General features: G+C 34.0%; 5 protein-coding genes across 5 annotated transcripts; 3 read left to right on the forward strand and 2 right to left on the reverse strand.

Annotated features, from left to right (window-relative positions):
* The first annotated feature begins 287 nt into the window (after nucleotides 1–287).
* On the forward strand, nucleotides 288–6,743 carry LOC123691494 (zinc finger protein 433). Its single transcript, XM_045635913.1, has 5 exons — nucleotides 288–2,609; nucleotides 2,887–3,342; nucleotides 5,706–5,801; nucleotides 6,248–6,401; nucleotides 6,545–6,743. Exons 1-5 carry the CDS (start codon nucleotides 721–723, stop codon nucleotides 6,737–6,739), a joined length of 2,790 nt encoding a protein of 929 aa, XP_045491869.1. The 5' UTR covers nucleotides 288–720; the 3' UTR covers nucleotides 6,740–6,743.
* Nucleotides 6,744–7,239: 496 nt separating this feature from the next.
* Nucleotides 7,240–43,776, forward strand: LOC123691360 (ankyrin repeat domain-containing protein 29). The gene is made up of 8 exons (XM_045635701.1): nucleotides 7,240–7,534; nucleotides 34,565–34,675; nucleotides 38,084–38,182; nucleotides 40,298–40,396; nucleotides 40,769–40,867; nucleotides 41,581–41,778; nucleotides 42,968–43,063; nucleotides 43,546–43,776. The coding sequence occupies exons 1-8, from the start codon at nucleotides 7,523–7,525 to the stop codon at nucleotides 43,717–43,719; spliced, it is 888 nt and encodes a 295-aa protein (XP_045491657.1). The 5' UTR covers nucleotides 7,240–7,522; the 3' UTR covers nucleotides 43,720–43,776.
* A 2,512-nt stretch (nucleotides 43,777–46,288) lies between these two features.
* On the reverse strand, nucleotides 46,289–48,162 carry LOC123691453 (lymphokine-activated killer T-cell-originated protein kinase homolog). The gene is made up of 5 exons (XM_045635855.1): nucleotides 47,998–48,162; nucleotides 47,548–47,843; nucleotides 47,218–47,413; nucleotides 46,804–46,995; nucleotides 46,289–46,578 (listed from the first exon to the last, which is right to left on the reverse strand). Exons 1-5 carry the CDS (start codon nucleotides 48,107–48,109, stop codon nucleotides 46,430–46,432), a joined length of 945 nt encoding a protein of 314 aa, XP_045491811.1. The 5' UTR covers nucleotides 48,110–48,162; the 3' UTR covers nucleotides 46,289–46,429.
* A 1,341-nt stretch (nucleotides 48,163–49,503) lies between these two features.
* LOC123691452 (probable cyclin-dependent serine/threonine-protein kinase DDB_G0292550) lies at nucleotides 49,504–58,326 on the forward strand. The gene is made up of 3 exons (XM_045635854.1): nucleotides 49,504–49,647; nucleotides 52,622–55,832; nucleotides 56,001–58,326. The coding sequence occupies exons 1-3, from the start codon at nucleotides 49,625–49,627 to the stop codon at nucleotides 57,804–57,806; spliced, it is 5,040 nt and encodes a 1,679-aa protein (XP_045491810.1). The 5' UTR covers nucleotides 49,504–49,624; the 3' UTR covers nucleotides 57,807–58,326.
* A 5,903-nt stretch (nucleotides 58,327–64,229) lies between these two features.
* Nucleotides 64,230–111,031, reverse strand: LOC123691030 (nuclear receptor-binding protein homolog). Its single transcript, XM_045635206.1, has 10 exons — nucleotides 110,574–111,031; nucleotides 68,912–69,136; nucleotides 68,340–68,470; nucleotides 67,996–68,174; nucleotides 67,480–67,654; nucleotides 67,242–67,360; nucleotides 66,818–66,965; nucleotides 66,260–66,467; nucleotides 64,806–64,925; nucleotides 64,230–64,388 (listed from the first exon to the last, which is right to left on the reverse strand). Exons 1-10 carry the CDS (start codon nucleotides 110,697–110,699, stop codon nucleotides 64,230–64,232), a joined length of 1,590 nt encoding a protein of 529 aa, XP_045491162.1. The 5' UTR covers nucleotides 110,700–111,031.
* Nucleotides 111,032–144,179: the final 33,148 nt, after the last annotated feature.

Here is a 144,179-nt window from a genome sequence, read left to right on the forward strand (position 1 = left end):
TAATGAGGCAGTATCCATATTAATTATACCTCAATTTTTTTGTAGAATAAGTGAATTTCAAATCAATTTGAACTCACTTCTATAAATCAATATATAACATAAAACATTGGAAAGATTATTATGTAAATGTGCCTACATCAAATAATGTTAAAAATAAATCTTTTACAACTCTAACTTTAATAAAATCGGTAAATAATTCAAGTCCTATTTCATAAGTTTATATTAGCTGCGTTTGTATAATTTATGGGCAGGCTACGCCGATAGACGCTCATTTAACATAATAATTCTACTTTGAATCCGACTTTATTTCTAGAAACAACATCGTGATTTATAGCTCAAACTACTGTCATATTGCAGCAATTCCCTTCGTTTTCCGACCCAGTTGTCAGCAAACAATAATCAAATTCTTTCATAACTCACAGTGACTTCAAGTTAATAGAGTGATAGATCGTCTTATGCAAATATAGGGTTATAACGAAACAAAGTTGCGCAGTAATGAGAGCCCCGCTTGCATACACTATTGTACATCACGAAATAGCTACGGTTGAATAATTCGCATTCAAGGCATATTTTATGTTCTAGTTCACCAGCCTTCGAGATGTCACCGTAATATCTAGACGCCACGCGATTAATAAGTTATTTCCGCTCCGTCACGACATCGCATCCCTTAATCGCTTTCGTTCGTCGCGTAACTGTATTCATATTCCTCTCTATTTCCAGATGCTGTCGCCACACGACGACGATGACGACAATCACCTTTGCATCAAATGCAACGAGACTATTATAGGACTGGACAATTACGTCAAGCATCGAAAGGAGAGATGTGGAAAGTTGAAGAGTGTTGATAAATCTGTGCTTCCTACAATAGATCCTCTGGAGCCGACGTACAGTCTCGGCGCTGATGTATTTTTTCAATCCTTAGAACTGCAGAGTAGTGTCAAAAAATCTTCATCACTATCGAGACTCACGCCACCGACATCTATTTACAAATCTAGTGCAGATAGAAAAAACACACTAACAATTGCTTCAACATCAACATCTAGAGATATTCCTAGAATGAGCCCATTAGAAAATAATCTAAGAGGAGAGGATTGGATTGGTGGACACAGCCTGAAAATAGAAACAAGTGAAGATAATCAAATGAAACTGATCAATGCTGTTGCAAGTATCAGCGGGGCGGCCAAGAAAGATCTTCCTACATCTTCATATAGCATTAATACGTATAATGATTTCAAAGGAGACGATGACTTGGATGAGTCTGATGATTCAGAAGATGAAGATGATGAAGAGCCGCCTCATGAGGCAAAGTGGAAACCTCCACCAAACTACACAGGTGGGAAGTGGCGACCAGCATCACCAGAACATGATGAATGGGAGCGACTCAGTATAGATGGAAATGACCGTGAAGATGATTACGATGCCCCACCACCTGACCATACAAAAGGCAAATGGGTTCCAGGCCAAGATAAAACACAAATTATGCAAACAACGATCCAATCGAAAGGCTCCGTACAGTACTGGTGTGGACCTTGTAATCGCCGGCTGGGCTCTAGAGCTATTTACGATAAACATTTAATGTCCAACTTGCATATGAGAAAGGTACTTCCAGAGCATGAACTAGAGTTCGCTGGACATCTAGAACCGATAAGAACAGTAGCAGAGAAACGCTCTACACGGTCCACATTATTTACCAATGACACTATTTATACACAATTTCATAGAAAGAGACAGAAATCAGAAAGCGTTAAGGCAATAACGAAAAAGAAGAGAAAAAGGAAACCGATTTTTGTACAATGTTCGGGTTGTAAATCGCGCGTGAGATTGCACTTGATGGGAAAGCACTTGATATCTCACTATCACTTCAGGAAAGCAACTGACATGAAAAGCGTCGACTATAAACAGCTTATTTTAAACAACATGGATGCTGTGGTGCACCAATCACCATTTCAATGCAGTCCTTGCAAGTTTTACACTAACTGGCTTTCGAATTTCATGCAACATTGGTATTCTGAAGAACATGACCAAAAGGTGGCATCAATGAGTGGCAGATTTTGGTGTTCGTTTTGCAAATTTGAATGCGATACATCCCAAGAAATGCTCGACCACTTGTCTAGCTCAGAACACACGGAGGTTGTCGCAGTAATCAATAGATCGATGCCAATAATTATCCGCAAGAAGTCAGTAATCAAATGCGATACCTGCGATATGGAATTTCGGTATAACATAGAAGTAAAACAACATAGCAAGAAAACAGGACATGACATAGCGTACACAGCAACCGATATGTATCAGGAATTACACAAGTGCCAGCATTGCAAGAAGAAGTTCAAATCCTCAGTTTCCTTGTGTTCCCATTTAAAGTCTGAGCATAAAGCAAAAGTTTTCTTTTGTCTCGTATGCTCTAGGGTATTCAATTCTTCATCAGAGGCGAAACAACACAGACAGACATCTGAACACAGAGTACGTACCAAGGAGAAGATGATCGCTCGTGGTTTATGCACTAAAGATTTGAGAAAGAAATGCCCGTACTGTCCGGGAAAAGTACTTCTGAAGAACGTCATTGAACTTAGAGATCATGTTCGAAGAATTCATCCAAATATAAAGAAAAAGTATGTTTCTTCCTGATATTTGGTTTGCTAATCATCACCATTATCTAAATTTGTAAATTGTGTTACAGTCTTTCCTTATATATACGTCTACTTTTCCGAATTTCGATAAAATATCCGTCAACCGTTTCATCGATAGGTCAGAAAAACAGACAAAAGCACAATTCAATAATTTAAATACATTATAGGTTGTTATAGGTTATTGTGCTGCAAATATAAAGACTGAATTAAGTATGTGACTTTATAAAAAAACTTAATTAATTTTATCAATATTATACAGATGTTCCAAATGCGGCAAAGCGTTCACGCTACCCCAAGAAGTGACGCAGCACATCAAACGCAACGCCTGTCAGTTCCTCGAGCCGCACGCCATCAGCTCTGGTCTCTGGAACTGCAGCCAATGCCTCTTCACCACCGACTCGCAGGCTGAATGCTTCTTCCACGAAGTACTCCATACATCCCCCTTACAAGAATCCACTGATTCCAAAACTATTAAATACGCCTGCCCTCTATGCAATAAGGTGTTTAAAAAGAAATCTCTCAGGGAACATTTGAGGCAACACACGTTTGAAAGGCCCTTCGCTTGTCCGGTTTGTGGAGCAAATTTTACAAGACAGAGCAGTCTCAGTAACCATATGAAGGCAAAACATGAAGATCAGAGTTCGGGCCATAGTTCTGAAGTTGTAAAAAAAGTTGAACCTAAATGCGCTAGATGTAAGAAGAAGTTTCTGGATGAGTGAGTATTTTGTTTTTTTTTTGTGATGAATTTGAGAAGAAAATCACCCATTTGAAAATTCGTTTAATGCTAATAAAGTAAGAAGCATAGGTAGTGTTAAATTTATTAAAATTAAATTTATCATTGTCAAAGCTAGTTATTCGATGTCCCTGTACATCACAAATAATTTAATCCAGTCCGAGCGTTACCAGGCATTCCGGTATTTATATAACGTGCTAAAATACTGAATATCATAGAACAAGCTATGAGCAAGCGCTACTAAAATAAAGGCCGTCAACATTCGCGGCGGCGGATGCAACAGTGTCAGCCGTCACACAACTCCTTCACAAATATCAGGCGCATTCATAACGACACCGATACTTTGATACCGTCCCAGTGTTGACGTTTTTAACTGAACACACATAAATCCCGCTCCGGATGCTCTCCGTAACTGAAAATACCACTTACATTTTATTGAAGGCACGTGTTGTTTCGACGATATGTACGATATGCCAAATGGTTTATTCGCTTTGACAATCTCTTGAATTGTCGCTTCTAAATATACCGTTTTGATCTGTCCACTCGCGTGACATAATTCCCGCCTTGGCCCGTTCCTCGTCTCGTTTATAAGCGCTTGTAGTGTCGTGTTTACTGAATAAATCTCAATCATAGTTCATTCTCCGATGCTCATATCGTGGTGTGACTTCACATCTCATAAATCGTTGATATCACTGTCATCTTTATTGAAAAAACAACGATTTTCTGTGAGACGCTCGCTGTACGTTACAATATTCTGTAAAGTGTAAACATATTTTCTTGTTTATATACATTAATAACAAACGTTGATCAAAAATGTTAGTTACTTTATGAAAATAAGTAATCAGATGTATTAAGTACAATACTGAATACATATTTAATTTGTAATTCATCATAAATAAAAACTACTTAAATCACCACAAAACGGTGATAACAGCGAGTTTAGCCCCATTCAGGCCACTAACGGCCATGATGGTGCAACTTGGTACATCTGATGTGCATAATGCACTTAGTGCTAACGTATAGACTGTAGTGTTTGCGTAATGACACTTTGAGAGTCCAATTTTGGAAAAGTTTGCTTAAGTGCCGGTGAAGTTTGGTGTTTGGGTAACTTAACGCCGTTTGCCATACATTCAGTTGAACGGTATCAATTTAAATGAGTCTATATCATGTAAATATATGCCAGCAATGTATGTGCCTCCTAGTTTAGTAGCCATTGCCAGTTACGCTACGAAAAAACATCTAAAAATTTAAATTTATCAAAAATAGGTACCTACGTTTAACTTACGCACGCAAATTAGTCTGCTTTCAAAAGTAATATTTTTCTTTAATTTTTAATCGCTTCGTTTATCTTAAGAATATAAACAAACAAACTCTCCATTATATTATTATAATGAATTCCTAAAACGCTATGACAAAATTTGAACAAAATTAAATCGATTAATCGACACGACTATCAGCTGGTATCAGACTAACCTTTAAAGTAATCAAATTATTTAATTTTAATTTCAATATCTTTCTAAATTCTAACGTAACCTCATACTCCACGCTCATTAACTTTATTAAACAGACAGGCTGGGATCTGTCGCAGTTTTCTGAAATAAAATGCAACAATTCTAAAAGTTCAACGGTCGCATACCTCGTTAGCTGCAAGCGAATTCCTTGGCGCCTCTCTCGCCCCGAAATTATGTAATGGCGATTCGTCCACTCCTATTTATTACTGTTTTACGCTTAACAGGTAATAAATATGCGCAATATGGAGGTTGTATATGAGTCGTTATTTACATCTAATCTTCGTTATATGTTTCAGAAAGCGTGGGTGTAGGATCGATGTCGATTCAATTCGCAATACACGCAGCATAATATCATAATCTTATGTGATATTTATATTTGAATATGTTTGTTGCCTTGCCTGGCTTCTATTTCATCAACTTATTGTTTTGACCATTACTTTTTATAAGGTCATAATTTCATAAAATTTAGCATTGAGGAATTTCGTTGATTGAGATGTTAGAAGCTCAAAAGTTTAATGTTTCTAATTCGGTTAAAACTTTTGCAATCTTTGCATCGTTTTATGCGATCTAGCTAAGTGGTTATAGCACATATAGATTCAGTCTGTGGTTCAGTGCCTTTTGATGATTTGTGAAATATGACGTCATATCCATTCATATCAATTCAAATGAATTAATTATGTAGGACCTAATAAAAGCAATAATGTTTCTATTTACATTAGATGTGAGAGACTTAGCTTGTTTTTGAAATGCGAAATGGAATCAAAACACATCATAGACGTTCCTATCCTTAGTTGGATCGCATAATTAATTAATTGTTGAACATGATGATTACAGAAAAGAATTGAACGATCACGCTTGTCCAGTGTTTGAATTGAAATGCCCTGAAGAGCAGTGCACGTTTGTAGCGAGTACTCCGTCACAATTGTTCAGGTAAATAAAAAATAAAAAATTTGTTACAATAATTTATACATTAGTTTGAACTTAATTAAACTGAATAGCAATTTTAAATACTTTAATTTGGGATGATTTACTTATAACATTCTTATCATTTTAGTTATTAGATTTATAATAAAAAAAGCTTGTAAACGTTTGAAAGATTTTAATGAATGGTAAAAATTAGGCGGGAATCGAACCTACTTATTATAATTTTTAAACTTTTCGTTAAAAATTTATACAATATATTGTGTCAGCGCCATCTAGTGGCATAATCAAATATTATTATGAACGTCATGCATCGTATGTCAAAATGAAAATTAAGCACAAATTAAGTGTAGTGATACATCTAAGAATATCTAGATGGCGCTGATATAAAAAAACATAAAAAATCATTATTTTGGCTACCATTAAATAGATAATTATTGTTATTTAAATTATAGGCATCGCAAAAGTCACGGGATAGCGAAGGTTCATGAATGTTCTGAGTGTGATTTCAAAACAGATCAAATTAGTCATTTAAAACGACACATGGTTTGCCACAAAGGAGAGAAGCCATACGCGTGTCCGCATTGTAACTTCACTTGTGGGAGCTTGGTAAGTTAATTCTTTGTTTTTTTTTGCTATATTTTATTTATTATGCTTAAACTGTACGTGTAAAAATTTTAAATACCATGTAATACGTTTGATAACAGTGCCATCTATTAAGCGAATATGTAACACTCAATTTTGTTTTTCAGGAAAATCTTCGTAAACATGTTCTTAAAGGCAAAAAACATCCAGGGATGTATCTTTATCAATGCAAGTGTTGCGAGTACCAAACTAATTTAGCCACGGAATTGCGGATGCATTATATAACAAAACATCCTGATAAATACAATCAAAAGGCTGCTGTTGAAGAAGTTAAGAATCAATTGAAAGTGAAATTGTTGTAAAATAGTCTACATATTCAATGTTATTTTTATTATGATTATGAATAAATACTTTTTGAATAAAATAATGCTGGATCATTTTGGTAGCAAAAGGAAAGTATTTTTCAAAACCCTAGTAATTTTTCACACAATACCGAATTTCTGGATATCACTTCTTCACTTCCTCGCCGTCCGCGTCGCCTAGCTAACGCACTTGGTCTGGACACGACTTACCTATTCGTTTGGTTCTAGCGCCATCTCTTAAAACTTTATCAACACAGAATTATTTTTAAATTTAGTTAATCTAGATGGCGTGCCTGTCCTTTAATTTTTTTTATAAATGCAGTAAATAAAAAAAAATGGTTTAAAAACTGCATTAATATATTAATTATTATTTTACTTGAAAATTTTATTAAAATAGGTAAAAAATTACGTAAATTATATTAATTTCAAAGTCATAATGGCAACACTGCAACTCGTTTCCGTATGTCATTTTTCCAATACTCATGTCTCATGGGTGGACTGGAGGGAAAATAAATAATACAACATGGTGAATGGTGTAGCGTAGCCGCGCATGTTGAATATTTCTATAAATTCGCCGGTTAGGTCTTTTGTTAATGCAAAAATAACAAACGTATTATTACAAACAATATAAATAAATATAAAACTTTATCGTTACATTGGTGTGGTTATTTTATGTGATAATTGAGTTAAAACAGTAAACACACGCGTAATAAATATATGAAACAGTTTTGCGATGGATTTTTATTTTTCTGTGTAGTGAATATTATTTGAAATACATATAAAATGTCTTTAAAGGTAAGTGCTTTAACTGCTTTTCTCATAATATTAAGTTAATTAATTTTTATTTCGGGTAGATTAAAGGTACAAACCGTTATAGCTAATTTACGTAATTATACATATTTTATATAATTTTATAAAATCCAAACACATACGCTACCTACACTGAAATATTATTTTTAAGGAGTATTTGTTCAGAAATAATAAATATAAAAAAAACTTGTGATCTGCTATGAAAATTGAAATGCATTAGGTATTCGAGAATGTGCAACCTTGACTTGGCGATACGTAAATGTAATGTTTATTTTTATATTTGCGTATATTTGCCGATTTATTAAACGCTGCAGATAAAACAGTGATAGTGTTTTATGTATTCCATTTGTTATGTTTTATTAAAAATTTATTTAAGCATATCTTAATATTATAACATATTAACGAGGGGATTGGTGAGGTTTATAATTTTAAATTTTGTATTACAGATAGTGTTCTGCTGCGCTCCGCGGTTTCACCCGTGTGGCTCTGCTCCTGTTGGTCTTAGCGTGATGATATATAGCATATAGCCTTCCTCGATGAATGAGCTATCTAACACCGAAAGAATTTTTCAAATCGGACAAGTAGTTCCTGGGATTAGCGCATTCAAACAAATAAACCATCTCTTCAGTTTTATAGTATTAGTATAAATATGATCAGAAAAGAGTAAAAGACAATACAGAAATAATAAAAGAAATATTTTTAAGACATCCTATGCAATAAAAATAATAATAATCCCAGAATGTTTTAAGAAATCCTTTGTCAGAAATAATATCAATTCATACGGTATATCAATTTTAGAGTATTGGCTCTATGAAAATGAGCTTTGTTAATTAATTCAGATAGATAATATTTAAGAATTTAAATGCTCACCTTGGGGCTTGTGTTTGAATACCTAGTAAGAATTTTGTCCCTATATCCAATATTAATGAATTAAAATAAAACAAAGTTATATTTTAATTGTCAGAACTAAAGCATGATACATACAAAGGATTTCAACTGCTTACAATTTTTGGGAATCTATGATTAAAAAAGCTCCAAAAGAGATCAAAATTAATTGATTTGCATTAATTTTCAATTTAGCCTTTAGGGGTATATTTTTTTGTATGTGTAATCAATAATCATCATAAATATTTAGGAATCTGTGGTGTGATAGAGGAAATATATTTATTAGCACATACAAGAGAAGCCATGAGTGGAATAAATCTGCTAGCTCTTATACTGCCCCGTAGGGTACTATACACATCTCTACTTAATATTATAAAGCTTAGGATTTTTTTTTGTTTGTTTGAATGCGCTAGTCTCAGGATTTACTGGTCCGATTTAAAAAATTCTTTCGGTGTTAGATAGCTCATTTATCGAGGAAGGCTATAGGCTACATATTACCACGCTACCTACAGGAGCGGAGCAATGCAGGTAAAACCGCGGGCACAGCTAGTGTACTTATTTATCGTACTACATCAAGCTCGTCGCGCTGTCACTCATTGGCGCCACCACGACCTGTTTTGAACCTGTTCACTCGCTGAAAACAATTTTTTGTTTGTCTTATTCTAGAAAATGTCGCAATCTGTACTCATATCTTCTTCTCTAATATATAAAAATCAATGCCACTTTTCGTTGTAATTCCATAACTCGAGAACGGCTGAACCGATTTCGATAATTCTTTTTTTATTATATTCCTTGAAGTACGAGGATGGTTCTTATGTAGAGAAAACGTTAATATGTACCACGGGCGAAGCCGGGGCGGACCGCTAGTATAATATAAAAATGAATCGCAAAATGTGTTGGTAAGCGCATAACTCGAGAACGGCTGGACCGATTTCGATAATTCTTTTTTTATTATATTCCTTGAAGTACGAGGATGGTTCTTATGTAGAGAAAACGTAAATATGTACCACGGGCGAAGCCGGGACGGACCGCTAGTTATAAATGAAAGTAAATAGTAATCTGTCTGTTGTGATTTCACAGATAATCTGATGCAGAGATTTATATGAATTTTTATGAGTAGGTAGTTCGAACCTTGGATATAGTGGTTTACAATATGAATAAGGAAATTGTATCAATGATTGTTTGTTCGAAAATAATGAAGCGTAAGTGAACAAAACCGCTTACGGAGCTAGTATGTAGGTACTCAAAAGCAGGCAAACTGGCAGAACTGGATTGTTTTGTTTTGACTTTGTTTTGTATGGAGGCAGGGTAGAGACATCGTCTTCTGTACTAGGTACCTACTAGTTGTATTGTCTACAAGAATAAGTCAGAATGAATGAATGAATGATTATTTGGCTCCCTGAAGTAATTAACAATTATTAAAGTAAAAGTACGTAAATTATATCGATATGAGACCAAAATATGTCCTTCCAAATAATATTCCGGTCTATAAACGAAGATTTTTTGAGGTAGAACAGCCCCAAAAAGATCAGATTAAAACCTGAAGGGTATCTTTGAATGCAAACATACAGAACCGTTCTTTACTAGAGTTATAAATAAAAATTCCCAAACATCACGGAGCCCATTACATTCAGTTTACACTTAAAATTAAGTATGTTCCAAGTTCCAACGTTCCGATGTTTATTTGTTCAGAGAGTTGAATCGATCGTGCGAGTTGTTTGTAGGTCGCGTAAATATATCCTGCCATTCAGAGGAAAGCACCCAGCACCCAGCCCACGGCCGTCTGGATGTGTCTGGAATCTGGATTTAGCTTTACCGATCACCTAACTATAGGTACATTGTTTATAGTATGAGACTGTATCGTTGAGATAATGAATTTGTTATGGTGTATGTATTTGCATTTAATGCTTTATAATAAAAGTTTAATTGTAAGTGATTTTGTTAGTTTGTAAGTAAAAATATTGACTTCATAATACCAGTTTTTTGCACATCCTCGCATTTATAACATTAGTACGGGTAAATAATTTAAATACAAATTGCGTCCGGTTTCCTTACCGTTATTTGAATTATTTATGTAGGTATTTAATTAAAAATAAAAAGTGTAGGATGTGATTGATACTTTCATAAAATTTACTTATAACCGAATTATAACTTTATGTAAAATAAGAACGTAGGTGTCATTCTTATGATAATAGTAGATATTAATTATTCTTACAATTTCCATTCCTGCACAGGTTTAGAAAAAGTATGAATAAACCATAGAGATCTAGTTATTTGATCTGTGGAATAAACGTACTTTTTCCAATTAAGATTTGGAGGTTTCAAAACAAGAATTGGGTAATAACACTTATTACATAGAGTAATAACACTTATTATAACATGGCATATTTTTTATCGAAACAATTTCCGTCCTCATTATACCTAGGTATCGTCTATGTTATGCCCAAGTCTCATATTTAACATATCCACCACACGAGTAGAATCCACTTAATTTCTAAACACCAAATTAGTAGCTAATTAAATGTAAAATAGCTGCTGTCTCTAAATAAGAACATTGGAATCTTGATTGCTAGAAAGGTGTGAAACCGTGTATGTCCTCTGTGAGGAAACCTTTATTTGGGTTAACTTCACTGTTTTATCAGAAAAAACATCTAGAAAGTCAACACTTTGAATCTGTCGTGCACTAAAAAGGCTCTACGCAGAGGAGAGCCTAATAGAACAATTTATACATTTTCTTATATATCAAAGATTCTGCTAACCCTTATGGCTTATATCTTAGCTCACTAGTTTTATTACCTTATAGCTAATTATTATTATAAAACAGAGATGTTTGTTGCACTTCACTTGAGCAAAAAACTACGCCAAGAGTAGGTTTTCAAGAGATAAATTTCCAATGCTATCATAGACTTTAGCAGTAAAATATCATGATATAGATAAATAAAACATAGTTTATTACATACTTATTACATCCATTTTATTATCAAGTTTTTAGATTTTATAGATATAATTTATTTATTTTTCCTATACGTGACTAATAAGAATTTACGTAATAAAATGCATATGGTTATAATCATATTATTTTTATAACAGGATATATAAATGCACGAGTATATCCTACATCCTTTATATAATAATGACTTGTGAGTATACTGGCATTACAATTTTTCGCATTGATAAAAATATTACGGTCTGCCGTTAAACCTTATATCGTAACATAGAGGTATATTTATCGTATTTTCTCATCCAAATACTAGCCTTTTACAAATTATTACAATCGTAATAATAATATGATGTGTGTCTGACAGACCTATTTACAGGCAGGTGTTTGGTCGTGAATATAATTAGCTGACCAGTGCGATGCCCTTAATTCGCGACTCTTGAGACACGGCCGTGTGGCTCATTTGCACTAGGTTTAACTATTGTCACGTAGTGTAATAAATGCTAATTGATAGTATTGATTATTTGCTTTTTAGTGATATCTAATTACTTAACTGGCCATTACTGACACCAGACTGTGCAACATCTATTTTTATGTTGACTGTGAATCCCAAACTGCTCTACGAAGCTTGATAAATATTTCTTTCTTCTCACTATGTTATAGTCTGAGGAATATCATAAGTAAACTTTGCTTTAGATCCTTACAATTGTCAAATAACTAATCTTCATAAGACCATGAAATATATCGGTTAAGCTCTTATAGACATCACTGATATAAAAACAAATGTATTACCATAACAGAAAACAATTGATGTTTCGTTCAACAAGTTAATCAGCTCGGATGTTATACCGAGTTAACCTTTACGCTATCCCAGGTATTTAGCGCATGTTATCTCCCGGTCTAGCGTACGTTGTGTAAGCTTAGCTAGTAATAGACTTGATTATCTGATAACGCACGCAGCTCAATTGCTTAAAACGGTTTTACATACCCACTTGGAAATGATTGACGCAAACGGTTTTGCAAAGCCAATCCTGTATTACGTATTTGGAAGTTGTTAACTCAATTTATGTTGGAATATTTTAATAAGATTTGTTGGGTTAATGGCTGAACAGTTAAGTAGACTGGTCTAGTATTTTTATTGAGAGGTATATCGCTCCAGCTTAATCATCTGTCCTCTTCAAAAATTAAAATATATTCACATATCTTCATAAGAGGTCGTATAAGTATTTGTTAAACGTTCACACGTAATTCCTCTTAAAGGTTCATTGGCCGTTCAAAGTCCTCTGTCTAATTTACATCGCAAATATAATTAAGAAATCATACTCAAACTCAAAAGCGAGCAAATGTGAATATACAACACGTAGGAGTTATGTTTAGATAAAGTGATGTCACTGCCGGTCATTTTGTTATTCAGTAAAGGTCAAATTGCTTCCTCATTATTCAAAGAAAATAACGGTTTAAATCCGTCAACATTTCCCTTATAACTAAAAATCACCTGAAAAACTAAAAATTCCAATCTCAATCATCTTAAAATCCGATTCACAGATTAGGATTTCCTTTTCCCTAGGAAAGACACTTTTTTTACATGAAACAAGTTTAGAGTGAAACCACGTTTATAAAGCTAGTTTTCCATATCATCTCATTCCGTAGCAAGTTTTTGTTATAATTAGCGATGGATGCGTTTCCCTATTCCCGGATGCTTTCATATACCTACATAACATACCACTTTTTAACCGACTTCAAAAAAAGGAGGAGGTTATCAATTCGGCCGGTATGTTTTTTTTATGTATGTACACCGATTACTCCGAGGTTTCTGAACCGATTTACGTGATTCTTTTTTTGTTCGATGCGGGATGGTCTCGAGTTGGTCCCATAAAAATTTTATTCGGATAGGCCCAGTAGTTTTTATTTTATGAGCATTTTTGTCTGTACTTGTAAATGTTGCAAGTGCAAGTTTGAAGTCGGTTGTTCTTAACGCAGTTATCACTTGTACAAAAAAGTGCATACATATGCATCAGACTAGGCTGCTCGATGAACATAATATTTGAAAAGAAATATATAAATACAAGCTTATCAGCAACTATTTACAAAGGTTGAATTATGTACTATTTCAAATACCTCGGTTTTTCGTAACATGACTGACTTAAAATCTAGCAATTATTATCACTACAGTCAATCTCCCGTATATTCGAGTGAATGTGAATATTACATACATATTACCATTCAAGGCTTCTTCAGCCATTAACCGCCTTTTCCTCAAGTAAATACGAAATGTTTTCTTAAAGATAAGAGGATAATTTACATAATTACGCTAAGCAGGTAGCGTGAAATAACCTTGTTTAGGTTAAAATCCAAGGACGAATGTTAAACCTTTATAATGTTGTTAGACCTTAACGAACATTGTTTCAGCTCTGTGTTTGTCCCTGTTAGTATACATTTCGTCTGCATACTGCTGCATACTTATACGTTTAAATAAAATAGGAGAATCCTCAACAACCTTCAACATGTATACCATTACTGCTTAGAGCATTCAATCCCTCCAGTCTCAACACAGTAAATACTGTGGTAAATATTAGCAAGCTACAAATCTAAAAGTCATTCATAGCAATTAACCAAGAACGCCACGTCATTCCATTGATAACAAAACATTCAATGTAACTAGTTGCATTATTTTTCTTTTCATACCAGCTCTGGCTTCCGTTACTTTCAAGGCAACTTGCTGATCGCAAATAGGCCACTTATTCGAACTATCTAACGTTGTGTTGAGGTGGTTCATGTTCTGGTTATGAAACAACACTTTATTTGTAATGTTTAAAATTTATAACTAAAACAAAATGCTCAAGTGGAAATACACAGTTGATCGATGTGACAATTTCTTACACATACGCACTTAAATGCCTCATTTTATAAAACTTGAGGGGACATTAGAATCTCCATAAGTTCATGGACAGGATTTAATTCTGGCTACAAGCATAAGACGACAAATATACAAAAACCTTCTGCAATTTTAAAATTTCTACTCCATACAATAATCCTGGGTTTCCTTTTCATAATAAAATGCATGCGGCGACGGTGTGTGCCTTCCGTCTGATATCGATTCGGGCTTTACCCAGCACCTCTTTATTTATTCAGGATTTTTCCTTTCATATCTCATGAATAATATGATAAAGTTTTGCTTTATGAATGAAAAATTTTATTATAATTTTTGACTGACTTTGAAACAAATGATATCTATGTAAAATAAATGGCTCATGATACACGGTGACCTATTAAAAATTATAATCAGAAGCTACAAGTATTTTACAGAAAACGAGCGAGATTATTGTAAAGAGGAAATTTACAAAGGCAGTTCTAAGCCCTAAATAATTCTACTTTGGAATAAATGTATCCATTTAAAGCGCGGAAATAACAAAGAAAGCACATTTATAAATGTAATTTTAGCTTCAAAACAGTAGTGATTTTAGATATGCTACGAATTTCATAACTCATGACATGGCTTCGTTCCCATGACATCCTTTGATGTTAATAAGGGAAGTTCGGCAATTTGCTCATAAACTTTTTTGTATTTATGCCGTCCGGCCTCAGGAATGTCAAGAGGAAATCTATTAACTTTGTAATTTCGTTATGAAACTTGTTCGGGTTGTTAGAGAAGAAATCTGAATAGTTTGGGGACATGCCTCTTTTAGTTTATTTTTAAGGTAAGGATGTTATAGGTTCTGAGGTCTCTTTTAACTATTAATAATTATGCTCTTCTTGATCCAGTTTTCTATAATAATTTGTTCGTAGTAGGTAACAAATAATCTTGAGCTGAAAATAGTAATCGCATTACATTTTGTTTGCGAGCATTTTCTTGAGCCATCTTTTTAATTCAATTCATATGTATCACCGAAAACTTCACACCAATATCCTTTTATATCCCTTGCAAGTTAAAATAATAGGCTTTCAATAATTTACTAAATCCTCAACCTGTCGAAATTCTGACCAAGTTTTTCTTTAACCTTGAAGGTCTGTTGAAAAGGTTTTCTTACGACCCAATATCACCTTAGTAATAATAAATTGTTATTACCTATAACATATGCTTGTTCCCACATTATTTATGAAATAGTCTGACTCTGTAACCTAGTTTTAATATACTTTTAGGTATGCTTTATTGACTACTTTATAGGTAATTGTCAGTTTTTGTCGTCAACAAACTGGTTGGAACAAAAACTGTAGGCATCAGGTTTCTTCCTTGTTTGCAGTAAAACTTGTTTTTGTCTAATTAGAGATAAAATTTATATTGTTAATGAGGTATTTGGAAATATTAGTTTATGGATATCTTAAATTAACTATGGGGTAGGAATTTTGTTTTATAAATATTTTTCGATTGATAATTATCCCCTGATGTCCAGTTACTATCTTTTTTCCTCTTTAAAATATGTTCAACGAAGATAAATGTTGAAAAGGTATTTTAAGTTTTATCACGAAGATTATTTAAGTGCAACTGGTGTAAAATTAGATTTGTTGAAAAGAAACGTTTTGTAAATGCAAATAGTAGAAAGTTAAGCAGCGATCGAAGTAGTTTTTCCATTAGTTTTGTTCTGACCTTAACCGTAACGTTTGTCGGCAAATAACAGTTGCCAAATATGTTATTTACTACTATGGGTTAATGTCAAGGCTGTGAATGCCGTAGTTTAGAAAAGTCGATACTTTTGCTTCCGTAGTTATTTTAATTGGTTTGGACTTTGGAGCTCTAAATAATTGTGTACAAGGGTTACCATGAGTTGTAACTGATGCTTAATGTTAATTGATTCGTTACATGATTAGTCATTGTGGTCTATGCTTAAGAAAAATTGATTCCTTAGCCGATTAGTCATTGTTCTCGTTGTAATAAGATATTTTTTTACTGGTACTCATATCCTTGCAATCCATACTAATGTCAAAAATTCAAAGCCTCTGCAAAGAAACCATGGCTCAAATGATGAATCGATTTTGATTAAATTTGGCATGAAAAATTGAAGGTCAAGATTCGACATTCAATTGGTACTTTGAATCATTCAGACATTTTTGTGGAAAAAGATAGACAAACAAATAAGCATTAGCTACTCTATGTCCAGCGTATATGAATAAATAAAAGTCCCATTTTAACCTTTCGAAAGGAAACATTCGAAAAATCTTTGAGCTTGAGTTTAATTTTTAGTTTTCCCAATATTATTAGAGATCTAATCGTGATTTACGTTTTATTGTATTAAAATGCAGCTAAGACAAAAATGCAAGTTGTTCTAAAGCTGGCTTGCGCAATGCAGCCCAGCGCAGGCGAGCACAAAAAGTAAGGGCACGACCGAAGGTACATCGAACTTTAAGATTATGAAACTGACCTCTGTGTAGGCTCTTTCTTTTTGCAATATTTAGCTTTTCAATTCTAAATATGCTTATTCTTAATGTTAATTACACTAATTTGTTCAAGGATATCGAAGTTTCTTTATGATTTTTGGAAAACGAATAATAAGCGTTGATGGGGAGATCTAAACATAGAGTTTGATAAAGATAAGAGAGATTAATAAAAATTAAATTTGAAAAAAAAAAAAGATTTTTGTTGGTGATTGAATGTCATTTACAATACTTGTTTTTTTATATGTTCATATTTATATTTTTTATATTTTCATATTCAAACTTCGCTTTAAAATAAAATGAAAATGCTTGAATGATTTCTTTGTAAGAGCCGATGATGAAACGTACTTTTGTCTTTTCATTGTTTGCACAAGGAACAATAAACTCAATTAAATTCTCATTCCACATACTTTTGTAAAGCCTTGAAGTACATATTACGTTTTAGAATTGCCATTTTCTTTATATTCACAATTGGTTTGCAAATTGTCTGTACAATAGATTTTCCTTTAGCTCCTTAAGGGGCCATGGATTGAAATTCATGTTTCTAAATCATGTTATTTTCAGAGAAATCATCATATTTAAAATCCTAAAAAAATATATAGTACAGATAAACGTTTGATCTAGTGGAATTTTTGGATAGAAACACAATATTAAACATTTCACTCGATAAAAAAAAATTCAGAAGTAACATCGATTTTGAAAGCATAATCAGTTTTATGAGAATTAGGGGAACGCTATGTTTATGAAAATTTTACATTTCATTTACTAATCAGGTTTTACAGGGAAATTTTTGGATAGATTTATAATTTAGCCCTTATTTTTTTCTATATAAAATTTAATACGTAAATTGCAACTCGCGAGCACCACCCCAGTGCCGACAGAGTCCAGCCGGACGTCATCGAAGGAGGACCTGTGCTATTTTTGCTCGCAACCACGTTGTAGTCGCCGTTTGCGTATATAATATTTAAGTTTATTCAAAATAAGTGTAATATATAGAAATTACTTAAAAAAATACTCGTATCGAAGTACACAATAATAACCTATTTTTTTTAAACAGTGTTTGTAAATAAATACTTTTTGTAAGTTGTGATTTAATTAAAATGGCGAATAAAAAATGCAAAATTAGGAAAAGAAGCCTACCTAAAGTGAAGAAGATCAGAAAGTGTATTGCGTAAGTATTTAATAAGTTCCCATTTACAATAAAAAAATAAATATTCGAATAATTAGATATTATCTATTTTAACAGACTAGCTAAATCAGTATGATAATTTTTATTTTCATTTTACAATTTACCTTAGAGCAACAACCAGAGGCGGTTCGTGACAAAATTGTATGGGTGTTCACTTGAAATAAAACAACGAAAATACAATAGCGTTAGCGGGATAATATATTACAAACAAAAAAAAATTAGCACCACATTTTATAAATATCTATTTATACACTAAAAATTACAAAGTACAGGCTATTTCAAAACGAATTCAATGATTATCAATTAATAAAATTTAGTAAATCACCGAATTTGCATTACTATTTTCTTCTACTAACGCCTGCATATAATATAAAAAAATAAAAACGAAAATCAGTAAAAATAACAATACTTTCGCCTCTATGGATAATATCGAAAATTTCAAAAAGGGATAATTTGCGCCTGTAATCACACTAGACATATATTAGCAACATAATAAATTATCTATTATTATACGAATTTATTTAGATCAGTCGGCCGCGAAAATTCCAATATTTTAAATATTTTTTAATAAAACTCTGGGTGTTCTACTCGTGCATTCAAAAAGAGAAGCTCCTTAGATATTTAAATAAAACAAGAATGTCACTTTTTCGGGCCTAAAAACACATACTATATAGCCGTAGCGCCGTTCATAGCGGTTATATAAAACAAGTTGACGCGATCCTACCGCCATTTTGCTAATGTCAGTGAACGTGTAAAAACAGGAGCGAAATATCCCAAATTGTAAACAATAAATATGCGTAACAAAAACAACATGAAGTAACTTTCTATAGTAATTTTCTGGTTTTCAAAAATTGATAGCTCAAAAAGTAAAAGGTTCCGTCAACTGAAATTTCATATTTATGTTCCATAGGACAATAGCTAACCACAAAAAAATTTACGCATTTCAACTCGACGTCCGATAAAGTACAGTTTTACCTCGTATTAACCCTTAATTGGTCGCGTGGGGTGTCATACACCCCAGAGCGGGTTTCCAGGCTCACAACTTCTTAAAATTTGAATTTAGCGCGCTGTTCTTCCAGGTAGCTTCGTAAACACGTAAAACGTACACGATTCAGTTGCGAGCGGCGCTCGGTTGTGGATGGTTGGGCTCGGAGAGCGTGTTTGGGGTGCACGACACCCCAGGTGACTGTTTGTGTGGTCTAAATTCCGAGTAAGTGGCCAATTGGTAATTTTATTATTTCTGTTTTAAAACATAGTATTTTGCAAGTAATAAATGTTAACAGTGTTCAATTATAATAATTTGAAATTTTTGAGGTTATGTTGTGATATTTTTGTTTTAGGTTACCAGTAAAATTCCACGTGGACTAAAAGATCCCGAAAATTATGCAGTTGATAGAAGAAGAAGAAGAGGCTATTGATAGTGCATCTGAAAATGAGCAAGATCATGACGTAATAGTAAGTAGTGACCATGTCACCGAATCGGAGCAAAGCGAAAACGAATCGAATGATCAGTGGAGTAGTGAGGATGAGGTCCCTTTACAAAATTTAGCAAGCTCCTCTCAAAGTCATGATCAATCATTTTGTTTTTGAGTTGATACGAACGACCAAATGTGCGCCACTTATAATGTAGGAAGACGTACCAAAAGATGGCCGATGGTGATATTTTTTCATCATTTTCAATATCACAGGTATCAATTCCTATGTAATATAAAAATCTAAAATTTACCCCAATATATCCCAAAGACTATTTTTAAAGTTACTGGCTGTTGATTTAGTTAAACCTCACCAAATATCAAGAGCCAGCATACCCACAGTACCACGACCGCTGCAAAAACGACTAAAAAGACAGCATGAAATTTCGGACCAAGAATCTACTTCTGAAGCAGGCCGATCGCAATCATACAAAAGGTGTCATGTATGTCCAAGAAGTAAGGATAGGAAAACAAAGACTGAATGTTTTAAATGCCATAAACATGTGTGCAATGACCATATGATTGTAGTCTGTAAAAATTGCAACGGTTAAAACTAGGATTTGTAAAAAATATTTTTCATATTAAAAAAATAAGTTAATTATATTAAAAATGTTTAAAAGTTGGTTAATATGTAAGTTCAAAATATGTTCTAATTAATAAAAGTCTGATTTTGCATGTATTTCGTATTTTATTTTATTTCCTAATTCTGGGGTGCTACACACCCCACGCGACCGCTTATGCAACTTTGTAGGCGCGCCCAATTAAGGGTTAAATAAGTATAATGCAATTTATGTTGTTAATCTCTCACACTTTTTTAACCGCTATGTTTTGAAGTCAGGCACGACTTTTTCATTCGTGATAAATCTAAGTGATAAATATTTAGATGTCAAGACAAACACTTACACACTTTGTCACAAATATTTATTTAGTTGTCTATGTGTGTGTTTGTACCAAGGTTTGTACTTATGTGTGTTTAGTCTATGCTGGTGTTTCATTATTTTGTTGTGTGCGTGTGTAGCGACGTAATCCAAAAATGCGTAAGTGTTAACACGATTTGTATGTGTTGACTCGTCCCCCCCCCCCCGCAGATAATGGCAGACTTTTTGACTATGAAAGAATTGCGCGTGTCGTCTCCGGTTGGTTTGATGCTCTAAGGTTTCTTTCGCTACACAGACTAGATCCTATAGTAATATTCTAACTTATAGTAATTCGTTTTTTTTCATTTATTTATTCCATTTCAGATCTCTGTGAAAAACTGTGAACGTTGTATATAAAAACATAGCGGCCCGCTCCGGCTTCGCACTGGTATAAAATATTATATAGCCGGGCGGCCGGCCGCGGCCGGTACCGCCGCAAACGCTACGTCCCGCAATTTTTAAATCTGTAATATCTTCGAAAATATTCACTTAAATCATACGGTGTAAAGGGCCATATAGATCTTTATTAAATGAACAATGTATTCAAGGTATTTAATTGGTTAAGGATTAATGTTGTATTGGTTAAAATCGCTTCGAAAATTAGCCATTATTTGTCGTAAAAAGTAAATGACAAAAAAAGTTATTGTGGGTTATCCATAAAAGATAGACATATACCATCGCGGACTTTTCTGTAGACCTTTTCAATGTGTATAATACTTAGTACATTATTTTGATAAAACTCGTAGGGTTCAGCCTGCGTTTGCAATGTAAGCGGAAAAAATGTAATTTTTTACGACATCACATTAGAAACCTCAAAAATAACAGTACTTCTCCACTATTTAATGGATGTTATTATACATTTAAACCTTCCTCTTGAATCACTCTATCTATTAAAAAAAACCGCATCAAAATCCGTTGCGTAGTTTCAAAGATTTAAGCGTACAAAGGGACAGAGAAAGCGACTTTGTTTTACACTTACTATGTAGTGATAAGAATACCGGTGAAATTACGAAACGTATTGCGCGGGTAAATCTTTGTGCGTGAAATACGGCTAAAACGATTTCCATGAGACCTAGCTAGATCGATTTTTCGTCCCTGTAAACCCTTAAATTGAAACTTTTATAAAATCGTTAGAGCCGTTTTCGAGAACTCATTAATATACAAACAAAATAGATATATATAAATATGCAAATATTGCTCGTTTAATGGTATAGGATAAGTAGTAAATTTATTTATCAACAACATTCCTACGATAGCAAATAAAATCGAACTACTGATTTATTTATACTGTGGCGTAATCGCCCGCCTTCATAGGTCACCGGAGTTCATGCCGCGCCGGCTCCTGCGCAACGCGGTCGCGAGCCGTCTCAGCGCCTAAAATGCCTAAAGTTTCAGTACAAAGGGCTCTTAACTATTTCGAATTATAAAAAAATAACAGCCATTATTATATTATACTAGCTTTCCACCCGCGGCTTCGCCCGCGCAGTCAGAGAAAAACCCGCATAGTTCCCGTTCCCGTGGGATTTCCGGGATAAAACTTATCCTATTTCCCGGGGTAAAAAGTTAGCCTATGTCCTTTCTCGGGTATCAAAATATCTCTATACCAAATTTCATGCAAATTGGTTCAGTAGTTAAGGCGTGATTGAGTAACAGAGAGACAGACAGAGTTACTTTTATCTATACATATAATAAATCTGTAGAAGGGTAAATTCTGTACATTGAAAATATTGAAAAAATAAATACCCCTGCTATTTATTTTTATATTATTATTATAGGCCTAGCCGTATTTGGGAATTGGGTCCAATAGATATTTATAAGATGTTATTGACAGAGGTACTCAAAATGGAGAAATAACCATCCACGCGAAGACCGACATCCGCGCGGACGGAGTCGCGGGCGGAAGCTAGTTTATAATATTAGTATGGATTATGAAGTCTTTCAATTCAAATGATTAAAACAAAACTATTTTATATTCAACTATTGTTATTGTCCGGTTATTACTTTTTATGTTAAAAGAACGCTGTTCCACAATTTTAAGTAGGTATCTATTAAAAATACTAGTGGTCCGCCCCGGCTTCGCCCGTGGTACCTACATGTTTAAACTATCCTATCTCTCAAGTTGGATCGAACTGCACATGGTGTGCGAATTTTATTATAATCTGTTTAGTGGTTTAGGAGTCCATTGAGGACAAACATTGTGACACGAGATTTATATATATTAAGAAGATTTAACCGCGAGACGCGACGCAACGTACAAGTCTTAATGATGTCCCTAGGCTGTACTATGTTTATGTACAGATTTGAATACTATGTAAATACTGACATATTAGTGTAGGTACTTATTGAAATAGCAGATATAAATGTGTTAAATGTAACATCGTGTACATAATTAGCTTATGTATATAGAGCATGACTAACTTGGCTCTACATAAATATACTCGCGGCTTTGTTTGCTAAATTTCTTCATATTTATTGTTCTGTTTTACTTGCAAATTGCAATTACATTATTAATTAGCCGTAAAGCAATTTAAATGCATAAGTATCACGAATGTTTAAATTATTGTGAAATTAAACGTTTATGTATGGGTATTGGGTTCGTTGTTTGAAGAAGCTTTTTGATATGAAATTACGGCCAAACCAAGATTTGATTTATACTAATCAAAGAGAAAACTAAATAACTTTTCTATAAAAACATTATTCGTATAAATACTTATCTACTATTTAATTAGGGTTCAGAACCGGGAAATCCCGGAACCGAAAATCCCGGGAATTCCCGGTTCTTTTGTTAGTAAAATGGAACCGGGAAATAAATTTTGATTCCCGGTTCTTTCGGTTCTTTCGGGAATATTATTTAATACTACTAGTTTATCTATTACTCTTTCAAACTTCTATTCCTACTATCTAATTCATTATTTTTCTTCACTGTAAAACTCTTATTCACTGTTATTTTACTTTTCCACACTTTCTACTGATCAAAAGTTCAAAACTTTAATGTAAATAGCTCCGAGCTTATAGAAAAAACGCGTGAAATACATGGTCGCTCTGTCCCTGCTTCATGGAAGACTGCCTCTGTACACCCGATCCCTAAAAAATGCGATCGTTCTGATCCATCCAACTACAGACCTATCGCGATTACCTCTTTACTCTCAAAAGTGATGGAAAGCATCATTAACGGCCAACTCTTGGGTTATTTGGAGGAAAACCAGTTGATCAGTGACCGACAGTATGGCTTTCGCCATGGACGGTCAGCTGGTGATCTCCTAGTTCTCTTAACCCATCGTTGGGCTACGGCAATCGAGAGTAAAGGGGAGGCCTTAGCGGTTAGTCTGGACGTTGCAAAAGCCTTCGATCGGGTGTGGCATCGGGCTCTTCTCTCAAAACTTCCAGCCTATGGACTCCCAGAGAAATTATGTAAGTGGATTGCCAGCTTTCTTACATCTCGTAGTATCCGGGTGTTGGTTGACGGTAGACGCAAGTATGTACATTCACAGCCAAGAAAACCCCATTTCTCACAGCTCCCTTATTTGAGAACACTCCCCTAAGCATAAAGCCTAGTATCGGAATTCTTGGTGCCGATATATCTGATGACGTTCAGTTCCGCTATCATTTGGAAGGCAAAGCTACTTTAGCTTCTAAAAAAATGGGCGTCCTTAATAGAGCGAAGCAGTATTTCAGGCCAGGTCATCTCTTGTTACTTTATAAAGCGCAAATACGGCCTCATATGGAATACTGCTCTCATCTCTGGGCCGGCGCCCCACAATATCAACTCCTTCCACTCGATCGCGTGCAACGAAGAGCCGTCAGAGTTATCGGCAACCGAGCACTTACCGATCGGCTGGATTCACTAGCTTTACGACGAGACGTGGCATCTTTATGTGTATTCTATCGTCTTTACAATGGGGAGTGTTCTGATGAGTTGTTTGATCTGTTACCTGCCGCAGAATTCCACCATCGTTCTGCCTGACACAAGGCAAAGTTTCATGCTCACCACTTGTTGGATGACATTTATTTTTGCTAGTTATTAATTTATTAGTCTAATAACTTTTATTTGAGGATTGAAAAGTGTGCCCTAAGGATTTTAAGATAAGTAGCTGCCTATTTTTTGCCATTTCATTGATAGTAGGTACCTAAATACTTATTTACTTACATATAAAATATAAATGACAAGTAGAAAGGCTGATTGATGGTGATTTTTATTTAATTACTTTAGAAGACTGATGATTAAAGTCTGATTAATTCTAATGTTATTTTTTTAGATTTCTTTGAATTTACAATAAAAATACTTGAATATTTGATTGTAGTTTACTTTTGACTTGTTGTTAACACACATAACACTTGTTTAAAATTTTATCATACAAAAAACTCCCAAGTCCCGAAAATACCGAAAGAACCGGGAAATCCCGGTTCCTTTAAGGAAAAGTACCGAAATTCCCGGTTCTCAAAAAAGAGACCGGTTCCGGAAACCCTATATTTAATACAATCTAGGTACCTACCTAGCAGCCTGAGAGGCGATATTCCGGGTCAATAACCAATGCGCCAACTGAATCGTAATAAAGCGAACTCTTTTATTATTAATTATATATCAAGACTTCTCGTTCAAGTGCTTTTAAAAAACCAATCATTAATTAACATTTCATATCAAATCTAGATTCAATAAGAAAAACCTTATCAATGTCGCAATTACATTTAACATCAATGATTGTAAATAAACATTATACAACTATAAATGTCGCAATACAAATAATCTTAACATTTGAACTACTGCCAAAATGTAAGACAGTAAAAAATGAACGCCAGCAAGCGGCTGCGGCACGCTGAGAAATAGGACGAGTTACATAAGTCGGCAAAAAACAATAACAGTGCTTTTGTGCGCCTGCGACGGTAACTGTCAAGTGTCAACACAACGGTGTTCACTTGTACAGTATAGTGACCATTAAATTTAACCATTTAAATTTATTTTTGGACTTCGAATATCAATCAGTATGTGTATTTCTGTACGTTGAGATAAAATAGGTTTAGCACAGAGATTCAGTAAAGATAAATAATAAATGATTTAATAGGTAATGAAAAAATTCTAAGATAAGTTTGTTGATGCCATTGCTACAGATTATATAGAGCTTATGTTAGATCAGTTTAGTAAGGATAATTTTTAAAGGTTTTTTTGTTTAATCTCCTCAGAGTTAATTAATATGGACCTTAAATAAAGGTCACATAGAAAGCATATCATCAAGAGTTCATAAAACGGTCAAAATACTTCGTAAAGAAATATGTATCCCAGATAGCAAAACGAAAAGTGTGGCAACCCTACAGACCACAAAAAGTCTAGGACGTGCCGGCGGATGTAAACAACTCTCCATTTCTAAAGCATGCTCTAAATTCGGCAGCGGCTTCAGTGATCTATGTGTACTTTTAGAACATTAAACTAACTACACTACTAACTATAAACTATACTACTATAGGTAGTACAGTAGTATAGGTTATTGGATAGGACGTACATCTGAGCTAGCGTTGATATTGGAGTATGTAATCTGGCTTTTGTTTGTAGTTTTTACTGTCTATCTTGAATTTTCTGGGCAAATACTACATTAGGGTCACAAGTCACAACCCCAAGCTATGAGGTGCGTTTCGAATGGTTAAATATATTCGCCAGTATTTGGAAATTTATCGCTTATATTTGCTGAATAATTATGAGCTCTTGGCTGTAAACGGGGAATTATTTATGACACAGTCAATTCCCTGGGTCCTTTGTTCATACAGAACAAAGGAATTATTATCTCTCTTTTTACCTACATCGCAAATGCAAAAATCTTTACCTTACTACATACATGCAGGGATCAAATGAGGTGTAAAATAAAAGTATAATATCACTTACAGAAATATCCGTTGCATTTCATTTAAACAAACTATTTATAATTGGATTTAAGTAGCGTTGCATATTAACATGAACGAATGCTATAAATACAGGTGCATTGGCATTTAAGACCTAGATTCAGTAAATTATTACAGGCTATATGCAATGTACCTATAACGCATAATATTATACATTAAATCATTCTCAATGCTTGTAATAAATTGTTTGAATGATTTGACAAGTTTTATCTTTTTCTTACTACTTATTGTCTGTTAACAAATAGTGTTGCAATGACTTCGATTTAACAACGCAACATTTTTTAATTCAAATTTTTAATTGGACCTCAAAACAATTACGTTTTAGAGCGCCCATGGCGCTAACTACTTATAACAAAGCACTATGGTATCGTACCATCAGTTTATATAATATTAAAAGGGTTTACAAGTTTAGGTAGGTATTCAATCTAAATATGTATATCATATACAGGCTAAATTTATAACTCCTTATAACCGTAGTCTTGTAACCGCTCCATCATCAAGATTGCTCACTGTTATGACAGTCAATTATCAATTACACGGTTGATCTTTGCTGCAATCCGTCTCTAATCTTAGTAGACTAATCTATTGCGTTGTTCCTACTTCGATTATCGAGATATAGATGAATATTGAGCAAATAACAATTGAATTAGATGTAATTACTGTTATTGTTCTTACAAGTGCTAGTATTTGTACTGCTGTAGCCTCAATCGTTGTTCATATATTTACAATGGAATGAAAATTTCAAATGTGATTTGAATTTTCTCAGACGATTCCTCTAAAGATGGATATTTTAAAAAATATGATAACAGATAAGCTGGTCTGAAAAGCTCTATTTATAAAATCAGGAAAAAAGATGTTCATTTTTTTCTGTCTCTTATCCAAAAACAACACATGACACTCATTCTTATAGAACTATCAAACGAAAGTATTAGCCTTGGCCTACTTAATAAACCTATTACCATGGAAGTAACAGAAATGACATAGACAATATGACACTGTATTCAATTGATCTATTTCATTTTGTTCTATAAACCAGTTTGGTCGTAATCATTCCAGTTAATAGAGTAGGCCAAGGCTATACGAAATACTTTCATATGATCAAATATAAAACAGGAAAAAGATAATAGACTTACAAACATACAATCACCTTACTAAAATGATATTTTAATAAAAAAATACTAATTTAAAACCAAGTTAATAATAAATTACCTATTACAACGTTACTTCGGGTAAGAACTACTTTTGACTAAGTCAATGAACATGCAATTTTGGAAGAAGAAGATAAAATGCTTCTTATAGAAACGGTAGAGGTTATAAAATTAAAAAGGATAAGTATCTTCAATCCATATGCTCGTAAAGGAGTGCAATCGGTGTCAAAAGACAACTTTCTCCAACGACACGGTCGCGTGCAAATATTTGCTTACAATATCACTGCCCAACTAATATGGAAGATTATATAGAAAGTTTCGTATCAAATTATTTATACGGCACCGGGAAATCTTAATAATTGTCACGTCACACCGATCTATCGACGTTTCCTTATCCATGTTTGAGAGGTAGCACGCTACAGAACAGACTGGACACGCTAGCTCCAGGAAAAAAGTAAGGAACCACGCTATTCGCTAATTTGCGCAAATTTGACAGCATACAAACAATTAGTCGAAGCATTTGCTGCTAATTTGTTGATATATCTATTTTTTCTTCCTATAAAGTGCCTTTTGGAAAAAAAAATCCAAGTACCCTTTAAATTAGTACATTTTTTCCTGGAAAATTTTAAGCAGTTCTTCTTAAACTTAATTAACCGGTGTAATTACCGACTCACCTATCTCAACATCTATGAAGTTGATCAGTGGATAATCGCGATCTACCTTTGCGGTTGCGTAACGAGTGTAATCGTAATCTTAATTCGCTATTACGAGATGTGGGTCAGGCGTTCATTGTCTTGTGTAGGTGTGAACTGACCATTGGCTTTAATTACGTAGATTGTTATGAACTATTATGGTTATTTTGACGTTCCCTTTCTACTGATTGCGTGGTGTTGTATAATATTTCTATAGAAATAATTAACTGATAGTAATCAAATCTAATGATACTTACGATTTTTTAAGCGTTATAGTTTCCTTTCAGTTTGGTATGTGTGTTAACTGATGCTATTTCCGAAAACGTTACGTTTACTTAAAAGTTTTAGGATAAGGACACTAGGAGAAGTAGGACACAAAAGACATTGCACCCACCACAAATTAAATACAGGAAGAAAGCGCTCTTGTGCTTTCCAAAAAAAAACGATTACTTAAACTCTGCTGCCACTAATAAGAAAAATTTAAAGCATTGTTACTTATTCTTTTATAAGCAAGCTGGTAAATAGACGTTGATTTGACAGACCATACATCATGGTTACGTAAATGGAGAATGGAACCACAAATTAAGACGTCTAAAAGCGGTGAAAGCATGTTATGGTTACCATCAATCATTGCTTCTGACACTGTTGTCGACTTTAACTTCTATGATGACTTCATCTACTCGTACAGTTTAAACATCTATTTTAATTCTTACATTATTTAATGCATCAGGTTTTGCATAAGTATCCTTTTGTCCCTTTGCTATACCATACTACGTACGATATTAATTTTTATTTTATAGCAAAAATACCTTGTTCGTTCATTCATGCTATCAATCATTTTTATACCGTGAAAATGCAATTAGACGCGTATCAACGAGCCTATTTTTTGTAGTATTTTATGAAGTTTTAATAATAAAATTTTGTAGCCGTTGGATCGTAGATTTTAAACTGACTGGATATTTTTAGATTTTGACCACATTAAATACAAGTTATTTTTTCGATAAAAGAGTGATCTAGATATAAAGAGATTCATTATTTTATTAACTAGTCTATATTACACTTGCTTATTTTTTAACTTCTATATACATACATAATATGTAGTAGATTATTTTTAGGATACCATGCATGTAAGGCGTATTTTTGGTGGTAGAAATAATCAAAAGTTTGTCAATTTCGTTACGCATAGCGTGTTCTGTATATCTTTAAAATGGCTCGTACCTGTATTCTCATAGATTTAAACATAACTTTCATACTCCTCCAGGCTGTTTATTGCATAATAAAGTACAATAACCCTAGTTAGCATCACAGCAACCGGTTCGCCGCTCCTGTGCGATATTCCTGGCAGGATCGCGGGGTCAAGTGACTCAGGCGAAAGTTACATTTGCTAATGCATTTGCATCAGAATTACCTGTGGGTATTGCGAAAGGTAAGCGAGGGACTTACTCATTATTTGTGGTAATGACTTCCGGATGTGTTCTGAAATTGATTTTCAGGGTCTAACATAGTTATAGTATATGTTTATGGGTGTCTTTTTTCTTCCAACAATTTTATAATGGATGTTACATACAGCCTGATTACGTTAAGTTATCGTAAGAATAGGTACGGTCATAAATTATAAATTTATAGGCCAGATTTTTTTTCAATCGAGATTACGTCTATGGAACTTGGAAGTTACATAACATCTAAATCGACAATGATATAGAGTATGTACATATATGAACCAATTGCAATTAAGTTTTTGAATTCACGTCCTTGGGCCTTGCTATGTAACAGCAGCGTAACAAATTTATAAATAAATTCTCAGCGACGTAAACTATGATTTTTTTTTCAACTTTATAGTTAGCTTTATAGTTATGTTTCACCATTTGGACGAGTACATAATTTAATTTTTAACGAACTCGGTTGTTAAGCAAAATTTATGTTGACCTTTTACTGTTTCACTACATTTTTAGTATGAAAATGTGAATTCTCTATTTGGCCACTTAATAGCTATTCACCTGTCTTTTTCTTTATCTGGTATTTTTTTTAAACATATTTTTGAAAAGGCTACTATATAGTGCATGTTAAAATACAAGTAATATTCGTAAATAAGAACAAACTTTTGGAGAAGAAATAGTTATTGTAAAACTGTTATTTAATATTTTCTTTATTTTAGTATTATGCTTCCACTTTCATCTAAAAGATAATAGTAACTGTCTTCAAACATTGTTTTATTGCTATTTGCTGCTCGTTGCCAAGAGCTATTCATTTCCTTTTCATGACTATAAAATATTGAGCAAGTGTCAATTATTTATCTGTATGAGTATTCGCCTATTATAATGATTTGATTCTTTTAGAGTTAGTTTTGGCGGAGCTGTCCTACTTATATTTTGTACTAAATATCTAATTGCAAGTTAAGAAAGTACCTATAAGACAGATCCCGAAAATATATGAATATACCAGAAATCAAAACCAAATGTTTTAATATTAATAAACCTATTGAATAATTTATAAAAATACAAGATAATGATGCCAAAAATGCTGAAACTGACAAAAACGAAAACAGCAATACAGTCATCTATATTTATGAGCCTTCTACAGAAATCAGTGTCAAGAGGATGCAACAAGCGAAAACTTTTGCGATGTCTTATTTTTGGAATTATGCTTTCCGTAATGAATATTGATTATGAATACTGAATTTTAATAAATACTGACTTTTCCAACTGCCTTGTTCCACTACTTTTGATAGTTTTTAAATAATAATCATTTTTCAATAATTTGCAAATTAAGTTTATAATTTTACCATAGACACTGAACAATATCTCATAAATTGTAACGTTAAAATGCTACCCGCTACCGAAAACAAGTATCGGATTATAGCAGAACGGCTCTCGAAAAGCTGTTGTTAAATTACAATTTATTGCAGTGTTCCTAAGCCTTTCAGAGGCGTAAATCTTGGTTTTATTATTACACTATTATAGGGTCTTCTAAATCTTATGTTTATGTGTTATGTAACTATATTATATCCAAAATTAGAGATTCGTTATTATGGAACAGAAATCGTTATTATTGAGGAACTATCTCTGCTACTAAGAATAACTTTGCCTGAAAGAGATCACTCATTAGTGATAAGGCCGCCCTCTGTGCTAGTCTAGCTATAAGAAATAAAAGAAATATGTATACTAGCCTAGTAAAGTGTAATACATAAAAAATAAAATAAACCTTTTCATTTATTTCTATTTTTCTACAAAGTTATCTGTTCTCTCGTATTGTCACAGGATTCTTCAGCTTCAATTAAACCAGCAAATACTTCAAATAACACTTTTATTAGTATTCTTCACATAAGTTATATAATATTCACAATTTGTCAACGTGTGACGCGCGTCGCTGCTCCACGCATATTGGCCACATATTGGCGCTCTCTCACCTCCTCTAAGCTTGCAAAGCCCTTCGTCTAGGTACATTATATAGATAAATAATAATAGAACCTAACACTCGTTAGTGTGAAATTCGAGATAAATGGATTCAGAGTATTAATTCCAAACACGATATAAACCAAACTTTTAGGGAATTTCGCTAATCAACTGAGCTTGGCTAAAGTTATAAAACTTTTCCAAGAGAGATTTAGCCGGATTTTATTATTTAAATTGCATATTATTTTCGATCTGTTTTTCAAACTAAGCTTTTTACATAATAAACTGAGAAACTGAGAAATCGTATTTAAGTGCCTTTTGAAATATCCTACAAGTACCAAATATAAAAAAATGCTCTATCTTGCTATTTTTAACACTGATTGTATAGAGATATACCTATCTAAAAACATATATTTTATTCTAGACTAGCTGCTCCCGCAGTTCCACTCCTGTTAGTCTTAGCGTGATGATAGTCTATAGCCTTCCTCGATAAATAGGCTACCTAACACCGAAAGAATTTTTCAAATTGGACTAAAAGTTCCTAAGATTAGCGCGTTCAAACAAACAAACAAACTCTTCAGCTTTATAATATTAGCAATCAATACATCAATGCAGACTTTGCCCGTATCATAAGACTTGTATCCATTCATGTACCACTCAATCAATGATATCAGTTCAACCCGTTCTCATACATTCAATTCTAGTATCTATGGCACAGCAGACAAACAAGACGGTTTTAATTTGTATGTCCGTCTAAATGATTGGTCATTACGTTAAACGATCCAGCCAGACGCTATAATTCTGCTGTCTCCATTGAAAGCACAAATTATAGTTCTGTAAGCAACGACTTCACTATTATGATCGCTTTTATGTGTCTGTAAATGTGTTTACTGTTGCTTCACGTACGAAGAAATCATTTGCGGGTTTATTGGTATCATTAATCTGTATTTAATTATTACTATTTTGATTTTTTTGTTCTTTTCTTTCTTTTTAATTCCTACAAAAATGTCCTCTAATTTTATTTCAAATACGGACCTCTGAATCAAAATGGTATTACCTAAGATAAGATATAAATCCTTCACCGGACTGTTTTTCATTGCAATTTCAATAATTCTTACGCTATTAACTGTAGAAGTTAATTAATCATTTTATGACTAGCGGTCCGCCCCGGCTTCGCCCGTGGTACATTTTTACGTTTTCTCTCCATAAGAACTATCCTCCTACTTCAAGAAATGTAATAAAAAAGAATTAACGAAATCGGTTCAGTTGTTCTCGAGTTATGCGCTTACCAACACATTTTGCGATTCATTTTTATATTATAGATTGCTGTCTTTAGTATCTTCAATCTAATTTATCTTGAGCTGATGATTTGTGGAAGTAATTATACGAACGGGAATTCAAGCTCAATTTAAATTTAGCTAATGGATTAAAGTGGAAGTATCAGATAATTTGTAATGGTAAAATTTAAAACCTCCTTCCGAAAATTCTAACGGACCTTATTCTTGCGTATGATATAGCTATAGGTATGTCGTCCCGGGTCATCTTGATAGGAGAGGAAACGTGTTTAGAAACGAATTCCATCATTTAATTCACTTAAAAACACATAAAAAATTTATCAATTCTCAGATGTTATAATGATTATTTCCTTGAAACAAACAAGATAAATCACAGTCTCACGGTTATAAATGCCATCAACATAACGACTTCGCAGCAGGATGAATTAAATTAGCACACACGTTGCAGGTACGATGTTTATTACCTGCTATTTATTTCACGATTATCGTCATTAATTTCTCAAGGTTACTACTCATTTCTCACGTGTTTTGACCTCTTGGATCTTTATTTAGTAATTTATAGATAAATTGACGAATATTTGGTACCTTAATAATGATTAGATATATATATGCATTATGCATTGCTGTAGAGTAGAGACAGCTAACTCTAAACAATTTCTATTTATTTTTACCTACCTATATGTACAGCCAGTTTTACATTGAATAACTTCTTCACTTCTATCATATATTTATACAATGTATACTTTTAATATCGTATATATGTATTTTAATTACTTTTCGTAATTCAAATCTCGTACACAGTTTGCAACATTAATTCACGCATCCGTTATCTAACTTTGCGTTAATAAACTATATATTTATAATCATTATCACATGTATATTGAATACAGTTTTACATAACATCAGTACGATCACAACAACAGTTACATATACCGTTGATAACAATTACACTGACGCGAACACTGTGTCAGTGTATGACTCGGAATATGGTATTATAGAGCTGACGTAAATGACCTGTGGTTATGATTTATTGAAAATATTCTCTATACAAGTTATTTGTGTGATTATAGCATTATGAGTATCAAGGGATTAGAGTTTTGCATGTAAAACTATTTTTACCTGTATGCTAGAATATAACGTTGTTTTGATTGTCCTTGTACATTGACATTGTATAGGCTCTTAAAATTAACATAAGGATACAGTTGTCATAAAAGTTTGTAATAACTTGCTCTTATTATGTAAGTATGAACGTACTTTCCGAATAAATAATGTGTAAGAATGGGCCTTAAATTGTAACCGAAATAAAAGAAAATATAGAGCCAGGCTAGTGAAGAAAATTAGGTTAACTCTGTATAATTAGTGCTAGGTCTGCATCTCGTCAATGACATAATAGATTCTTGTTATATAAAACTACTATAGATTTTTCTAAAAATAACCAATGTCTATCGTAAGCGCTGAACACGTGTATATTGCCAATCAAGGCCTATTTCTTCAATTAAATACTGCAACTACTGCTTATAATTAGAATTTACTAGAAATCTCACAGATTTATAGTAATACTACTATTTATAAGAGAAGTTCCGTGTCCCCTAGTGGGGTATGGGGCAGATCCAAATCTATTTCACTGATCGATTCTCTTTACGAACAAGTAGATGAATAGCCTTCTGTTTCTACCAGACCAAGATATTTCTTTCCCTAACGGGAATCGAAGCCAGATCCACTCGGTTCTACGTTCAGGCGTTAACCACTTCACCAAGGAGGCGGTCACTACATATTATAATTACTAGAAGTTACATACTTGAACTAATAAAACTATTATTTTTTTCAGAAAGAATCTCGGACAGACGTGCAGTTTCATCTCGCGGCGCTGCGCGGAGACTGCGACAGGCTCAGACAGCTCTTGGATACCGGCAAAGTGCATATTGACTCCAGAGATCGGGTGAGTTCATGTATTATCATCAAAAATCTTATTTAATAAATAAAAACTCCAACTATTTTACAAGTGTTTGTGAAGTAATTTTTTTGAAATTTCCACCGATTCGGAAAATCGTTTCTATAGATAAATTGATAGTGAGATAGAAAAGAAGAGAAAAAATGCAGCATAATTCTTATTTCTTACCATTAAAATAACGTGTAACTAAGTGCTACTCTGTGATAAATGAACGGAAATCGTTAAAAATGGTCTAACCACGTATGACACATAGACGAGTATATTATGAAAGTAGGTACAGGTTTATTCGATAACGCCTTTTATATCAACTTCACTCAAAAAATAACTAGTCCTGCAACATTGCTAAAATCAAATTCGTCGAAAAACAATATAAATCGGAGCGGATAAGTCGAAAGTCACAGGCCCGGTATGTAAATTGAACACGTGTGGCATTCATTAGAGTTTAGACGCTTGCGAAATTTGTATTGAGAATCGCAAGTATATGTAAAGTTTCTGTTTGAAGTGTCGATTTATCCAAATAATTTTTTTTAATATTATTATATGCTTGAAGAATCTGGAAAATTGGAAATGCAAGGTAAAAGCGATAACGTATTATATCTCACGTTGATATAATATACCTACAGCCGACAGGCATCGTATACCTACACTAACAAGACAGTATAGAAAGTAAGGAAGATTTTGTATTTGTCTAGATTATGTCTGTTATGTGAACGTTAAAAAATAAAAAGCTTAATATTTACGAGAGAAAAGAACAATCGACGCACACTCATAAAATATGGCAAGATTCCTCTCAATTTTAAAACCAATTAGCATTCAGGAAGGAACTCTCTGAACTATTTTCAACCACACACAAATATTTTTAGAATCCCGTTGTTTTAAAATGTTCTAGTAACTTCCATTGCAGTGCAACTAAAATAAATATGAAATTTGTTTAATGTTTAGTGCTTTTTACAGCTCTGTAGGTTAACGAGGTAGCGAGTGCTTTATAACGTACTGTGAAGTACTATTAAGCTTTAAAAATAGTCGTTGCGGTTTTGGCAGTGATGTTGAAGTTTTTCTGGAACTTATGACGCAAGAAAGTAATTAAATCAAGAGAAAACGGTTTCTTATTGTAGGTGAAAAGTTTCGTAATGTACCGATAACGTCTTTAATTTGCGAAATGGAGAATGAATAAATTAATGATAACATCGCGCAAATAGAAAATAACAATTAGGTACGCATATTTGAAAAGCATCGTTTACACAAGTTGACAAGTCTCTGCAAATACAAAAGAATTAGAAGTGCTGGTAAAAATAATTTTATTTAACGTGAACGTAATCTCGCATTGTTACAAGACTCTACTAGGTACTTAGGTACATCTTTTAAACATTTATTGTAAAGCAGTAGATTTCGTGCTCCATTTCCTCCTCTAGAGATCGCACGAAGCAAGAATTATAATTATGTGGTACGTAATCTTTAATAATAAAAAAAAACAAAGAAAAAACAATTTTTCTTCATTTCTATTCTTACCGTACTTGACAGTGAAAAATTAAAAAAAATATATCAGCGATTCTCAAGATATCCGCTTCCAATCGCGAATTTATTACGCATTTCAAATTATTGCTAATAGATAAACACCTTTACGTTCATAGAAGTTCATTGACATCATCGTATATGCATCGTATGAATCGCAACACTGTTTAATTAAGTACTCATATTTCACGGTCATAGAAAAATATAATGAAATTTAACGCCACATTTACATTAATCCGTCCGTTTCGTTCATAAATTAATTATAATTTAATGCAAATTTTAATAATAAGCATAAAATAGTAATTAAAGAAATGCAAACTACTATAATTCGTCGTATATGACGATTCCATTTCTGACAAAGCATGGAATCTGCTTTTGTCCAGATGTGACCCAAATAGCACAGGAAGATACATTAAACTCTTTCGGAAAATGAACGCTCGCTCTACATACAGTTCTAACTCATAACACATTGTTTTTGGTTAACAATCACATTAAAAAATCAAACAGCTCCCCACTTTTATTCCCACCATCAATATGGCTAATAAAGTCCAAGACCACCAAATTCTTTATACATAAGCTCGTAAACCAAGACCAATTCAGCATTTTATGCATAACCTTTATAAATTTCATGAGAACCAAAATCTTCAATGTTCCACGACAAACAAAGATTAAGGCATAATAGCCGAATCATCAAAGATTGTTGTGGCCGCTCATGGTTACGTAAGGAGAAAGGTCTACATTATGATGGATCGACTTTTTGTCCCTCCATAATATTTCACCATAACCTTGATAGCAACGTGCGTGACTGATTTCTGTTTTTCTTGCTAATGTTTTGCATATCTCTTCGTATTACTCAGCATGAATTTTGGGCTAATTATCTCGTTATATACCATAATTATGGTTATTTTTGTAGCTATTTATTCGAGATTTATCATCGTAGTTTATCAAAATTTATGGTATTTGCATGTATTAGCGTGGTTGGTTGCCGAAATTTTTCCTTTCCATATTGATCCTATAAAGAAATGTGGCCATGTTTAAACATTAGATTTCCATACCAAAAATTAACTTTATCAGGCTACTTTTAATTTTACTCTATGTCTATCTACCTATTTAAAATTAACGTCTAGTCACTGAATAGAGAAAACAATACATTGAAGACAAGAGATGAAAAATAAGGTAAAAAAAATTCTCTCACACAAGCTCTATGCACTCTAATGATCTGACAAAAAAACAATAGCATAGCAACCACCACATCCTGCACTAGCGATGTTCAGAGAATCCAGAAAAAGCAGTCACGCTGCGTCGCGTCCAGAGATCCCATTTCCATACAAACACGTAACAAGCCGCTCGCTGGAGCGGCGCGAATGTTCATTTCACATTAACTGATTGTGCCGTTGTTTCATCACGCCATCGCTTATTGGATGTGTTCGAGTTAACTTTATGAGTTTCCCGTGATTTATTTATCGATCAACCTGCTTTGGGATATCAAATTCAGTATAACTCGAAAGTATCTAGGTAGATTTCAGTATATTTGTTTGCTTCACAATATGACCTGGTGACAGGAAGTTTTCTAGAATCTAGGGCATCATCTTGTAGCCATTTTCTTTGACGTCAAAGTAATTGCTCAATAAACTTCCCAAACAACTTTTTAAGCGTTTTAATAAGTTTTAACATCACTAAAGAATACAATAAGATACTATGTGATTTTATAGAGCAACTACAGAGTTTCTTGGTTGCTCTTTCCTGTACGTGAAGTAAGGTGGTTTACCTTCCGAAGCGGTGGTAAATAATCAATTATTGTATCCTGAGATTTCAATGAGCTTCTAAAGTCTAGTTAAAAGAAGTTGATTTTGAACATTATGTAATATGTATGTATGTTTGCAGGACGGCACCACGCCGCTGATTCTGTCAGCCGCGATGGGGCACACGGAGTGCGTGCAAGAGCTGCTGACGCAAGGAGCCGACCCCGCGTGTTGCAGGACGGTATGTTACTGCTCATAGCTTTTCTAATTTGTTGTATTCTAGAGAAGTAAAGGTATGAATAGATTGTAGGAGTATCGTGGGATAGTGATGTTGATTATTGATAAGCTTTAGTAATAAGTGCTTAGTTATATTTGGTACCATAGTAGATTTTTTTTTTTTTTTTATTTATTTATTTATTTATTTATTTATTTTTTAATTTACATTGATGCAATCATAAACTCGTTCGAGTTTTTCTGTGCACCATAAGCCCACAAACCGCTACATAAATGTTTTAATACTTATTATTAGTTCTTAATCCTAATGAGGGTACTTAGAAATTTTTTAGTGACGAGCGACATCGGTAATCTTGCTGGCTGTGTAAACATACAGTATGCTCCTTTCGTGAATCTATAATTTTGTATTATTTGTTATTTATATTTAGATAAAATTAGTTATAAGTTCTTAATATTTTAGAGTTATTAGAAGGTTTTTTTTTATAATAGTTTATTTATATTTACTAAAAAGTATTGCTTTAGTTTGAATTTTAGATTTTTGTGAGTTATTGAATTTGGAATCTTTTACTTTCATATTGTCAGCTTTAATAACATAAGTACATATTATAAATCATGATATTTCTGTAAATTTATTAATGCATGGATATAAGAATTGCCAATAGTTACCACATTGACGTCAAGCAACTAAAATAAACAAAATTTGGAATGTACCTACAGCCAATAACTGGCGCAATATTATTAAATAATACATAACTAGATATTCAAAATTGCTTATTGCTAATTTTGTTGTTGTTTTTTAAATGTACCACGCAAGCACGCAAAAAAGTTAAAATTAATGTCCGACTCGATGTTGTGCGTTTCTGCATTTAAAACTACATTAATGAAACTTGCAAAATCATGCAATAGTTTGCTAATGAAATGGCAATGAATGCATATTTGTGTATTCAGTGATAGTATGGAGAGTTGGTTATCATAACATTCTTATAGTGGAAGTTCCAGCTTCCTGAATCTGTGTTCCCCGACGAGTACATTATGGGGGTCTTCAAGCGTAGAGTGAACAGGTACCTTCTAGGGAAGCGCGTTCCATCTTAGACCACATCTCAGCTTAACATCAGGCGAGATTGTGGTCAAGCGCTTCCCTATTCCCAATAAAAAAAAAGTTGAACTAGCTTATTATAAAGTTAACTTTTTAGACTTTAGTCTACTTCTAATGATCCTAGAAATAGCTAGAAATGTTTTGGTCTCATTCAAAATGAAATAAAACCGAAGTCACAAAAGCAAAGATGATGACACGAATCAGACTGCTTCACATTTCACATAAGCGACCTATTTAGCCTTTCACTTTTTATCGCCATGAATAGCACTCACTCCCCTGTTCCAGGTGAATGAGGCTATTCAAGTTCGTTCACACACGCAAAATGTCACTACGATAACAAAAGGCCCTTTGTTTTTGCTATTTTTGCAATGTCGACTACAATAGCTTCCCGATATAGGAGGTTTTAACCCTTCGTTTAAAAATTTATTGTACGAACCACCCTGTTCATCGATTATTTTAATAAAGGCAATTTTTGTGTAGGTATTAAAAAAGACAGTTTTGTAACATTTATGAATTCTGCATTGTTCTATTTGATTTATTAATCTCCGGAGATAAGTGCATGATTGTAAACGCAAACACGGATGCAAGAGTTAGCGGTCTCAACTCAGAAAGGCATGTGACCGAAACATTAGGCGTAACGGATATTCTTTAATGGAAAATCTGTAATAACATTTCTGATGTTGGATTTTATATTTACAGACACGATATATTATGTAGAGGAATAACGTTATTCTTTTAAACAACTGATATTTCGGTATAGTTTTTTGGTTCTAACCTCCAAAAACGTTAGTTGTACTGCAGTTTAAGAATTTGACGTTTTACATATTAAGTTCTAGGGTTTTGCCTGTCCTGCTAGTTATCCATTCTTCTATCCAACTTCAATTTTTTTCTTTCTGTCTTAGCTCTTTACCTGTTCCATTACTATATTGTGTCTAAGATTCCAAATGTCCTTCTCCTTAATGCCTTCCTTACTTTTGGGTGCATAAAGTGTAACATGAGGGTAATTTAAAGCCGTGTGTTGATCAGACAGGAACGACGGCGCTGTTCTTCGCGGCTCAAGGCGGGTTCCTTGACATCGCGAGGTTGCTGCTGGACGCCGGAGCCGCTATAGATGCCCCGTCTGCGGTAAGCACCCACTTTTATTATAATACTAGTGGTCCGCCCCGGCTTCGCCCGTGGTACATATTTCGCAATAAAAGGTAGCCTATGTCCTTTCTCGGGTATCAAAATATCTCCATACTAAATTTCATGCAAATTGGTTCAGTAGTTTAGGCGTGATTGAGTAACAGACAGAGTTACTTTCGCATTTATAATATTAATTTAAGTATGGATTTCAAAGAATACTAACCTAAATTTAACGGGAGATGTGCGAGGTTAAGTAGAAAAAGTAAGAAATTTACATAGCCATGAATTAAGTAGCAAAGTAATAACGTATGGTTAGGTATAAGAGAAATAATATAGGATAGTTTTTTTAGATGTGAATTATTCCAATTTCAGGATGGCGGAACACCCTTATTCGTAGCCTGTCAGTGTGGGCACTTACCTGTCGTCGAAGAGTTGATACATAGAGGAGCTAACGTGAACTCTTGTATGAAGGTGTGTACGCAGTATTTACATTGAGCGATTTATTCTTATGATGATGATGATGATTGTGTACTTGAATTTATTCCTTGTTGAAATATTATTAAAGGTATCATTTTTTTTTCTGACTGTGGAAATGATTATTGAAGGAATTAAATTATACATTTAATTTTCCTGACCAAATTTTAGGCTATCCGTCCATTTTTTTTTTTATGCTATAGGATAGCAACCGAGCAGACGCGTCGCCTGGTGTTAAGCGATACACGCCGCCCATAAGCATCCACTCCGCTAGGAAGTGGATGTGTTGCTATCCTCAAAGGAATTTGGAAGGATTTAGGGAGAAGGGGGCGAGGATGGGAGGGAATGAGGATAGGAAAGGAGAGGATGGGTAGGGGATGGGAAGGGATGTGGGCCTCCGGACTCCTCACTCACCATACGGAACGCGACAGTAAACTGTCACTATGGCGCCGATATTCTGTGAGGGTGTGGTACCTTCCCCGGTGCGAGCGTGGCCCAATTCGTGCCGAAGCATGCTCGACTCCCACTTGAATATCGGGATTAAATTACTGTAAAATAAATAAATATTATGTTTTTAGAAATGTTACATTTTAGCACAACATTCTAACAATGTGTCGTGTGCAAACGATTGTTTGGTCTTCATGTTTTAGTCGATATTCCTTCACAGCACGACAGTATTCACATATTATGTATTTCCATCTACATTGCAGGACAAAGCCACTCCCCTGTTCATAGCGGCACAGAACGGGCACGAGGAGGTCTGCCTCGCGTTGCTGTCAGCAGGAGCAGCTGTGGACTCGGCCCGGTTGGACCGCGCCACGCCGCTGTGGATCGCGGCGCAGTGCGGACACCAGCGGGTCGCGCGGGCACTGCTCGCTGCGGGAGCCGACGCGGACCGACCGCGACAGGTGACTGACGGGGGAGATAGGGCAGGGGAATTTTTGAATTTTTTGCATAGCTTCTATCACGGGCCTTGAGCGCGGGGACCGAATCGAGAACTTCCGTAATGAAAAAACGTCACGGCGGGCTCGGACTCGGTGTGGCTTGAAGGCATAACATGCAATAGCTTTACCGCGGCAGTCCCCGAGTGCCACACGCATTGAGATATACTTATGGAGACGACACCGCCTACATCACTTATGTTCCGCTCAACATACGCCATATGGCGTAACTGCACGCTCATTTTTTATTTGTTTTAAAGTGAAACGCATCAAATACGCCTTTGTGTGTGTCGATATTGCACAAATAATACGGAAAAGTGCAAAGGAATAACTTTCATCGGTAAGTACTTACCTAACTAGATAATAATTTTTAAAACTTAGTTAGAGCAAAAAAATGGCGCACAGATTTTGTTCGTGGTGCCTCCTCCATACGTAGTAATATTATCTCAATAGCTATTGCATAGCTTCTATCTATAGCGGCCTTGAGCGCGGGGACCGAATCGAAAAATTCCGTAACCAAAAAACCTCACGCTCCCCACTCCGACGGGCGGAGCTGTGGCTTGAAGGCATAGCTTGCAATAGCTTTACCGCAGCAGTCCCCGAGTGCCACACGTCGTTTTTTTTATTGCAACCCCGACAATGGAGCAGGCGACCCACTTGATGGTAGGTGATGGTCGCCGCCCATAACAATTCACAGCATTAAAGAACGTAGTGCCGGCTTTAGGTGGAAGAAGGCAATGACGCTAGAATTGAGATAGGGGAGAGGGGACAAGCTGGGTAGAGAGGGGACTTCTGTGTAAATGTAAATAAAAACAGGATAGAGAAAACTGGGGACGACAGGGGACTGACTAATGGAGGGGAGTTATCTCCGTCCTATAAACTGGGTACACAGGGAACTTATGTTTAACTGCAAATAAAGAAAGTAACGAACAATAATGCACAATTCAAATGCTATTTTATCTCATAACATTTGCTATTCTATCGTTGTTTCCATTTATGATAGAATATACACCAATCACCTTCTATCATAGGCCCAATTTTATGTGTAATACAATTGTAGTGATTATGTTAAAGTTACATTGATTCACTACAAAATTTTAACTATTTTTCAATAAAAGTATATCAGATACTAACTACAAAATTATTATATTTCCAGGACGGTGCAACACCTCTATTCAAAGCTGCGCACAAGGGTCATGCAGCGGTCGTACAGGAGCTGCTGAAGTATAAACCTGACTTAGGATTGTTGCCGGTATGTAATTCATTTATTATTCGATTCTTTCAATAATGACACTCATTTAGAAATGCCATCATTTATATGAATTAATTTTTAGTGTGTACATAATATGTATAAATTTTTCGGCGTATAAATAAAAATCGAAAGAGTAGTTTTTAAGTTTATGCGTTAGTGCTACCAAACTTTCCTCATAAGTTTTGATAATTTTCTATATAAATTTGCTTTTGACGCGTGATTTGAACCCGCGTCTTATCGCCGTACCCTTTTTTTATAGTGGGGAAATCTTCCAAAGATACCCACGGCCCCCGGGGAAGGAGCCGTGGGTTATGTCGGATTATCGCCGTACCCTGCTGACACCTAACTTCTCACTCATGATTTCACTTCAGCAATCGAATCTCAATCTTCAACTTAGTTTAAAATGTTTTTAAAAATTTGTTTATTATTTAATAACATTATAGTACATTAAAATAACATTAATAATTATTTATTATCCGCAGAACGGTCAAACAGCCCTGCACGGTGCGGCCATGTTCGGGCAGCTCGCCTGTGTCCGTCTGTTAGCTCGCCGCTCGCCGCACATCCGCAACGCGCACGGACACACGCCATTAGCGGCTGCTGCTGCTGCCGGGAAACGGGATGTAGTCGCTTATCTCGCTAATTTGCACTCGTGATAATAGTAACAAACCTGAAACATAAATTAATAAACACCCCCCCCCCCCCCCCCCAAATCACTAAAAAAGTGCCCACAACACCGCCCCTCACAAACATTTACCACCAAACACACAAACAATCTAACTTAACCACATTACACGACGACAGACACAAATTATCTGACCTTCACATATGTGTGGCCATGTTGGGCCAACTGTCTTGCGTCAGTCCCCTGGCTCCCCCCAATAACTAAAAATCTTCACAATCACCCTAATGTACATTTAACACAAGCTCGCCTGTGGTTATCCCCCGGCTCACCAATAAGCGTACATTTTGCACTTGACAGAATGAATTATAGATACACTATCAATATCAATATAAATACGTATACTTATTATTTACTAGAGGTCCGCCCCGGCTTCGCCCGTGGTACATATTTCGCAATAAATGATAGCCTATGTCCTTTCTCGGGTATCAAAATATCTCCATACCAAATTTCATGCAAATTGGTTCAGTAGTTTAGGCGTGATTGAGTAACAAACAGACAGACAGAGTTACTTTCACATTTATAATATTAGTATGGATTAACATTAACACCACACATACTATTACCAGCTTATTCTTATCCAGCTTGAGCCCACGCCCAGTGCCCACATTTGCAAAAAAATGGTTGCTAATTTTAGTATCAACTTGTCATAATATTGTGTTAAAATGAAGTGGGGAGTGAGATATATTTATCAATTACTTTTTAACAATCTAATTATTATAACTTCAATGACTACAAATCTGAATATTAAATTTAAAAACCATCATGATTTATGTCACTTAAAATAAACTATAATCATTTCTTTAAAATTTTTATTACTTCAATATGGGACACTTAATACTATAAAATATATGAATTTGTGGAAAATATTTTATCCCACAAAATGTTAGTTTTACCATCTTATTTAAGTTTCAGTCATTTTAAAAGCACAATAACATTTTATTTATTTAAAAATGTATTCTTCATTGGTTACCTTTATGAAATGAAACTAATAATCAAATAACAGGGATAGCAAAGGTTCCTAGGATAAGCGTCCTGTCCATTGTCTAGCGAATAAGTTTACGGCCTTACTAATAAAATGTTACCCATTCGCTTTGCAATGGATTAGTTATTGCAATAACCTGTCTTGTTTTTAACCGACTTCAAAAAAAGGAGGAGGTTATCAATTCGGCCGGAATGTTTTTTTTTGTTATGTGCATAATTGTACACCGATTACTCCGAGGTTTCTGAACCGATTTACGTGATTATTTTTTTGTTCGATGCGGCATGGTGTCGAATTGGTCCCATAAAAATTTTATTCGGATAGACCCAGTAGTTTTTATTTTATGAGCATTTTTGTCTGTATTTGTAAATGTTGCAAGTGCAAGTTTGAAGTCGGTTGTTTTTAACGCAGTTATCACTTGTTATTGACGTTACATGTGAGTAAGAGCAGGACACAGCTATGGTAGAAAATGGTAGAAATTTATCCATTGTTTAACTTTTTGTTAGTAAGGCCGTTAGTTTTTATTTCTTTTATGAATCACTTGCATAATGTGAAATGATGTAGTTAATAGTTATTTTAAAACAAACAATATTGCGTAAAAATAGCAACGAAACATTAGAAAAATCTTATGTTTAATTTCACATAGTTTTTACTAACAAAATATTGCTTTAATTGACCTCATTGGTACAGTGGTTAATTCGTGATAAAACCAAGGAGTCCTGGGTTTGATTCCTGGTTCAATTATTCATATAGTTGTACCATTTTCGATACATCTTACATAATATTGCTTATTCAATAACAGTATAAAGATAATAACTATTTTGTATATAATGTAATATCACTGGTAGCTTAGTCTATTCGCCTTACATGTACCTCACACATAGTAAAATATATTTTGTAATACTCCACACTATGTATGTACTAACTTATTTATTATCTTTGACAGTGATAAAGGGATAACTGACTGAAAAAATAACGTTTTGAAGTGAAATTTCTTTAGACGCGTTCAAAATTTCAAAGTCGCGTCATGGCAATACCGTCACGTCGTAGAGTAAGGCGACGATTTTAGTATCTTTGAATCTTGCAAAAGAAGTTTCACTTCTAACACGCGTGCTCGGCACTCACGCTCTTTTATTATAATGGAAAATCATAAAAAATCGATATGATGGCAACATTTAGAAAATCTTTTTTATCACTGTCTCGATAAAATGGCATTATTCTGTTATTATTACTATAATGATTGTATACAATAATCTACTTTATATAAGCAATCAACTGTATACTAGTCATTATCTGTTGAATCTCAAATAATCTCGCGCCGCTCAAACTAACCGACACATTGATGTATAATCTCATTAGTACATACGATGTATACTTAATTACTTAGGCTAAGATTGTTGAATTTTTATTTATGTTACTTACATATAAGTTGTTTTTAAAGTTGTTGTTTGTTTTATTTCTCTCACAATTTCTTCTCTTTTATTTAAAAAATAATTTTTAGATATGAAAGATCAAATATATAACAAGGTAAGTTGAATATTCAGTAAAAACACATGCAGAGTAATAGAGATCATCAATATATTTATTAAATTTATTTACAATGTGGAATATCCTGTCCTGACAGTTACACAATAAAGTACATTTTTTCAGTCTTCCACAGACATCTCGAGCACCAAACCATCATCATATAATATATTCATCACTATTTGTTCATCATATTCATAGCGACAGCCGCCAGCTGTTCTGCAGAGGGTCTGCGTGATGGTTCCGTCTCTGTGCAAGCTTGGAACAGTGCGATGGGCTCATTGTACTCCTCTACAGATATGGTTGCTGGAATCGCTGGCCGTGTACCTTAAATCATAAAAATATAAAAAAAAATATTGAATAACTATTCTAGAATATAAATCATTATAAATGGGAGATTTTACATTTGAGCGAGTTAAAAGTGCTCATATTTTTGATATTTTAAAGTAATGTAAATATCATATGGTTGTTTTAATGACAATAAATTTACTTCTTTCTTTCTTAAATACACATTCTCAAAAATTAAAGAAAATAATATCTATATATACTCACCATACAATTCAAAATTATTATCCACATAGCTATCATCGAACTCTAGACTCTCATCGAAATTCTCATCAATCTGTGTGTGCGGAGGCTGCAGGGACATCATCTCCCACAGAGTGAGTCCTAGCGGCCAGATGTCTGTCTTGCTGCTGATCTCGTCACCTTCCAGCACCTCTGGGGCACTCCATGCTTCTGTACCTGAAGAAAATAAAAAAAATATAAGTTGCTCTACTATAAACAATTACATTTTCATCATAACTTGATATTAATACATTCATTTTTTAATAAAAATTCCCTCCTTTATTATATGTTAAAAAGTTTAAGTGAGATCATGTAATTCATGAGAGCTCTTTATTGTTTAAACCAAGTGTTACATTTTACTATCATTTTAAATATTGAAATTACTTCAAATTAAGTTACCATAATACACTTTCTTGCCAGCATTCTCCTTATCAAAAACTCCATCTTCATTAAGTGGTAATGTGACCCCAAAGTCACACAGCTTGCAAACAACAAAGTCACCATTCACCAATATATTGTAGGACTTCATGTCTCCGTGGAGGATCTGCATCTTTGTGTGAAGGTAGTCTAACGCGCTTCCTATGTCTAAGGCCACCTGAAACCATTAAATTTTAAAAACATTACTCCTAATCTGTAATTGAACTCAAAAATTAAATTACAAAAATATGCTATGACTATCATAACATTAATGAAAGAAATATTAACATATTAAGCAATAAAACTGTTTACCTTTATAATATTATTTGGTGGAAATGCATCCAATCCATCTTCAACTCTCTTTTCAATCATATCTCCCAACGAAAGATCACAGGCTTCCATACCCAAGTAAAGGATCTTGGTTTTGCTAAACGCCCGAAAACCCACAATATTGGGATGTGACATTCTTTGTAATAACTCAGCTTCCGCCTGGAGCCGTTCTGTGTACACTTTGTTGGGTTTCACTCGCTTATTTAACATCTTCAATGCCCATGGTGATCTCATCTGGCCGGCTTTTGGTGATCGCACCAGTTGCATTACTGATACGCCTTATAAATAAATAAAATGTTTTAAGACAACATACCACTGTTCAACTTGACACAACATAAAATAAATAATTTAATTTACCTGAAATTTACAACATAAAATCATAGTACGTATAATACATACCTATATCTCGATAAAATAAATAATTTAATTTACCTGTTCCATAACCGAGTCTGTTCAGGAAAGGTGATGGAGGAATTGTTATTTCTCGTTTTTCACCACCATCACTCATTAATTTGCTCTTCACTGGCGTTTTGAATTCAGACATTTTGAATATACCGATTCAGAATTGATAAATTCTTTGAAAAACCCGTAGGTAACTCAACAAATTATACTCTTTGCTCTACAAGATCTGTTTTGTTTACCGTAAACCGTTTTCAAATTAACGAACAATTACCTAACAATACGTCAGTTAGCATCTGTCAAAATTCAATGTCCTATGGTTACGTTCTTTAAAAGTTACTTTTTGTGTTTATTAAATGCTTGTTAATTATTTCTTATTGAAACCACTAGTATTTTGTACAGTATAATATTTTTTTTTGCGCCACCACTGATGTACAACGAAATTCATTTTATGTTGCTCTGATCCGATTTCGACTGGGCCGCGCGGGCTCTCCGATAGATGGCGCTATTATTGTTACTTTTTAAATACATTTTGTAAGTCAAGAACGGCTGAACGTAGTTGAACGGAATTTAACGATTTGATAACAAAAACATAACAGTTAATATTTTATGAATATTTTCCACAATCTTGTAATTCTTATATTTTTAAATTTGCCCGCTTTCATTAGTTATTTTTAAACGTGTTTTATTCGTTTACATTTCATTTGAATTTGCGTCCGCAAATTGTAACTAAGTAACATGTAACTTGTAAGTAATAAGTTGAAACTTCATGTATGATGTAGGTTATACCTACCAAATGTATATTACCTACATAGGTATATTACACAAGGAAACACCGAAAGTATCTTATTACATCTCTACATCTGTTACTTTGACCTATTTACTGCTACATTAGATATCATCTATTAGCCTTACATCATGAACACCGCCACCTTGAAGGTAGCCGTTGATATTCTAATAATCTAATTAGGACTTATTTTTGGTATCAATATTGTTATTTTATTGTGTTCAAAATTAAATAAATAATGTACAAAAATTAAAAATAAAAGAAATACATATTTATACATACAACTCTGTACTTAATGCTTACAGAACCTATATAAGACGGTGGCGTCATCTACAAACCACTAATTACTAGAATTTCCTTTTTTCTTCCACTACAAGGTAAATATTGAAGTTTTCCACCATCCAAATGTTGATACTTTTATGTTAAATAATTCTGATTATGTTCGGTAAGGCCGAATAATTATTTAATTAAATTGTTAAATAGTTTAATGCCCGAGCCAAAAATTGCGACATTCGGATGAGATTTCTTTTAAAATAATACAAAGACATATGTTTATCAGCTATACGCATTCAGAGGAAGATATAATCAATAAATATCATTAATTGCATTAACTAACGTTATTTAATCTATATCTTCCTGCGCCTACAGATAATAGCTCTAATCCGGGAGCAGGTTTGGAGGGAAACTAAACTAAAACGTTTGAAGGTTAGCGGCCGAAGTTTGGGCTCTTGATATTGAAGTTGTGTTACTCAATGGAAGGAAGTTCTGCGTTCGACACAGATAATCATCAATATCGCGAAAAATCGCAGTTATCACAGGGCGATCGCGGCGTGCGCGCGTGCGACCATGTGCTAGTGATGCAACTGCAGTAAGATGTCACTGTGTAACACTTTCAGGTGAGAATTAGTGCGTTTCAGTGATTCGTGCATCTAGTTACTGCATACTTAACAACTGCTATTTTTTAGTTTGCGATTCGATGAACGGGAAAATTTTAAATTTTGAAAATAACGTTCAAAATAATTTTAATTATTAGTAATTTGTTCTTAAATTACTCGATCTGATAAACAGTCCAAGTTAATTAAGAAATAGAAACCTCATTGAATCGTTTTAAAATTAAATCGTGATCATAACGATTAGTTTGCGAAGTACATAATGCAAATCGGATGTTTACGTAAAATTGTCTATTAATTCGTGGTTGAAATTATTACAGTGGCATAATTAGGGAACTGTGATTTTAGTTATATTATGTATATGCTTGACCGAATGTTATTCGGTAATTATAAGCTGATTAGCCGGTTCTGTCGCCTCATATGCTTTGCCATGCATTGCATTTGTAACAATAACACTGAACACAATTAAATGACAGTTCAAATAGGCAAGTAAAAATCCAGAAGGACAGATGGTTTAAAATTAAGAATGTGACAAAAGACATTTAAATAAAATCATAATATTTTATTTCGTTTAACTAAATAAAATCACATATACAAAAAAGTTTGGAAAATCCAAAAGTGCACGCCTCATAATCTCATCCTTTACAATAAAATTGATTATTTATAAAGGTGTATAAAATATAAGTATGTAGATACACTTGTTCTCATGTGCCAATGCTCTTGTACCTACTGTCTCAAAACAGTTGGAAAAGTAAAGAAAGCGGTACCGTAATAATTGAGCTATTTTTCTTGTGGCCCCACCTAGATGTGAAACTGCGCAGGTTTAAGGGACTGACTACCAACTTATTTTTTTAAACCTTGGCTTATAGTATAAAGAATCGAGTTTATAATGGTGAATTTTGAGTACACTATAAATATATAAAAAAAAGTCGATATTTTTTTTTGTTTATTTAATAACACATCGAATCAGACCCTGAAAAATGAAAGGGTTCTATTCCTGAGCATACTCAAGCGTAAGAGAAAAAAAAAGACTCGATTAGTAAAGTATTTCGGTCGCATAACAAAAATGACATCAAAAATATCATGAATGTTAAAAATAGTGTTTTTTCTTAATATGTGTGTGTATGTATTATCTTACAAGTGCAATGTATGATACATAAAGACATTTTAAGTTTGAAAAATCAGATGTTTTGCGCGAAGTGACAGTAGTACCCACCTCAACGCTTCGCTTATGAGGCGTGCAAAATATAATATTGCAAGAACATAATATATTGAACCATTCGAATCAGTGAATTTACTATGACATCAACTTCCAAATAATTGAGAGAATTTAAATGTGTCCCTTTGGTCCGTTAAACATCATAAAAATGATAAGTAGTTAGTTACTAATATTATAAATGCGAAAGTTTGTGAGGATGTGTATGTGTGTGTTTGTTACTCTTTCACGCAAATACTACTGAACCCATTACAATGAAATTTAGCACACTTAAAGAGGGTAACTTGGATTAACACATAGGATAGGTTTCCTTTGAAAACGCGGGCGAAGCCGCGGGCGGAAGTCTAGTTAAACAAAGGAGACAACTAGGAGAGGTGTCAAATTTTGCCTACTTAGGAAAATTTCACGAAGGCGACTTCTGTTGGTTTTGGAACATTATAAACAACGCGTATGCTAATATATTTTAAGTAGTACCTAACTATTTTGTAACTTGTGGTAACTAAGTACCTACATATTTTTTAACTAATTGTAATATTTGGGTCGATTTTTTTTTATAATTGCTAGGTCAAGTATACACGCTGCCACCCGGTACTTTGAGGGGATGCAAATTACAATAGGATACGAGGATGTAGGCGGATGCGTCTTGTGCCATAAGGGGAAGTGACGGAAGCTAAGGGCTCTTATTTTCTCAGCTTTTAGTAATTCATCTCTCATCTAAATGTTCAATCATCAATCTCATTCAAATATTTTAATTTATTGTATCGTATGGGCATTTGTACAGATTTATGTAGACGTTTGAGATTCCATTATCAATAGGTATGTATAAGACACACAATAGAGCTAAATTGAATTAGAGTATTTAATTTAGTGTGGCGGAAGGAACTTAGGCAACTAACGAATTTTGAAAGTGAAAAGTACATATTATTATTCTGCTAGTATTTTTTTACTCAATCCAAAATTTATATTGACAATCTTGTTTCGCATTTTACTATTAGACGATAAGATGCTGAATTACTTTAAAAACCGTGTGATGGGACAGATAAATTCAAATTGATTAATTAAGTAAATATTTTAGAGATTTCTGAAATATGGAAAAGTTAGTTAGTTACCAGTTCCTTGTATATTTTAAGTACAGGGAATAATATTAAAAGTTGATCTGACGCTAAAGCCCTAAAGCAATAATACCTATACCTTCAATTATATTGAACATACATAAAAATGCATTAATATAGGCCAGGAAATGATGCGAATGCTATTTTATAAACACCGGTCGATGATATCCTAGAACGTAAGTTAAATATAACAATGGAATTTATCTTATATAAAGGTCGGTATGTTTGAAAATAATAATCGATTGTTCGGTAATCGTCTTTATTTTTATAATATCCGTTTGAACAATTGAATAATAAGTGGGAAAAACTTCATTAAGTTTTAAGTACTAAGTATGAAAACATTGGAATATTAACGTGCGTGTCTTATATAGAGCCATCCTGCAACCGATCCTTTACGACTTCGCGTGACTATACAAACCAGTGTATTTGCTTCTATTTACCACTTGCGTAATGTTTGATAGAAACAACTAATCGTACAAATATGTAGGTAATATTGATATTTACGCTAATTGTTTCAATAACATTTATTTTATAACTTTTATGTTTTCGATAAATGGAAACGAAAGCCAAGGCTTTTACTTCAACATTTTATTAATAGTTAATACCTACTTGTATCTATTGTTATTTAACACTTCAATTATGTTTGTTTCAGGTTATTCGCGTTAAGCTTGGCCATTGTGTTGTCTCTCATTGACACACCCGCGGATACGTTTACAATTAGTCGGCAAGGTGATTTTCACGACGCTATTGAGGACCTTGATCAAGAAGAAAGTATTAGATTAGAAGTTAGAGATGATTTTACGCGGCCGAATGACAATGCAGATCCTAGTAGGCTCTTAGTAAGTGAAACTGAGACAAAAGAAGTCCTTACCATACCTGCGACAACTGCTCATGATCAAACGTCGGAAAATAGTTTTGGTACAACGAAGCTGTTAGAATTGGCAACAGATGAAACTTCGACGGCGCAAGAAAAAGTATCTGATAGCACCGAGATAAAAACAAACGAATCAACTGAAAACATTGGAGCATTCACTACAGTATCAACAATAAATGATGATCATATTAATAAAAGTATATACGAAAAATACGGGCATATATCACAAAATGTTACTTTATCCCAGGAGCAGACTACTCCGTCTTGGAAGAAGTATACAACTATAAGCAGAAAGCCCATAAGTAATCACAAAATGTCAGAAAATAGATCTGAGGAAATGATAACAGACGAAACGGGTAGTCCACTACAAGATTCTAAACAAGGAGACATACCATCCCTTAATCAAATCAAAAGTTTTCTTTCATTTTTCAAATCAGATGCTCAAAATGACACAATTTCTAGTAAAGAGGTAACAGATCAATCTGCGATTGACAATCTCGGACAAACACAACAAAACACACCACCGTCTACTGACAAAGAAACACCTGCTACGGTTGAATCTAAACGCGGCGGATTTTTAGATTTCTCGTTAAAATCCTTATTTGAAGACAACGACGACAAAAAGGATAGTTCACAAGAGCTAAACACCCAGAGACCTAAGAATAGGAAATTAAGTTGGCGGATTGGATCGAGATATCGAAGTAAAGAAGATAGTTCAGGTGAAAAACAAGGTAGGCTCAGGTTTAGATTTAGGAACGATGATGATAAGAATAACAATGATCGTAAGAAAGATAAAAATGAAATTAAAACTATCCAAGAAAGTCAAGAGGAAATCAATACAAAAAATAAGGATACCGACTATAAGGAGGAAACAAACAAAAATTCTAATAATAATAACGAAAAAAACAACGATGAAAGACAGAAAGAATCATCAGCGGATTCCAAAAGTAAAAATAAGAGCAAAGAACAGCGCACTGAAGAGAACATAAATAGCGATGTTAAAGAAAAATCCCGTGATAGAAATGGCTCTAAGACTGATCAGCAAATATTGAAAGAATGGCAAGAATTTGATCAAAAGCAAGGAAGAAAAGATAATATAAAAATAAAAGAATCTATAGAAGTAGTTTTTGATGACAATAAAAATAACGATAAAGATTCAAAAAACAAAGAATACCTCCAATCGCTCCAAATGGATAGTAAAGATACTTCACGAGAAAGCAATAAAAAAGAAAACAGCATGATAGAAAATATTAAACCATACAGAGAAGAAAAAGAACAGGTTTTAAATATATGGAAAATTGATTCTAAAGAAGATTATGATCGATATCGATCCCGACAAGGAAATGAAAAAGGAATTTCAAAAGGCAGGGATAATGACAGAAGAAGCGATAATAAAGGTGAATACAGAAATCGTGAAAATCAGAGTTCAGAAAAAGCGGTAAATGAGAAAAATGAGGACAGATATCTATCTCGTACGAGAAATGAAAAAGAAAGAGATAATGACCGACGAAATGAGAAATCTGAAAGATATAAAGAGGAAAGAAATCATAATAATAAAAATTCTGAGAAAATAATAAACGAAAAAGATGAATCAAGATCTGATAATAATGATAGACGGAAAGAAAATTCCAGAATTGAAGATAGAGATAAGAACATAAGAAATGAAAGACCAGACAAATATAACGAGGAAAGATATCGTGATAACAAAAGTACTGAAAAGATAATGAACGACAAAGATGGAGATAGATCTCGTTCTCGTTTAAGAAACAAAGATGAGGAGTCTAATAGTAATAATAGAAGGAAAGAAAATTCTAGGGACAGAGACAATAACAGAAGAAATGAAAATTCTAGGGACAGAGATAACAATAGAAGAAATGAAAATTCTAAGGAAATTATTCGTGATAATAAAAGTTCTGAAAGGATTATGAACGAGAAAGATGAATCCAGATCTCGCTCTCGCTCACGAAATGAAGAGGAAGCATCTAATAGTAACAACAGAAGGAAAGAAAGTTCTAGAAATGAAGATCGAGATAACAATAGAAGAAGTGAAAGGCCAGAAAAAAAGAAAGACGAAAATAGATCTCAATCTCGTTCGAGAGACGACGAAGAATCGACTGGTACGTACAGAAGGAATGAAAATTCTAGAAGCAGGGAAAACGAAAGAATTCCTTCTCAATCAAGAAATGACAATGAAAAAGAAAATTATAACAGAAAATTTGAATCAACCGATAAAATAGACAAAAAGTTGCAAGAATATAATATTGGAAAAAGTAACACGGAAAGGAACAGAGGCGACGTGATAAGACAAAAAGGAGATACCATCAAAACTGTTGAAATTAATAAAAGTACATTAAAAATCGATGTCGATACAGTTAACAAGATACCACCCCAAACCACAATTCAAGAAGAATTTAATAATAAATCAAACCAAGACGAAGGAAGTGAGTTTAAGCAATATAAACAAGCACCGATGTTAGATGAATATAGCAAAAAGTTCCTATCAACGATTGAAGAAGAGGATGAATCTGAGACACAGGGTCCAACTGTAATCGAAAATGAAAACGTCACTTCTAAAACAAAGCAGACAGAACAGCAAAACATTGTTGCAGTGAAGTATCCTTCTGATTTTAAGTTGAACGACATGGAAACGACACAAAATTTAGAACCCAATGAACCTTATAAATTAACATCTATTTCTATTCCTAATTCAAATGAAGAAATAAAAGACAAAGAAAATGATGGTGTTTATCTAACGACGCAAAACGATTCGAAATCTAAGATCTCATCAACTCCTGATTATAAAATTCGAGATTATAGTAGAATTGTCTTTAAGGACGATAAAGATGAAGAACGTAAGGAAGGCAATAAGTACGAGAAACAAACAACATTCCAACCTTATCCCACACTGTCTGAGGAACGCACACCTGAAAATGGTGAATATGGAAATAAACAAATTAATGTTAAACAAACAGGAACTTTTATACAAATGGTAAGTGAAATCCATTTATTTCTTTAATTATTTGGGACATACTCGTATTTAAAATGTTCTTTTCGAAAGTTTATATTTCGATTAAATACACATTTCGAACAATTAAAAAAAACATATATGTAGTTAGTACGTTATCCAAAATCTGACATCATATTTATATTCTTTCAGAATGAAGATGATATAAGAGAAGAGTTTTTAAAAGAAGATAGGATAAATAATTATGAGGAAAATAGAGAGAGGTATCAAGGAGATCCTGTTGAAACTACAACAATGCCGCAATCTACAATTCCGGTTAAAATCTATGAAGTTAGTAAGCCAGTTGTGAAAGATACAAGTGATGAAAAATTAAGTGTTAAACCATTGAGTATACTAGAAAAGTTAAAAACTACAATTTTGTATCCCGTAAGTCCAAACTATAAACCCCCCAAAAAAATAGAAGTGCAGCCGCCCAAAACTTTTGTAAGAGACCCCGATGATAACAGTTGGCGAAATGAAAGCCTCAGTTCACTGGGAATTGTTTTCAATCCGAAGAACTCCTCAAAACCTTTCACTCAAGTCTTAAAAAATAAGACTGAGACGGAATGGAACAATTTGCTTGAGAGATCAAACAAAAACGAGACGCCGGATCTAAGAGAAAGATTGGAAAAAATAGCAGAGATAAGAAAAACAAAGAAGAAAAAGACAGACGCATTTGGTAATGTTTATTATAATGATTATGAAGATGGAAATTCAAAAGAAAACGTTTTATCAAACGAAAACTACTCATCTGTCTCCACGGAATCATACAGAACATCCACAACAAAGTTAATAACGGAAATTACAACTACAACACCGAGACCTACGACTACCATAAGCACTCAAGCTACTACAACAAAGACCACTCAAGCTCCTACTACCGTACAGGCACAAATCGATACTACAACTACCAAACCAAAAGCTACGACTGAGAAAACAAAGAAAGTGTTTAATGTTGCGGAATATTATGATTCCTCAGACGAAGACGACGCGGACTACTTGTCGTTGGCCAAATTAGATTTGAAAAAGTATACCGTTCCAATCCAGAGTACCACAGAGGTCAATACTCCCCCGCCTTGGCCCGTAACTAACAACAGATATGTTCATAACAAACATGATGATAGACAACCCACTCTTCAATATTTCCCACCTTTGACTACGCAGAAGGCTACGTTTAAAAACAAGGGATATGACGATTACAACCATAAAATGAATGCTTATACGGATGCCGCTCCGCCAACAAATGTTCTTCCAGTTTCCTATCCAAAGAAAACAACTTCTCTACCGAAAGCTCGCAAGGAAAATATGTTTACTCCAACTTTAAAAAGTACTTTTAGAAACTCTTTTACAACAAAACCATTCCAATATGAGAAAGATGTCTACATAACACCCGCTCCTGAAATAAATGCAGGCAAAGATGCGTATACGTTCGTCACCGACGATGGAAGCTTCAACAAGGCATCTGATGTCATAAAGAATTACAGAGACTTTTTAAATGCCGTGGCAAAAGATCACGAGGAAGATAAAAATGTAGATTATATTCAATATACGAAAATTCCAACTCAAGGTGTAACATTGAATGATGCTTTTATGCCACAAACAAAAACAAAGCCAGATATTCCCGAAAATTATGACTATGATACTGATTACAAAAAAGACGTGTTGCAACGATTCGTGCATAATTTCAACGAAAATAGCGAAAGATTCAAATCGAATTTACCGCTCTTGTACAACAACAGTATTATCCACAGCGAATTACACGGAGAGCACGGCAGAGATGTCGCTTCGTCAAGGGCTTACTTGAGCCGACTTCTGACTCGACCCGCCGGCGACTGTGAGAACAACTCCACGGTGGAACTTTCCCCGGCCTACGAGCTGCACTACTACGTGCCGGAGCAGGAAGAGAAAGAAGAATTAGACCCCAAGTCGGTCACGCTACCGTACCAATACCAGTTGTAAATCCTATTCGGACATGTTATGTAAATAATAAATGTAGTTTAAGTTAGGGCGATGAATTATCTGCAATAACAAAGCGAGCAGATACCGTGTTACAACAGTGCGTTATTTGTAGTCATGCGGAACCATTAATACCATTTCGACGGCAATGTGTACATTATGAAAAACGATGCCAACCAAGTGTGTTATAAGTTAATCCTTCACATTAATTAAGTTTGTAGTTATTGATATAATGACCGTTACTACACGTTAAATTGGTGATTATATAATAAAATTTCGATTAATTAATTATGTCGTATTGAGCCAAAGATTTATTGTTATGTAAACAATTGTTTTAAAGAATTGTAAGTTTTAAGTTAAAAATTGATATCTGTTAACTGTTTGGTATAGAGAACTTTCTACGTGATTATTATGCACGTGCGTTTCAGCTCAGATAATTGAATATTGCAGTAATTTGAAGGGTAGGGACAGTGAAATGGTTGTGTTCTGTGACTTTGTGATAAGAATAAATATGTTGTACAAACTTTTGTTTCTATTATGTATTTTAATAATCTTGCCTATCTAGTAATTTCACCTAGTAAGTTTGTTTTCCTAAGACAATATTATTTTATGGAATTCCGATAGATGTACCTGTACATAAGCTACACTTGAAATTTGAATTAAATCAAATCTAATGTTTCAACATTTTGTTCATTTTCAGCACTTTTAATTTACTTTTTGTTAGTTTTCGATCTAACTAATTGGTGTTTGGATTACCCTCTTGTACATTACCAAGACTAGTACATAATATTGCCACATTATGCCATATCACATAATATAATAAATAAAGATATCAATAATGGAATTTAACACAGATTATTATTTTCATAAGTGGCCTGTGCAACTTCACATACTTAATGAGGGCTAGTGTAGGTATCATTTGCTAAGTATTTGTTTTTATCCAAGTGCAATTAGCGCTGGCACATTAGCGCCATCTAGAATCTAGATGTGAGTTTATTAAACTCAGACATGAACCTCAACCATGTTATTGATGGAGTTGTTTTTGTGATACCTACTTACAATGATATTTTATGTATAGATACGTTATATACTCACAATATATCCAAAAAAAATGCTTCATATGCAGTGTCAGGCACACACAAATACAAGTTTCATTTTACTTACTTACATTGACAGACTGTATAAGAGAGATGGCTATAATAAAATGATATAAACAAAAAAGACAAAGATAGTTTGTCACTTCCGCGCAGGTGTAAGCAAAAGTCATAAGAATTCACCAATTAAATATAAATAAACAAATAGTTGCCATGGCAATTGGCATAGACTAACGACACAGAAGGTTCAATGTTATAGATGTTTCGTTTCCTGCACACGTAAACAAATGTGACAATTTCATTTACTATTTAATTATTATTATGAAGTTTTATTAAAATGAAAAAAACTTTTTTGGAGATATAACTGTATTAAGCATTTATTACTAGCTGTGGTGTTCGTTTTCGGTCATCATCATTTCACCCGATAAACACCCACTGCTGAGCATAGTCCTCCTTATAGAACTCCATACGGACCGATCTTACGCTATTCGTTTCAAGGCAGTTCCCGGAACCCGTACAAGGTCATCACTCCAACTTGTAGGATATAATAATTAGTGGTGCCTAGATGAAAAAAAGTATGAAATAAAAGAAAGGATGAAGTATAAGCCTTTTTTATCTAAAACACAAATAAAATTTATGTTCAATAGCTATTTACAGAAAAGCAAATAACATTTTTCGTCAGTAGCGATAATCTTTTCTTTAATGTATACGTATATTCAACATCATTTTTGCAAACAAACATTTTTGTCATCACGATTTCATTGTATATAATAAATAGATATATTTATTAATTACATGCACTGTGTGGATTTAAATATAAAAATAATCAAGTACATATTTACCCAAATCGAAATTAATAAAATAACCGTTCTATATTCAATAATCGTATCTACATGATAATCTTTGAACACAGTGTGCGCTAGCTTTGTCACACTAGTGATTGAAGCAATGTTTTATCCCTTTCATTATTTCAATACAAGTGTCAAGCAAGTGTCATTCATTAAGAATTGCAAATTGTTATTTTTGCTCTAAAATTATAATATTGTAATACATTTACCTGTGATATGATATCCCTCTATCTTTCTTTATTTTACTATCGTAATGTGTGCACTTTCTGAACACACAAGAAGGCATTATTGATAATTTTAACGTTTATAATTATCAGCATGTGCGTTCGCTGTCACAAGTCACAATCTGACTGATTCCACTGGTCCCAATTAGGACCAATTCACGGTTTACGTTTTGGTGCGTTGGTAACGTATCTACCTCTTGTTTCTATATATAATATCATTGCCTACTTATGAACTGCTTTAATTATCGATATCATAAATTTCATGCACCGTATTTTAGCAAGCAACATAATTATACCATCACCAGGGACATAATACAATAAAAAACACAAAGACTTTTAAAATACCACTTTATTGACATTTTATTTTAGAATAGTATGCAAACATCACTCGATTGATCGATCAGTATCTGTTAGACGTCACTTTGAGCATAATTATGTTATCCGTAGAGCGTATAGCGGGACTACACTCAACGAGTTCTTAACTAAACGAGTGCAAATGCAAATCTGGGTCCAATAAATAAATTACAAATTAAAAGAAATAATAAAAATAAAAAAGAAAAAAATTTCATACGTGAACACAATAGCTCTTTGGGTAGAACAAAAACCGAACACGAATTATATACAACGGCGAAATCAACATGTGTTCATAAAATATAAACAAGGTCGGAACAAATGCTATTACATACGTTTTTAAAAAAAATCTCATCCGAACGCATATTATATAGTAAAATGTTACAAACATTTGTGATAAAGGAACCATTTTTCAGTTTTATACAGATACAATAAGCGGGGTCTTTATTAACTAGACTGATTACGGACTATTACAACATCATCAGACATTATTTTTTAAATATCCTTTACTATTTTAGCAAAAGGTTCATTATTGAACGTTAAATTACTATTCTTTTTTAACTCAAAAAATCAATAGCCATTTAAAAAAAATATATTTAAAAAACAATATCAGTCACCGATAACAAAATGCGTCATAGCGTAAAGATCTAAACGTATTACAATATAGAACATTTTGGAGTAATTCAACGCTACTTAGCAGTCTAGTATCATTGACCTATCTCATAACGTGACCTAGGGTACTTCTGGTCCGTAACTTCCTATGACCGTAACACCTTAGCCTAGTGTCATAAATATAAATTAAAAACAACGTATCGGTTATTGTATATCTGATTCAATTTTAATGGACACAACTTCACAATTGCTACAGTTATTATAAATGACAATGATAGTGACGAAGTGATAACTCTCAAACCGCGATTGTCTGGAATCGAACTGGTCACACTCGCAGCGACCACGTGGCTAGGAACAGTGATGGCAACACGAAATCTAACAAACATTACGGCGATAATGCACGATCAAATTTATCGTATAGTGGTAAAGACAACCATGATCAATTTTTTAAGGTACACTGTGTGTAACTTTCCTAAGTTTATTTGATGTATCGAAATACACAAATCAAGTTTGTGTATTATTAAGGTTTAAAAAACAGATAAATGTCATACAATATACGAAAAATTTGACCGCACAGAACCACCGGTACGACGTTAAAACTAGATGGAATATAATGAATAAAACGGCTAATAAAAATATTTTAAACAATATTAAAGCAATCGGATTACATAGGACTCGAAGCGCCGCGGCCGGCCTCAATTCGTAGGTACGTATAATAATATATTCATTTTACACTAAAAGCGAATATTTACACGGGGCACGTCACATCACTCGCTAGACACCTGCCTCCTGGTTCCGCTCCTACTTGTCTTTGATCATTTGGCTTTTAACCGATTCTATATAAATTCCTCAATATTAGAAATTAATAAAATTGAAAGTTCAATACTTCTGCTATAATTATGAGGGTAGATATAAAATTTGAGCATAATAATGAAATAAATAGACATATCGAAGGCAAGCAGGAGCGTGTCCGTCCAAACCTTACGTAACATTAGCCAGTCTTTCGTTTCACTACAACTAACATCTCCCGGCACGACTCACACAGCGACAATACAAAATGTTCTTCGAAGACGTACTATTGCATTCATTTTTTCTACAGCTCGGCCTCACATCACGAAAATATCAAATTAACGTGGATAAGAAATGATAGAAACAATACATATGCAAAAGGAGAATTGCTGATGTATTAAAGGTAGTGTGAAATAATAACCAATCGACAATAAGCCTAAATTGGCACCCGATTTTGGCACCACAAGCTTAGGATTTCAGGAGAAGAGAAAAAATTGAGAGCACCTAACGATCTAGCGCTCGTGAAATTTAAAATCAAGGACACAATAGTAGCACCACTGCAATTACGTATAACCGAAACGAAAGGAAACACTTTTTACCAAATAAAAACGAAAACACACCGAGTGGCGGAAACGTAGACGGATAGGTGTTGTTCGATCGATTAACTTGTCAAATTTTAATTTATTGGAAACTTGTTAATTACAAAGATGTACAAAAAAGAGCAATGATAAACAATCAAAAGGAACAGAAGGCCACTGGAGCGTGGCCGAAGATAGAGTGAATATTTCAACCTTCTATACACACCAACAATCTAGCCGATACATGTCCGAAACAACAAGGCCGTAGAAATTCAATACGAAAATAAATTTAGCAACGGGCAGCGCAATGTTCGACGTCATCTCAGTACAAATTTAACCTTAACACGAAGTGAGTATGTTCATTTTTCCGTATACTTACATAACCATATCCATAAAGCTCTAAGAGGAAGCCTCACTATACATATAACTATCGTTAAAGTTATCGTTTAAATAATTTTTAAATATCATCTCGTCTATACACATTCATACAGATCCCTAAACTCGTTCGAACTCCGGGAATCGAACCGAAATAATTAGATTTCCTTAGACGTTCAGGATTCAAGGAAGCGTATGGAATCCAAACAAAGATAGATTCATTCGACTAGCAGACATTCGCCGCGCGGGCTCGCAAACATATTGCACTGTTACATCTCCACTTTATATAATTCCGTTAAAATGCATGTTAATTACAGCTATATATTTTTTTTTTAATTTTCCAATATCGATTGTGACTCTCACCCAATTTCACTAACACGGAACGCGTCGAAGTTCCATTCGTATGCAAAAATAAAAGTAAATCTCTTCGCAGAGTTCTATCTTACGCTACTTACGCTAAGATACACGGGAGCGATTTGACTGTGTTTAGGTTTTCTTCTGGTCCAGTACAAATTCGGGCCCGTCTCTAGTTGACTATAAAACACTTCAATACATCATTAAAAGCTATGTGCATCGGAAATAACTATACAAGTGTTTTTAGGAGTCGGCGACTTTGAATATACATTAGATATACTGCATCAACAATTTTTCAATAAAAATTTAAATTGACACTGACTTAACTTAACTGATTAAATTACACGACCGACGAATACACTATTTATAAAATTTACAAGCTTGTGAAATGTGAATACAACAAAATGTAACCGAAATACTATTGGTGTCCCTCAAGGTACAACTTTGGGACCTTTATTTTTGTATGCAATCGTTTAAATGCTAGATTTAAACATTAATTTAACGTAGCTACCAAATAATAATGTGTGTAACGCACGTGTCCGCTCGCATTTTATTTTAAAGGTTAATTACTGCAAAAAGAAAATAACAGTATTCAAAATATCAACGTGGTTTGTACTATTACAGTAACATACAACATGAATAAAAATAACATTGAACATTTTATGAGATTAGCGTTATACAAAGATAAATCTTACTTTGATATCATTATTTTAAAGACAATTAGTTAATTCGAATTATAATAATATGTATTACGGAGAAATTTTTGTTATGATTGTAAGGTTTATCTTCGTTGGGTTACCATTCAGTTATAACAACATGTTTTTAAATAATTAAGAAAAAGGAAATGAATATACGTCAGTTACAAAAGGTCAATAATCGAAAATATGAATTATCAATTAATTGTACGCTAAAACATTATACTGCTGGCAACCCAGGCCGCTCACTCTATCATTCCGTCTGTAACGTAAAACGATATATCTTTAAACTTCAAGTAGTAACCGTACATTCAATATCGAAACGCACGCGTTCGAACGCGACACTTATCGTTCCACCTTACACTACGGGAGTCTAGTTACAAGAACAGAAACAGGGGGCAGCAGTAGAAGCGGAGTCGGACACGCGGCACGTGCGGCGCGCTCGGCGGTCGGCGCGCGACTGGCGGGCGGGGCGGGGGTGCGGGGTCGTGCGGGGCGCGCCGTCACTAGCTGGCCACGTGCTGCGGCGCGCGGTGCGCCAGCGGGGCGGCGGGGGAGGCCGACGGCGACGGGGAGGGGGAGGGGGAGGGGGAGGGGGCCGGCGGAGAGCCGAAGCTGCTGCGGAACGACTCCTCCATGAGCCGGCAGATCTTGTCGCGGTCCGCCTGCGAACAATATAGACACAGTCATGTTTCATATAATCTCATAGTGTGTGTGTTTTTCGCGTATATGTGTATATGCGGCAAGTGTGTACAGTGTACACGTAGCGCTCTGTTACGTACGTGATTTGTGTCCGTGTAGTGTGTATATGTGTGTGTATTACGCACGTGAATTGTGAGTATGTGCGTGTGTGTGAGTATGATTGTGTTACAAGTAATCTATAAGAGCATACATTTTATCATTTGTTGTTTTTTCTGGTAAGTACTTATCTATATTTTATTTTTACTTGAATTACGTAACTTATTCATTCATTGTTTGTAAAAAAGTATGACTGCATGCGTATGTAATGCAACACTTCTACGCACACATATAACGTGTGTGTGTGCCTATGTGTATTTACGCGTCTCAAACTCAAATCTCACCTCATGTATGAACCCGAGCTGTACGAGCTCGTGCGCTAACGCTTGCGCCGAATCACGACGCGACACCGCACACGTGAGCTGTCGGTTCATCTTGTCGTCCATGCGCAAGAGGATCGTCATCTGGAATTGTTTAATATTTACATGTCAATAAAAATAATTAAGTCACTTATAAAATAAATTTTGACAGTATGAAAACATAATTATGTGTATGTGTTGGATGATAGTGTTGTTATTTTCTATAGTGGTATGTAGCTAGGACATGTTTCATTAGTAATGGTAGTGTTTAGTGTACGTCAATTCAGTAGTTGAATCTACTATTTAATTGCTTGACTAATGTGTTCATTGAATGACTAAATGACAATTCCTTTGTTAAATGTTGTATTCAATGTCTTGACTTGATGTTATTTAGTATAGTTGTTGGTTGGGATAGGAGAATGAGTTAGGTAATATTGTTTTTAACCGCACAGAAACAAGAGCCCCGCGAAGCGGGGCTCCGTCGTTTAGTCATCGTCTTCTTTTGATATAATTTAATTTTTAGCTATTATCATCATTCAATGAATGCGTTAGTAATAACTAGACAATATGTCTATCGTTTTATCAGCTCTGTTGAAAGGGCTATGTTACAATCTGCTAACTAGGTGTGTGTTGAGTGACGCTGGTGAATCAAAAAGCAGATTAGACCAGTTTACGGTGAATAATGCGTGCGATGTGTTGTATATTGTACGTGATGTGTTCGCTCAGTGTTGTGTTGAGCGTACAGCGCGTTGTATACGTGTCAGTATCCGGACGTGCGTGTTTGCCGCGTGCAGCGGGGCGGCGGCTCTCACTCACTCATTCACGTGGTTGTGCACCGTGAGCTGTCTCACTCAGTCAGTCACTCACTCACCAGCAGGTCGGCGGGCGCGGCGGGCGCGTCGGCGCGCGGCGGCTTGAGGCTGCACATCATGTTGACGACGCGGCGCGTCTCGCGGTCCCGCGCGCGCGGCTCGGGCGGGGCGGGGCGGGGCGGGGCGCGGGGCGGTACTCACCAGCAGGTCGGCGGGCGCGGCGGGCGCGTCGGCGCGCGGCGGCTTGAGGCTGCACATCATGTTGACGACGCGGCGCGTCTCGCGGTCCCGCGCGCGCGGCTCGGGCGGGGCGGGGCGGGGCGGGGCGCGGGGCGGTACTCACCAGCAGGTCGGCGGGCGCGGCGGGCGCGTCGGCGCGCGGCGGCTTGAGGCTGCACATCATGTTGACGACGCGGCGCGTCTCGCGGTCCCGCGCGCGCGGCTCGGGCGGGGCGGGGCGGGGCGGGGCGCGGGGCGGTACTCACCAGCAGGTCGGCGGGCGCGGCGGGCGCGTCGGCGCGCGGCGGCTTGAGGCTGCACATCATGTTGACGACGCGGCGCGTCTCGCGGTCCCGCGCGCGCGGCTCGGGCGGGGCGGGGCGGGGCGGGGCGCGGGGCGGTACTCACCAGCAGGTCGGCGGGCGCGGCGGGCGCGTCGGCGCGCGGCGGCTTGAGGCTGCACATCATGTTGACGACGCGGCGCGTCTCGCGGTCCCGCGCGCGCGGCTCGGGCGGCGCGGGCGCGCTCTCTGCCGCGGTGCGAGCCCGCCCGCCGCTCGCCGCGCGACGCAGCCCCGACCACCAGCCGTACGCCGTCAGCGGGTAGATGCCGTACCTGACAACCGACACGTTACAATTATTACAACACAAATTTGTACTGACAAAATCTTTTTGTGAGGTTCACCACATTATATAAAAATCACTAAGTGATTAATAAAAATAAGCAGACTTAAAAACTATAAAACAAAAATAAAGCGAAAAAAAATATTCAAATCTATAAAGTCATTGTGGCGACCAAAATGGCGAGACCCTTAAGTATTTTCATTGTAACCTATGAATTTTTGCAAGAAAAAAATATTAATGTCGTACAATGGAAAATATTACGTTAAATTAATATTTTTAAAATACGACTATTAATTAAACAAAACACACAAAATATCGATACAATGTGCAGGGATCACTCACTTGACGTCCTCGACGAACTTCTCGAGCTTCTCGTTGTGCGGCTGCAGGTCCCTGGCGGCCAGCTCGCGGCGCTCCCCGCTGCGCACGCACCACGCCAGCGCGCCGCCGCTGCCGCACACCTCGTCCGTTATCGTCTCCGATATGTTCGCTGCAACAGGCACATGTTGATTAGAATTACAAAAGTACAAATAACTAAATAATGTTATAATATGAACAGTCATCGTCAACTTGACAGCAAGTAAGTAAAGAATACCATAACAAAAATAACAGAAAAAGAAAGACACAAATATAGTTCAGATATAACTTTGGATTAGGGTCATATTATGATAGTAAGTCTTTATTATTAAAATGCACAAATACATTAAGAGGAAAATAAAAATCGAATAGAAAAAACGTAAACCATATATAAATTATTGTAACTCACCACTAGTATTGACGAGTGTGTGCGCTGCCAGAAGTTTCAGAGAGTGCACTTCGAAGAGCAATGGGTGGAAGAGGAGCTCCTTTGCCGTTGGCCTCTTTGCGGGGTCTTTATTTATACACCTGCAAACATAGACGAGACCGTATTAGCGCGCAGCCTTGCAAGTCGCGGCCGACCACAATTAGTTAGGTACCCATGCAAGAAAGCTTACCATACTTACACCCGTGCGAGAGACAAATACCTGTATATGAAGTCCTTCTGCCTGGTCTCCTCCAACGACTCAACGGTCCGTACGATGTGATCTTCGGTAACGTGGCTGCCGGAGTCACCGTTTCCCTGAATCTCTAGAGCGGCGGTCTCGAGAGCGCACATGCCGAACGAGTAGATATCCATCGCTGGGGTCACCAATTGAGATGCTGATCCGAAAATAAAGTTGCAATAAATACGTAAAGTGACTACAGTCTCCGTCCATGCATCCAACAAAATTGTTGCTTTTTCGATCCTCGCTCGGATACGGGGAGGCTGGACGAAGATTGAAAAAAGTGAACTTTGCATCTATTTATAATCGAGTTCTATCTTTTAATTTAATTGCATCTTCAATAACATCATGAAAACAATTGTTAGATCTACCGAATGTGAGATTATAAGAGGACAATTATACAACATGGGAGCTACAGGAGGCATTTTGCTGAGATGCACAAACGGAAACAACACAGTGACTCCCCTCTAGCTGTCCCGGCGCAGCGGGCACACTTACATCCGTACTCGGGCGCGATGAGGTGCATGTTGCGCATGTTCTCGCGGCAAGTCTTCACGTGGTGGTGGATGGCGTCCGGCGCCACCGACCCGATCTTCACGAGCCCGTTGTGCTGGATGAAGATTGTGTCGCACGTCAGATTGCCGTGGACTATGGGAGGCACGCAACCGTGGAGGTAGCTAGAAAGAACCAATGTTTGAGAATACTATAAATTGGTAAGGTCTTTGGGTCAAGTATGGAAACATGACAGGGCTATATAAGGCGTCTAGAGCAATCACTTTCCACACTAGAAATAACACTACTATTGACATCATAGTAAACCCCTCGGTTTAAGAAGAACATACCTGAGAGCAGACAGGATCTGCGTGCACCACCGTTTCCAGGCCTGCAGAGGTAGTCTCTTGACATTTCGTTTGGTACGTTTCAGGAACTGTTTGAGTGAACCGCAGGACATGTATTCCGTTATAAATATGACCTGTAAATGTAATAATAATTTCTAGTAGTTGGAATCAAAAAGCTTTCAAGTTAATTGAGACATTGAATTTATATTTTTTGGTTTTTATGGCATTCAAATGCTTTATAAATATAAATTTATAAAGAACATAAAAAATTCGATCACGAGGCGGGACTCGAACCCGCATCCTTCGCGCCATTCCGGGGCGGATGCCTAGCCAACTCAGCCACTCGTGACCCGCCTGAGCAATCGAATTTAATCTATTCCTTCAGTTTTATGTGTCTTAAGGGACACACCGCGCGCCATCTATTGGGATGATTTAACAACCATCTCAACCAATATGAAGCACTTTTCAGTGAATACAATATTGTAACGATGGAACACGACCTTTTTGTTGAATTTATATTTTTTGGTTTTTATGGCATTCAAATGCTTTATAAATCGAACTGAAAATATTCTTACCCTAGGTTTGTCATTATGGGTATCCGTCCAGTATCGATGAAACTTGACGATGTTGGGATGCTCGAGCCGTGTAAGATTATCGAAGACCATTTGTATCTTGTCCTCTTGTGCCTTGAAGTTCTTTCGCTCCGAGAACTGCACCTCGTTCCAGACGACCTCGACACCTTCCTCGGTGTCCATCGCCAGGTGTGCGCAGTCGATGCCCGGTACATCTCGCTGTTCGACCTGGAATATAAAAGAATAGCTGTTAACAAAATTATCAATGTTGAAAGCAATTTAACGTCTCAATAAAAAATATAAGTGGATCATTAGACGCAAAAGATTCTATATTTACAATATTCTCCTTTAATGTATTCCTATTTCTAAATATTTTTAAAATCACATCATAAATACTTTGTAACAAACTTAATATTTCTACTTCACATTCCCTACTAAATTCGTAAGAACAACAAGAGACGAAACCTTACGCAGCTTGCATCATTTATCACACGAACAACAGATGAAATTGAAAACAGGACTCCATTGTATTGAAACAAAAGACAAGGTGACTTTGCGCATGATATATTCATCAGCAAGCACTAACAATAACAATAGCAAATCATTGATGCTTGTCGTGGTTTCCGCGACCAATCATCCAATTGAGACTCCGAGCTCCATGCGAATTGCTGCCGGATCATGTTATCCTTGCGTGCTAAATCATATTTTATTGGCCACCTTCTCCGGCTTTATTGTAAAATTATATGTGAATTGCCGCTTCCGAGCTGGTTTACCAAGAATAAAATTATCTAACCATAATCAAATATAAGGTGGCTTTCTATTAGTTAAAGTATTTTTAAAATATCTTCTACAAACTCCCCAACTCATTGAAGTCTTTAATCTTATAATATACTTATTGATAACTTCTAGACACCATTTTCTCTATTATAGTTCTAGCACACTATTCAATATTGAACTTATACATAGAATACGATATTAAATTATAAAGAAGTTTAAAATTAAAAGAGCTTCCAGCAGGAGTTGCTGGAAGCCCGGTATTAAATCTCCGATAAAAATATATTAGATATTCGGTTAGATACTCGGTCTATTCCATTTCAATTTCTCTACTTATATTCCACGTAAATTTATATTCAATATAGTTGAAATCTGATATAAAAAGTTTGGTATTTTAACGCATAGTTCCAATACAACAAAATATCTCAAAAATGAATCCTTCTTCATTTCTTCGTTACACATCATTTTATACTTCATGCTTTATTTGTCAAGGTTATATTCGTCTGCCAACGTAAATATTATCATTTTTACAAAGTTTCGATGTCACGATCGCGAACTTGTCTCCGAGCTCAACGTCCCCGCGACGGAACCCCGCGTCTCGCGCACGCAACCAACCACGATTAGTGGATTTATAGAACTTTAATAAGCTCCGTGGCGTGCTGCATTCTAATGAGCTTTATAATAACATTCATCAAATGGAATTTCATTAGGAATCGTATTAATTAGAACTGCTTTGAACGCACGAGTAATATAGAATAGTCAATAGGATACAGCGAGCACGTTGATCTAAAATATTTTATTGAAACAGCTTATATATTTTAATTTATATTCTACTATTTAATACTATTAAGTTTTATATTTAAATAGCTTAACAGGTTTTTGATATAAACTAAGCATAGATAAACAGTTATTTTGCAAAAGCGTAATCTTGAATAATACATCAGATTAACGAAATTCAAAACAGATATATATTCTACACATTTTCAACACTTCTGAAATATTATTCAATATGCATACATACACGCGCAGAATTACATGGTTTCATTGAAGCGCTTGTGAATGGGTGATTAACAATAATTCACTGCGTATTGCCAAGAGAAATATGTGGATTTGTAAATTTATCGCTATTCGCTACGTAATTCATAGAACTATACTGCAACTAGGTTATCGTTGTTCACCTTGTTCAATAGTTTGCAATTCATTCATAACAGCCATATATTCAGAGTAGTTCGAATAATCGAAATTTCTGTAAAGTAGGAAGAAATATAGGTACATTTAAGAGCACCTAACATGCCAGCATACGGCTGCAATTTACGTAATACTCTCCAATCCTCTCCAGGCCTGCTTCGTTACTAACTTATTCCATTTTAGTAATAGGCTGTTAAAAGTTTCGCCTTTTTACATTTACTTATCGGTATTACACGGAATCTATGCATATTTGCCAGTGTTAATTTCACGACTGCTAATAAAAGAAAAAAGAAGAATTATCTTAAGGTTTCGTAGGCTGGAAATGGCTGGATTATGACATAGGCTATGTAAAATCAATGATAATTAATTTAAAGAGCTTATTTAATTATTTTAAAGTGTGCCCAAAAAGTTCTATAAATCCGTTCTTCTTTAAGACAGTTGTAAAATACGTGCGGAAACTATAAACATTCGCCAGTTTACGGCTAACATAAATATTGCAATAATGAATAAGTTATCATAGCACGTGCTAAGTTCGTTCACTTGTAAGTAGTAGCTTTACCACGTGTATTTCCTACTACTATATAAGTACTACTATAATTAGCGATAATAATATATATATATATATATATTGTTTTAATATTTAGTTCGATTCACCGTTCGCGGTGAGTGTGACGACTAGTCGAGGGAAGGCAGCCAAGAATTGGCGTCAAAGTTCCATTCATGCGTGAACATATTGAGAGATGGAACATCGTCAGAACCGATGTATGTGATCATCTTGTTGTTGAATGCAATATACTGTGGGAATATACTGTGGGTATATACTGTATATTTTGTTTTATTTTTATTTGTTTTTTTCTCTTTTTAAATTTACTTTTATTTTATTTTTTGTTGTTTTGTTTATTATGTTTTAAGATTTTGTTTATTATGTCCTTGAAATAAATGTATTCTCTTTCTTTCTTTCTTTCTATATTTATAATTATACAATTCCTAAATAAAAACGTTGGAATTTTATTTTCAGTGCTGTAATGATGAATTTCATGTTAGGTAACGAGGCAGTTAATGTTTTACTGAGTTTATAGATTACCAAAATTTACGAATTAGAAACCTATAAGAAACCTATAGGCTATAACAACCTAAAACATAAATGTTGGCAATTATGATATCAAAAGCGATTTAAAACTTACAGAACCGGTAATTTCTTATCAGCAATTATATAGAAGAAACGATTCATAAATGCTCGTAAAAGTGTAGTCGAACAAAATCCTTTTGATTATGAATTCAATGCGAAATTCTGCAATTAATGTACATTGTACAGATTTTATTCTTTAAAGTTACCGTTAATTAAGTGTTCTTTATTACCAGGGGTATAAAAGCTCACATAAAAATTTAAATCCTTATGAGATAGATACAAATTAAATGTACTATATATTATAGCCCGCAGAAAAGTAAATTTCAAATACCTTTTAGCATTTTATAATCAATAACCGATAGTTCGAAGTTAAGAAATTCCTTACATATTTGAACTAAACATCGTTCAAGCATTGTAGCTGTTTCATGAATCTACGTAAGGATGACTTTACTGTTACTTCAATAACGACGACATTTGAGCTGGGTTGTATTGCTAACCTTTTAAAGACAATACCGCTAATAGACTCTGTAGCCATATTACTTTAATATGATTGTAAACATTTTCAACGGGAGATGAAAATAAAAATATCTCGTTACGACAGGAAACTGGAAAGACTCGAGATTTATGCGAGTCCTATATCAAGCATTGCAATTAAAGAATGCACTCAACATTCGCAATAAAGATAACACTATCGGCGCACGCGCAGGGTTCGTTCACACCGAGTGCAGTGCGCAATGCAGCGCGTGACGTCACGGCGTGACGACACGTCACGTGAAATGTAAAACAATATGCTTGTGCGCACAATTTTGTTTATTCGCCGACGATTGCGGAAGCGGACGGCGGGTGGCCTTGCGGCGACGTCAATAACTTCAAGTGTAACTAGGGCTGGCGTTCGTCAAACGCGAGACGCAAATGGACTTGAGTCCACCTGAGAACGGATCTATGACAATATAGATATCTTTATTCATTAAATTGCATATAAAATAGCTTATCGATACATATTACTGTATGCTTACTCAAAAGTGTACAAATATAAACAAGATAAAATGTAAATAATGGCTTTATAATAACCAATGTTTACTCGTAGAAGATAGAGCGTAAAGTTTAATTACTTCGATACTTAATTGGAGCAAACCAGTACAGAGTCGTAGGAAAGTTTATTTTTCTTAATGGGGTATTAACGGATACGACGCATTACATGTGCCCGGGATATGATCGATTTTTCTTAAGACAGCTAAAAGCTCAAGTATACATAACACATACATATAGCCCTTTGAGCAATGTTTGATTGAAACCTCTATTTCTAGTCAAGTTCCAAAGCAATGTTTGTAATAGAATTTTAGGAAATAGATCAATCAATCAAAGCTTTGTGTATCAAATGTTTCCTTGTATCACGGATGACAAGTCATATAACCACATGACGAATTTTTTATATTCATATTGATGGATTTTGCGCGAAATTCATTGTATATAAAAGGAATGAGCTCGGAAATTGTGGCTAATACAATGGAGTGAAAGAAAAACACACGTGTTGGTTCTTGCCGACCTCGCTTAACTAGTGGGAGACCGGCTACAAGATGATTGTCAAGTACATAATGTTTACAAATATGAGGTCTGTATCTGTATGAAAGTACATCGTTTCTTGTTATATAATTGTACTTTTTTGGCCACCTAATTATAATAAGTTTAAAAAAAATGTTTAAAAAAGTGACCTGAAAAACAGGATTAATAATACTCTACCTAAATGTCATACTTGATACGCTAAATAAATTATGCAAGATTTATTTATGCGTGAAATCTAATTGAATGCGAATCGTTTAAGAAAGCGTAAGGCGTAAGCTGGCAACGATTTATTGTTCCATAATATATCAAAGGGCAGGTGTCAAAATGTACTGTAGCTTGTTCGCTTATAAGGTTGTGATATTCACCTTGGCTTCTTTGTAATATGGTGCGCAAAAAGAATCCGCTACGATTGATTTATTATACGGATGTCGAGCATTGTGGAACTTACTCGACGCGACATTTGAAATTGTCCTATTTCACGTTGAATCACAAATTAGGTATACAATATACAAATTGAGGTTTTCAAGGTCATATTAGACAATAGAACACATTATTCCAACTACGACTTTCTCTAAAAGCTAACGATAACATGGTACCGCCATAAAATTCGGCTTTCGAAGAATCGTAGATAATAAAATTAATGTTTACCGCGCATTGTATGTTTACGCGAAATATCCATGATCGTTTTGCTGTTCAATCCAGTCGATGACTACGTAATAAAATACTTATAAAGAAGATTATCTTAATGCGATTAATATAATATAGTATGTAAGTAATATAAAGTAAATAAATAAAATGTAGGTATTGTAAAAAATAAACTCGACTCAGTTTATAACACCTCAGGTTGTAATTATACGAAACGGTAAATAGGAAGTAAGAAATCTAAACTCTCAACTAAATAAGCTTTCATTAATGTTATTTTAAAGGTAAATAAATAAACGGCCAAGTCGTTTCCACTGCACGTAATAGTGGATAAATGGGATAACAGATTCAATCTCAGGACGCTTCTGTAAACTTCCTGGATTACGTTCGTATTTAAATACAGTTAAAGCGAATGCTTTTAGATTCATAATTATATTAATGCAAATAAATGATACACGGCTTTTAGAAACATTTTGGTAAATTAATTTAAAAGCAGTCGCTCTGGCCAAGTTTCTTATTTTCAATTTCTCAAGTTCTGATTTTTGGCCAAGGTCGAGAACCAACAAGATCACGAGATCTTTAAAACATCGTAAATTACTGCAGCAATATGTACCGAAAATAAAATAACATAAAGATTTTTCTAATTCGCGAAGTGCAACAAACATTAGACTCTTTATTTGTATACAAAAACACTTACAAACAACATTAAAAAGACATGGTTACCAACATTACTGGTGAGATGAGCTGAATTGAAAAAAAAAAAGTTGATCATCTCTTTCTAGACCACGCAGTTTTCAGAGAAACTGAAACCCAATCCTCATCATCCCAAAGTTCCAATTAACATCTTCCGTCCATAACCATCAACATCAACCATTCCCCATTATTTTGACAAAGTGGGCGTGTTGGAGCCCGCGTCAGCGATGACCGTGCTATTTCACGATGACGTCACCGATAGGAATAGCGCTCCCGGTGCCTCCCGGGGGCAGTCAATCGCGATCAAGGTCAATGCCGCGACCCTGACGTTTTATTTTGCAGCCGACTGACTTTTGCTTGGCTTCGCCTAGACGCTGGGAAGGCATACGTCAATGCGAGGGGCGGATTTTCCGATTCGTTGTCAGGCACAAAACAACAATTTTCCAATTCAATTGTTAGATTGAGTTTAATTTGTCTGGTGTGCACTTTTTTCCTATTGGTAGTTTAGCATATTATTTAGATCTTGTCGAGCAGAATTAAATTAAAGTATCCTTATAGCGTCAAAAGTTTTCTTGAAATTTTAGCAAGTCACTAGAGAAATATATGTCCACAAATTTATTTCGTAGCTCTGGTAAATTACAACGATTATTACGTATAATGTGACGTAGTGCACATCTCGGTACGCTGTGAGTATTTTAAGAAAAATGTAATTCTAGCATGTTCGATATTTATGTTTGTTTTGAACATTTTTGTCATACTGCCAAAGAGATAAGGTTTTTGGCGCCACACAAATTTTTATAGTACGCTACAGATTATGTAATATTTGCACTTTTGTTTATTCTCAAATCGCCCAAAAACAAGATGTGTAAAGTTAGAGAACTTTTAAAGTTATTGAAATTTTAAAAATCTGCAATTCTATAAGGTTTAAACTTTAAATGTTCTTTCGGTTTATAGAATCACTCCTACTGAAATTTGCGGTTCCCAATTCAATTTTAAAGTTATTGCAATGTTAAAAATCTGCAATTCTATAAGGTATAATTGTTCTTTCGGTTTTAGAATCACTCCTACTGAAATTTGCGGTTCCCAATTCAATATTTTAAGGATACCATAACGCGATGTCATAATATAAATGGAATAATCTTTATTTCCATCTGCATGTATCCGAGGTGCGTGTAAAATTTCAAAAGTCAAACTTGCATGAAATAATAATTTAGTTTGGTTTACTATCAAGTTATCAACCAAGTAAAGTGTTTCAATTTAAATCTTTTCACAGCACATAAATGACTTTTACTATCCATAAATGGCAACCAATTACAAGCACATTGCCCCATCGTACAACGGACAGTTGTATAGCAAAGTTTAAACTGCAATGGATATTTAGATAATAGTGTCCATTTCAATTTCCCTCTCCTATCGCGTCCGGTGTCGTCGACCCTGCGCCGGCGCAGTATTCGCGACTGCCGACAATGCCCTGGCACCGATCCAAGCGCCTATGCACTATCTAACGCCTGTCCACTTTAAACCCACTATTTTCAAAACGTAAACTTTATGGTTATGGCCGCTCGGCGAGATCTGGAATTCCGTCCCACCTTTTTTTTTTTTTTTTTTTTTTTTTTTTTTTTTATGCAATAGGAGGCAACAGAGCAGACGCGTCACCTGGTGGTAAGTGCTCCACGTCGCCCATATGTACCCACAGTGCCAGAGACATTGTGAGTATGTTGCCGGCCTTTCAGGTAGGAATATGCTCTTTTCTTGAAGGTCCCCAGTTCATAGCCGGTGGCTTTGATGTGGTGGCAGCGAAATGACCCATATAAACCGCCCCCGCAATCCTGCTATCCTTTTTCTAATAATAGTCACGAGTTTAAAGTCATAACCATTTATTTTTAACTGGAATAAATAATGCTGGTGAACGATAGAAGATAAAGAAATGCAGAGCGATCATAAATCAATAAAATCTCGTCCAATATTTATCCAATACACTATAATGGATATCCAAAACACATTTATCCTGAGTTTGGACGTACAAGAGAAGCCGCGGGACGTAGCAAGTATCAGATGAACCAGCTCATGGAACATTAAACGTAACAGGCGTGCCATTGTGCAGACCTAGTGGGAGGCTTTTGTGTGATAAATGTGACTGCTATTAGCGACTAAGTAATGCTCCAATATTCAGGTCTCAGGTTATCCGACAAATATTATAATGGAAGGAATTAGGCAGATATTCCGTTACCATTTTTATGTACAATTTCTGTCAGATGCTTCAAACTAAAATAGAAAAAGTAGCTGTGTAGTTGATCAGGGCATATTATACATATTAAGGACACGTGTAGTAATACAAATTTAATAAGTGAGAACTACAATATTAAACTTGCTTGTACAAAATATATAGTTATATTCTTCATAAACAAATATGAAACATTTGACATTTAAAGTGTGTAATTTATAATTTCCTGCTAAACGATAAAAGCATCCACGAGTCTGACGCTCATAAGAATTGCGATTTTCTGGAAAATTCTACACTTTGTCAATCCCACCTACGTCGAGCGATGATTAATACGCCAGTTATTCGTTTAGTTTACGTGTACTCTAATCAACAATGACGCATTGCCATGCATCTTGCATGCATTTCATACGAGAAAATCATCAAACAGAAATTACGTTGCTTTTGATGTTCAGTTTCGCAACGATGGATTTGAATTAAAATGTATGCAAACGAGTTTGATAAGGGTATGACTTGTTAGTTGTTAGCGACTCCCGAGGGCTTTTAGGTTCTTTATATTAAATATTTTCTCGTTGTTACTCCTGATATTCAACCCTTAACGTTGGAGCGGCTCTTGGTAAGCACTTAACGCTTAAAGTAAACAAATCAACACAAATTTAAAACATTTCTATAGGTATTTATTCATTTAGAACCTTATTCCTATTTGTATCTTACATTTGCCTGTCTCGCAGCTCCACACTCGATATTCTCGAGACGACAGCAGCATTCAACGGCCGACATAGCATCCGTCCAAACATTGTGCGCGTGACAATCGCCACAAATACTCGACAACAAGAGCAAAACTAGCCCTAGCCATATACTAGCTATCCATATAGACTCGCCATCCGTCGGTCTGGCGCGCACTGATAAATCAGATAAGCGTTGCGTGATCCCGCCGGCGAAAGTGACATAATTGTTTTAGATTCCACAAAAACCCGCACACACAGCTGCGCCGAATGGCACCTTCTGCATTGTAATGAGATGAATAAAGCCAGTATAATGTTATGAAGTTCCTGAATTGAATAATAAAGTGCTGTAGGCAAAAGCGCCCTTTGCAGAAGGATCATTAAAAACAGATACATTTTCCTCCATCCTTGGTTTCTTCATCATCTCAGTGTTTTTTTAAAGGAAAACAATAGTTTTCTGAATGCAAATGACGAGATCTTAAATATTAATAAATCCTCATTATGATCCTAGGAATTAAGGCCAAATTTCAGGTAATGTTGTATAATGATAAAGGTTATTTATAGATGATGTGTAAATAAAGAATCGTTGCACGACGACAACAGATCCTTTAAAGGCAACAAACATTTCGCAGCAAGTTATTCCCGACGGAACAACAAAATAAAGCGCCCGGCTATTCCTGGCGTAGGTAGGTACTCGCACAATGTATTCGACGATCGTATTGAATTAGGTATTACAGGACATACACAGGAATTACACAAAGATAAACCATTTTGTACTGTCATTCTAACTACACTCCAAGTTCGAACCGTGAAGTGTCCTAGTCTGTTTATTGTCTGCTCATGTATACCACAAATAACTAAAACTAGTTTCACTGCATTTACATAAAATTTTACTGACCATATAATGTTTTGAATATCTAAACAAATTATTTTCTTAATCACTAATGCGAACGATCTCCTAAACGAAACAATTCAAGTCATATTTTGGCCCTATATCCAAATAAATAAACATAATAACAAAATTCCCTTTATGCAAAGAATTAAAAATCTATTAAAAACGAATTATAAACGGCTATTCTGAAATCTGAATATAATTAGGGTAGCTTCAGTATTTCCGAGATATGAGTAGGATTATATGTATATCCGAGTTGACCACTCAGTGGATTACGCACGAGTTTCGAGCGGGTGCTCGAGATCCGTTTCTCTGAAAAGCTCACTGACTTCTGATTCAGATATACGAACATTTCTGCTAGATTATCTCGAAAGCTTATGAAGCATAAGTGGATTCGTCTACCAATTGTTTGTTTAGAACTTTAGAGATTAATATGATTTTATTTGCCTTAGATTCACTAGTATTTATAAGATGTATTTGTGCAGACGGTAATCTGATTTTGTTTGTCGTTCACGTAGGGTGACTATGTGGGCACGACACTGGGTGGCCATCTGTTTGTTTAGACAAAATTTTCCACCATAAAACAGATGATATTAAACGGAAAGAAATTAATTTAATTATTCACGTCGCGTGTTCAATGAATATTGATCATCGGAAAAACCTCTGAGTGGTTTTATCACACAAGAGTATCTAATTGCTATCAGTATATTTTCCGCTTACGTTTTTCTATAGATATAAACGTTTTGACTTTTATCGTATTGAATGCCGATTCAATACGACAGCAACTATTTGAAGTTTATCTACTCAAATAAATACATTATAGCAGGCATTCACGGATAGCGATTTCAGTGATTAGCATTTTGTATATTTTTCACTTGAAATAAACATTTTGAAGATACCTACAGTCTTATAAAGACTGTCTTTATTTTCAAGTCACATACAAATGGTAAATATATTAAATTAAAGCGTGAACACACATGCTGTCATCAGCATTGAGTATTTACCTTTATGTGTTAATATACACGTGTTACCTCAAATATTGGTGGTCGATCGCAACCGCGCAATTTGTTCACCTTTACACAATATAACGTGTTAATTAAATCATGTTTTTGTTGAACTTTGCAAATAAAAACCGACTATAATATATTTTATAGACATTTAATTAGTTCCTATTGTTATAATTACACAATCAACCATTATATTCTAACGTAACAAAAAATGAAAATAAAACGCATAACAAAAAGGCACTAGATTTGTAAATAAATGATACGATTATGTACTTTTGTGTTTCGGTCAGTACCATGTTCTTTATAAAGAAGAATTTCTCTACATCAAATCAAATACATCACTAAATTTCTTTTCTTTCCTGCCATTACAAACACCCGAATAGTCCAACCCTTTAGAAGCCAAGCATGAATAACTGACACAATATTACTGATCCAGAAGCTTCATGATTCATCTCTCAATAGAAACGAATGCTAAAGAATCCAATTTATATTCAAGCAATTATACCAACAGCCGAACCCTTCACTGTTCACGTTGCATGAATCATTCTCCATTTCCATTCGGCTGATTTATTCAGACATCACATTATACGCAGGACCTAATATTTTCGTTGCTATAATATACTATACCAGTCGAAATATCCTAACATACATACTCATATTAAACTTAATTGGAATCTAATGAATAATTCTAATGAAGTTAATGCGTAGGTACAACCAAATTTTAGATATAAAGAAAAGCAGGGATGCTATTACCCCGTCTTAGATTAAAATTTAACAGTTAATGAATCACATGCAAAATGCACTTGAAAATGACTTTTAACTAAACTCCGCGTTCAGGCAAGATGAAAGACCTTCATATTACAAAGAAAGAAAAGTTGAAAACTGTCTAAATTACTGCATATTTCAGGTTATGTGGTTTACTTATATAAACGTTACAATCCGTAGGATACAACACATGTCTGTATTCAATAAAGTATTGTAGCGTGCGGCAGTTAATTGTACCGATAAGGTTTTGGAAACTGCGCACCGTCTGCCAATTAACATATTTCTATGTATGCAATTAGCGTTTTTCTTGAAACTAACCAACCAACCCGGTTCTGCCTGGCATAAAAAGTTGAGAGATAAACATTTAATTGAAAAAAGACTAATTTACGTGCGTGACTTACATGTTTCGATGCTGTTTACTATACTCATAAAAGTGAATGCTAAAATCTGGATTGATTCGAAAACGACATAACAATTTGTTCATATTAAAATTAAATTTATATACTAATTGGACACCATGTTTATCATTTACTTACATTTAAGTGCAAATTACCACATCGTGCGGTTCCTTGAAAACATCCACAGACATATTATGTCTCTTTGTCATTTATTAACATTATAAGTACTCCAACATTTGTTTGTCCACTTTACGAGACATATTTAATTTTATTGTGTACATAAGCGTATATGTTGGAGTATAGATTGCGCTATTGGCAAAAAACTCTATAGTTCGAATTTGTTAGAGCGAGATACTACATAAATCTAAGCTGTAAGAATACAACCCACATTTTGTTTCCTCTCTATAGTTTTGAATGAGAAAGAAAATACGTAATTCTCTGTCTGTTCTACCTGTCTAATAGGTTTTCAGTTTTCACACATGAGGCGCTAAACAAATGTTAATGAACGAATCCTAACAGAGAAAGAAAGTTGCTAATTTTTGTCACAAAAAGGGACCTAAAAGAAGGGATGAAAATGTTAAGTCCCACCGAGTTCCATACAAGGAGTCCAGCAGGAAACAACGTAATCTAATATAAAAAAGTCCGTAATTATTGCTCTGACATAAAACTCATAGTTACTTACTTACACATAAGTTATAATTCAACGAATAAAAAAAGGCAGACGGGTCTTTTATCGCGGGCGGGCGGTAATTGGTTCAAATTAAAAGGTTATTGAGGAAGTTTTTGTATTGCGTGTAAAACATTTATGCCACAATGTCATCCCTGTGTAAATGGCATTAAGTACTTTTTGCTTTATATTTACGCCTGTACGGCTTCATTATAAGATAGCTTACGTAACGCGTAAATCGGGCTTTATGGACATAGCTATTGGATTTATACACATAGTACCTGTGTTATGTAGTTGCACTTTCATCAATTTCACGCTCGATTCTAATAAGTAGATAGGTATAACTACAATATACAATCATCAGGCTCTAATTTCCTAATCATTAAACACCAATTTTACACCTTTGTTACAAATTAAACACGCTTCCTAATCGAATGCGAGACTGTTCACACTTTTATCGATCAATTAAACTATATAATGGTTGCCTTGTTTCGCTTCACTAATCTTAATTAATAATTTATGCTATATGTAGGGTGCGGCTTTGCTCAAATATATAAAAATATAAAAAAATAGTCTATTTTGCTATTCCAGGCCGTAATCTATCTGCGTACCAAATAAAGAAAAATCCGTTATATTTTTAGCGTGTCGGAACATCAAAACATCCACAGAAAAATAAAAAACTAGAATTTATAAACTTTGTAGGATATATGCGTATGCTTCACGAAGTTGTTTTGAATTTATACTATTAATTTAAATTTCAAGTGAGCTTCACGGCTGCGTGTACGCAAACACGAATCACCGACATTGTTTAACTTCATTCTAATACGGATCGTGTTTTTTATGAATAAAATCGAAATGAATGTTTTCTCAGAAACTTTCAAACTACTTTTAATGAGTGGATATTTTTTTAATAAGCTACCAACGTTAAATTTTTTACAAGTTAAATTTACCAAGTAAGAGCGTGGAACATCGGACAAAAATCTATAATTTTTTTAGATTTTATAATGTCTTTATAAATGTCGTTTAAAATCAATGCTACATCTATTAGTAAAGTATTCACCTCATCACGCACAGAAATAATGAATCGAACGGAATCTAATTAAATATTCGTGGATAAGATATAACCGGGGCGGCGGCATTTAGATGATAACCAATAATTGTTAAATAAGATTGATTGTTCGCGCTAAATTTTAATATTTGTGACTAAAAATTAAAATGAATAAATGTTTAAATACCTAATGCACAAAAGTATAGCAGTATTCATTGATTACTTTAAGCTTACACTATCTTAATGCATTTTTTAAAGCAAAGTAACGACACTATTTAAATATTTACAAATATATACATTGCTTAAAAAAAGTTATAAGTACATACCTACATTGGTTATGCGACCAAACTGTACCTTATCTTAAAAAAAAAATAACAATAAGTATTGCATTTGCAAGCGATATAAAATACAAAACTAACCTATAAACAGATCTAACATTATAACACTAATTGTCACCCTTTAACCCACGGCGAAATTAATTAACCGTGCCGCTCAGGTTAAAGATCAGTCTAAATGTGGGTTATCTCACTTTTCCCGAGTTCCGATAACGCGCGACCCCGGTTGCCGCGACCGGCGTGAAATGTCTTTGGGTACACTTAATTGGAATATTGTTGAGACCTGAGCATGGAATATTTTGTTATGCGTCTGCGCTGAAGGTTGGCATATTTGGTCATTATGGCTACAATTTTATATGAACTTAAGCAGATAATGATTAAATTCAAGCTTTGCGTTTATCTGTGACAATGGAGCCTTTCCCTTCACAGTTTAAAAGTAAATAAATAGAATAATAAGAGTCCCTACCTACCTACCAAAGTTACCGTCACATTTTATACCAAGAATCAATATTCTCCTAAGATAAAAAATCAATCGAAACATACACAGGTTTATAAACTCGTTATCTAATTTACCTACCTACTAAACAAATTTACCACGTTTTAATTGAATCAATACATTAAAAATTCTACCAATTACGTGATGTCACTCTCCACATGGCACCTCCACCGCTATCAGACATTTATGCCGGCGACAATCCACCATCGACATAACGCGAAGATAATTGCTCTAATCTATACAATAACGTTAATAAGGCGGCTAATTGGATTGACGTGCAGGCCCACCGCGAATCATATAACTCTCAATTTCATACAATAATTTTGGTACAAATTTGGAACCAATGGGCGACATAATTATTACATATGCAAACTAGCACTTGCCCAGCGTGGTGAATTATGCTCTCAACCCTCATAGGAAGCCCGTGTCTCAGCAGTGAGAACATATATGGGCTGATGATAATGATGATGATAGTTTTTAGGAGAGGCTCGTGTCCAACTGTAGACGGAAAAACGCTAAAGATTTGATGAATATGGTTCCGCACCAAAATATGGGAAGTTATACAATGTACAATGTACATATTAAGAAAGGTAACATTTATCTAGCTTGTGTTCTCATGACCTTTACTACTCTCGGAATAACATATAGGCACGTTTTTACCCAGCCAAGCGAGCAAGCGGGCTTTAGATAGCGTAAATATTATAAGCGATTCATGGTTGGTGAAAAAGAAAGAATTTTAAATGTTAATCTATTTTAATGAAATTCAATATAAATTTTTTTATACAATTTTATACAGCCTTTCTCCGAGTCAATGTTATTGAACGTACTTATAGAGGCTAAACAGACAATGTCACAATTTATCGCTTTTATTAAAGCCTTAGATATCTCCTTAGGTATAGTAAATTAATAAATGTTATATTTCTTGCGACATGTTTTAAACGAAGAATATGCAACACCTACCACGGCCATGAACGATTCAATCACGAACTTTCAATCGAATGCATCATCAATAAGCAATAAAAATTAAAATCGTCGACATGATTCATCCATCTGTCTGCAATTAGTCCCTGTATTGGTCCATTAATGGTGTGATCACAACATAACATTGCTACATTATCTGTATTTAAATACATAAACATTATCCCTACTATCCCTACTTATATTATAAATACGAAAGTAACTCTTGTCTGTCTGTCTATTACGTCTCAACTGATTTTGATGAAATTTGGCACAGACCATCTTTAGACCCCGAGAAAGAACATGGGCTACCTTTTATTGCAAAATATGTACCACGGGCCAAGCCGGGGTGGACCGCTAGTTCAGATTTATGCAAACAATCTTACGCTCTCGGTGAAAGTGCTCAACGTGGCTTACCTGAAACAATGCATTAGATAATAATTAATTAAGAACTCTTTCCTCGACAAATACTGTGTACGCTTATTTGCTTAATTGCTTTTTGTACTTCAGAGATAAAAAATGGAAATAAAAAGGAAACGCCTTGGACTAAATAATTAATTGAAACTGTTGATTACATTTTATACGATCTGTAGAATAGTTTTATTGAAAGGACTTTGAATATTATGTAACTAGCTGAACGATCATTTGTAAAACATTTTCTCTACAATTTTGTTACGATGAATCGTGATTTTATTATAAAAAAATTGGTCTAGTCGTTCTTGGCTTATAAATTTTATGACTTATCCTTGACTTAGTTTTATACAGAACTTAGTAAAATAATTCTGTAATCAATGGAGGACATAGTTTCCGAATATATTTTCTCTTAAGATATGGGCATATGGCTATTACATAGTTTATGTATGAACTACGAAACTGAGAATATATATTTACTTAATTTATGCATAATCTTTATATTACTCATATGCAGTGTTAATTTACTTTTGCTTATTTGATATATGAATAGTTTTGCAGTTTAGACTCGAGAATTTTATCTTTCATTTACATGAATTAACGTTTCTTATTAATTTGAAAGGGTATTCATAGCTCCGAATTTTTAACTAATTGGTCGTAGCGACTAACAGGCTGTGGTTATTGAATAATCTCTGTTATTTAAAGGGAAAACCGTTTTGAACATAATAAATAAATTACATTAAAAATGTAATATTACCCATCATTAGTGTCCTCGTTGTTTAGAAGCGATTTTACATAAGAATAAAAAGGCATAGAATTAATGTTGTTTACGTAGATAAATTGTATTGCTCGTACTTATGCATATCATATCTTTTATGACCTGGAATTTTCAAAATTAAATTAGTGTTTACTCACTGGTTTCGATCCCAAAGAACATTATTTTCATGATAAACACTCAATCAGAAAAAGTCGTAGATAACTAACATAGATAAGAGATTGCCTAGCACCTAGGGTAAGTTTTATTACAATATCCTACACATCCACATCCTCAATATCTACACCTCACCAATTCCTCAACCCAGCCGAAGCCGGGTATCATGCCTAGTACCTACAGGTATTATCAATCAACCTCGTCAAACACACCTTAGCACACGTTACAGTATTTCGTTACGAACACCCGACACCGAGACAGCTGTATCGTATTAATCTCATTAGATAACCGTACGATCGTCTTGAGTTTTCCTTGAGATCATTCAAGGTGTATTATTCAATATTTTGATATGACACACGCAGGTGTGTAGTGGATCTGTGCAAAATATATCTTTATCTTTTCAGCGAAACGTATCTCTGTTTTAAAGCATATGTGCGATCTGTTGCAGGGCTATGGCGTGGTAAATCATTTTTGTAGTGGCTTGCGTCGTGCATGAGTCAAGCATACTTGACTGCGTAAATGCATACATTTACAGGTTCCAATTAAAGTCAATGGTTTTAAAAGTATTTTATTTTTTTGCCATACATGACATACGCTTCGAATAAAGTTACTGAACTATACTCAATGAAGTAAACTAGTAGGTACCTACTTATGCGCTATTATTAAGCCCTTGAAAAAAAAGTTTTAGATATTCAGTGTTTATATTGTATGGACTGATGCAATAAGATATACCTACTTCAATGAACTAAAAGTAAACAAAAAAAAAAACACGTCAACGCAACATCAGCAATATCTATTTATAGAATCCACAAAACGGGGACATCATCTAAAACGCTAATCAGCAATAAGCATAATGCCTCTCGCATCACATTACGCAACGTCGCACAAAACGCAACGCAACGCGCGCGTCACGTCACCTGCGTAATAACGCGCGAAACACCGCTGAAAGGTCAACGACCGCGCGAAACGTAGTCTAGCACCTTGCCTGTACATACTGCGTCTATGTTTACTTGTCAATGCTGAAAATGAATAATAACTAAGTATACAGTTTAATTTCATTTTGAATTATGCTTACATTATGTATTAGGTACCTATTTCACATTTATATTGAAATATTCACAACGCTTACGCTTTTTATTTTATTTTTGTATGTATGTGTATATTTATTTGTGCTCTGCGCTACTCCTATCCTTTACCTAATTTCTCCGTGTACAACCGGTTGTCTGGCAGAAATCGCTATTTAGCGATAAGGCCGCCGTTTGTTATAATGTACCTATCCTGGGTTAAGCCTCACTTTGTAATTTATCTTGAGCAATAAATAAATAAATAAATAAACGCTATGTACCTATGCCTGTATGAAAAATATAGTTTCCAACATGGAACAGTGATTAGTAAACTGTAAAATGTAAAATAAAAAATCTAATCCATTTCAACTACATCAAAAAGAGAATTAACAAAGAGAGAAACACGTCACGATTAATATAAGGGTCCTATAACAAACACAGGACGATAAAGCGAAAACTTTTAACTATGTAACCACTTCAATTTGTAATCCTTATAAAACATAATAAGCAATTAGAAATATAAACGTAATTGAAATCGGTTACGATTAACCTCGTATTAGCACTTAATAACGCAATTAAAACTTTTCCAATGTCGCAGTGGGGACAAGCTTTCCTGCCGCTATTTCTTTTAATTGTAAAACACCACGTTCGCCGACTTTCGCGTTTACAATGTTGCTCGGGCATATTGAAAGTAATTCATTGGTACCCTGTTTACTTTAGTGAATATTATAAATATTGTTTCACTAGCTGTGCTCCGCGGTTTCACCCGCATTGCTCCGCTCCTATTGGTTAGCGTGATGACATTTAGCCTAATAATAGCCTTCTATCTAACGCCGAAAGAATTTTTCAAATCGGACCAGTAGTTCCTGAGATTAGCGCGTCCAAACAAATAAACACTCTTTAGCTTTATAATATTAGTAGGTACAGATAGATCGTTTTACTTAAAGAAAATAGTTGATAAGATGTTAGACCAAAAACTACAAGCTACATACGTCTACGTCCATAAACTACTACAAATGATCACAATCATTCAATATTTCCTTTTCCTATTTAAAAATATCTTGCTTACCTACCATAAATTAAATTTAAGGGCGCCAGCTACCTACATTTATTAAATAGCGTAGGTCATTATCATAAGACCAGTTTACAAACATCTATCATATTTATAAACTATGTTTAGGAACGGGCATTAGATACGTTTGTACGAAAACCTCATCATTTTCCTTTCCCTGAGGATAATAAAAATAGATCGAAAAGCAACAGCCGTGATTCCCTCGTCAATCGCTATTTCTCCTTATTTATGATTTATAACTACACTCTTATCACGTACAAATTGAATTATGATTTTAGATGGTCTAAAATTAGACAAGTATAACACAAAAAAAACATAACACATAAAATCTAATTCTTTCTAGCCTTTATATTCGTATTAACAATGCCATCGACTTCTATTTTTATTCTATTCCTATCTTCGGTTTTACCCGCAGTGCTCTACAGTCTACTCCTGTTGGTCTTAGAGATGATATTATATAGCCTATAGCCTTACTCGATGAATGGACTATCTAACACCAAAAGATTTTTCAAATAGGACCAGTAGTTCCCGAAATTAGCGCATTCAAACAAACAAACACTTCAGCTATTAGTATAGATTAACAATGCCTTCTATAATATTATTTGTTTTCATAATTCGTTCTATAGAGAGACGCCACTTAAATGAATACAATACATGTTTCGAATTTTATTTGACGATGAATTTTAGTTAGTTATACAAAACAAAGCCGTTTTGTTCAACCAAACAACAAGTTTACTTATGCATGTTGAACCGAAGCAGTATTAAAAAATATGAAAACAATACATCTGTTCGTACAACAAAAATAAATATACATACATCGAATACAACAAGTATCACAACTCATCCAGTGCATTATGCAACAACGACGCTATAACATTCAAAGCGTCTATTATTATCAAAGAATTGGCGAAATTTATGATCTAGAAAGTCAGCATGGAAACTGAAAACGAACGTCAGCCGTAAACATGGCGGTTGTGTGCGCAAGTGTCTGTGACGTCAATCGAAAGCGCCAATTAATTATTATTAGTCCTGAAGATACAGAACCCCGCGCTTTGCTTGTAGTAGCATCCAATTATGAGCGATCTTAAGGTATTGTAAGCTATTTCAGGTGTCACCTTTTCAACAAATAAATCTTAACATAAAAATATCCACAACAAAGCACCAACAATTACTAAGGCGTTCAAAAGACCATTTTAATATACTATTCACAAAAACGATCTACTGTTTATTATAAACGCACTGAAAATTACGTTTTAAAACACCAGACGGTATAAGAAAGCCGTCATTAAATTGTTAAATCCACGCTGTATAATGGAACAATAGCAAAATGTTGCTAACTACGTTTTGAACATTCCAGGTAATTATTTTCAGAGAAGCTTGTGAATAGAATACCATATAACATTTTACATATAACTTACTGGCAACTAGTTACTCGCCCATATTACACTCTAGCCTCCGAACCTACCTAAAATAATAACATCGCATCGCTTTGTTGCCTCTCTATTTCAATATGTAGTAGGTACATACTGCACGTTTAACTAGAGTACAGTAACCGCGCCGATAGTTGATATCGTTATCATGTTTTACGACCTGCCTCACGCCGCGGCCGGCGTGACGTCACGCGTTGGAAGCCGGGGACCTTGGCCGATTCCACCAGCCGCTGGCCAATTAGTGGCTGCTCTAAAATACGTTTATTGCCCTAATCTTTAAGTAAATTTATTTCTGGCGATGCGCATAATGACTTTGGTGATACATGGCTTCATAACAGGGTTTCCGTAATTAAAATATCTTTTGGTTATTTTGACTATTCCCATTCTTACCAATATTCCAATAGGATTAAATAATAAAAAATCACTTTTCTAATAAATCAAAATTAATCCTCGTAGCTATGTTTCGATAAAGGCGGCAAATAAAACGTTTTCTGTTTCCATAATAAGGTAATCCGATTATGCTGGCTCTTGGGAATTGGGATGGAGACCTCTGTGGAATATTTCTGCGCCGAAGCGTTCACATTGTTGTTACATATTGCCAAATATTATGAACAATTACTTTACGTGCGAGTATCTTTCGCAGATAGCATCGCTTCACTATCAAGCAGCTATTAAATACAACAGTTAAGTAATAAAATTACAGTTAAATATTCTATTATGAAAGGCATTTACTTCGAAAACGACAAAAATATTATTCCGAAAAAGACGCGTTCTAGTAAAGATCAACCAACTACAATAACACAAGCAGCTACACAAACAATGACAAAAGGAGATGATTGTCAAAAAAAAATATCAAACGGCGTGGCCAGTCATGGTGCCTATAACGATTGCAGCCGGGGCGCCGACGGCCACGGAGTCACGTAGCCCCAACTCTCTGCGGACGATTTGTCACTATCAACCACCGACAACGGGGGATAAATCATAGCGTTGGAACATCTGTGTGTTTATAATCAAGTGTTGCCACGTTTGCATTTCGATGGGCTCTCGGATTAAATGCGATTGATCGTTTCGTAGATACATCGAGACACTTTGTAGCGTCTAATAAATACAAGAGATGGGGGCAATTTGTTGTCACTTGGCGGTGTGCAGTTCGCTATAAATAGTTAGAACAGCTGCTATTTTGTGGTGCGCTAATGCATGCAGAAATTTTCCAGAATTTAAAACATAATGTCTATAATTTATATTTAAACGCGTTTTTATTACTGCTTTGCAAGGCTTTTAATTCGTTGTAATTCTAGAGACAATTACCAAAATTTTCCTAAAATTCGTGCCAGTCACTGCCATCGCAGAAATTTACACATTTATTGTTCTAGAAATAGACCACAAACATACATGAAAATTGATACAGTACAAACCCGTCGACCTTAGGAAAAATTCACACGCCATACGTCACATGCTATTCATCATATAATTTTACATAGTACAGATCGGTGATGATAAAACATTCTGCGTCATCATGGCACTGCCGAGGAAAATTAATACGTATTAAATTTTATTACAGCATGCCAGTATTCAATAAATTTATCGGTGCATTTTCATTTATCTACGTAGGTACGAACTTAGCGTAAAACTTTCCACTTGGATGCCGAAATATATAATTTCATTTTGCTACATGAGTCAGAATCATGACCAATATTATCATTGACAAGTGGAATATTAATTTGACTTTGATATAGGTATATTAAGAAGAGCTGGAACGTCAACACATTTACACATTGCACATGTTAGGCCGGGAGATACTGACACAAAATTTCGGGTCATTTGTAACAGGATGGCGGTCTAGAGGGGTCTTACTTATCCGACGAGTGTGACTTACGCTCACGCGACTAGTCCGCCGGTACCAGCGTTCTGACCATCATTTTTCTTTTTGTCATTGCGTAATAAGACCTCTGTAGAACCGCCGTTCTGTTACAAATGACCCGAAATTTTGTGTCAGTATATCTCGGCCTATGTATGTGTCATATTTTGCAATTGTTTATAAATACAGGATGATGTAATTGGTGTAGTACGAATATCTAAAAATCTATGAAGAATTTTGTGATACAGTAAATGGAAGAATTATATACTATTTTACAGTATTTAATAAAATCATTTAATTTTTTGTTCATTTTCATTAGAAATGTCAATTTTTCTCACCAAGGTGGAAATTTGGATGATAAGGATCTTGTTAGAAAAATATAAATTTTGACTAAAATCGGCATTTTTTTTTCAACAAACAAATTACTAATTAATAATCAGAGTTATCACCATTTACATTAATTTACAAACGATATCGGTTGTTCTTACTTAAAATTGAATACCAATGTCTTATTGCGGTATGTGTTCTTTGGAAGTGTTCGTAAAGTTGTTGATCCGTAATTAAATTTTGCGGAAAATCTTTTAGAGCGCTTAGTTGTGACATATCCTAAGCATATTCAATAGAATTAAAAAACGAGCGAATATTCAAGCCAGTCTAAAACTTGAATATTTTGGTCTCGAAGAGCGGCCGTTCCCTGTCATGTCGTATGCGTTTACTTTGTATGAAACAATACTTTTTAATTAAAGGGAAAGTAGCATCACAAAATGTGAACTTTATCTTGAAAACTGTGGAAGAATTATTTAGAAAGGAAGCAAATGCTATTAGTCTGGATATGTTTAGTGACGTTTGGAGAAAGACGCGAGAACATGAGGAAAAATATATTCAATTAGAACCAAAAGTAGATAATTACACTGACTCATTTATAATAACATTAAGAAATTCCGACGGCGAAACATCGAGTTCTTCGAGCGATGAAAGTTTCAGTGAAGTAGAAGATTACGATTATGATTAAATAGATTCTTCTTCTTCTCTATAGATACTGCTTTCTGAATTGGTGGTAAATGTTAAAACTGTTAAACTGTTATGACGATTCAAAAGTGCTTCTAGAAGAAGTCTAATTGTATAAATGTTTGAGTTTGAGTTTAAAACCAATAGTGTGAAAATTATACAATAAACATGTAACACATATTTGTCAGCGCGTATTGGTAGGTATTACGTACTTACTACAAATATAATATTTCTTAGATATTTTTACTCGACCAAAGCCAGATAAATACAACCTAAACACATTCAAGGCAAGAGTGAATAGGCTCTATCTAGGCAGGCATGCCATTCCATAGACTGCATCACTACTTACCATCAGGTAATGGTGCAGTCAAATGCCTGGCTATTTCTGATAAAAAAAAAAAAAAAAAAGTCAGGACAAGACTGTTCCGCAACTGCAGAAGACGTCCGTTATTTAAATCATTATCAAAACAACCATCCGTGTGTTGGGACTTGGGAGTGAGCGCACGTGTTATTTGTATTGTTTTTATGACCTGAAATTTAATTATTATTTGATAATTGAATGATTATTAATACTTTTATCCAATTGATTATTTTTAGAATAAATAATTAAGTTCATCAATTGATTTACTTTTAAATTATAATTTTACAGGTAAATTATAAGAGCTTTCATAATTATATTTGCATATATTTATCTACAACGCACCCATTTTACAATTCAAGTCTAAAATGAAACTAGAGTCGCATTTATTTTTGAACATACTGTAAGTGAAATTGCATAAGTGTGAGTACTGTGAACATGCCAGCTTTCCTTAATTGACCGATATATTGTTGAAACTAGGACGCGAAGGAGTAGGTAAACGCCCAAAATTGGTGATGATGGAAAATCTATTTATCAAAGTTAAAACAAACATATTTAATTAGTTAAATTAATGTACATTTATAGCTACATAATTTTAATGTAAAGGTAAATAATTGCTGTAGAGGATTAACAGTTATATAAGGCATTGTACTTTGGATAGCAATGCTTAAAGCTTGATAAACCATCTCAATTGCAAGATTGAATCTATGATTGCAGAGTAATCTTCAATTTTGTGGGAATGTAATAGGACTTTAGCCTCGGGAAGCACGCGGCTTCTCTTAAGATCTGAACTATTTTGTAGGTTACGGAGCACACCCAGAGGGCACAGCCTAAAAGCGTTTCATGAAACTTCAATTTTACCAAGTTTATAGGTTGGGACTCTACACAGCGGCGCAAATCTTTTATAGATGTTATCTGAAATTGTTCAACTGCTTTACCAATTGTTTCGGGATTTGTATCGTCTCCTAATTGTTATTTGTTCGTAAAACACGGTCTTTCTTGTAAAATGTTTTATTTACTAACAGCGAGAACATTTAATGCCTAACAAAAACGGATTATCCAAATCTCTTAAGTAGATTATTGCTTAGCAAATAATTGAACAATATTCTAACATCTCAAACACATTAAAAGATTTTCGCAGAACCGATGAACAGAACAGTGTGTTGTCGGCAAACTTGAACAAACACAAAAGTGTCAAGTTTCACAACGTTTACATATTTTGTTCTTCCATTATTTTTTCTATCACCGAGAATTCCGAGACATGAGTGTTTTGTAAACATAGCGACGATCAATATTGATTTCATAGTTATGGAGTAATGTTTAAAAATATTCTAAGATTTACAGAATTTTATTAGCATCACAACCCAACAGATACTGTAACTAAAACTCAATAAAACTGGAAAGCTAGTGCAAGTCACTTCGAACATGAGTAATTCCCACTTTGCAGACGAGCTTCGCAACTCGAGTCGAAAATTACTAAGTGCGCAGTCAGTATCGTTCGTTTAACCGCAATTTCAAGTAATAAATCCTCGGATAAGTTTTCGTTTAGATAAAAACACATCTGCCGATACTCGTTTCGTGTTTACTACGCGCACTACCATATATAAATCTTGGTGCTTTTTATCTCGTGTCAATACGCGCCGGCGCTGTGCACTTTTTGCTCAAGTCGCAAAAACATACGCAAAATAACGGTGCCGTTCATGAATGTAATGATGGGTATCGTCGGACACGCGATTTTATCAATTTCTTAATGCAAATTTTGGTAGCTTGGTTACTGTTATAACTGGGTATAACATATTCATTTTCAATCTGGTCAGATGTGTTTTTGTATGTAGACGATCGTCGCGTTTCCTGTTGTAAATTGTATATAAAGTAAAATACTAAACAACTGTAGGTACCAAAAATTTAAGTTTTAAAGATAAAACCTTTCTGCTGTTTGCATATGTAATGTTATCATTCCAATCACCCGCATAATTATTCTTCATAATTTTCCTGCGTTCATTACAATATTTCTTGTTATCCATTTTGGCATCTTAGCAATTATTCCACACTACCTGTTTCCATCTGCATCACTTTCATTGTTGACTTCCTTCTTACCTATAATCCACCCAAATTGTAAAGCTTTCCCTTGTCCTGTATACAGGCATATAGAAGGACCAGCACGTGCAATTGTTACTACATCGTCACTTACACACACACCGGCCGCATCACCGCATGAATCACCACAGGGACGGATGGTGAATCACGCCTGTAACGTTCTCATTACCATAATTGAAGTACCGTGTGTATTAAAGGAGTTGCTAACGTGGAAGAAATTATAAATACACTGGGCGTTTGTGCAGCTTAGGACATGATGCGGTTTAGTGTAGGCACTTGAATGTAATTGAGGACGTGAATCTATAACAGATTGTTGTTTTAATTTTTTTTGGCAGTCAACGGGAAATATTAAACAAATAAGTTTATTGCGCTAAAATATAAATAACCGATGGGCTGTTCTCACTTTTCCTCTTTTTATCAAAATGATATGAATAATGGTATGAAATGTACAACAAAAATTTGCCATAGCAATAACAACAAATTTCGTTTAAATTTGAACACTAGCAGTTCCCTTACATCCCTTACATCCTTCAAGTAGAAGACCTCAACACCAGGGCGCTAAGGCGCGAAACCTGGAAACTTTTGGTGTCGGAGGCCAAGATCCTCTTTGGGTCGTTGCGCCGTTGAAGTAAGTAAGTAAGTAAGTTCCCTTACTGAATCTTATCAACTACGAAATCTAACCCAGGGTTCACTACATAAGGCTTAACAAAAGGACCAATGAAACTCCATAGCCAGTACCGGTAAAGCCTTAAAATAACCGCGGCAATTAATCTCGGTGTAACACTTAATGAGGGAACCTCGCATTCCTCTCCCGGGAGGGTGAGGTGAGACCATTCCGGTTAATCGCCGCTATTTCCTGCTGCTAAATATTATGTTACCAGTGCCTACAGCTTTGTATTGCTTACGATTTAATTACATTTTTAAGTGTCTGTAGAGGACTTTGAGTTATGAGTTAACTTAATGTTGTAATTAGACAATGTGTTACTAATATAGTTTCACTTTGCATTAGCGCTATTTTTCTGGGAATTGTTGGATTATATAAAGTTTTTGGTTATGTAATGGTGGAACTACTATAAAGTAGCAGTGAACCATTTATTTCTAATAAAATTAATTTACCTGCCCCCCTAGTCAAGTGGCTTTCTGTTAGCGTAGCGTTCAATAGAATAGACTACGAATGTATGAGATTGACGTAAGCTGTAGATAAGTTATCTATCTGAAGTAGAAAATGTAGGTAATACTGGAAATAAAATAAGGTTAAACGTCGCAGGGGAATCCGGAATTGTCATTGGATTATGACAAAATTACAACAAGGGAAATCTTTATAATTTATTGGTTGTTGTATGACAAATTTAATTTAATGATCGCTGCTCATATCACGTGAAACAATCTAATTCCTATGGGAAAGGGTAGTTTTTGTCCACGAACTTACTGGAGCAATGACCTGCAAAGCTTCGATAATAAATATGTAATATCTAAATAATGTCATATAAGGCTAGACATTTTATCATACCATATAATATTTTAAGTCGTAGGTAGTCATGATAAAATAGGAATAAATAAGTAGGCGTATTTGTCGAGAGCATGCATATTTAGATGTTGAACACAATTGTAACCCACAGATAATCTTGATCACCACCGTGATATTAAAATATTCCTTTACTTGTGTATGACCGGAACAAAACGGTATCATTGGAAACAAATAAATCCAGTTGTTTGTGTTCAAAATCAATACGTTACGTTCACAATAAAGCTATTTTTACCGACGAGTTTGGCCAATAAATAACGATGTTTTCGCGACCTTATCATTACGATGTACAGCAAAGAGATCGGATTCTAATGTACGGCTATAAATTACAATAAGGCGCGTCAGGGCAGCGGGCACAACGGAGTTGCTAGCCTATATACAAAGATTTACAAACCGAACATTGCTTTTAAGAGCTCGTGGACGTTTTTTGCTTTGATCTGAAGAAAACTATTGCCTTTGAAAGTCTATAGTTTTAGTAATTTTTTTTCACATGTTCTTTACTACGTAATTAATCAAATTTGAGAACGTATATTGGACACTATCAATGCATTTTTATTTACCTTATCTACCATCCAATTAACATCGTTTTGTCACAATTACTTATAACTGCTGAAATAAGTGTCTTCACTACTTTCATCAGATCCTACCTAAAACTATGAACGAAAGTTTGGAACAGCCTACGATCTAAAGCCATATACATTATCACGTCCACATACATATCCTCCAGCTTTTCCGTGTGCAGAAACAGTTGGTCCTTCACTGATGACAAGTCCAACAATGGACGTGGGCGTGCCACGGACCACGGGCCATCCTGACAGTTGCTAAATGGGACACTGGCGGTGAAAGTGCGCTAGTAGAAACCTGCCGACTGAGCTGGCGTGTGATATATTCTAATTCAGTATGGCTTGCTTTGTTTTAGACTCGAACGTTTTGTGGTTACATTTGTAAGATATTATTGCGTCTTTTCTTTATAACCTAGTAAATCGTACCATACTGCAACGAGACCGTTTTAAATACTTCCCTCAAAATGAAAACTGTGTTACATAATGCTCATTATTTAGTTTCAAAAGAAGACCGTATTTCAAACGCACGCACATTCTAACCAATCAAAGTTCCAAAGCAGATATTTACGTTAGCGATGATTTACAAGGCAGCGTTCAATACGAGAAACATAACTGCGCTAGATCATTTCTCCGAAAGCGCAGATTAAACAGTTTGAGCCTCGCGAACAGCTTATTATCCTTAATCATACAACTTACGAGGTAAATTACGCTAGTGCCAGCAATGACCTCTTTTGCCGGCCATTATATCGGTTCTTGAAATAGATATGTTAAAAATAGCACGCCAATATGATTGTTTGCGTTGTTAAGTTGTAATTAAATGACAAACATTACGAATTACTTTACGCATTATACAACCAGCACACCATCTCTCGTGTGCACTTCACGTTATCGCGCGACCCGCTTCAAGTTTTATAATCGCTCCAAAAATATAGAGTTTTCATTCTACATCTATGATTTATTTTCTCATACAAATTACCGGATTTATAAATACATCGTATTTACTTAAATTCCTAGGGAACCAAATTATGTTAGTCTAAAGATATAATAAATAACATCACACAAATACTGAAACGGTAAAAATTATTCATCATCTATTACAACAACATCTTTTATTTTTATTTCAAAATCTATTTAAAACCTTCATTGCTGTCCCTACACAGTACGCACCACGCACAAGTCGGCTACAGTCACAACACCATCAGCCCTCTTTACGCCGGAGCAGCCCACGCGACAGGCGGCAGGATTTATCGACCCTCCGCGAGCTCTGTGTTGCTACGTGCTTTCCAAACCCATTATAGTATTGGTGAAAGCTCGCTGAATTAAGACAACCATTTGTTCTGCGGATATAGCTTGAGATTTCCAATTTTAACCAGATAAAAGAATGTACGATATTTTAGATTGTGCATTTGCGCGAACTATTAGCATAACAATTACACAAGTATGCACTTTCGTTTGTACGGTCGGCAAAAAAGTGTTATTTTATTGTATCGATTGCCTCTCAATTATTGTACATTAAATGAAAATGAAGATTTAACGTTGAAATATTTGTAACTAGATTCAAATGCAAATCGATAATATTCCAATACTTATGGTGCGTGGACTAAAACATTCTTTCATCCGTTTCCAATCAGTCGAAACCGGGATGTGCTACTACTTCTTAAATCACGTCATTAAGGATATATACATAGACGTATAAAGCAACCTAATTGAAAATGAGCAAGATTGCCCCGTCGACTGGCAGCCCACAGCCCACAATGCCATTTATCTGGCAAGCCGTACGCGTCACGGTTCAACGTTTCCTTTCAATGCCACCACTGTTTCGTATTATAGTTACGAGATATCAATCCATTTGCAATTAATATCCACACGTCTTTGTTTTCATGTTTGCTTAGTGCATCGTGTTGATGTTACATTTCCATATATTTAGTATGGAATTGAAATAAAAAGGTTCTTGGATATTAATTCCATTATCCATACTTATATTTTCCGTTTATTGAAAAAAACTTTGAAAATATGTGACGTGTGTTAAAGTAACATAGAGCGTTGAAACATTTTCAATTAATATTCGACAGTGAATAACTGGCAGGTTTTCGCAAAATATTTTCAGTAAACAAAAATACAACAGAACAATGTTTGCAGACTTTATTCAAGCCGTATTATATTCGAAAAAATATTTTTGAGGCGATTTAGAACTCTATTTCCTCAACATATCAAATACCCGACAATCGGACACTTATAACAGGAGCGAGCCTCTTTGACTAAAATGCTTAACTTTTCCTCGTTACTTGTTTCTTTTTTGTTTATTGAAATTATTAGATAAGACTGATTCATTTACTTTATTAATAGAGAGGAAAGTTATCTTCTAAAAACATGTTCACAATTTTGATTCTTAATATTAAATATCATTCTACGTTTACAAACATTTTCAAAAGTTTATCATACTGTCTCAAAATTTATTATTTATACAAGTAAACTAAATCAGCATGTTCCTCTTGACTAGCCATAAGCCATAGTTGCCGCACCAAGTCGCAGCCTTTCTCCCGTCTGCCGGCTGTCTGCTGATCGGCGGGCTTCATTGCCCATTGGTGATGTAACACTTTCTAAATTGCCATCGAGTAAGCGTAGTACCATTGTTCGAATTGAATTAGTCTTTAAGCGAATGAGATATTTATCTATTTAAATTATCAATTAATAGGTACAGAAAATCCATTATTTTGTAGCAGAGTGGCGTGTATTTAATGCCACTGAATTTAAATGAAATAAAAATAGACCTATTGCTTATATGGGTACATACCTACTGTGGTTTTTGTAAAACATTACAATCACACTTTACTAGTGGGTAAGTAGTGCAGTTATTTCTATTTGCATAATAATTACAATTGCTAACGGTTCAAAAACATTTCACATTTCCAATAGATTTCTACACTTTCGTTTTTTGTGCTGCATTCGATTTCCATAAGTGTAACTATTACCTACTTATTACCATTTTTGATTATGATAGTGCAGGCTTAGTTGGTATGTGGGTAGATCCCCCCATTTTAAACGCAAGTAGTAGTAGCATATAGCATAGCAATATCCATAAATCTAAACAAGACAATAAACAATAACTGTACATATCTTTCATTGTAATAATTCATTCACTAATCAAAGTACTACATCTATTTATGCTAAATCGACTTCGTGATCAGCCATTTCGTGACCAAATACAGTAAACAGTCTACATTGTTACTTGTTACGGCTGCTAAATAAATAACCAGTGATTTAATGAATTCGCTAATTAATAGACGTGATTATAATAACATGATCTTGGCAATTACAAATACAGAAGTTGGCAAAACTACTGCGTACCGAGTCATCGAGTCTTACTGCTTCACGATGTTAATGTGGATAGAAGTAATCTACAAAGTTTTCATGATAAATAGGATTCATGATAAAATATAATTTGAAATGTTTCTGATTCAAATTAAGCTTTTATAAATTCGAAATTGTAACATAATTAAGGAAAAAGATTGTTATTAACTAATATAAACGTACGGAATATGGACGACAGCGATGGTTAAAAATTTAAACTCGAATCAATTTAGCCAACAACCGACATTTTTCAGGCAGAGCGTAATTTATCGCAATGAAGTTGACATAAAAAACAAAATATGTATAAAGATCGTAATGTGAAAGGCCCAGCAAATGGTGAAGAAATTATATTCCTAGTCTTCAACGCTTAAATTCTACTAAACTATTAGTTAGAATGAACAAAATTACATCACGTAAATTCAAAAATAGTTAGTTCATGTGCAACCGAGCCCACGTAAATAAATGACTCTTTTACAAACATAATATACCCTTTCATAGAATACAATCGTCTTGGACTTTGCTTATTAAAAATTCCTTGCCTCTGTTAGACGAAGTGTAGTCTGTAGAGCGAGCTCGTAAATTCCTCACCTTTCACGCGAACTTTGCTCGATAATTCCCATGTGCCAACTTTATCATGTACATAATATTAATATTGAGAATCAATAAAAGCTCCATATCAGACAAGTCATGGAGAAAAAGCAAGTGAAATTAAACATATTAGGTACAACTAAAATTCTGAATACGTGGCTTATTTACGAGACGATTATTTCTTCTTCTATTAGCCAAAGCCAAGAAACCTAAAAAGAAAAACGCTCATATACCTAAGACAATTAAAGATAAAGCTATCTCAATGAAACATACACAGACCTTCCGAATTCATAGTTCCACTATTATCTACGAGACGATTATTTGTATTGCAATTAACCAAAGCTAGCAAAACTGATGAAAAATGGAGGCAGCATTCCGCAACAGAGTTTTTAATTATTATGATCTCTTAGCAGAAGATTGGAAGCAAGATTAAAAATATATAGCGCCCTGTAAAGCGTATAATGTGAACTACAGTTCAATAAATAACGAGCGCCGCAACCGAGCTTAGCCCGTATTCAAGTTGGCTGTGGTAACGTATTCAGCTCGATATTAAACCCATCTAGGTAGTTAGTCTATATTTAAATTAAATTCAGTGTACCTAATATCATCGAACAGAATCATATTGTAACAGGCATTACATGCCAATAATTGCTTAACGTCTGCTTAATGTAATTTGATTATGGTATTTGATCTTTCGAAGTTCTTATAAAATTTATGCATGAAGCTTCACAATTCAGACAAAGCTTTATATTAATATGAAAGCCCAACTCCCAAGTTGTATTATCGATTAATGTATGCGAATATTATACTATGTGCTCTCTTTTGTATTCAAAGGCAGTACCTATTACATTTTTAATTTTTATCTATAGAAAAATATCTGGTCTTATGTAGTTGCAGCACTGCGCTATAATTTAGGGATAGTAAAAAGTTGAACAAATTTCTAGTCATAAAATTAGGTGATGTACTAAAAGTAGCAGTTCGTAGATAGAGGAGTAAGTACTTAAAAATATATGACCCAAATGAGTCATCGACGTCCATTATAGAATCACATTGGACAAACGGTATACCGTTATTTATCTAGTACCTACATTTAACTTCACACTAATCACACAGATAGTGGAAAACTTAAATCATATACTTTTCCAAAATATGTTGTGTTTGGGTAACAAGTTCTTTAGAAGAGCTATAATTCGAATAGCGTAGAAGGTTTTGGAAAAAAAAACCTGTTCTCAACAGTTTATAGCAAAATATTTATCAAGCACCTACATCTTCTAATACAGATAAATTACACATTATTATCTCTCTAATCTAACCTCTTCTAAATGGGATCATTTTACCAGCTAATGTGATAATCCGGTTTTATAGACGGTCAAGATTAAGGCCAAGGAATCCTTATGTTTGTTTTGATCGAATATAAACGTTTCGACATATTTTCTAGAACTACCTATCATACATCTGTCAGAAGGTTTTAAACATTATTTCCAATAATTAATTTATCCTTATGTTCGTGGATATTTGGTAACATGGCACAAAGTAAATAAACAGACATTCGTGGAACTCCTGTACATAAGACAATAAACCAAGAATTTTTTCCTTAATCACCGACCGTCAAATCTAATATGGGCTCTAAATTATCTTCATCATTACGGGTTCCGTTGTCATGTCTGCGGTCCGTAATGGTCAATTCGTCTGGTAATTTGACTAGAAGCTAGTGAGGTCACCGCAGCGCGATAGGACATGTCGGAACACGCTTTCGTCTGGACGGTATAGGTTCACGGGCAAAAACACTCATGTTGTGTAATCTTCACATCAAGGCTACGTGGATATAATTTATTCAATTAAGTACTTAAATATAAAATACGTAGCGTGATCAAAATCTGACAACGTTTAGTACTCGTTGAAAGAAATGTCAAGGAAATAACTGTTTTGATGAGGTAACTAGTTGTTTTGATAAGAGATTGTTAGTATTTAATTCTGAATGAAAGCGTTACAAAATTCAGAAATCATAACAATTTTGGCTATAATGAAAAAAGCAACAGAATTTAGAAAAACGAATCTAAATTCTAATAACTTTCCAAATTCAAATATATTGGAACCCCACCTTTCCATTAAAATCTAAATACATACAAACATACAGATAAACTATGAATAAAGCTAAGCTTATAAGCGTATTAAAAGATTTACATAGAGCCAACCTTTTAGGGGAAACAGTAATCAAACAGGAAGATATTCAAAGCAGTGGGATTTGCAAGACATTTAGGATAACATATTTTTTATGATTCAACAAAAGTAACATTGAAGATACTTGTTGCTTGAAACAGAATTCAAAGAGATACATGGAAGATTGAAAAAAGGAACAAAGACGGCTTTCAAACAAAGATTAAGTACCTTCTCCAAGAACATTATCGTTTAATCTAATCGATAGCATAAGATAACCTGCTCTCTCTAGAGGAGAGGTATCCTTACACTTTATGGCAGCAATAAATAAACTAATTGCCGCGTCGCGTGTACCGGCGCTGTTACGAAGACAAACGTCAAACCACGGACGGAGAGATCATGCAGACGCAAATGTGCAAAGATGGCCAGATCCTAGATCGCTGATTGCGATTACGATTTCATTGATAGAAGCTTGGTCTAGTCCAGGGTGGATAAATGTAACCACGCTGCGGATACTGCGAGCCAACATATAGACGAACTGGTATTTTCATAAGAGGTTCTTCTTAGAACTATTGTTTCTTGATTCACATTTAGTCTTCAGAGGACAAGTGGAGCCCTTCTGTTCAATGACGTTAAAAACGATTTTTTTTACGCTACAGGTAACTTTTTCCATTACATTAGTTATGATTATCTTTTTCTAATAATATGAAGATTATTATGATTTTCGTCCGAAAAACCTAATTGGTGGAATTTGTTCGCATTTCTCATACATAAATAAAACCTAAATAAAGCAATTATACATTGCTTGTTATAGGATAATGACTCCATTTGGTTATTTAAACTCCTATAATGATGGGAAACTTGAGAGCGGAGCGATAACAATTAACCATTAAAATGATAATTAATCGCAAAATAACAGCAGAATTTCTCAGATTCCTTGCAGCTTCTTATTAATTTCTATTGATCGTATTAGCAAGGAATGTGTGAACTGTGAAACATCTTCGCAGTATGTTAATGTTAGCAGCCGGTCTGGCCTGCGGTCGGATATACATTACATAACTTGATACCGAGCCGTTTCATCCAATGACGACGGGTTCAATATTTACGTCGATAAAAATAGCTTGTTACTTACTATTGATTAAATTCAATATTGGCGTAATAACCTGTACAGATAATAGCTTGAAAACATGAATTAGTTAATAGAATAGATAACGCTTTAACTTTTTGCGCTTTGGAACGTAATTAATTTTAATTAAAATTTAAGGCAATTTGAAATTAAATCAATTGCTTCCGGAAAATAGATTTGGCCGTAATGAGATATTATCAGCATATTTTTGAACATTATGTTAGAGAAATGTTAGATCGCGATTCGTGAATTCTGAGCGATCCGGAACTTTCTACCATCCATCGAAGTTCCAAATGATGGATGAACATATTAATTTTCACTTTCGCACACCAGTAGAGCCTAAACGCGCCACTGACCCACTAATATAACAAAAACCACACCAATGAAATTACGCAAATGTGGATCTTATTGCCTCTACAATCGGTGCTGATTTGATCTTCGTCGAGAGTTGAAGATAACAAAAAATTGAAACGATTATGAATGATGAATAGCCTCGTCTCTCGTGTGGGTTCGATGGCGGCGGATAAGAGCTTTGCTTTGGAGAAAGGATTTTATTAACTTGTAGCTTATTTTTAGAATTGCTCGTCCCATTCTCGACGGCTTCATTCCTTTAATTGGTGGATACCGCAATGACGTGATAATTGGATACTTGGATTTTGGATAATGTGTAGCAAAGTTGAAATTTGAATTAAATAATGTTAAATAAAAAAAAATGTTTTATAGCGGTTGTAGATACTTATGTATTTGTAGTTTGGTTTTGTGAAAACATTATTAGCGAAACGAAACAATATACAGACTGGAAATTTTCTATGGGCCCTGGAGGGAAAGTAACTACTTAAAGTACAGAAGACGAAACATTTTGCTGAAAACTGCATTTAAATATTATGGAATATTCACTTGCCAAGACGGGGGGGTATTGAACTAACTTTTTTTTTAATTTTTAATATTTATTTTAGGAATAAAACAATATAGGTACCTCCCTAGTCCCTAGTCCCTATTATCAAGTAGTTTTCATCAGATCAGTTCCAAGAACGAACCAAGTCATTAATGTTTTGATCGAACAATTAAAATAAAATTAGGATCTCTTTGTGGCGTCAAAGTTCGTAATTACGTTACGTCTCCACCCGGTATTTAGAGTTATCACATTGGTAACAATTATTTTTATGATCTGTTAGCATATCCACGCTACTTCGTCTTTAATACTGCACTCACAATGCTGCTACGCATATTATGCTAATAAGTAAGAATAAGTTAGCTTCAACATAATAATTATGTGACTTGATAACTCTTCAAAGAAAATATTTTCGATAACATTCCTCATTAAAAATTTAGCAAACGGTTCAGATAACTGATTAATTTGAATATAAATGAATGGTTGAAAGTAGACGTCTAACGACGGCATTACGTCGTCTCGTGAACATTGGCTCACGACGACTTCCAACATAATGTTTATTGATGAATACCCAACCCAATTTGAATATTGCTTCTGGAGTCGTCACATGCGACGCTTGGTGACCTTCCGTTGTATTTGTGTCGAACTTTCGTGTAAATATTTGTTATACATGCATTAGCTTTTATCGTATTCGTCTTTTGGAAATTTTGATTTCATTTAGTTACCTACTTTATATACAAAATGAATTAGGTAGGTACTTAAAAATTTTTACTTTCTACGATTATAAGACCTTTCAAATATAATACTTTATATCCGCGAAAAACCACATTTTACATCATTATCCCTAGAGATAATTCCGTCGATGATACTCTAGTATCCTTTAGATTTTATCTCAGCTACTTAAATTTATTAGATAAAAATATAGGTATATTGATGTGATTAGATCTCGCTGCAAATAAAATCGAACATTGGCAGCATAATATCTCTAGCATCCTACATGTATGTTTTATTGGTAATTCTATCGTACCTACGCCAAAAGGTCGGTCCATTCCCATGCCGGGTGCCGTCCCGGTGAGAATGCAAATTAGCCTGTAATTATCCAAATAAATCTCCGAGCACATAACTCGACCCACTTCTATGTGAAAGTACCTAAATGGTGGATATTTTGAAATTCAAACCTAGACAAACATGGAGATTGTAAATGCTTAGTTGGAGATATTGTACGCATTTAAATGTTTAAATCCTCTTCGAATATCATTCAAAAAATAAAATTTTGCTTTCGGTCATAAGTTTAAAAAATAGATTTTTTTTATAACACAATAATTCTTTTTATTTTTAATTTTTGACTGAATTATTTAAAACTAAGGCACATGACTGAAGGTACTAAACGTTTTTTACGCAAATAGACTTGCCGATAGTTTTTGTGATATCGACAAATTTTCCAGTTCAGAAATATCCAATGCTTACACCATGAAGAATTGTCCGAAAACTCCACAATCATCCTTAGACTGCAGATGATAAAATACATTTTTAAATAGTAGGATAATACGAGCGGTACTACATATTGATGGATGAACAGGCAATTCGCAATCATGATAAATGAGTCTAGCTTAGAAAGTGACAGTGATTTTTGGTTGCGCAAACGCCGAATCGACGGTCACTGACCGAGGCAGGGAAAGTCGGGCGACCTAACAATTGCTTTTTACCTACACAACCAACTCGCCATACGCTTATCTTCCATGTGTTGGGTTCATCAATCAATTACCTAAAAAACTCATTGTTCCATAGGCTTCGTCTTAAAACTCTCATTTGTTACCTACATCCTACATCTCTAAAATGTTAATTTTTTTAATAATATGTACATTATGCCTTCAATTGTTAATTAATTACTTTAACATATAACTATTTAATTTTCATAGTTTATCATTGCATAAAGTAATAGTTATTTTATTAAAAATTTTAACTTTTTTTTTTTATTCAGAATAGGGAAGCACTTGACCACAATCTCGCCTGATGTTAAGGGCCCTTAGTAGGTGTGAACACGGAAAAATGAACTGTTTTCTATGAGCTATAATTGAAAATATTGAGGTTTTTTCGCACTGAAATTTCTAATATGTATTACAGAACGTATGTGTGATGGGATGATTGTTTCCAAAACACGATTGGAAAAATTTTGCTCGATAAAAAAAAATCCTGAAGTTACCTCTAAAATATCATATAAATGCTCATTACAACCGTATTTTACGATAATAATTCGTATAAAATCACAAGTACATAGGCATTTACCTTCTAGATTTCGTGACTGTTTTAGATTTAGAAAATACTAAATATTTTCATTCACTTTTTGCTAAAAATGTGAATGGCGCTTACGATTTTTAGTTTCGAGCACGTTGATTCCATACTAAACGCGGACCCCCTCACCGCTTACCTCAGGCCCGAATAGCTGAATTTTCGCTGACCGCCTAACCCCCCTTAAGCTGAGATGTGGTCTAAGATGGTACGAAAGTACCCACTCTACGCTTTATTCCAACTAAATTTCTGGTTTATATAATAGTGTTTAAATTAATAACTTTCTTGCTGTTTACATGTCATTGACAATACAATTAAATAACTCAGGCCCCGGAACCACAGATACAATAGAAAATCTATTGTATCTTGGACCGATCAGGCCGCTTGGGGCTCAATGGGTTAGGTGTTCATGTTCGTTTGATTATTTATTTGTAACATTATTTACATCAATTTGAAGTAAGAAATAATTTTAATTTTTAGTGATCTTGGCAAGTGAATTTTCAAAAAGCAGTTTTATTTCTTTTCTAAATTTAACTAAAGAAACCTTTCCTTTCAGCAAATATTTGCTATCTTCATTATTTTAAGTTCCCTAGGGTCCAAGAAAATTTGCAACCTGTATAAGAATATGTAATTTAGAATTTAAATATTATCTTACATTTACTTTTAATTTCCTTTGATTTAACACAAATATTAATGACAGCGAGTTTCACTAAAATGTAAAATAAGGAAAAATCTAAATATTTTTGATGAAAATTCATCATCACTCAGGTGAAAAGTTCGCAGTGAAAAGTTCTAAGTAGATTTTTACTTCAATTTATGACAGCACCATCGAAGAAGACATCAAGCTATTGTAAAAAGCAGACTCAGATATAAAATATAATGAGATTAATTCTTAACACAAGACAATAAGTACATATTTTAATATAACTAAAAAGTAAGTACAGGAAAATGAATAAGACAAAGTAAAGATTGATATCCATACTATAATATTATAAATGCGAAAGTAACTCTGTCTGTCTGTCTGTTACTGAATCACGCTTTAACTACTGAACCAATTTGCATGAAATTTGGTATAGAGATATTTCAATATGGGATATCGAAGTATAATATTGTAAAGCAACGGTTTGTAAGGATGTCTGTACGTAAATGTAAAAGTTTATGAGGACAGATGCACACATGTTTGTTCCTGTTTCATGCTAGAACTTCAATTCATCCAAGATTATTCACAGTTTGGATTCGCACATAGGTTTACTCTACTGTCATACAAGTGAAGTCGCAGCCTTCTAGTGAACCATTTATTCAATTGAACTAAATTACCTGCTCAATTAAATAGTATTTCCCATTACATAATATAAATTATTAATATAATTACATATATATAGAACAGATATTTAATTAAGGTTATCTTAATATTGAGCAATCAACTTATAATTTGTATTTTATATATCACTAGCTTTCTGCCTGCGGCTCAGTCTGCTTTGTGTAAAACCTAATAAATTATATACTAAAACGTTCCTCTTGAATCACTCTTTCTATTTAAAAAAATTCTCATCAAAATCAGTTGCATATTTTTAAAGATCTAAGCATACACACACGGACGATACAAGCAACTTTGTTTTTATTATCAAGTGATTATTTATTAAACTGACATGTAGAGTGCCTTATAGAACATACCTTATAATTCTAATTATTTTTATGAAGAACATGAAAAATTTAGCATTAAATCCTTTTATGTTCCTATTTTGTTATTATTTTTTTCCTGCCCGTCTCATGATCGGAGTAATGTAAAATTGTGCTTAATTCATTGTCATAATGAAAATTCACAAATAAGTATCTTGAAATATCACTAGGTATTATAATTTTAATTTATCAGATGAAATAAATAGAGAATAAAGATAAAAAAGTTATTGATGGATTAATGATAAAACAGAAAAATGCTTTATAAAAATAAACTAAAATTGAATTTCATGTGTAGTAAAACTTAAACTTAACTATATTATATATTCAAAACAAACACATTGCAAGAATGTATTTGGATAAAATTTAGAATATGGACCGTCGAGTTGGATATCGGCGATTTTATAGCGATAAGATAAGACTCTGAGAAGTAATTTTACGAAGTTTCAAGTTGCGCAGCCGCGTATTTTTTTTATAATAAAATAAACAAATTTGTTTAATTTGTACTACTTTTCGTAATTTTGACGTTGACAGATGCTTGTCACTAGCAAATGATTCACTCATACAGCTTTTTAGTGATATTTTTATCACAATAATTTTAGTTATTATAGTGTTATTGTATATAAAAGAAGTCAAAATATGTTAAATTGGTAATTAATATTTAAAATTCATTATGTAAAATAAGTATGTTTTATTATATTTCCTCTAAAATATAAACATATTGGATAATAATAACAATGCACAAAGTTAACTAAAGTATTTTAGTAAAGATAAAGAAATTACACAAAACACTAGTTTACATATAGCCACATCAGCAATGTAGCTGCTCGACTATTAATTAATAATTCAGTTCAATTATGTTTAGTTATAATTTAATTTATACAAAAGTAAATAATTCTAATAATAATAATACAATTATGGGTAAAATGTAACCCACATAAATCCATTACACAAAAGATGAGCAGTCACATAACCAAATCTGTCAACCCCGACTCCACGTGGTCCTTCCGCTCTTACCCCTAGAGTGTATTAAAAAATCCGGAAGCGCGGAGGGAGAGCAGCCCTCGCCCGCTGTAGCTAAGTGCAGGCACCGTACAAGCAGAAGCGGCTGAGGCTGGTCGCCGAAGGCGACCAAACAGCCGAAGCTGCGTAGGCGAGCTAGGTGCCTGTACTTAGATACGCAAGGGTGATAGGGCTGCACTTCCCGCAGCGCTGGAGCAGAAGCAGAAGCAATATAGTGCAACAATTTGGTTATGGAGGGAGTTTGGGAATTGAGGGAAGGGAAAGGTTTATCCTCCCCTCCATTATTTGTCACTTTCGGCCCAATTATAACCTCAAACTTTGACCTTGAATATCTCAGGAACTACTGGTCTGCGCGGGGGGGGAGTGGTACCGAGGAGTTCCCCCCGACCCCCCCTCCCCTCCCCCACCCCTCCCCACCCCCGCATCGACGGTCCATATTCTAAATTTTTACCATGTCCTATACAAAGTTTTGATTATAATTTATTTTAATAATATAACCTTGTAAATCAAGGCTATGAACTGATAATTTAGTAATTTGTTTATAAGCATAAATGAGTATTGTAGCACAAAGTACATGCATAATATTATGAAACCTAGATAATAATAATGTACAAATATTACAAAGGACGAGACATATTACGTCTTATTTTATGCAGCTACTTGTATGAAGTTAATCAGCTGATGACATTTTTGTCCTGGTTTACATAGATTGACTTTGTATATAATGTAATAAGTGCCAGCTTACCTCTTCCCGTCGTTTCAGCCAGCGACCGCAGGGGCTCTCTTCCAGGATTTCGCTTTCATCTTCAGAATCCTCGCCACTTTCACGGGGCGACTTGCGCTCCTTATCGATGCTCCTGCCGCCCGACATAACACCGAATTCGTCAAAACACAACAACAAACTCAACAAACGCACAGTCGACTTCTATCTCACAAAACGTTTTCTCTAAGAAAACACTTGGAAATATTTTCAAAATACACTTTTTCTTGTAACCATAACCAAGGTTGCAAGTCGAGACGTCACTGTTTCATACCAATCCATTATTTGCTACGCAGCATTCGCTTCAATGGTTCCGTTCCACGAAAAATGAAGTTCACAGATTTCTCTATAAACAGCGATACCACGCAAGTTCTCTAGTGAGCTCACTCATGTTAATTGAAATAAATCGTTCACCGGCGAAACTCTCGACGTATTTCTGTCCGACACAAATATACCATAGACTAACATTAACTTTTTTCATCGACGGGACGGTGTACGAGAAATATATACCATAGATACTAGAGTTAAGTGAATTTTATGTAATATCTTTATAAATTTTCATAAATTATTTTTAATTAGTATTAAATCATATCATAATGGTTAATAATATGCATTAATTTTATATAAAATAAGAAAAAAATTTTTAATATTGAACGCTATCTTCAACAGCGACATCTGGCGTTAACATAATACGACTAAAGTAAGGTTTACAAAAATCGCTTCATTTGTTCATAAAATTGTTAATAGATGTCGCTTTTCTAAATTTATCTATAAATTGTATAAAAATGTGTATAAAAAATAAAAATTAAAAATTAAGTTTAAATGACGTAATCATAGAATGGAATAAACAGTATTGTAATGGGGGTATGGGTAATAATTGTAATCTTTTTGGACGAATACTCTGGAAGTCTGGACCGATTTCAAAAATTCTTTCACCATTAGAAATGTACATCTTTATGAATGTAATATATTTATTTATTTACGTATCAAGCACAATTATTAGTAAAATACGTAGTATATTATTATTAGTCTGTGGTAAAATGTAGGTATTTTACATAACAAAAATATCGTAGTTAGTTACTTACCTAGGTGCTTAAAGGATTTCACTTTTAGTACTTATAAAATATAAGCCCTGATAAGTGTTAATAAAGTCAAATACCTACTTAGATGTAATAATAAATAATTAGGTAGGTAGGTACCTAGGTACCATAAAAACAAAATACTTGTGTTTGGTGGTTAGTTTTATTGCAGTGTCCATTTGTAACGTTTTTTGGTTTGGAAATTGTTCTACGTGTTTTGGTTTGGAAATTGGAGAGAAAGCCGCAATTGTTTGAAACCTGAAAATAAAATTAAAGACGTAAATATAGGTAGGTATGGATTTATTTATCGATTTTACGGCCCAAGCAATAAGCACACAGATCACAGAAACTAATAAGCACTTCTGTAATACTTTTTATTAGTACAACTAGTAAGTTGTATACGTAGTATATTATTATTAGTCTGTGGTACAACTATACGTAGTATATTATTATTAGTCTGTGGTACAACCTATTTATTGTATTACAGTAGATATAACTAAATTATTTTTCTCAAATCTAACAATAAAATTGATGCCCAGTACTTTTTTAATGTAGGTATGTACTTAAGTATATAGTTTTAAGTTTACCCATAAAATGTAATGACCCATATAGATTTATCCTTTGTTCAGTGTTCTATCTACAGTATTTTCTCTATTACTAAGAAAAACTTTGTATGAATACGACAAACTCAATAATGGACGTAGGTACTTGTACATTTTGTGAGTAGGTAGTTTTGGAGTGTTAAGTACGTGAACTAAGGCTAAGCACGCACCACGATTTTAATGTTTGCGACACGATTTCAAAATCGCGCTGTAGAAAATCGCAGAGAGCACGGTGCGCGCACAGCGATAATTTAATAGTGATTCTTACTCACTTTCATCATGGATTTCGTACAAGTTGCTTGTCTTTATTTACTACTTCGGAGGATAAGAAGAAAAAAAAAAAGAAAATTAGTCAATATTGGACTCATCCTTTTACAGCAGATAGAATTGTCAATGGTTTCTTTTATCCATACTAATATTATAAATGCGAAAGTAACTCTGTCTGTCTGTAAATTTGGTATAGAGATATTTTGATACCCGAGAAAGGACATAGGATCGGTTTTATCCCGGAAATCCCACGGGAACGGGAACTATGCGGGTTTTTCTTTGACTGCGCGGGCGATGCCGCGGGTGGAAAGCTAGTCAGAAATACAATGAACTTCGGATGTATCCCAAAAAATTCTTAGGCTATTATAGAATGAAAATTCCGCCAAAAGGCCGCCCTTTGTGCTTTTTTATTATTGTAACCTTTATTTATATTTTGTTTCTTGCACAATAAAGTGTTAAATAAATAAATAATTCAAACTTTTGACAGATTACTGAGTTTATGTTTACCAAACAGTACCTATCCACTACGATGTTTACTATTGGACAGACGAAACACAAGTGAAGTGCCGGCCGGGCCTGAGTGTGCGGTTTTATTATCGCAGTGCGCGCGGTACCATAGAATTTCATATTCTGCATTTCATTTTGGCGACAATCGCGTCGCGAGCAGTCGCAGCAAAATGTGACAAATCACAATTTTTAAAATCGCTTCGATTATTTCATCGCATGTGCGCGCATTCTCATAGTAACTCATACGTTGTATTTCTGCGATAAAATAATCACGCTGCATAAAATCGTGGTGCGCGCTTAGCCTTAAGTGAAAGAAAACTGTAACCACTTAGGTAATGTACCCGTCCGATTAGGGCCCTTCTGGCCTCCTCCACTCAAGCGACAGCTCAAGCCGAGGTTCGTGGTCCCCGTCAAGGGGGGACGCCCTTGTGCATGTCGCTACCAGGGTGAACCTTCAGTTCACCCCCGCGTCCGCGTTAAAATGTAATAGCCCTTCTGGCTAACATTGAGAAACACCTTACAAAAAAAAAAAAAAAAAAATTAGGTAATGTAATTATTTCTTCTAGGATCCATTGTTTCACTTTCCCCGTCCTTATTGTATGATGATTCGAACTAAAAATAATATAGTTTTGGTGCAGATATATTATTATAATATAAAACCTAGTCGGACTCGCGACACTAAGGATTCGTTTAACCTTACGAGTAAGTACTAATACCAACACCTCTTGTTTTATTATTGTGAAAGCTCTCCTATTGATTTATTCACGGTTTCAGCATAATGATGGATAATCTGGTTCATGAGTGTGTTGTCACCTCGCCCTGAAAATATTATCCCAAACGACCTATGGTACTTAATTATTATCTCCTAATTAAGATTTTATTTACGCCTTATCAGACAATACAAGCAAATTAACAGATAATTACATTATCAAAGAGTTAGCAAGTTCTGTATGAAAGTTGAGCACGTAAAAGATTAATAATAATTAGAATTTCGGCACTATGTTGCGCACTCAGCTAAGTGTAGCTTTGATCCGAACACGTGAGATGAGATTACTGTGACGTCATGCGTGTCATGTGCGACGAAATAATAATTATGTCAACTCATTTATATTAACGTTATAGAGATTAGAGCCTTCTGAGTCAAGAAAATTCAAGGTACAACTAAGATTTAATAAAGATTGAGGTTATAGAAATGTCATTTAAGTAATTTATTATACAGCATGAGTGCGTGGTTACAACTAGCTTCTAAGCTGGTATTATCATGTGTATTCATAAAGCCTTACTTTGTTCATGTGTGTAATGTGTTATGATGCTAATTATATAATTATGTTATTTTAGTGATTTGTGAATTAATTGAAAAATGAATGAATGAAAAATTCTTTATTGCACACAAAAATACAGGATTAGAAAATAAGAGCGATACAATTTAAAAGATGAACAGAGGGCGGTCTTATCGCTGTAAGCGACTTCTGCCAGACAACCCGCAAAACCATCTTTGTGTATAGATAATATTTATACTTAAACAAGAACAAGAATTAGTGAATAGGTATTAATATAAAATATTATAACTTTTGTTCTTAGAAAATACTAAGTAAATAACAATACACTCACTGAATGCATAATTTATTACGAATATAATATACTTTTAAACTTTTTGAAACATTGACATAATAATAGTATATTATTATGCAGTTACCTTCCACGAGTAATTCATTATAACTTTGGTCTTATATTTTAGATGCGAATATCGTATTCAGGAACTTCAGAGTCCCGCAAGTTTTTTGCTCGGAAGCTTTTCCTGTTATTTGTGGGTAACAAATTGTTTTCAATTCGTCATATTTTCTGGCAGAAGTTTCGGTTTCCGCCATTTTGTTAGTATATTTCGTATTCTGGTCGCAAGTCGTTTTGTAATACAGTTTTATGAATAACAGGGGAGAGTTAGATCTGGGTGAATGGCAGCTAATATCCTTTGCTTTTCCTTATGATGTGTGGGGCTATCAATTCTTAATGTTATAATCTGACAAGGGATATGTTACTATCTATTATATGTATTTTCTGTATGATGAAGGGGTTCCTGGTTATTTATTTTTATGGTGGATGGATAAGTAAATTAAGCTCATGTTGGATTCGTGTAATCCTTATAGGTATGTCTTTGACCTATTCCTAAATAATAAGGGTATAAAAAAGCTCTAGTAATCTCCTTGTTTCTTTTGAAGTGGCATGGCATAATTGCATATCCCATCGGCTATTGTAGAGCGTCGTATCGTATCTACATTGCCATTTAAACGATACAAGACGATATTCTGCAATATATAGAAGGCTTTATCTATTTAACAATGTAAATAATGTATATCAATTAGTTAGGTCCTGAAGAAAGAAGGCTACGGTAGCTTAAAACAAAAAAAAATAAAGCTCAGACTTTTTATCGTATACAAAATGATTTCGCACTGAAACCCATAAGCACCGTATCCAATCCATAGTCACAATATGTATAATATTCCAGTTATTAATAAGAACAATATGCCTCGTTTGGACTGCAGCCAGTGCAGAGCCTCGTTTAAACGTAACTACCGACTGCAAATACTAGGCTTAAATGATAACTTACAACAAGTACCTTGCAGTAAGCGCTGGCTCTCTGCCAGTCGCCAGGAAACTTATTTTAGTTGTAAAATCGAATAGTTTTAGTTTGTGAATTGACCAAAGGGACAAATCTTTTTCATTCTACTGCGGAAAATGCAATATTACCTACTGGTTACGTAGACAAGGGCGGATCCAGCTTTAGTGCCAGGGGGGGGTCACATAGTCGTGGTAAAGTTTAAAAAGCTATATTTCAAAGCTATATTTTGATAAATTTAATTGAAACGTAGTTATAGTTTTAAAAAAACCGGCCAAGTGCGAGTCGGATTCGCGCACCAAGAATTCCGTAACTACAACCATTTTTATATGTTTTAACTTTAAATATTTATGCTTTTTGTAATTTTTCCATTATCTGTGTTATGAGACAACCTACAAAAATTTCAAGATTCTCCGTTCCCGGGAAGTACCCTGTAGGTTTTGATTCCAGGCGACATTTGCGAATGTCGAAAATTTTCAGCATAAACAGCTGTATCTTTTTCAATGCGTTTGCTACTAGGTTGATTTATTCATTCACAACTGCATGGAACAATAGAGTCGAGTATTCAATATGAATTTCAGCATGATACCTCCACCCGTTCATGAGAAAATGGGTTCTAGAAAGGGAAAAGGAGGCAATTTCGAAAACAATCGGTTGACGTTGATCTCTTTTTCCATCTATTGATATTTAAAATTGTAAAAAAAAAAATCATTTAAAAAAGTATAGAAGGATAATTCCATCGTTTTTCACAATTATTATTCCTATATCTGTGTTATAAAATGTTACTATGTAGTACTTATATGTACAATATTTCATGACTCTGTGTACACGGGAACTATCCTGTAGGTTTTGATTTCCTTGAGAATATCGAAATTTAAAAAAAAAAACAGCATTTACGGGTGATCTTTTGATCGGGTTGGCTTAAGGCTTAAGATTTTTTTTTAAATAAAAAACACTGTTATGTAATTTGAAAAAATCTCGTATAAGTCAACGTATTAAAAGATACAGCCGTTTATACTGGAAATTACCTATCGCAAATTTTGACATTCGCAAGGGAATTGTTGAGGAAATAATTGACCTTCAAGGTACTTCCCGTTAACACAGTCTTGAAATTTAGTAAAAAGTAACGTCTTATAGCACAGATATAGGAATAATTGCGAAAAACATGATTTTTTATTACATTAAATAAAAAATATATATTTTTTAATAGATAGATAGTTTTAAACTTACAACCCACAACGGGAATCAAAACCTACAAAGTACTTCCCGTGAACACCGAGTCTTGAAATTTGGTTAAAGAAAATAATGCTAAAAACACAAGTGATAACTGCGTTAAAAACAACTGACTTCAAACTTGCACTTGCAAAATTTACAAATACCTACAGACAAAAATGCTCATAAAATAAAAACTACTGGGCCTATCCGAATAAAATTTTTATGGGACCAATTCGACACCATCCCGCATCGAACAAAAAAAGAATCACGTAAATCGGTTCAGAAACCTCGGAGTAATCGGTGTACATACATAAAAAAAAAAATATATACCGGCCGAATTGATAACCTCCTCCTTTTTTTGAAGTCGGTTAAAAATTTAAAGATACCTACAACATAATAAAAAAGATTGGTTTGTTCGGAGCCCTCGGGGCGCGAGTCTGACTCGCACCCGGCCGGGTTTTTTCCTAATTTTACTGTATTTTCTATTGTTATTTACCATTTATTGACTTGATATCTAAATTTTAGTCTTATTTAGTTTAAAAAAAAATTGTAATTTTACCTACGTCTTATCGACGAACGGGATATTTCGATATTTGCGGTTTTGTGAGAAAAGTGTAATATTTAGCAAAAGTTGTGAAAAATATTTTAATTACCCACAACTTTACGTTTAATCTTTATTCCGCAGTTATAGTTTATTTCGAAAATCGAGAAAACTTGTTTTATGATCTTAAATCCCGACCCCAGATCGACCGTAATTATAACTTTTCCTCTAATTTTTGTTATATTCTCTAACGTTTGTAATTGATTTCAATGCTCTATATTACTTTTATGTTTCAAAAGTTAATAAAAACATCATGATAAACGATATTCATTTGTTAATTTAAAAAAGTTAATATTAAATTAGTGGTCCATTTAGGTCGCGGAGATAGCCCAGGGGGGGGTCATGACCCCATGACCCCCCCCCTGGATCCGCGCTTGTACGTAGACGTATGTAATTTTATTCATAACAACGTAAAACTTTTCATAGCAAGTGTTTGACAAACTTTTTTACCTATGTGATATAAGTGGATATATTTTCACAGGGACATTTCACGTAGGAATTGTATTCATTCTCTGTCTATTTGGATGCGAGTCCACTTCTGTGATTATTTCTAAAAAATACCTATCATAATATCAAATGTTTAACAAAAGCTAGAAGGTAACTTCGTACATTTAGAAACGTTCACTCTGGCCATGACCACAGTTGCTTGTTCAAAACGGTACATATCACAGGTAGTTACATATCTATACTAATATTATAAATATGAATAGTTTGTTTGTTTGTTTGAACGCACTAATCTCTGGAACTACTGGTCATTCGGTGTGAGATAGCCCATTCATCGAGGAAGGCTATACGCTATATACCTAATATTATAATTATCATCACGCTAAGACCAATAGGCCTCAGGACCAACGGCATCGTGTTTAAAATCTATTAAAAAGATTTTATAGGCAATAATATTATAATAATTTCTCAATAAATAATTTCTTAATGTTCAGTGGTTTCTTTAAATCAATCAGAAGACAAAAATACCATAGCTATACGTTTCTAATGGTCTCAACGAAGTGATTTTCCTCAAAGAGAAATAATAAGCCTGTTATAGCTTTCTACTTCCATTATCTTATATAATTCAAAAGGCGTATTAAATACGAGACGTAGCCCGTAGGTACGCCGTAAGAATATCGCTAAATCATTCTTCCAGCCTACTTACCTCGTGAGTATAATTCTTTCACGAGACCTCCTTGGTGAGGTTAATGAACTGAGAGTAATTAATGACGAAACCGAAAAACATGGCCCTAAGCTGTCAGAAAGTAACTTTGTTAGTCGCAATGAATACAACAAATAGGTTAAGTTATGTTTTCTCTAGAAAAGTTGGAAGAATGATCCAGGAAACAATGGTAATTTGTGATAATGTATCGAGTTAGGTTTGCTTTAGTGGTCTTTTAATATAGGTTCGATCATGCGTAATAATGTCTGATGGTTTTGATATTTTTGGCCGTGACGAGAATGGATTAGGGAATAAATAATATTATGAACTAGCTTCCGCCCGCGACTCCGTCCGCGCGGATGTCGGTCTTTGCGTGGATGGTTTATTTCTCCATTTTGAGTAACTCGGACAATGACATCTTATAAATATCTATTGGACCCAAATACGGCTAGGTCTATAATAATACGCAACGTGTGTTCGCGGTACCTACTACAGAACAACGTCTATGGATAACTGAAAAATTGAGATTAATTTTTTTTCTACGTATTTTTCCAGGATAAAAAGTATCCTATTTTACGCCCAGGATAATAAGGTATAATTATACCAAGTTTCATCGAAATCGAACCGGTAGTTTTCACGTGATGTCTTCACATACAGACAGACAGACAGACAGACAGACAGACAGACAGACAGACAAAAATTTTTTTAATCACATATTTGGGTTTGGTATCGATCCAGTAACACCCCCTGCTAGTTATTTTTTCAATATTTTCAATGTACCTACAGAATTGACCCTTCTACAGATTTATTATATATGTATAGATAATAGAAAGTCCGTTCGTTTATTGGTGTAGTAATGGTACTGAAAATCATATGCTGTTGATACCTATAGATTATTATAATATGTTACTGTTAATTATATGTTTACTATGACATTAACCCTTAGCAGGTATCGTGGGTCAAATTTGACCCAGAAGCGAACATTTTCGGTTATAATTCTTTAAATATTTATGCAACGACTGTGCGCTTCTAACACCCGTATTCACAAACAGTACTTCCCTAAGTAAAGCATCAACACTGTGCCAAGGGTAACACTTCTCAGTGCGTTCCATTCATCGAGCCTTTCTATTCATAGACAAAACTTAAGTAATGCTTGCCAAAGCAAACGCACTGCGTAAAATGGCGACATGTGATTGGTCCATTTGTATTGCTAAGTTCATGGTAGAGTTTGACAGGAGTAAATGACAATGACAATCAATTCGAACCGTTTGTTTAGAAACATTGTTCATTTGCACGTGACTGGAAATAAAAAAAATACCGTTACGGACGCAATGTGGTCAGAGAAATTTTGTTTTACTATCTTCACAAATTACCTAAGTTTAAACATTGTACTGTTATTACTTTGCTATTATGTATGTAATTTTAACTTGGTTTGATATGGCATATTGACTGGCAAACTAAGGAAAACTTAAACGAAAATTTTGAGTGACGTATAAAACAATATGAGTACATAATAATTGTATTCCAGTTCTAAGAAAATACCATTCACCACGTCGGAAAGGGAACTAATCGTGGCTCTAGTACGAGACCGACCCATTATTGAAGACAAGCGAACTAATTCAAAAAATATTAAATTTAAAAAGCAAGCTTGGGAGGACTTGACTGTTGCCTTCAACTCACAGCCATATATATATATAAACAACATCTTTCAAAAATCTATAACGTTTTCTAAACTCTTCCGAACTATAGTAATCAAATAAGGATCTTGAAAGTCCCGTACCACTTTTCTTGTTTTAATTGTCCTTTGTTCAAATATCCTATCTTTAATATAATTACGAATTCTTCTTCACTGCTATAATCCATTTTGACTTTTGAGGTCGAAACTCGAAAGTAACAACAAATTAAGACGACAAAAAAATATAACTTCACACGTTTTGTACACGTGGCCTGTTTTTGGTCTACTATGCGTTGTCTAAAGTAGCTAACGAAGTTGCTTAGCTGTGCGTTCAGTTTATCGAGCGCATAGTGCGCTTCACCACTTAAGTATTGTTTGTGAAATGATTTTGCTACCCCTATGCGTCCATGCCTACTATGAGACCTCACAGTAACGTTTGTGAATACGGGTGTAAGTATTCTCAGTGCGTCGCTAGCTGCAGCGGGGGGTGGATGTGCAGAACTGTGACTATCTTAGGAGCGGAGGTAAGTAGCTTTCTGGGTCACGTTCTACCCACGACACCAAATAAGTAACTTTTTTCACTGAGTGTAATTACTTACTTTTTTGTTTTATTGTTTATTTGTACTACATTGGAGGGCTTTTTGAACGACAGACAAATCGAGGAGTTGATGAACGACTTAAGTGAAGATTTGGAATTGAAAAACGATGATATCATCAGCGATCGAGACAATCCCTAATCTGTTAGTTGCTCAGAAGACAGTGTATTTGGAGTAAGTTCTGACGACAGTGAAAACGAAGAGGAGATACGAGAATAATAGAAAATATACGAGGAACGAAAATACGAGAGATGAGAGTAAAGAAGATGAGGATGATAGTAGATGGTGGAGTCATTTTGGTTTTGGTTGTCATTTTTTTAATGCTGATTTCAGAAGCAATTTATTTTTTTGTTATAATAAAGATATGAGAAGTGCCATAAATATATTTTAGTTAAAGTTTTTCTAACATTTATATTTTTTTTTATGTTTTAAGTTCACACTAACCAATAAAAGTGCCAAAAAATAAGGTTATTTACAAATGCGTGTAAAACATGATATTTCTTTTATATTCTAAAATTAAATAAAGTTAATTTTGTAAAAAAATACTTTTTTATTTCTAATCTAACCATATTTTATACAAATAATAAAAAAAATCTACGTTCTACAACAGATTGTTTGGTATGGGTAGAATTTGACCCACGATACCGGTAGTGTTGCCAAAAAAGGCGATACCAGCTAAGGGTTAACAGATAATGTGGCCACGTAGCTTTCTATTGATAAAATCATTTTAATAATCAGTTCAGTAGATCCAGAGATAACCCCCTACAATGTCACAAACTCACAAATTCATAAACTTTGTCTGTTAATGTAATGAGGATGCTTCTTTCGGCATTATTGCCGTAATATTATATTGATGGAGCAATACGATAAAATCTTATATTAGAGAACATACTGAAAATCTAAGTGTGCATTCAAATTTTATGAATCGTTTAAAAGGGGATTTAGACTAATCTTTTCCCATATAGAAAACTGAATCTCAAACACATTGAGACAGCATTATGCATACTTGAACAATAATGCACAATTATACTGCAGTCTTCATCGCAGTTATAAGAAGTTATGGGGCATCAAATTGAATTGTACAACATACAAGCAATTTTCAATCCAATTTTGTAGACAATAAGAGCGATTTCATTGCTAACGTTCACAGTTTTACAGCTCTGTTAGTCTTAATGGTAGTGGACGAATTAAATATCAATAACATTTGAGAAATATTACGCTGTAATACGATATTATTGGTACTTAGTTAGAAGAATGCAATTCATTTTATTCGTCTGTGCTCCGCGGTTTCACTCGCGTGGATCCGCTCCTGTTGGTCTTAGCATGCGCGTGGCGATAATTTAAGTGTAAATTAGTGAATAAAATAAATACAATCTCTTCCCTTACTTTAGATAATATTCATGAAGAAAATTAATGAATTTAAATTAACAATATCCGTATTCATTCTGTCTCACACCAAACTATATGTCTTCAAGTTTTCACAAAAGGCTACAAAATAATTTTCTAAGTAATTTCCAGTCAAAGGTAAATAATGTACCTATCTACTGTGAAACTATCATTGGTCTGGTCTGGTCATTTGATAGTTTTACAACTGTCTTTATTTAAAAAAAGTATAAAGCAGTATAAAGTATATACTGTATCTTAGAATTGCAATAGATAGCCATGCCTTTTAAATTTTCAATTCTTTACTACCATAATGGTTTCGCGTGCGACGGACTTTCATACAATATTGAAAATTGTGGCCACTTGGGAAGCTATTTCTGGATATTTCAATTATTTTTGTTACCTACCGTACGGTTCTTTTTCCGTTTGAAAATTGCCTTTATTATCATAATTCGTTAGTACTTCGTAAAACTTCCAACTCAGAAAATAAAATATGGTAACGAGTTGACCAAATTCCGATGAAACAAGGAATTCCGAATATAAGGTCGTTTCCTGTGTTCTAAAGTACATTGAACCTTTGAAGTAATAAATCTTGATATATAATATTGATGTGAAGAGTTATACCTAATAATTATGTAAAGTTAAAGATAATATCGTTTATGTGTTAGAGGAATCTTTCTATTATGATTTGTTATGTTTTTCAATGTCGAATGTTGTATCCGTAAACTAGAATATGGTAATTTAAATATTCGTCGGAATAATGCAATGAATACTTTCCGGTCATACAGCACTCCCTCATGCTTTGCATAATATGTCTTGTAATTAAAAGGTAAACTTACTTTTAAAAATAACTTTTATTATTTTTCAACTATGTAACTAAACCATTGTTGACTACTTAGTATTACTCGAAATAATTAAATTAAGCACATCTAAAGTCGGCAAATCAGCTACAATGGTGTAAAAAGAATTTTTGGTATTATTAAATGTATCAATTAATGAACCAAACGTTTCAGGAATGTTTTGATCATTATATTGTATCATTTTTGTAATCTTTGCATTGGCGCTAATTTCTTCATTCTCAAAAAAAAATTCACGATTGGTCGTCAGGTAAAATAGGTAGCATTTTGAATTTTGTTTGTTTACCTCAGCTTGAAGCTCTTGAACATATGTATAATATTCACCCAAATCATTTTTTAGATTCTCATTTTGCTGATCGTGCACCACGCACGGCAGTAAAGTGGAACATCCGTTGAATTCGGGACTCTTTTCAAGTAACAAGATCTTTCCTCGGTGCTGCCCAACGGTATCGTCCAACGACCAATTTTCTTCGAATAAATTCGGATATTTTTCAACATACTTTTTCCTAAGTATTTCACACTCGGACAAAGTCGACTTCAAAGCCGTGGATTCAGCGTGCATGATCATTATAACGAATTCCTTAGGGTTGTCCTTTAAGAACATTTTTATGGTTTGCACCAAATCCACAAATTGCGCTCGCATGCTGAAGGAACCGTTGTACATAGCGAAATCGTTGTTAATCCGACGTACACCCATATCGAAGACACGTATGCCGACCGTCAGTTTATCAGACAAAGGTAATAGTTTGGGTAATCGTTTGAAGGTAGTCTCGAATGTCGGTGGATCGCGAGTGCCGACAAATGCAAGTGTATTTAATTTGCGTGAATCCGGAATGTTTGTCAGCCACATATTAGGTGTATATTTCACATGAATCTTTCCAGTGAAGCGACACTCCACGGTGGTGAGATATGGAAGACAAACAAATATAAGAGGTATCAGCATCTTTATTCTTGTTACCATTTTGAGTTTATCTGAAAATATTTAATGTTTAAGCGACGGATAGACACAGTATGATTTTCAGAAATAGTAATATGAGATCGATGTTTTAAATTAGACATTGAGTTTTTGTAAGAGCAAAAATTGTGATTGTAGAGTTGGGAAATTTTTTTTTTTTTAAATATTCATTGAGTAGTAAAGAAAATTAGTTGTTTCGTTCTTAAAGATTGTTTTCCGTTTCGATAATTATAAATTATATAATTATCATAAATAACTAACTACTAGTAAAGAACGTAATTATGAACTGATATTTCAAATATCTCATGTTTACATAATATAATATGTATTAAGATAAGATACTTAAATAAATGCTATTCTTGTAACTACTAAGCATGAAATAAGTGGAAATTTTTATTTGATTAAAATATAATATTGAATATAATACGTTAATTTGTTTAGTAATACTTACATGTATAGCTCAGCGGTGGAAGATTGTACGTTCTATGAAAATAATACAGTTCAAAATTGTTTATATACGAAGATTAGGTACGTACTTGTGTGGAGGAATCTGTAAATGATTAGTTTTAAGTAGATACTTAAAAATATTTTGTTTTAAAATTCATCTATCTATGATTATAATTTATAAATATCTTAATGGATACATTCAATGATACGTTTATGTCAATGATTATTACTGGATTGAACTTACTATATTTTTTACTAAAAATGCTATGCCGTGGCGAGTGGCGACCACGGCACACTATGTTACGAGAAGGTTACGAGTATTATGGTAGTTACATAATATTATATATGTACTATATGCAGTAGTGTGTACATCTGTCAGGCGTCCCGTGATATTAAAGTTACGAATATTTATTACTACCTATATCTTATATCAAATTACTAATTAAACCAATTTTGCCAAAAATGGTTGTTGATTTCGCAAAAAAAATTGATAACTTGTTTTTATGCGTGAAAGTACATGATGTTGCAGATAAAGAGTATTAGGAAATATAATTATATTATTTTAAAATCAAAAGCAAGTGGATCGGAGCTACACGGGGAAGAACGAGCACACGAGTTACGAGTTTGATAATATTAAGTAGTAATTGACAATTCTTATCATTATATTAATAATACATTATTTCGGCGAATTCTTGATCACGTTATCAACTTATCAGGCAACCGACTGACCTCCCATCAATAATATTAATGTACGCAAACTTAGAAGTACCTATTAAAGCAATAACAACCAGGACTGCCTTGGTGGACTCGAGTATGAACTTGTAATAAATGTAAAGATTACCATGATATTATAAGGCAAGTGTCTTTGCGAAACATTTATTTAAAATTTAAATAAATGTTATATTGATATAACTGATATTTGTTGTTGACAGGTTGTTACTAGCTTAGGATAAGACATAAAATTACCTGTACAGATAACTGAACACATATAATTTTTAATTTTAGTCCCTTGACGGTTGAATCGCGATGTGGTAGGAAAGGTCAATTAATCTCGGTCGAGTTTGTTATTATGATTTTTTTCATTTAGCGCCGATTTTTCTATCCTTGGTTAAAATTTATCCGTCCAATAAAGTATTACACGAACATTAAAATATCACCTGTAAACTGTCGAATACGGACTATTAGAATATATTTTTGAATTGGTAGTTAATACGTTATTCGTTATTTCGTTTATGTGTTAAAAAAAAGTATGACAAATGGCAATTTGGCCGAGGAAGAAATTTATAATACATCCTTTACCATTCCTCCAACTTATAAATAAAAGATAATAAGGTCGTATACAAAGTTAAACACTATAAAAGAAAGATTACTTTTAAATATCTGTGTGTAGGCACTTCGTAATAAAAAATAGAATATAGAATAACGGTTATAGTGCCGTTAAAGTTTATTATAAAGCAATAAACCGACAAGTGAGTGCCATATTGTTGACAGATTGTCAGTCGTCTCACGTAGGCTTTAGCGTTATGGGCCATCACTTGCTATCTGATGTTATGGAATCACTATTCAGTTATTCACTATAATACTGTTCGTTTTAACTGAATTGTCCGGGAGGCGGGAACGGGGATAATAAGATTTATTTGCTTAAACTGCTCTGTTATTATGTTTGTAATAATTGTATCTGTGTATTCTCCAAATAAATAAACAAGATAAACTTGTTTTGTATTCTATGTACTTGCATAGCCTTAGTAATAAATCCTTACGTAAATTGTAACAAAGGACGGATGAATGTCTCCTATAACACAGGTTTTTTTCCTAGCATAGGAGACATTGTTCAAAATGTCACAATAAATGTACCACATAATATTATAGTTATTATAATATTATGTAAGTTGTCTGTTGTGTTGTAACCATGTTCGATTGCAAATAAATGATTTGATTTTGATTTGATTCATAAAAGTAATAGCCAGAGTTTCATTGTAGATAGAGCTACTGCTAGCCACAATATGTCACAATTTGTTCAATTGTTTTGGTGATTAGCTGTAGTTAACAAATTAACATCCTGCATTATCTAATCTTACTATACTGGAATATCAATATAAATAATCATAATTAAGTTCTGTTTTCGATTTAATAACAATATGATTCGATTAAATAAACTAACAAACATAATTTGTCACATGCTATGTTTGTAAAAGTTTGAGGCCTCATATAAAACGAATTAAACTTCATATTTTTCCATTTTGCCCTATAAAATTGAGTGTTTTTCCTTAAATATTTGCACACCTTACGCTATAATCTATAAACACATCAGTAACAATCTTGCAAAAACACCAATGTTTACACAATAAACATGTTACACTTCATGTATTTTACAAAAGGGCAAATTTCGATGATTCCAGAACGAATTGCTCGAATTGGCTTGAACAGAGTTATCAGAAATATAAAATATAACTGACTCTTTTATGCAGTGTAATAAAGTTTTATGTCATGTAACAATAGATATGGAGGAGGATATTCAGGAGACATAATTTTTTAATGGAATATTGCTGTGGAAAAGTTTTCCTCCTTTGTTGTGCCACTTACGATTAAGTATGAGTCGAAATCGTTTTGAATCATGTTATTCTGTCTCATCTATACCTTTACTTTTCTCTAATATGTATAGTCTGTTACATTGTTTACGCTTATGCAGCAGTTTTTTAAACTTGCAATAAATGTTATGTTGCATGGTAATGGTAATGGTTTATTTTTATTTAGATTTTTATCACAAATACATTCCATCAAGAGGTTACAATCATGTTACAATATATAAATTAAATACACACAGTACACACATAACTATGGGATTTTCTATTTTCCGTTCTAAGCACTATACTTTTTGTGGAGCAAAGCCGTAAACTCGTGTCATACTTCAGCTTCTGTTGCATCTGCTCGTTCAGAGAGATGGGTTTGTGGACTTTAATGCTGCTCTCTTTACGACGCGGTGTTATCGACTATCGACGTTAAGGAACAGCTTACACATGACGCACTTAAATTTGGGATATAAAAGCGGGTACTTTAAGACCGCCTTCACATTTGGGGACTTTAGCAGCGCGGCTACTGCGCGGCCGTTGGCTGACTGCGGAGGTGTCAAAATTTCGTAGTTTAAACAGAAGCGACGTGGCCGCACTGGCAGTTCGCGATAACCGTGTAGACTGGTTCAGTTGAGACAGTGTGCCCGGGCCCCGATGAGACAGTGTTGCAAGCGCACGTAAATATCATAGTTCTGCAAAAGAACAGCCGCTGCTAAGCGAATGGTGGCTGTTCGTTTATTGTGAAGGGATATGCTTCTGACGCGCTAACGCCCTAATGTGAAGGCGCTCTCAGCCGTCCTACGATTGCAATGATTATCTTTATGTATATAAAAAAGCCGTGCTTTTTAAACCAATTTTAAAGACTTACAAATATATACATAATTGACATGATTTTCTTGACATTTGAAAATAAGCATTTATTTGGTATAAACTTTTGTTTGAAAGTATATTCTTCTCTATGTTTTGTTCGAGCTGTAGGAACACGATAATACTTCCCATATACTTTCTTATAATATAAAGCAGTATATTTTCGCATGTTTATGTGCGCTGACCCTAAACGCATATAGCGCGAATCCCATTTCCGGCCATAGAACATAAAGGACTTAGCTTTTTCAAGCAAACTATTGTGTTTGATATTTTACAGCGCTTTATGATCCTTTTATGTGTGACAATCATGCTTCTTGGCTTAGTTTTATATTTTTATAACGTTAATATAATAAATTTGTTATAATTATATTTTCGCTGTTAACATTCTCAATCTTTTAATCTACGTTTTGAAGAAAACTAATTATTATCTTTATCTAAATCACAATATATTACAGTGCAATAAATGGTTAAATAAATAAATAAATAAGAAGCAGAATCAATCACTCGAAATTAGAAAAATAATTGACGCATTTTATAATATTATTTTACATTTTTTTTTATTTATTTTATATATACTTTCGATCTACTGCACAACGAATAAATTTTACCAAGAATCGGTTACAATTTCGCCACTATTAATATTGTTCTAGACAAGTTCTAGATTATATAATTAGTCAATTCGATATCACTGAAGCGTAGCTAGTTGCATTAATTGATCTATGAATATTACGGCATTAATGGCCGCTCTAATTAATGCTAATATTAACAATGTGCATTCAGTTCTAGCTTGGCTCTACACAATATTGTAAGTACTTACCATGCGTTTTCACTTTGGTTACAACATGTGATTGATTTCGTAAAGATCTACATATCCATACTAATATTATAAATGCGAAAGTAACTCTGTCTGTCTGTCTGTTACTCAATCACGCCTTAACTACTGAACCAATTTGCATGAAATTTGGTATAGAGATATTTTTATACCTGAGAAAGGACATAGGATAGGTTTTATCCCGGAAATCCTACGGGAACGGGTTTTTCTTTGATAACACGGGCGAAGCCGCGGGCGGAAAGCTAGTTATATATTAAACAAAGTCGGATTTGTTACAACACTTATAACTCGAGATCTGCTGAACCAATTTTCATGGTTTTAAATACTGTAAGTAATGATTGACATTTTATGCATGTGTCCAGAAATTTATTTTTGTAAACAATTTAAATAGGACGAATAAACTGTAATTGTATACATGTAATCCGAAATAGATGGATATTATTCAACTGCTGCTTCCCGGAAAAACATCATCATGTAACAATAACCAGTGAGAGAAATGAAATAATGCTTTTGTGTTTTACTTTGTACAATTAATTAAATATAGACGTTTATATACGTTATTTGTCATTAAAAATATATTCTCCAGTTTCGTTTGCGAACCATTCTACTCTACAAACTATGTAGGTAGTTTCCTAGTTTATTCAGATTTGTAGTGCGTCTGAAAGGATGCACTGGTACACTAAGAGTTCAGTTTTAACAGGATTGGAACACAATCTGCGACGAGAATAAACAATTATTTTATGAAAACACTATTATGTGTACTGTACTATCTCTTACAGTACAAACTATCTGAATAAACAGCTTATTTTTCAAAAGTATATTCAGGAATCATTTAGTCTATTATTTCAACTTGTTCAGCCAGCTATCGCAAAAAGAATTCAATATTTTTATAAAACGACTTGTTTTCCCGCGAATGTAATATTTTGTTCGAAGCGCTGTGATTATCAACAAATAAGATCGGGAATGCTTTGTCGGCTTCACACTTGTCCAAAATAAAGTGTCCCCTGGGCGTCATATTTTATCGACGCCCCCCAATTTAATGGACGTCGTTAAGGTCAGATATCGTGAGTCAAATCACCATTTAGTTTTACGTACTAGCAATTACCTGAAACTTTGTAATTGATAATTTGAATATCACCTTTTGATTTTGCGTTTCAATTGAAAAATTAATTACCACGATTTCGAAATATGTAGCTTGAACAGTAAACACGCCAAACAGTTGATAGAATGTTAAGAATGTTTCCCTTTCCGTGTTAAAGTGCTCATCTAATAAAATAAATCGATAAGATTTAAACGAAGCACATAAATGTAAAATCCTTAATCACTGAATGTGTAATAAACCCTATAGGTACTCGCAAACTCATGAATTGTGAATTCTACCACTATACTTCTACCAAGGAAAAAAGGTTCTTAGTGTAACAGATATAGAGTTTAGAGTACATGTTCACGTACATTTGCGGATGAACATACGATTCGAACAATTGTCGCAAATCCGTTAAGATAGAAATAGATACATAAATCCCAGTAAAGATAGGGTTGGCACAAATGTGACAACATATGAAATTAAAGAATATCCCACCAAAAACATAAATGTAAAAATTGGAGCCGAGTTCAATCGTTGACTTAATTTGCCAAAAAAAGAAATGAGATCTAAATGTGTGCCAAGTTCTGCAGACAGTCCAGAAATTTATTTACAAAGATGTATTATGTTTTTAGAACCTCACAGAATATAAACAGTATGTAAAACTAGCCTCATCAAATTATGGGGTTCAATAGGTCATTAGTTGTTTGCCTTGTGAAAATAATTATATTATTCAAATTAAAAAAGTTATATTTTGGAATAAACATTGTTCTCTAAGGGAAAATAAAACAATTGAGTTTTCAGTCAACCTAAGAACTTAATACATCTTTGTAAATAAATTTCTGGACTGTCTGCAGAACTTGGCACACATTTAGATCTCATTTCTTTTTTTGGCAAATTAAGTCAACGATTGAACTCGGCTCCAATTTTTACATTTATGTTTTTGGTGGGATATCATTACTTTTTGTACAGAAAATTACTCTGCAAATTTGATTTTCTTTATAAATATAATACTTTTTATATACGATTTTTTTTTCTTGCGGTTTCTCTGTATGGTTTGTTTAGTATTATTTTCTATATTTTCTTGTATGTTATGAATGTCAGCGCACATTACCCCGTCATTATCTGCAATTTTTTAAACTCGTTTTCTGTTTAAAAGATTACATGATTTTCTAAACATCCAGCGTGAATTTGTACACACAGTATTACCAAGATGCAAAGATCGTTGTAGAAGAATCGTCGCCTTACTCCATGACGTTACGGTATTGCCATGACGCGATCTTGAAATTTTACTCTTAACGCGCCTAAAGATGTTTCACTCATATTAATATTACGCAAATTAAATCATTTCGACCTTCGACGAAGCCTTCTTCCATTACACCATTTATGGTAATTATTTTTGCATGCTTGTATTGGCTAAACATGTTTGTGCTTTATTAATATAATTGTATCACCATTGAATACCATGTTTAGAGCAAAATAAAGATTTTATTTATTTATTTATTTATTTACACTGAAATTAAAACTAAACTAAACACTCATAAATAAAGAATAAATAAATGTGAATATGTAAAATTATATTATATTATTTTTAACTGTATGAGCAATATTTTTATTACAATTTTCTTTTATTTTAACAGTTTTGAATAAAGAAATCATGCAATCGAAGTAATCGGCCCTAGCGATACTAGCGCGAGTGAGTGTGATGTCAGAGGCGCTTCGAATCTACAGATGTTTCGTCCTAAAATATGTAAACTTCAATAATCTATATCTCAGTCATTTATTGATGGATTTCAAAATTTTTTTCGGCCACTGATTAGTTTTGATCTATTTTTTAAGACTAGTAAGGTGAATATACTATTTTCTTTTTTTTAAACTTTTCCATTTTTCCATACAAACAAAATTTATGTCATTGAAAAAAAAATTAAATACAAATAAATTCAGTATTTTCTGATTTTTTCCTTTGTACACTCACTATTACCTAGTTGATTACAAAATTTGAACTTTCTAGGTCATCTGGAAGTGGGTTAGGTTTTGTATATGTCTATAAGTCAGTCAGTCTTAAAAATTGCGATTTTTGGATATTAATATCTACGCAACTGTTCAATCTGTATTTATGAAATTTAAGGTTCTTGTTTATCTTGAGGTCCTCTTGATATGTACCAATTTTGGTTTATTTAACTTAAATAGTTTTCGAGTTATAAGGGGGTGAATAGTGGCTCGAAATGGTTCGTGTAAATATACACACGGCTGCTGCTCGCCAGTTCTCTTCGCTTGAACTCGGCTTGACACGCTGCCGCGTGTCTAGATGCAAAACAATAGATAATATATTACTAGTAGCATAGTTTATAGTAGGATTTTAATGTTTGAAAAGTTTTATCTTTAATGGACATAATATTAATACTTGTCAAATGCTGTTTCCTTTATTTTCACTTTTAATACCCTAATAATATGCTGAAGCTGAATTAAAACTGATTGTTTGCACATTAATCTATATAAACACAAATTTATAAAAAAATGGGTCAGCGACAGCCCTATTGAAATTGCCAAACGTAGCAGATAAAGCAGTCAAAAAGAGGCGATCGTGACGTTAAGTAATCCGATCCTTCGGATGCTAATGCCGCGTATTGATCTCAGAACCGATGGCGTGCTGGCTGCTGCTGGCTGCTGACTAATCAATTGGGGCCTGCGTTGTGTGCGTTGCAATCAACGTTTATTGGGCGTAGGGCTACCAACTGATATATTTAATTCAGAATTATATTATGACTAATTTTTAACACATTGAGGTTACCACTGTGAAGGGTGGTGATGTTAGTCAGGAGGGTATTGTCGAAAAATTTGTAATAGATTGTCGTAAGCATTTTATGTGCGCGGTGGACCAGTTGTAACGCTATTATATCAATTAACATTTATGTAATGTTATCAATTTTATTTTTAAATAGAAAAACATAATATATTTCTTAGTTATAAGAGTTACTTCAAAATGTTAAAAAAAAGAGGGCAATTTATTAAACTGCTGATTTCATTCATTCACATTCAAATTTATATCGAATCAAACATTCTTACTGATGGTTAGACCTAACATTTACAGAAGTCAGGCAAAAATAACAACTATCCGAAATGAAAATGTATTCTTTAATCTAAGTAACGTTAAAGTAGGTACACGTACACCGTTAAATCACAACACAAACGAAAAGATTGTGAAAAATTGTAAAGTTTACTTAAACTTCTCTATTAAGTAATTTATGTTAAAAGCTCGCCAAGTCGAGTGCGCACAAGTTATTCTTTAAACCGCAGAATCATAAAATATTCTGGGTTTTAATGTCACTAGCCATTGCTGAAATATCACATTGAGTTATGGTTTAAGTAATAAACATGATTGACGATTGAATTATAAGTTAAAATATGTTTTTAGTTTCTAATTGAATAAATTCTGTTTGATGAAGCAAATTGTTTATTAAAAAGTTCTTAATGAAGTGAGATTAGTATCTAAATGTCTTTAATATTTAAATATGATTATACCTACAATTTCTGTAAATGATGACTTTAAAATTATTAATTTAAAAAACTAAAGCAAGTCTGTCTACAACTTGGTAATGGAATAATATAAAACTTTTGTTGTCTTTTTTTGTTGATTGGAATGAAACGCCCACGATATGGGTGCAATTATTAGATGATACACGTTGTATTTGAAATTACCATCGCATTATTTTTACGTACAAATACGTGTTCAATAAAGTATCTATATTTCATATATGTATATATTTATACTAATAGTTGTGCAACAAATTACAGCTGTTCTAATTTCCGGGTTTCTAATGGTTACGGCAACTAAAGTTTGTCGTAAAAACTTGAGCGACTATAGTGTACCTACTCCGTAATTAGCTGCAGTAAACTGATAGGCCTCAGAGCCCTTTTTTCCGCATTTTGTATGCCTATACTATTCTTTATTCTCTTATTTTGTTTCAAGTAGCTATAATTTGTGAATTTAACTTAACGTTTTATCTAAGGATAATGTAATGAATGCTGATCATTGCGTATTGCATATTACATCCGCGTGTGTAACGGATGTACCTATTTCATATCTATTCCATCGAATTTCCTTTACATTCAAGTTGATAGTCTTTTATGCAGTTTTGAATTGGGAATTTCAAATCTTTGTGAAATATTATGTTCTTGGGGAAAAGGCAGCTAGAATCTAGATTTTATTAATGTTGCTTTTGGTTTTCATCATTATAAAATTAATTTATTTTTGAAGGAATACCTATTATCAGGCCAAGATCAAGACTCATATGAAAATATTTTGAGGAGAGAGTCTGTCTAGAGGATCTGTAGGATCCGATTTCTTCTAAATGGTCTCTTTACATACTAAAAGGGCAATTAGTACAACTATTAACCATCTCTCTCAAAACCACCAAACCATTGATTATCACGAAATAGCTCGAGTTTTCTCAACCACTTTACAAACTCGTAGACGACAATCAATTAGGTGTCTGACAAGACAAGGTTGTCTATTTTAACCGAATAAAATATTCGGCTCAGTGTTGTAAGTTTAATTAAATAATATTGGAATATTCTGAGTCATTTATAGAGTAATTTAGTTTCGAGCACACTTGATTAAAATTAAAGTGAAAATGGATTTCAATGGTATATTGATGGACATTTGTAACTGGGACAAGCTTTAATTATTTGTATTTGGAAACTTATAAATATCAAATAAATAATAATCGACTTTTTCATCGTTGACGTCACCTAGTCTAGACTAGCTAGTTGGATTATCTAGGCAATAAAAGTATACTGATAATAAATTTAAAATAGATTGAATCGTGAGGCTGTTTACAAATTATAGTCTCTTTTTATATTTCTAGGAAAGAAAATCATTGTTTGAATATTAACCGATTATGCAACGAAAAATTCAACTAATTAAGATTTTGGTTTTAATATGAAACGAGTCTAAAGCAATCAAAAACAATACAGATCAAAAAACTTACTTAAAAGGTACATAACTGATGCTTTTTATCCCCTTTTTACCTTTGTATATTTAAAGCATAAAAGTTAAGTAGGCCAAGACAAACATAAGAGCCGTTCACACTCGCAGGCGCGAGTCGTAAAGAAGCTGTTTACGAGCCATTAAAATTAATTCTATAAGGACACCGAAACTTACTTAGCTCTCTGTTGGTACAACACATTGTCATAATCGTAATGCATTAGCCTCGATGTCCAGCGTCGAGATAGCAGCTACGTTTTGGCCAATGTTACTCAAATCTAGTATGGTATCTACAATATGCTTATTTCTATACTTTTTATTGCACACATAATATACAGGGTTACTTGTAAAACACCAGCAACCTCGCAGGACAAGATAGCTAACATCATAAGTAACAACATTTGTTCTACGACTTTTGGCATAACGCAATAATTTATTTTTAAATGATTTTTTAAACTTTAATTGTACTCTCCTAACATTTGTAAGTCTATGTTCTATTCAATAACGAAAGGACGACGCGAGGCCCCCTTCCCCCTCTCGTTCGCTTCTTGTTTACATAATTTTTGAAATGCGCGTAGAGTTTATAATATTCAAACGGAAAATTAAATGAATATTTATTTTTGTATGAAAATAAAATCTAACAAATTTTATCAAAAGTCGTAGAACAAATGTTGTTGCTTATGATGTTAGCTATCTTGTCCTGCGAGGTTGCCGGTGTTTTACAAGTAACCCTGTATAATTACTTATAATATCAAAGAAAACCCGATGGAAGACATTTGGTACCTACTGTATCAGTAGTGTCATTTTGAGTTTCTTACTTATTGATTAATTATGCTTTTTAATCTGTAAAAAGTAGGTTTATGTTTAATAATTAAGTTTATTATAGTGGGGTGTTTAAAAATACGTAAAAAATATTGTCTATTACAGGACACTTTATAAAAGTTGTCCAAATGGAACTAAGATTAGATGTCGCACAGGTATACAATTTCAATCGCGTAGCACACGTAGCTCGCTACGAAATACCGTAGCCGCTACGAGAAATTACTTCTACAACTTCTTCATGCTAAAGAGAAATTCAAATTTACAAAAATACACGCTAGAAAATAAGTGCACGAGTTTGAAATATTATTTATATATTTTAAGAATAAATGTAAATTCTCGCAAAATTCTTATAGCTACATAAGGAAAACGCAAAAAACGGGATTTGCCGGGGATTACTGTCACAAACTAATTATAGCTTCTGACAGTGAAATATGCTCCGGGTTAAACCAGTTTTTGCTCAAACCCCATGGATATTCGTCATAATAATGGCCTATCTTAGTTGGTTTTTGCGTATCTTAATTTCGTGCGTTTATTATGAATTTAGTATAAAAGATTTTATAATATAAAAATGAAAAAATGCTGTAGTGATAACTTTGCAGCGTTCATTTGGAAACATTTGAAAATTGTAGAGTATTCAAGAAGTTGGATCAGATTAAGCATGTGAGATATAACATGTAAACTGCCATTTTGTATAAAATCCAAATTTAATTTAAGTATAATTACTTATGTGGTGAATAAAATATATTAAATACAATTAAGTATATGCTACTAATACCCTTATCACGAGAGTAATCGTGAGTAAAATCGCTTACAGTCCTACGAATGTATTTGTTTTCCTCAACTATTTAAGGAAATGCAATGGAAGAAATAAAAAATACATATTATTGCACCAGGAAGTGGAGGAAATAAGTTTTCAGGGTGCGGTTAAAGGAAGGGTCACTTTCCTTTGGGACCACAAAATGTAGGCTGATTGTTTGGGGACTTATTTATTTTTTAGTGTGGATACATTTTATGTCCCGGTGGTACATAGTGGATGGCACATAAAAGTAAAAGATTTGTTTATATTTTATAAGTTCAACCGACGTTTGTTGAGGTGTAATTAAATAAATACTATAATAAGTAACTAATACAATGTTAAATTAAAGCTAATTTTTATTTTGTCGCTAAATACACAGAGCTATGGTAAAAAGATAAAATCCAATTTTTATTAGATAATAAATAATTAGATTAATATTACTAAAAAAGACGAAATGCTTATAAGAATGACGATAAATACAATTTATTTATATTTATATCGCCTTGCATGCTTTAGATTTAAAAGTCAGCGAATAATAATATTTCGCAAGCTGCGTATTAACAGATAAAGTTGTAGGCGTTAGTGTAGTGAGGAGCAACTGGGTCTAAATTAACTGCGGATAAACAGAATCGTGTTATTAGAAAGTTCGGCACCTCGCTCTCGAGGGAGCCTCACGAGTAGATATATAGCACTGGATAAGGTACTTACAATTTTATGATATCCTTTTGGATAGAGTAAGGAAATATGTTTAAATTATAAATATTTTTTTATTTTTATTACTGAAAGATCTTTTAAACATACAAAATACATACCAACGCGTAGTTTGCGTTTCAAATAAATAAAAGTTTAGTGTCTGTATTGTCATAAAAAAAACTTTTTTTATTATAGATTAAACTATTGTCAAGTTCATAATATTATGTTTGCTGAGTTTGTTTCCCAATTTATGAAATATCTAGTTATATAATCTCTATGTCCGTGTTCTTTATGCTATTTATCTCACATGGATAGTTCTCGTTTCCGAACTCGTTGTGAACGCAATCTCTTAAGCCATTCATATTTCCAACATGTATATTAGTGTTGAGGGAACGTTGGATTTATTGTTGTTTCATATTAAATATACAAATAATGAAGGAAATATAAGCGGTTTAAATTTTGCATGAAGGCTAGTTGTGTGTTGTATCATTTTCCATAACAATTAAAGTCTTAGGTACATTTATTTTCATAAGTACAAGTAATAATATATGAAACTTTGTTTTATTAAAAATTTATTTGTCCAAGGGCAGCTTTTTTAATAATAAAATGTTTACTTTTAAAATCTACAGTTCAAAATCTCATATCCTCCATTTTCCTCCCTTGTTTGATATTCTAATGAACTGTTTATTGTTTAAATATTGTCCGGTGCATCAAACTACAGGTGAATGTATTATTCCAGATTTCAAATATTCATGCAATTAGAGAACAAGATTCTGTAAATATCTTTTAATTTACCTATTGAAAAAATACATTCAATTTCGTAGTAAACTTGAATAACTGACTTGTTATTGTTTTTATTAATCTAAGGTGAGAGAACTGAGAAATGCCTTATCTATTAAAAAATTAACAAAAAAAAAAATGTTGTGTGGTTTTATGAAACCACGGTAAAAGTGAAACTGTTCGAACGGTTCCGAACACTGCTTTGTGTAGCGCATGTCGCGTGTCGGTACCTACTCGGCAGCCGACCGACACGCGACATGCGCTACACAGACCAAAAAGTTTGAGACGATGTAATAAAAGTTTCACTTTAATAATGTGTTGTTCACTTTTTCATTTTACGACGTTATTTTAATTTTCAAATAAGGTTTTTAATGGGATCTTCGTGCCTGATGCTTCAACCGCGTTATTATATACTGTTTGAAATGTCGGCAAAAATAAAATTATGAATTAATCGCGTTAAAATCCGTTAAACGTGACTAACTCTTGAAAAGCAAAAATAACTCGATTCTAATAGCTAGTACGTACACATAAATATTTTATGATTCCCTTTTCTCGTAAATAATATGGAGTTTACGGCAAACTTCTTTATCAAACGGAGGCAGTTAAAGTGATATGTGTGGAAATATCATAAAGATTAGTGTTTGACAGTCACAACACGTATGTACTCATTGCGGACATTAAACTATGATAAAGTACTTGTATAGTATTATTGTGAAAAGGTTATAGTTAAAAATTATAGCTATCGTAAAGACGCGGAAGTTTCACAGGTAAAGCAACTGGATAGAGAAAATATGAATAAATATATATCAATACCATCTTGTGAATTATAAATACATGTGAAAGTCGATATATAATATGAATTATAAAAAAATTACAAATAATATTATAGATATGTGATTAAGCTACAATCAGCTATGAATGCGCTTTGCGTAATTGAGACACACACTCGTTTTCCATCTTTTTCTTCCTTCAATGCTTTATGGTTAAGTTATAAGTAGTATGTGTTTATAAGAATACTAGCTTACCGCCCGCGGCTTCGCCCGCTTTCTCTAAAACGATTTGAGATTTAAACTATCCTATCTCTCAAGTTGGATCGAACTGCACATGGTGTGCGTATTTTATTATAATCGGTTAAGTGGTTTAGGAGTCCATTGAGGACAAACATTGTGACACGAGATTTATATATATTAAGATAAAGTGTGAAAGTATGAAAGCCGTAGCGTGAAAAACGCATAAAACTTAAAAGGTGCATTGTTTGTGATTGTAATATAACTATAACGGTACCTTAAGTAGACTTTTATTTCATTCCTGCAGAGAACTAAGAACTAACTATAACATCACCAACAAAACTTGTAAAATATGTTTTTAGTCGAATAGAGCCACAGAAGAAGTAGATTATTATCAGAAATTTTTGCTTTAAAAGTCCTTGATAAATCAGAGTGAGTAAGTGTATTAAAGATAGATTAAAAGTTAATAAAATATGTATAAAGATGATATTATAGCAAGTTGTTCGATCACATGGAAGAAACTAGAAAATTGTCCAGTGGAGCGAGCCTACGGGCGACGAGCGAATGACCAAAGTCGGAGGAATATCCGATATTTTAGATATAATATAAAATATAAACGTAACTTGTCATTTTTCATATTTATAAAATGGTCTGTAAGAAATCTTAATATATATAAATCTCGTGTCACAATGTTTGTCTTCAATGGACTCCTAAACCACATAACCGATTATAATAAAATTCGCACACCATGTGCAGTTCGATCCAACTTGAGAGATAGGATAGTTTAAATTCAAATAGTTTTAGAGAAAGCGGGCGAAGCCGCGGGCGGTAAGCTAGTGTAATTATATATTCTGAAACACGATAATTAATAGAACAAATTGATGTGAAATGAACTCGCGTCTTTTGCTAAAGCAATGCGTAGATACATGGCCCTGCTGATATTATTAGTTTTTATTAAATAAATATATACTAATTAGATTTATCTTATCGATAGATATATATTTCCTTTCTGAAATTGTATTAAATGTTATTTTACAAAGTATCTAATATTCATATACTCATAATCACGGCTCAAGAAATAATTTCGTATCTACAATAAAATTATAGATTCTGTATCTGTCACAGAAGATAATAACAGTGTAATAATATCGCATAATCAGAAGCTAACGTTGCGCAAAATGAAAATGTAAACGTGTTCAAACTTTGTTAGCAGTTTCAATAACGAAGCAATGACGGCAGGTGAGGAGATAGGACTCCGAATGCGAATCAACACTGGCTGGGGGACTACACACAATTATCTTCTAGATCTAGACTATGTAGAATACTAGATCTTATAAATATATTATAAAAGGTAAGCGTATTTCAGGATAAGCCGACTTGAAAGTAGAAAATAAATCAGCTGAGCTAGAGGGTGGTAAACATAATCTTCATTGAAAAAATAGCGAATATCTATGATAAAATTGATTAAAATAATTTTTAATCTATTTATTTTTTAATTTTATCGAAGTGAAAATTAGGTGGAATTTTATACGAGTATAAGCTTGATTTTATTATTGTCAGTCTACTTACTACTAGATTAAACATAATGTATTTTAAAATAGTATGTTTAATTTGTATACACTATGTAATTTTATGAGCCTTCAGAGTTACAAAGTATTTTATTTTCCCCAGTGATTGCATCTTGGCAAGGGAACATGGCGGAAGTGTCAGTGGGCAATAAAATGGCTTGTGTTCACGGAATAGTAACAAGTTGGCAATAGAAATATATTCTTACGAGCTGGGAATCAGTAGGCCAAGTATGCCGAATTTGGGATATCGTAATAACGCTATAAGAAACAGATGCATTAATATTTTTGAATCTATACTAATATTATAAAGCTGAAGAATTTGTTTGTTTGTTTGAACGCGCAATCTTGGGAACTACTGGTCTGATTTGAAAAATACTTTAGGTGTTAGATAGCCCATTTATCAAGAAAGGCTATATTATATATCCTACAAAAAACATAATATGACTAAATACTGACCTATGGAAATTAAATATTAAACTCTCGATTTAGTTACATGAATTGAGTTTTATTATTTTGAAAAAAAAAATAAAAAAATCTTATGAATTGTGGACTAGATCGGAGGCGTCTTCTAATAAAATAAACTTATTAATAGCTGAACAAATTAAAATAAATGGGTCACAAAATTGCAAATTGCCTTTGAAACAAAGGGCAATGATTGAAAGTTGAAAATTTTAATAATTATTATTTTAACAACGTTATAATACTTTTTGTAGATTTTCGCTGCTAGCGGTTCAACGCGATTATTCCATAGTATTTAACGTTTTTGGCACTATTTATTATATAATTGTTTCTTTTAATATAGCAACACTAAATTATGTTTTACAAAATTGTTTTTTGTTTTAAAGGGTTTGAAATATTATTACAATACTAGCTGTGCTCCGCGGTTTTAGCCGCATTGCTCTGTTCCTGTCGGTCTTAGCGTAATTTACACCCGGTATAGCCTTCCTCGATAAATGGGCTATTTATCACCGAAATATTTTTTCAAATCGGACCTGTAGTTCCTGATAAGCGCATTCAAATAAACAAACAAACTCTTCGGCTTTATAATATTAAGTATAGATAAATTTTAAATTTATATTTTTGGGCTTAGACATTGATTTTTAAATACCACTATTATTAGTACCTACTGTTACATGTAAGAAGTCCCCAGTGTTGATAATTATGAATACAGACAGTACATAATAGAGTCTGTCCCGACATCCAGAATCTGGTATCAAATCTTCAAACTCTTTACATTTAAACTTCAACTAAACGTTTCATTAGCATTTATTTCGTTATTCAAGGGGAAATGTTCTGAATTGTGTCTGGATTTTTAAGGGACCTTTTGTTTAGTTAGGAATAAAAAAGAAAGATTAAGGAGGCAAGGAGTAAAGAGCGTAGAAATGCAGCAAAGTTTTTGGAACACAAAATTGTTAAGATTTAAATTATATTAAAAATATAAATAATAATAAATTAATAACTTACAATGTTAATAGTTACGTTCTTGTTTAATTTAAAACGTCAATTTGTGATACATTTTAAGAGAATACATAGTTCGAAAAATGTTGTTCTTTGCAAAAAGAAAGATTATAATGCTAAACAGCACTAGGTAGTTGAGAACGAATACTTTTTATGAAGCATCAAGTAAAATACACCAATTAAAATAACATATATCAAACTTTTCAAAACATAATATACACATACGAAGTAAGACCATGAAGTCCATACATACTTGCCTAGTGATTCCTCGAAAAGCTACATAAAGTTTACGTAGGGTCATTTTAAATACTAGATATTGCTAAAATCCAGACAGAGCAATACGTGACGTCTCAACCGGCTAGTTCGTGACCGCAGGTAGACTAATTACCAGTCCAAACTGCTCTTTGTTGTCCAGCCGTTTATGATGTTTGCCCTCTCAAACAAACATCGTTGTTGGATAAACCGTTGCTCATATGTTTCATATTTGCAGAGATTTTAAATGAAATATGATATGATTTAACTGAATAATTGTTGTTTGAGATATGTTGTAATGCTTTTGTTGAATATGTTTGATTAAGTTTATGTGCATATTAAAACCTCAATAATACGACGATTTTTGTTCTCAATGCAGCTGCAGTGACATACGTTTCTAATGAGTGTAAATGCTATAATCCTATTATAAATGCGAAAGATTGTGAGGATGGATGGTTGTTATTCTTTTACGCAAATACTGAACCGATAACAATGAAATTTGGTATGTAGACCAGAATAAGATATAGGCTACTTTTTATCTCGGAAATTCGGCAAGTGCGGGAGCTATGGAGATGTTTCTGTCGAAACGCGGGCGAAGAGGCGGGCGAAAATCTAGTGCTATAATTTTATAAAAAAAGTTTAATATCGGCACCAGAACTTGCTACAGTACAGGCAAAATTTGACTCTTTTTGACAATCAAAAAGATGCTTCTCAATCCTATACAAACGATGAAAGAAATATGACACGTCAGGAACATTCAAAGTGCTGAGAGCATGCGTTCACACTCGTACATTAAAACTAGTAATCGAGTTCTCTCAAAGCTTTGAGATGCGGCTGCTATCGGTAGTGCTTCTAGATAACTTGTTTATGGTCTCTGTATTCTATAAATCGCAGGTAAAGTGAATTATTTGCATTATTTCTGATTTATTTTATATCATGTGATTACAAAAGCAATGAGTATAGTATAGACTAGCTTCCGCCCGCGACTCCGTCCGCGCGGATGTCGGTCTTCGCGTGGATGGTTTATTTCTTCATTTTGAGTAACTCTGACAATGATATCTTATAAATATATATTGGACCCAAATACGGCTAGGCCTATAATGTGCCTATAATAATACGCAACGTGTGTTCGCGGTTCTACAGAACAACGTCTATGGATAAAATTGAAAAGATAAATTTTTTTCTACGTATTTTTCCAGGATAAAAAGTATCCTATTATACGCCCAGGATAATAAGGTATAATTATACCAAGTTTCATCGAAATCGCACCGTTAGTTTTCACGTGATGTCTTCACATACAGACAGACAGACAGACAGACAGACAGACAGACAAAAATTTTTTTAATCACATATTTGGGTTTGGTATCGATCCAGTAACACCCCCTGCTATTTATTTTTTCAATATTTTCAATGTACAGAATCGACCCTTCTACAGATTTATTATATTATGTACATAGATTAAAAATAAGGAAAATAAGTATATGGATGTAATAGAATCATTGTTTATTACTCGATGCATGATAAAGAATTTAATAAAAGTTTCGTAATAAAATTTTTTTTTTAGTACCTGTATTCATAATCGTACTAAACCGAAATTAATAATACACATAAAAAACTGTTTTTTCCAACTTACCATAAATCAAATTCATCTTTAAATTTAAAGGGTTAACATTCGAAAAAAACCTGAAATAAAATTACTCACAATTTTGCCCCACATTGTAACTAAAGCTTTTTGTTACCAAGTAACAAATATCTAAAAGTAGTTTTAGCTTAGCCAAGTAACGTGCTAAAAGTCTAGATTTACAAGTTCCGTTCACGTTCCTAATTACATTGTTAGCGCGTTATTGCTACAATTGTAATTACAAAAAGATAAAACTACATAGTTTGGGAGAAATACAATCACTGTGTGTAAAATGGTAACATTTTATCGTGG

This window comes from Colias croceus, chromosome 4 (assembly GCF_905220415.1).
Source record: "Colias croceus chromosome 4, ilColCroc2.1".
NCBI classification, from domain to species: Eukaryota; Metazoa; Arthropoda; class Insecta; order Lepidoptera; family Pieridae; genus Colias; species Colias croceus.

What these genes read in the sequence shown, in the direction of transcription:
- LOC123691360 (XM_045635701.1), top strand. An exon ending in CTATAGATGCCCCGTCTGCG is followed by an intron (nt 40,397 to 40,768) that starts GTAAGCACCCAC and finishes TTCCAATTTCAG; the next exon opens with GATGGCGGAACACCCTTATT. An exon ending in ACGCGGACCGACCGCGACAG is followed by an intron (nt 41,779 to 42,967) that starts GTGACTGACGGG and finishes TTATATTTCCAG; the next exon opens with GACGGTGCAACACCTCTATT.
- LOC123691453 (XM_045635855.1), bottom strand. Translation starts at nt 48,109, where the DNA reads ATGTCTGAATTCAAAACGCCAGTGAAGAGCAAATTAATGAGTGATGGT. An exon ending in CAGACTCGGTTATGGAACAG is followed by an intron (nt 47,844 to 47,997) that starts GTAAATTAAATT and finishes TTTATTTATAAG; the next exon opens with GCGTATCAGTAATGCAACTG. An exon ending in CACCAAATAATATTATAAAG is followed by an intron (nt 47,414 to 47,547) that starts GTAAACAGTTTT and finishes TAATGGTTTCAG; the next exon opens with GTGGCCTTAGACATAGGAAG.
- LOC123691030 (XM_045635206.1), bottom strand. Translation starts at nt 110,699, where the DNA reads ATGTCGGGCGGCAGGAGCATCGATAAGGAGCGCAAGTCGCCCCGTGAA. An exon ending in CAGAAGGACTTCATATACAG is followed by an intron (nt 67,361 to 67,479) that starts GTATTTGTCTCT and finishes CTATGTTTGCAG; the next exon opens with GTGTATAAATAAAGACCCCG. An exon ending in AAGTTCGTCGAGGACGTCAA is followed by an intron (nt 66,468 to 66,817) that starts GTGAGTGATCCC and finishes GTCGGTTGTCAG; the next exon opens with GTACGGCATCTACCCGCTGA.
- LOC123691494 (XM_045635913.1), top strand. Translation starts at nt 721, where the DNA reads ATGCTGTCGCCACACGACGACGATGACGACAATCACCTTTGCATCAAA. An exon ending in AAGAAGAAGTTTCTGGATGA is followed by an intron (nt 3,343 to 5,705) that starts GTGAGTATTTTG and finishes TGATGATTACAG; the next exon opens with AAAAGAATTGAACGATCACG. An exon ending in ACTCCGTCACAATTGTTCAG is followed by an intron (nt 5,802 to 6,247) that starts GTAAATAAAAAA and finishes TTTAAATTATAG; the next exon opens with GCATCGCAAAAGTCACGGGA.
- LOC123691452 (XM_045635854.1), top strand. Translation starts at nt 49,625, where the DNA reads ATGTCACTGTGTAACACTTTCAG. An exon ending in TCACTGTGTAACACTTTCAG is followed by an intron (nt 49,648 to 52,621) that starts GTGAGAATTAGT and finishes TGTTTGTTTCAG; the next exon opens with GTTATTCGCGTTAAGCTTGG. An exon ending in CAGGAACTTTTATACAAATG is followed by an intron (nt 55,833 to 56,000) that starts GTAAGTGAAATC and finishes ATATTCTTTCAG; the next exon opens with AATGAAGATGATATAAGAGA.